The 144,179-nt window shown below is 33.7% G+C and overlaps 3 protein-coding genes across 6 annotated transcripts; 2 read left to right on the top strand and 1 right to left on the bottom strand.

Annotated features, from left to right (window-relative positions):
• The first annotated feature begins 50,785 nt into the window (after positions 1 to 50,785).
• Positions 50,786 to 89,726, top strand: hid (head involution defective). Of its 4 annotated transcripts, none has more exons than XM_014239962.3 (5): positions 50,786 to 51,278; positions 52,363 to 53,115; positions 80,619 to 81,165; positions 82,677 to 82,866; positions 88,245 to 89,726. In XM_014239962.3, the coding sequence occupies exons 2-5, from the start codon at positions 52,917 to 52,919 to the stop codon at positions 88,323 to 88,325; spliced, it is 1,017 nt and encodes a 338-aa protein (XP_014095437.3). In that variant the 5' UTR covers positions 50,786 to 51,278; positions 52,363 to 52,916; the 3' UTR covers positions 88,326 to 89,726. The 4 variants fall into 4 exon arrangements, with proteins under 4 accessions (XP_014095437.3, XP_014095436.3, XP_014095435.3 ...); XM_014239961.3 differs by having other exon boundaries at positions 88,242 to 89,726; XM_014239960.3 differs by having other exon boundaries at positions 82,677 to 82,878.
• Positions 89,727 to 109,979: 20,253 nt separating this feature from the next.
• LOC106621214 (uncharacterized) lies at positions 109,980 to 120,998 on the top strand. The gene is made up of 6 exons (XM_014239963.3): positions 109,980 to 110,542; positions 114,975 to 115,972; positions 116,054 to 116,282; positions 116,765 to 118,618; positions 118,921 to 119,041; positions 119,370 to 120,998. The coding sequence occupies exons 3-6, from the start codon at positions 116,116 to 116,118 to the stop codon at positions 120,930 to 120,932; spliced, it is 3,705 nt and encodes a 1,234-aa protein (XP_014095438.3). The 5' UTR covers positions 109,980 to 110,542; positions 114,975 to 115,972; positions 116,054 to 116,115; the 3' UTR covers positions 120,933 to 120,998.
• A 2,907-nt stretch (positions 120,999 to 123,905) lies between these two features.
• Positions 123,906 to 133,948, bottom strand: LOC106621212 (uncharacterized). Its single transcript, XM_036358533.2, has 3 exons — positions 133,351 to 133,948; positions 131,211 to 131,400; positions 123,906 to 125,026 (listed from the first exon to the last, which is right to left on the bottom strand). Exons 1-3 carry the CDS (start codon positions 133,556 to 133,558, stop codon positions 124,873 to 124,875), a joined length of 552 nt encoding a protein of 183 aa, XP_036214426.2. The 5' UTR covers positions 133,559 to 133,948; the 3' UTR covers positions 123,906 to 124,872.
• Positions 133,949 to 144,179: the final 10,231 nt, after the last annotated feature.

Below are 144,179 nucleotides of genomic sequence, written 5' to 3'. Positions count from 1 at the left end.
GAAAAAATCTTTAGTAAATTTTCACTTAAGTGGCGACCAATTGGCGGCGGGTCGCTATCTAGTCAGTATTTGTATGTATGCAGGAGTGCAAACAAACCACGTCGAAATGCAAAGTATAGATTTTGGGAAACAAGCAAATAACAATTTTAAAATAACTAAATACACACACACACATTGAAGTACACATATGAATTGACAAAAAGGATAAACGGACCAACGGACACTGAGGCATAGCAGCCATCTGCAAGGCAAACACACACGCACATCGCTAGGCATGCGCACAACAGGCTTTTCAATAGCATTAGAAAAATGAGTACCTGCTATGCTTTTATTTCCAAGAAATTTAAAACTTTTTATCATTTGGAAAATGGTTGCAGACAGCAAAAGGGACGGTACGCACTGCGCCTGCGCATATACATACTTGAGAACATATGCAAGTCATGCTTCGTTTTGTTTAGCGTGTATGTATCCGTGCGAGGGGACATTGCTGAGCCAAAAGTGCCAGCGTTAGCAGGTAGTTTGCGCAGGCGCGCTGAACAAAGATTGGAAAATCATTTGCTTGCTTGATTTCTTTTTAAATTTTAGCTGGTGTGATATAAAGATTGCTATTAACAATTCTACATACGCATACATATATATATACATATGTATTATACATTTTGTGTAGCTCTGCGGGCAGCATTTGCTCTTGTTTGCGCATTTTTATAGTTCGCAGTTTAATTTATTGCCTTGCTTATTGGGGTAGGCATTTCTTGCTTTTATTTGCCACAAAAGGCTACAAAATTATATTTTCATACATACATACATATATATACATATACTTGAAAGAAAAAGCAAAAATAATTTATTTTTGGCATAAAAAGATCTGCAAGGTAAATAGAATAATACTGAAATCGATAGCTGCGCTACATTAACTGAAAATGTATCGTCAGCAGTAACCGTTCTCACTTAATTCGTTGGTCTGAGGTTTAATTGAAAATTATTTCTGTAATCTGTGTTATATTTGCTTCACTACTAAAGCACGATTTAGTATAACTGGAAACTATTTATACAACAAAAACCTAATATTACCTAATCTATTTCATTATATATGTGTGTATATGTAAAATCTCTACCCTAAACTTAACTCATCTCTTAACAAATCCGCAATATATGTTCTGGAAATCAGATTTTGTTAGCTTCAAGTTTGCAAGGACTCGTTGTTTTATATTAGCACCTGTCTTTAACTAAAACACTTTTCGATTTAAATTTAATTATTTCTAGATCTCTGGATCGTTGTTGGCAGGTATAGGTATGACAGAACGAACCCGAACTTACAACCGACCAAAAACTGTCACTTTACAAGAAGTTGTAAAATTTATTCATTGATTGGTTAAAAAGGAAAGTCAATGAAGATCTAGTTGCAAACTTTATCTGTCAAGTAAAGCAGATGAGCAGCGTTCAGCTAGAGAGTTTCAGTAAACTCCATGGTTTATGTAGCTGTTCTTTAAAATATCCATAAAATTTGCTGTTATTGTATACATAAAATGACCTTTTCGATTGTTTTCGCTCATCTCACTCATTCTTTTTGTTTTTACCACATTATTCTACAGATCCTTTCAATAACTGATCCTATTGTCAATTGACAACAATTGCTCAGTTGGCCAAGCGGAAGTTGCAAATCTGTGAGTAAACTACAATCTTAAAGAATCTGGGAAGCCAAAACACATAGAACAATTTGGTATGTTTTGTTCTTGAAAGGATTTTTCAATAAAAGAATAACAATAATAAAATGCATTTCAAGATAGTTTCGGGATTTAAAGAGCGATCAGCGATTTTAAACGGTCAGAATAAGGTTTAGTAAAAAGAGATGCATTATTTTTGCATTAAATTTGGAGTTTTATTCAGCATAGTTATAATGATCCAATTTATATCAAAAGTGCGCCGTTTTGTTCGATAATTTGTTGCCATTTAAAGGTAATTTCAAAATTCTACTCATATAGAAACCCTCGTCCTTATTGGCAAAATATTTGAACGGTCGATTTTTACAAGCTTCTTTTGAGGCAAATTTTTCACCAGTAAAATCATTCGCCATAAGCAAGAACAGATAATAATCACTTGGCACTAGCTCCGTACTATAAAGTGGATGCATAGGAGCTCATGACTAAGCTCTAGCCAGCCAAAACCGATGTGTGTGGTGTGGCGTTGTCCTGACGAAGCACAATTCCTCTCCCATTGACGAAAGTTGGTCGCCTCTGGGCGACTTCAGACTGTTGACAGTTGCTGGTAGTACAGATTGGCTTGAAAATTTTGACTGTGGGGAAGCAGCAGAGTATTAGATCCTCCTTATCAATCAGTCCGCCGTATACGGAAACACTCACCTCTTTCAAAACATACAAAATGAGGAGTTAAGCAATTTTATTTTGTGCAGAAAAGAAAGCAATTAATGTTGCATTAGGTTGCACAGATCAGAGCTCTCTATAAAAGAAGCCTGGTAAACTATGTATATTTTTATATCAAAGCAAGTCTTACAACTTAAAGTTGTTACAGTAATTAGAGATCAGAAAATATATTATCTTAGCTAAAATCTAACAACTGCTGGGCTTTGCTCATGATGATAACTATAATCGAACAAAACAACCTCGACAAATTTAACAAGTTCTTCTAGTTTTGATATGAAAGCGAGGTGATAGGGCCTGTAAAGAACAGGCTACCAGTTCACTACTCAATACCGTGCGGGAAACTGAGATCTAAAGTGCCCCCTCGGCAAACTTTATGTATGCCAACTGTTGTCGGTTCTAATACATATATGGGGTAAAAGCGTCAAACAGGATTCCTGAGTCAAAAGATTCAATAGAATAATTCTGTATGATTTATGAATCTATGTATGCAGGAACGACGTCCTCTATGAATCTATTATGTCAAGTCCATTCAAAAAATTTTCAGATACGCTATTTATGATAAGTTATCCGAATAGCTGTGGACTAGCGCTGAGCTTTCGTGTTCAGTATTGATTCCAAGTTACGAAACACTTCTGTGAGCTTGGAAAAACCCCGATTGAATAGTATGTAGCTGAATTATAACTCAGCAGCGTATCAATGTATATTAAAACAATTACTTTGTATGATTTCTGATATTTTCGAACAAAAAAAATACAATTACAGTTCGGTACTTAAATACCGTTATTCATAGTGAAGCATTAATTTGAAATTCTAACGAACAAGTCACGTCATACTGAGATAATTGCTATTGAATTAATAAATAAAATAGACAGCGCGACGAACGAACGAAAACGGGCATCAAAACAAAACTGATAATAGAAGAAAATAGCGTCACAAAAAACCTGCTGCCAGCACCTAACAACAACAAAAAAAAATAACAACAAAAACAAATAAACAAAACTGAAAACCGGAAAATTGACAAAACTAACTGACATTGTTGTTGCAAAGAATAACGAAATCAAAATAGAAACGTGTCACAAGTGACCAGGCGTGCATGAAGCGCTTGGAGTAGTGCGCGAAAAGTCTGAAGCTTAAATATGTATATGTATGTATAAAGTTGTAAGAAACTATGCATATATCTATAAAGGTAAGCAACGAATGCATGCAAGTATGTATATATGTATACTTACATTTATATACATATATACATATGGCTGGGTTTATATGCATGTGTGTGCATACAATTTGCCCATAATTTCGATAGCCACACTTAAGTGATGATCATACTGCCATTAGCAGCACTCAGCAGTAGGCAGCAGCCCCCTAACGCTGGCAAGCTTACAGCACAAACGTACACACTACACACATACATATATGTACATAGGCACGTTTGCATTTATGTTGATCGTGTGTATTCTACGCTTAATACCGTTTGCAACAGCCAAAGCAATTTAGAACTAGTTTTCAAAAAGTAACGTCCACAGATAGTGTGACTTGTCCGAAGTGCCCGAAGAATATTTTTACACATTGAAAAGTACATGTACAGAAAACGAAGAAGAACAAGTGACAGAGACAAAAATAAATAAATAAAACTCTAACAAAAAAAAACGTGGAAAAAGTGAGTAGAACAAGAATATCTTGGACACCTGCACAATTTTGAATCACTGCTTAACAAACTGGCAATGACAGTTACAACAACCACGTAACCAACAAAAACAACAGCAATTACAGCGATACAAACTGTATTATTACAACAACGACAGCAGTGGCTGCAAGAAGTAGAAAAACAACAATAAGAATGAAGTTATCGTAAATTGAGTGCCAGCAATTAAGTACACAAACACATAAATATATACATGTACGTTTGTTACAAAGTGGACAGATATGAACGCATACATAAAATATATCGTATATACTTGTATGTATGTATACATACGACTGACGTGCATACATATATTTCAACGAAAGAACTTAAAAAGCAACGACTATTATTTAGAAACTACCACTTCGTTTGTTATTTAATGTATTTAAAGGGTTCCATAAATAACCCCTCCAATATGGTGCCGTCCAAATTTTTTTCGAAGCAATATCTCGATTATAGACTAAAAAGCCCACTCAAAATTTTTCGGCGTATTTTAATTAGAAAACCTCTACAGCAGTTTCTATATGAGAAGCCCTACTAAATTGGATACAGAGTCATTAATTACATTCAATATATCTAGGTATATACGTATGTATAAAATTGTAGATGTTTGAGCGATAAGTTTACACTTCATTGCAATATCGAAGCAACCTGTGATTTTTAAACAACGCCTTTAGTTACAGCTGAGAATTGATTGTCCCTCCTTAATGCGATTTATTGTTTTCTATTAAGACGGCCGGATAGAGAGTCACCCGGATTTCAACTCATCTCGTCATCCTGATCATTTATATACACATATATAACTCCATGTCTATTATTTTTAGGTGACATAAACAACCATTAGGTAAACAAAACTCTAATATGTACTCTGTAGCAACATGTTGGGAAAGTATATCGAAAGCAGTTAAATCTTATGGACGATATATGTAGGTGGATACATTAATATTTAGGGTCTGAAGCATGCAAAAATCCTAATATCTACTCAAACGGCTCAAAGTTTTCTGATGGAGTGAGAACTCTAGATGTTTTTAACGAATTGAGCATTAGTCGAGAGCGACTGCAGACTCACTAGAACGTAAATGCGATTTAGATATCGACCAAAGTTTCAAGAGAGACCCGTCGGTCGTAACCACACAACTTCTGTTCTTCAAATATGACTCGATGCAGAAAAGTGGAAAAAAATATATAGTATAAATAACCATAGTGATTAGAATCTCTTTTTATAAGGCCTTTGAAAATTCAGTAACGAAAAACTTAAATGCAATCATTTTAGTTTTGTTGTGGTGCCTTAATTTTGGAAGAATAATGCAAATTATCAGTATGTTGAGCCTTTGGATAAACGTTTTATTATAATGTGCTCACTTGGACCAAAAGCTAACAGTAAGTACGCCTCGGCTAAATAATAGTACATAATTCCCGTTTCATATATGACTTTTTGATTATTCACACTATTAGATTATTAACATTCATTAAGTTGGTTAATCGTCAACTTTCACACGCCTTTGTTAACAACCCCTTAGAAAATCATTATCAGCACAAAAAAAGCAAATTCTTATATATTCAAACTCGTCGCAACTAAATTGCCAACAAAACGTGACAAAGCATTGTTGATGCTTTAAATGACATTTTTTTATCAAGATCTATGATCTCCAAGGATTTATTTTTTTATTATTCCTTAAATGTGCCTACTCATCTGGCATATCATGGCGAAGTGTAATTATAATAAAATCCACCATTACAACGCTTATTCCGTTGTCATTGCAAGCGGGTGATCGCAGCGGCTCTACGCGATCATAATGATCCCAAAGGGATATAATAGCACGCCGTGAACTATGCTAAATGGGTATACAGTAAATTAGAGAGCAATCGTAGGCAACAGCGGGGCGTTAAACATATATATACATACATATACAGATTATAAGATATTCAAAGTAAAATTTCTTGACACTTAAGGTTTATTGCCTAATGGTGTGAAAAAATGCATTGCAGCAGGAGTATGAAGGAAGAAGCAAAATTAACATACGTTTAAGTATGTGTGTGTGTTTGAAAATAATCACTTCGTTGTGTCAAGGACTTAAGAGTATGTAAAATAAGCAAAAAAGTAATCAGATTACTCCTCACTGATTCTGTGCGCTGATTAGATAGCTTACCTTGTGTAATTGCGAAATATGTCATATATATTCACACATAATTTATGTATGTATGTAGATGATACATCACGTTGTCAGCATTTGGACTACAAAAAAACCTACTATTAACAGTGACATGACAGCGTAGAGGGGATCTCATGCCAAGCCGAAGGCAGCGCTTGCAATGATCTAGCACTTTATAGCGCAAACAACTACTAAACAAATGCAGATGTGAGTGTATGTGCATGAGTAAATGATCGTTAAGCCGTTCAAATGTTAATCACCTTCTTGTAGTGCTGCCATTTCGCGCCGCACGCTCAACACAACTTTTTATTGTTTCGCATGCAGACGCGAAATGGTTATACATAACTGGCGCATTGAACCCTTCATCGCCTACTTTTACAACTACTACTTATACGTGCGCTTCTTCGGCCTTTGTGGCTGCTCTTCAAATCAGTGCTGGTTGACACTCGCTCGCTATACACATACTCAAAGCTTACTGGCAGTCACTTTATTGTCAATTTTATTATTGAAAACAATTTTTTTTCACCATTATATGACACTCGCACCTCTTGTTATTTATTTATTGTCAGCTTTGTTGTTGTTGTTCTACAACTATTTTGTGTTTCTTTATTACTAATATGCATATTTATGGGCGTATGCGCGCAATCAAGAACACATAAATCGTTTTTATAGCTTATATACAGCTCATTTCGGTTGACAAAGCGCGTCTAAGTAGACAAGGAGGTGAAAAAAAAAATAAAAAAAAAAAAATTTTGAAAATAAAAAAATTAAAATATGAAAAAAAAAACGTTTACTTCGGCTGCACGGAAACTGCAACACCCTTCACAGCTGTATTTCTTATGGCATGAAGGATATAAAAAGATCTGTTTCTTGATTTTGTTTGCTCAGTTTGTATCACAGCTATACTTGTATGCTATAGTAGTCCGATTTTAAATTGGTTTTTTCGAAGATTGCAGCATTGCTTTGTGCAGTTACCTATGCCAAATTTCGTCAATATATCTTGTAAATTAAAAAATTTTTCCATAAAAGGACTTGATTTTGATCGATCAGTTTGTATGACAGCTATACCCTATAGTCAAACAAAATCGGCGCTTCGGACCAGTGTGCATTTTCTTGAAGAAAGATGAACGTGTGCAAAATTTCACACGTATACCTCAAAAACTGAAAGACGAGCTGTTGTATATGCTCGACTCAGCTCGACACGTTGTTCGTTTTTACATGTGGTAAATATATATATATTATATAGGGTATCCTTTGGTTTCCTTTTGGGTGTTACAAACTTCGCAGCTAACGTGAGATAATCTTTTGAGGGTATACAAATATGTTATACACACAAGCACGCATACATCAGCTGAATGGCAGCAAAAAAAGTCGCTTAAGCCGCGCTATAAAATGCAAATTACCGTTCAATCGCAATGAGCATGCGCTTTTATTTAAGCAGACATGTTTTTCATATTTGTTGTTTTATTTTTTCATCTTCAGCTTGCAAGCAGTCTGGCTTCTACAGCCATCAGCGCGCAGATCTGACTACCCCGGCAACTTGATTTAAATGCAATTAACATGTGCGCCATTTAAGATTTATTACCTTCCGCTGCACTCTTATATTCTCATATACAATATTTTTTTTTATTTTAGCATAAATTTATTTAAAAAGTTTACAAGTACGTACTCACCCCGCATCTGGCGATTTTGCTATCTACAATCTACTACATACACACACACTCACATACACACACTTAAACTTCAATTTCTTGTTATCATTATTGCACCGTTTGTTAGGTGTAAAAATATCCACACATTTTAGCTAAACCCCTCTCTGCTTCTATTTCTCTCCTCTTGTTTTCCTTACTAACTGTTTGTTTACAATATTCCCATCCATCATTTCAAATGCGCTTTGCATGTGATTATCTGCTTGCCTCGCTGTCAAAAGATTTATTTTTCTTAAACCTTTGCTACTTTGTATCTATAAGTACCCATAGATGTATTGGTTTAGCTGTTGGCATAACTAAGCTGCTCGCTACCGGTCTTTAGCGCAATATATAATGCTTATTTACACTTAAATACACATGTATGTACACACATATATGTAGTTATATAGTTTGATTTACTAATATTTACAATACCTTGAAGATAAGCGATTATCTTATTAGACCATTATCTGCTATTATTTATATCGGTCCCATCGTGGTGTATGTGTTTGTTTAGACTATATTTGTCTAAAAATATGAATTTATATTCAATATGCTACGGATATTTATTGAATATTATCTTCTAAATGTTTATAAGGGCTACCTGTGACCATGCTAACTTGGCTCAAGCAAATATGTTATTAATATATAGTTGACCAGAAATATTACATTATCTCGAATTAACACTGTACATTACGCCACTGTATGCTATACGGTTATAGAAATTTAACTGTTACATGGAATATATACTCATGACAATTTTGTAATTTAAAAATCATAAGAAAAAATGTTTTTGCCAAACACGAGTTTATTTGTAAACACTAGTTACAAACTTGGAGTTTAACGTTTGCCTAATTCCCTTCAAACTCGCCTTAAACTAGATATTTTAGGTGTACATAAAAACCAAATACTTTTTAGGATAAAAAATTTGTTTGCCAAATCTCCCTCGTGTTTAACAGTAAACGCTAGTGCTAAACCACCTTATGACCAAAAATTGTCAATATTGGACCATAACTACTATTTAAGCCTTCAGATACCCCAGAGCCTATGGCTGACCTTTTGCCGAATATATATGTCAGTGTGTGAGATATATAATTGAAATTAGGAGACATTTCTTTCCTGATAATATTATATTTTTATTGCAAAAAAAGATTCAATCGGATCAATATTTATTTTAGCCCACTGTACCTAACAGAAAGCTTTTCGAAATCCCGTCGAACTTTATACGCCATATATTTTCCAAAAAGTGAGCTATCCTAATTAAATTGTGATTTTCTCTTATCTCTGTACCTAAAATGGGTAAAATCAGGTGAAAAATAGCCCTAGCCCTTATATATATAATTACAGGATTTTCAAACATCCGGTTGACTTACTCTTTATATATTGTTGATGGTATGTGAGGTACCTTAATAACTCTCAGAGGTCATCTTTTCTCTTAGTAATTTGTGGTAATGCCAAAAATAGATAAAATCAGGTTAATATGTTACTACAACTATCTTCCATTTATCTAATATAAGATTTTCAAACTTCCCGTTTGCCTTATACAGTATATATTAGTCAATATGTAATATATCTTAACAACGTTGACAGAACGTATAATATTGGATTTACTTTAGTTTAATGCCGAATATATCGTCTTCCCGAACTTAGCCCATTCTTACTTGTTTTATTCAACTTTCAATCAAGTTTTCCAGAAATCTAGCTATCCGAAAAAGTTTTCGAGAGAAAATACAACTTATACACACTGTTGTCAAAATATTTATTTAGGCAACAAAGCTTCTGAAGTCACTAATTTGTCAAGCCCCATGGTCTCAACTAAATAAAGGCTAATAAAATCTTCTAAATAAGATGACAAAGCAATATCTATATAACACAAAATTCAACATACGACTACCCATCTGTTATCTTCTCTCACAGTTAGCGTCAGTGACTAAAAATGTCGACCCATTATATAATATAATATTAAACTTCGTGCCACAACTGATTTAAGATGTCCAATTTATGCTACACGCTGCACGCTGTCGTACTCATAGTTGCCACATTTTTATTTATTTTTAGTTAAATCTTTAACTTGTTGCCACCCAGCTCTTGCTTGCAAAACAAACTGTTCAATTAGTGTCGGAAGCGTCAGTGCCACAGCTGCAATAAATAAATACTCAATCGGTTATTTTGCGAAAATTATATGTTTACTCAAAGCCATGCTACAGCTTTCACTCTAAGCTTCTTATATATTATATACAACAAACACATACTCTTCGTAGTTTAGATCTATTATAAGTGGAATTTATAGGCGTTTATTAGCGGTACTAATAAAAGAGACTCTTCTGGGCTTGGCACTACTAGCTTATGCAGCTATATATGTATGTATTCATTTCGCTGTATTTGAACAAAAAAACGAAATAAATAATTTCTTAGACTACAGCTACTCTAACGGCCATTTATTGTAATTAGTGGGTGTGCTTCGTTTGCGTTTACCTCGCTGCATGGATACTAAGTAAGCCAAATAGAGCTAAAGCGGTACTTTACGAAATGCACCAAGCCGACCATATGTTAGCAAAAGAAAATAATACTTTTATATCTATGAATGGTAGAATATCGAAAGAATTTTCTTTTTCGGAAAAATAGACACTTCTACAGTTGAAGAGTAATTTTTAGCTGTTTAACTTTAATTATAAATGTTTATTATTTGAAATCCTTTAATTCCCAACGGTTGTTACAGCCGTTAAATTCGGAGCATTCAAACGCGCTGGCGGAAAATAATAGCCCATGAATCCATTAGGATAGGTAGTTGAGACTGGTATTATTTAAAAGTAAAGGGAATAGGCAGTGCCCGAAAAATCATATCAAAACAAGATAAAACGTGATCTTCGGTGCCACCGAAGATATAATAATATTCTGAGATACAAAAGATTCCATACAAGAGCTTGGTTTTGATCAGTCAACTAGTCGGGCCTTTATGGTGTAAATGCGAGAAAATTTTGATATTTTGTCTGTGAAAAACGAACTTTCCTTTTCAATTTTCACATTATCTTGATCTTCCTATGTATCGTTATTGAGACGGTTTCAGTGACGATTTTTTGTAACCTAACATATTCGATTTCATATGATATTAGTTATCTCTTTGTTTATTATTTTTTTTTTTTCGAAAATTAAATTTTCTTAATGCAAAAATAATAAAGATATCATAAACTACAATATATATTTCGCTCTTTTAACGACAACCTAATTACAAATAATTATTTTCCATTGTGCGCCCTTTTGCAAAATTATCCAACTAAAATTCCTTCACGGCTCATTAACTTTCGGCAGGCGCCTGCATATTTTATTGACTCACTGCGCTAATTAAGCTTACGCGAGACATTTCCTAAAATGGCTGCAAATGCTTTGTGCTCCAATGCTCCAGTTGCTGGGTAGTTCATTAAATCCTTATTTTTTATTTGCATATTAACAACTCTGGCACCTTCCTTTTGTTCACAACGTCATTTATGGGCATTACATTTCACGTAAGTATATCGGGGCTAATTTCAATTTTGATTGTAAAATTGCCCTTTTTGCGAAATTACAATATGATTTCCAGTTAAAATGCAATTTCGACTTCCTTTCCGTGTGAAATGCGGAACGACAGTTGGCGGTGGCACATTCGTCAACTGAATTGTGTAAAAAACTTTGCATTTATTACACAGTGCTTCGCTAAAGTGTCGCTTATTACCGTAGACCTTAATTACCCTGTGTGACTTACAACGAATCGCAGAAAAAAGAGGCAATAATCCGCCGACCATGTTTCAATTTCGTTACGCATCGACGCATCAGCAGGCGATCTGCTGCACATTTTTAGACGGATGGTTGGGCTGTATGGCTGGCTGGTGATTGGCAGGAGTGTGGTAGGCGCGAAAATAAATGCACTATTGTCTGCAGACTCACATACACTCATCAATTTATAAAGTCAAATATATGTGAATATGTACATACATATATAAAAATAAATATTTGAGATATTATCCAGCGAGTTTTGTGTTCTTTGTTTTCGATAACCTACCCGGCTACATATGCCCCTTAGTTGTATGTGCGATTTCAGAAAGAAAATATTAATACATTTTTAATAAGTTTGTCTTAAATAAATATTGATTTCCCGACTTCTATATGATCTGTTGAAAACACTCTCTTCATCATCATTAGCATAACTAAAAAAACTCTCATATTACTGAAGGTTTGCTTTTACTGGTTACCTCGATAACAGAGTTTTGGGTAGTTTCAATATAAATGTATACCAAGAGAGACAACAAAATTAGTCTTTTATTCGTTAGTATATCGAAAAACACATTCTCGAACATGGGTATAATATATTTTAAAACCAGGACCTCGAATTTATGTGATATCAAACAAATTATTAACTTGATCAACCTCCAGTACCCCAAGACTAATAAACTGGCAGTGTTGTCGTTGAACATAGAAAGAGTTATATACGAAATGTTTGATAAATTTTAATTTACAACTCAACATAATCCAGCTCGGTACACTTGATTCAGTTATTCTTTAATTTCCTAAATCCGTCTGGAAAATATGCATTCTCGAAGTCTTCAAAATATGCCTTCGTAATAACCTCAAATTCATTTCACTCAAATTTTTGCCTGACGAGTGAAACTTTTCCGTTCGAAAGCAAAAGTAAGTCGCACGGAGCCAAATCTAGAAAATTAGATGGATGAGGTGGCAGTTCGTAGCCTACTTTGATCAATTCGCCCCTTATGATGGCGGAGGTATGAACCGATGCAATATCATGGTGGAAGAACCCTTTTTTCTTCGTTAAATAGAATCAAAAATTTGGCCTGGAATCAGCCCAATAATTCGGCCCTTCTCCAGGTAATTGATACAGATCACATCTCATGAATCCAAAAAAAATCGAGGCTAATATTGAAAACGTAAGAATGCTGAACTTACCTAACCTAAGTGAACTCAATTTCCCTAACCCTTTTCTGTAATCAAAACTGAACCACGACCTTAAGGACACTTTTACTATATGGATTCTGTAAGCCGTCACTGGTCCTCGGGGCGCTCGATAGTTTATTATGCACCAAGAGTCCTCTTAATATTATTAGTCATAAAGTCCTTCATATAAAAATTAACATATGTCAACATCAAACATATTGATTATTTTAACCTATTATTGATGTTAGGATAAAGACTGATTCATAGTTTAGTGGAGCATGCATATGTATGTTATTAAGGCAAATATACCTGAGCTTCACCACCTTTTTTAGTAATTTTGCTCAAACCTTCATTCTCTCGATGTTTGCACTTTGGAATTGGTCATGCCACGAACTGGCATACAATGATGATGACTAATCAGTAAGAAAAAGTATAGTTGTGACTTAGATGGTAGGGAAAGAACAGTGCAGGAGAAAAAAGTATGTGATCGGGGGGTAAATATTGAAGAAATTTTTAATAAAATTACTAGAAAAAAATTATCATTTGAAATAAATCTAATAATAAATACGAAGTCTGATTAAATTTCATTCCTGGTTATCCCTTTCGAAACTTACACCACCGCCACTGCCATCTATTTGGTTACGCTCCTCTTCATTTGCTTACTTTTACTCATTTGTCTTGCTGAGTGAGCACTCTGCAATTTAATATCTGCAGCATTAGTCATTCGCATAGACATTTCTACTTAGTTATTTGACGCTCGTAAAATTAACTGTTTAACCATATGCATTCTCACATCTTACGTGAATTTCTGATCACCTTAGCAACGAAGTGGGTAGCAGCTTGTGCGAAACACGAGCGGTTCAATATTAAAATAACGACAGAAGTTTGGCGCTTCAGTCTTTTGTACGATGATTAATTTCTCCCGAATGTTATTAACTGTGACAGATAGTTGTAGATGATTGAGTCTGAAGAGAAGATCTACAGTTTTGGCAATAAGTAATAGTACCTCTATATTATAGTGACCAGAATAGTAAATTAAACCTCGCACTTAACTATAAAGAACTTATATTAATTTTTTTTTTCAGATACCGATCTGAAGTTTCGCTTAAATCCTTTTCTTCCCATAAAACTGCTTATTGGTCGGAACTGCCGATATTGGACCAATACAAACTGGACGATCGGAATCAAGTACTTGTATGGAAAACTTTTTTAATTCACAAGATATCTTCACAAAACGCCACAATCTTCGGGCACATTGTTCACATCGGAACACTAAAGCATATAAATACCATACAAACGGACTAGTAAAAATCTAGATAAAGCTCTTTTTATGCACTCTTATGCTATAATAAATGCACCTGTGAAGGGTATTATAGCTTCGGTGCAGTCAAAGCTTGCTTTACACTACCTTACCCAAAAGAGTGCCTACTAAATTCAACTGGTTGAACCGCTCCTGTGCGGAAGCGGCTTACAAATGTAAATGCCCATTTACGATTGCATATTTTGAAGTGGCCGTCAGCGCTTTGATGCCTACAACACTCATTCTGCCCAAACATATGTATATACATGCATACACATATGAATATTAAGTAGTGTTTACATGCACATAAAATCATGTTTGCTTACATTTCTGCAGCAGTATGTAAGCTGCTATGTCTTTGCATGCCATGTGTGCATATGTGTTTATGTATCCCTAAACGGGATTAAATTACATTCTTCTGCGGTGATGCGTTGTAAAGTGAACAACTGATTATTGCCATGCTTAACTTTATTACAGTAACTTTGGCCAACAACAGCAACAATACAAAATACAGTTTTATAATGCTTATAAGTGCTAGTTAAGTTCATGCATTTTGTATGTAAGATTAGTTGTGTATTTTGGTATATGTTTACTAGTGTGCGTGTGTGATTGGATGCGTAAGTGTATTACCATTTGTTGCGCGCTGATGTATGACGAACCTGTTGAATTTTCGCTTATTAATGCGATTTGCAGCACCGCAAGCCATCATATTTTGAAGTATGCACACAAAAAAATTGAGTCATATTTGTTATTGTTGTTGTTATTTTAGTGCTCTTGTACGAAAAATATTCATACATACATATGTCTGTATGTAAGTATTCTTTTGTTCAACTTTTCTGCTGCTGTTGTCGCTTTACAACCGCAACAAATCGGCATGAGTCATTCGTCCATCAGCAACTGCTGGCGCAAACTGTTGCTGCTGGTCCGCGCCACAAATATGATATGTTCATAGATATGCACACATAGGTACATACTTATGCATATACAAAATCTGTATGTAAAAAAGCTCTTACTGCTCAGCTATTCATGCTGTTACGTTCCTTCATGCTTTAATGAATATTTATAACCGAATTGAGGAGCAGTTGGTAAAAGAAATTGCGAAAAAAGTAGTTTTATATTTTACAAATGAACAACAAAAAATGTGTCAGTGGGTCAAGTGTAAATAATTTATACATTAATCCGTAAATATAAACATGAAAACAAATACAGATATTTTAATATTTCGGCATATTAAATAATTACATGCCAAATAAAAAAAATAAGTGTAACGTAAAGTAAGTATTAGCTCTGTTGTTGAATGAATATTGCCAGAGTTACCAACAGTGTAATTAATATAAATAAAAACTAGAAAAAACATTAACTTCAGTTGCATCGTAGTTATAATACCCTTTACAAATTACAAAGTTTCCATACAAGAACTAAATTTTTATCAGTCAGTTAGTATGGCAGCTATATGCTATACTGGTCCGATCTGCACAATACGTTCGGAGATTATCGTATTGCTTTAGAATATAATACATGCAAATTGCGTGAAGATTCTTGTGAAATAAAAAGTTTTCCATACAATGACTTGGTTGTGATCGTTCAGGTTGTATGGCAGCTTTATAAACGCTTTTCGCTGGTTGCTTGACTCAAGCCGCCGAGTACTGACACCAAAGTGTAGTGAGAACATACCTCTGAGCCTTTCCTTTGTAATTTTGATAGCCAAAACCATTATTTTTGGAAAAAACTGCAGTACATTTCCAGGAAACTAATTGAATTTGTTCAGCACTGGAAAACCTACAAAAAAAATCATCGGCAGTAAACACCGATCAAATTCGACTGCAAAAAAATTTCAAGAGAAACCCCGCTTCCCGTTATTCAAAATTTATAACGCTGTAAATCGTTTAATCATGCATAAAAAACTCATTCAATTAAAGCAGATCAAAATTAAAACACCTTCATTCTTCACATTCGCGCTTCACAACTGAGCTGTGTCTGTGTCATAAATTTCATTGCACTAGCGGTAAAAGAGAAAAATAACGTTTATTCCTTTTTAATAAAACACACATCAATGCTGCCGCCGTAAAAGGATTTAAAGGCGTTGAATATGAAATTCGCAGAATTTTCTTCAAGCGCGTCAACACAAAGCAATCACTTTGTCGGTGGTCCAACAAACTGACCGACCAACGAGATTTATACAAAATACAGAATAAAAGTGCGTGTTGAAAAAGAACAAGGAACGGTAGCGGAAAAAATAACAAATATTTAACACTTAACCACACTTTGATTTGACCCAATTCGTTGGCTGTGTATTTGTCATGCCTTTAGTTCTTCCACCTTCATCAACACCAGTGGTTCGCAGCCGTTTGCTCGGTACACGCTGCACTTGTGTAAATATGGAATGACTTAAAAAATAGTAAAATGAAAGTAAACAATAAAGAGGAGTAGTGGTGATAATACTATTGATAGGTGCGCTAGTATATAAATAAACAAAATTATCACTCGCAGTGACCGATCAAATATTACGGACTGATCAAATAAAGTAGTACAAATATTTTTGATTAAAGCGTATAACCGCGTTCTAGAGCATTACTTCTGTCATACGTGCTCATATATTTGTAGAGGCATTGTGGCAAGACCTCTCTTTTAGAGGCATCCAATCACGTTTCGTAATATTCCATACCTTTGCGACAGAACATAGAGTAGTGATGCTAGAAGAGGTTTTCTTAAAAGAAAATAGTATGGTCTAAGCTTTATTTTTGCATGTACTTAGTAGATCTAACAAATATTTTGCACATAAATCCTGGTTCTGAGACACCCAGTATATAGTTAGATATAATATTTGAATTTATATCAAGCTAATTGAAGAGTTCTCGAGTTCTTAGCGTGCAATCAGGGAAGAGTTCATGAGGTTAACTGAGTCAAAGATTCTCAAAAATTTCAAACTATATCTAAGCTTAAACTCCAAAGCACGACCTACGAACATTTTTGCAGTACAAAACCAACACATGAAATATCTTAAAGTTCCAATGCAACTTGCTAACTGCACTTTGTGAACAAGCTGACAGCTACTGAATTTCTAATATTTTGTTTTCATCAGAATCACAAATACGCAGAAACGCTTAGCTACCAGTAATGAACCAGCTAAGCTGCTACTCAAGCAGCAGAAAAACATTCAAACATTTGCTGTCACAGCAGCTGATTCTGTCAACTTCAAAATGTCATAACGTTGACAGGCAATTCAATTCACAGTTTAACTCGAAATTTGCCTCGGCTCTGCAGCAGCACACGAAGAAGAAAGCCAGCAAAAAGAAGAGACAATGAAAAGTAAACTCAGCGGCACTTAGCCACAAACATACAGATTTAAGTATGAGTAAGTAAATGTGCATTGTCTTAACGGCCTAACAGTAAATCTAACCCTTTGCTCTACGCACACATATGCTTCTTTCACCTCATCCACAACGTAGCAACAACGCGCTGTAGCAGCAATGACTGGTGTGCCACCAAATGATGTAGCTTCTCAGGTTTCGATTACAAAGTTCAATTGTCTTGTCTCTTGTAATGCTTCAGGTGTTCTTTTTGCTGTTGAAGATGCACTTTCATGGTTGTTGTTGTGTCAGTTTATTTTGCTTTCTTATTTATAGTTTGGAACCGTGTGTGTGTGCCGCTTTTTAGTATCTAGTTATTTTTATACCTTGTACAGGTTATTTTAAGTTTTTCACGAAGTTTGTAACAATCCGAAGGAAACGTCGAAGAACCGACATATAAAAAATGTATATGTATATTATATGATCAGAGTGACGAGCTGAGCCGATTTAGCCATGCCCGTCTGTTCGATCGCCCCACTCTCCGTCTGTCTGTATATAAGGGGCAGCTCATTTGTAGGAACCGCCAATACCGGACCAGTATAGCATAAAGCTGCCATACAAACTGACCGATCAAAATCAAGTTCTTGTGTGGAAATTTTATAATTTGTGAAGGACATTATAACTTCGGTGCAACCGAATTTGACGTTTTTTCTTGTTTTTTAAGTTAATTCAATATTTTCCTCATACTTATATAGTCGCATGTAGTGTTCATTGTTCTTCTCTGCTTGTCAATTGTTTTGTTTATCTGAAATTATTATGCTAAACGAGCTGCAAATGCCGTGTAAGCTGCTCGCCTATAGACGTGTATACAAACACACACCTATGCACATATATACCAGTAGCGACACGTCCAAATTTCGGTCCCACATCGCCACTTACAGTTCTATTCCACTTATATAAGGTTAATACACCTGGCCTACTGTATTTACATGCTGCGGCGCTGCCAACTTTCAGATAGTTGGTCACATGCACACACACGTTAGGGCGCTGCCAACGCTTCACCAATTCTCCCACTACTATTTATTGGTTATTCTCTTCGTGGACAAGTTCGTTCTGTCAATATTTGGCTTCGTTTTGTCAGTTGATAATTAATGCATGGCTTGTGTTGCTTAACTTACGATTATGTGAAAATGAAATAACATTAAGCTGACATAAATTATTAATTCTATTGATTGTTGTGTAAAATGTGGTAAAGTATTATGTTGTTGCATATTGATTATGTAATATGGAGAATATAAATAAATATAATTTTGTCTATTAAAGCACTTATTTTTTATCTGACTCCTTTTTAAATATTATGTGCTTATCACAGATTAAATGCTATTAAAAATTAGGGTCTCTAAGCAATTATCTCATTATATAAAATTTAAACAAAAGTACTTATGTAACAATTACAAACTTAAATTCAGTATTTTCTCTTCTCTATTTTTTTTAAATCTTCCTGTTTACTGTCATTTAAATATTTTTCTCACACTTTTATATTCAAAAGCTTGCCAAAATTGGACAGCTGACCGCTTTACCTAAATTTCGAAAGAACTGCACTTCAATGGGTATACAGAATTTTTAATAAGTATGTTGTTGTCTTAACAAAACTTAACAGATATTAAAACTGTATTTACATTGTTTTTATACATCAACAATAAACTTCATAAAAGCCGTGCAGAGGAAGTGCGGCACGCTTGTGACCATATAAGCCAAAGGGCTTAGCATACCAAGTAGCGCCAACTAACTGTTAAGCTGTAGAGAAGAAGAGACAATACTGTTAAAAAATGTGTGAAAGCATGAAAAAACGCGCCAATAGCGGTCATTATTGTTGCTTGCAAGTTCAAACAGCTACCTGTTGCACCTGTTATTCAACGCATTTCATTTGTTGCGACGCTTTTTTTTAACGGTTTTACATAATGCTCACGCGCCTAAGCGGAAATGCGACAACCTTCTATTTTCCTGTACGACAACAGTACATAAATTATGCGACAAATTGCGTCCATTTATGGAAAAAACTAAACTTGTGGAACAATGAACATTTGAAGAATACGAACTAGCGCAATTTGGGCCAAGCTTCTTGCTGTTAAAGAGGTATACTTTGACACATTCAAATAAATGAAACCTGTACAATAAAAAAAAAATAGATTAAACTTTTATTGAAGAGCAAAGATTTGTATCGAACCTAAGTCTTAGCTACTGTAATGTCACTTACAATAGCGCCTTCGCTTAGTAAAAGAACAACTGAAAAAACTCTCCATATTCCTAAGTTAGACAGCAATTCGCTTAGGCATTATACAGGGGGTTTTTATTTGTTCCTTACTATTTTGATGAAAAAAAAATAACTTTTTTCTAAATAGTCCTAGCTAAATCGAAAGAGAGCATGCTTTCTCCTTTCATATTGAACCTGGAACCTGCTGACTACACTTCTTTCTCCAAGCTTCATTATAAGAGATCTTTCCGATACCCTGATAATATAATATCTCCGCTTGCACTATATTCGTATTAAGAGTTTATATAATGGATTGTCTGTATCAATCGACATCGTCAAAACAGCTGATAAGATTATACGCCGTTCAATAGTTTAAATACATACGATTTGTGTAGCCTGACAGCTCTGACGCTGAAATCAAAGAGCGCCCAAGCCTATATCTTCAAACAGTCACTACTTACTCCTTGCCGAAAAGAGACTGTCAGAGAGCAAAACAACTTTCTACAATACGCACCAGTATAACAGTCTCTGAGCATGAATAAACTCTCCTTGATACACTTTGAACCGCTGCAGAAAATAAATGTCACTTTCAAATCGCCATAAAAATTCAAACACCACAAGGACCACCCTTTACTAACGCTACCATATATGCATACATATAAGTGTAAACGTTTAACATCCACGCACGTGACATCCCCACCGCACGCTAAATCCGTGTTGGGTTTTTTCGCTTGGCGATTCTCAAAGCCCCGTGGCGTACACTTCACATTTTGATGCATAATTCTACGATTCTTTGCATTTCAAACGCATTAATAAAGTAATTAGCGTTTTTTCTACCCTTTTTAGTTTCGCGGCGCACTTTTTCTTTTCTAACACACCTCACCGTTCATTGCACGAGTGCAAAACTCATTAAAATGTGCGACCATAAAACAAGCTTCATGTTGATGGTCTAACTCATGACGAGTTATTAGAAATGTGGCATGGTTGCACATGCTATTTTCTTACGCTTTACGTTTTAAGTGAAGTTTATGGAAAATAGTCGTAGCCTGCAAATATGGCAATACTTTGAAGTGCGCCGATCGCACGCTTTGGGTTTTAGTGCCGTTTATTAGTGCCATTTTTATACACGGACTTAGTATATACTCGTGTATTTGTTCTTTGTAGATATGTATATGAGATATGAATATAATTTATTATGACTTTATATTTAGTAATACGCATAACTGTTTTCAAAGTTCAAGGAAAGTCACATCGTTTGAAAGAGCTTGGAGTAGTTATTTAGCTTAATATATCTGTGATAAAATCCACAATAATTTTAATCTTATCGTATAATATTGATAGTTTTAGAAACGGTGTTCGATTCCGATGCCTAAACTTTCGAGTGATATGTGTCATATTTTTACTTGGCCACCTTATTATAATCTCATTCTTCAGTTTTTATCGCCACCATCCGATGTCATAGCCTCTTTTCGGCAATTGATATATTTGTAAGCCATTATATTATAGTATGGTTAAGAAGATCACTTTTTTATTTAGAATTAACGTTTGATTTGAAACCTATGGTCAAATGAATTAAACCTATAATTCTATCTCAATTCGAGGAACTGTCTCCTATAGTTATTAAGCTTGTTACTGAGTCAAGCTCTTAAAAGCTGTCCAAGAACGAGAAATGATCGAAAAGTCAGATTCTCTCAGCCTCACTAGGACCCAGATCTCAAACATTTTCTTAATTAAAATTGTGGACTTGGAGCTTTAAGTTTCAAAGATTTGGAAAAGCTTCTTTGGCGATTTAGTCCAAAAATTTTCGAACATGAAAAAATAGGTCACAGACAAATTAGGTTCCTGCTAGCTGAAGCATTTTAAGGGTTAAAAACGTTTAAGCGAGGTTCTAAGCCCCATAGGATATTCACAGTGTATTTTGGTTAACTGATAAGCTGCTTTAACGGCATTTAAAATATTTTCGAATATGGAAAAGGTATCAAAATAATAGTTGAGCGTTCGATTAATGAATATTACTTCAAACCAATATAACAGAGACCTTATAAATATTTACAGCGTAGTATTTTGATTGACTGTCATTCAATATATTATCTAAAAAACATTTTAATCATTCCGTCATTAGTTAGCCCGACTATGGCAGTTTAATAAACACAAAATCAATTAAAATAGTAGTTTATAAAAAATAAGTATGCATTAATATTTCATTTGCTTCCATTTATGTTCACTGCATAAATGCATAAGTATGTACATATGTATAAATTTACATAAATACATTCGATTGATCAATATTGTGCACTGTCACTGGCGATTATGCGACCCAACCAGACGCTGGGTTAGTGGCTGCTGACAGCCATGCAATTAGGAAAGACAAACGCTTAATTGAACAGCGTCTTGTGCAATTTCTTATAGTAAAATGTATGTAGATATGTATATATGTTTTCTTAAAAGTTCCCTCATATATTTATGCATAATATCTGCTTGCAAGTTTTATAAATAAATTGTCAAAGTCGCCACTTGTACAGTGGCACTTGCTGGCGAATATGTCATTCATATACTCATGAAACATACAAGCCATTAGTTATAAGTTTATATTGCTTGCGCATATAATATACAATATATGTACATATATATATATACTTGTATGTATGTTTATAAGTGTGAACATTTGTACACATTGCACAGTTTATTTATAAACAACTTTGTCGAGAAAAACGTGCGGAAAATTCCTTTGGTCATGTCAACTATGTGTAAGAACCCAAAATACCCTGCAGGAAAAAGGAAATTTGTTTGCGCGAATCGATTTAGTAGTGTCATAATTGTGGTGAGTGCTGCTTAGCAATGGTTGTGCCTGATTTGTTATAGGTAAAGTATGCAGCACTCTGGCAGTTGTTTCAGATATTGCTGGACAAACTAAAAGATAAATTAGGCTAAAATACTAAAAAATATCTATTAATATCTACTTAATCAGTAAAGCCCAGTTTTAGTTTGAGAATTTTTCGTTTTCTTGGTCAGTCAATTCAATATCGTCGGAATTTTCTACAGGGCAGCCACCACGCGCACTGCAAATAAAAGAACAAAGAATCAACACGCGTCAAAGCTGATTTCTGCTCTCGCAGTTAGTCAGTGAAACACTTGCAAAATATTTTTGCCCCTTTCTTAGATAAACAAATTGCGCGTTAATTTCGCTGTAAAAGGGAACGTGAATGGGTGGCATACGGGCGTATGCATTTATAGAGCTCATGACTATGTGTACGTGTGTCTTTATAGATATCGGTGTATCATATATTTCTATATATTTATTAGTAAAATTCTCATTCTTCTGTGCTCATGTGGTTATGTCTCAAATTATTGCTATTTTGCGCTTGCCAGACTTGAGGGCGACATCTAGTGGGCATATTAACAGCGATGGTAATGAACTTGAGAACTAAAAATAAACTTCGCTCCAAATGGTTTCATATGAAACATTTTGTTGATACCTTTTATGAGAATATATTTACGATTTGGTTATTTAATAAAAAAATAAACATTTTTATACTCGCCATGTTGACTTTTTCAAATGATTGTTAAAATTATAGTTCAAAGCATATAAGTATATATAATGATGATGATCCAAGTGAAAGCACTCGTTAATGTTGCTCTTTTTCCCTTTTTCCAAAATTTGCGACCAATTTCACAATCAAAGAGCGGTGAGGCTAAGTACTCATCGGACCAAACTTGTATAGGCCACCCATTATTTTCAGTCATTCTATCAAGCACTTACCGACTGATTCATCTTGGATTTGAAGCTTTGAATTTTGCATATATGGTATATACGGCTATCTTAAAGATAGTTTCGGTGAAAAATAAAGAAGTCAAATTTCGAATGTATGTACAAGTATCTTTTATCATTTCACTTCCTCTTGTATTAAGGTCAAGTATGTAAGTATGTAAATTCCTTGTTTTTGCCAACTTAAAATTATCATAAATAAGCTTTTCTTTGAAGCCAATTTAAAGTAATCTGTAAACCGAGATTTATTTACAAACAAAATGCCGTTCGAAATGCGACTGACAGTAAACATGAAAATTGTTTTAAAAAATGACAAATCATCGCTGATGATTGCAAATGATAGAGCAGAGTAATAAGAAATTGTAAGTGTGTATGGAAAGAACATTTAGAAGGAATCTTACGTGGGTTGCGTTACGGTGAGAAAATTACAACATGCATACACTTACCCACACATACCTACAGTTGTAACTACCGACATGCCTTAACCGTTGTGGTACAACAATGCAGACTCATTAGCCTCCTTTTGACTGAAAACTGAAAAAGAAACCTAAAGAAATGACACATTCTCTTGCAGATTGTAAGCAAGGAAGTGATGATTTCCGATATACATACATACTTATACAAGATTGCATTACAGTACTTGTAATTTTTGGAAGCAAGTACATACATGTACATATGTATGTGTCTAGGCATGTATGTGTCATCATTTGTAAGGCCTTGGTCGGGATGTGCTCTCCCGCCGTTATGTCCAACATTTAAAATGTACAAATTTCTGTTATGTCATTTCGACAGTTTCTTACAACAATAAGAAAGGAACAAACTCAGTTAAATTGTTGTAAAAATTTACTTTAACATATATGTTTGTATGTATGCACGTTGTTGCACATGCAATCTTTGTAACGTGTGCTTACGAGAAAAACTGACGTAAAAGAAAGTCTCGCTTGCAACACTGCCTTGTCATTGTGACAGCGCATCCAATGCTTGTCCAGCCTAAGCGTTTGATAAATGACATTACAACGGTGATTGTGTCAGTTAAGAAATTTCGAATGCTGATGAGCGGTGTAGATTAACGCTGCATCACATATGTATAAATGTACATGCGGAGGTAAGGAATTCCCTGATCTACTTCAAACATTTCGATAAAAAATATATACTTATAAACATTAATACATTTATTCTGTTCTGACTTTGTCATCTGAACTATGCCAAAAATCGGTTTTGGTAAGTGTTTCGATGATTAAAAGAAGCGCTCGCATAAATGCATAAAATCAAATGAGTACCATTTGGAAGGCGTCCACATTAATGTAGACGAATGAATAAAGTTGCTTCCGGTATTTTTCGAACATACCTCGTAAATTGTATTTTGTGAAGCAACCACCAGACGATACTTGCGAGATGGGTCTCGGTAATCTAAATTTACTTTCATAAATTAGTCCCAACCGAATTTCAAGCTTTGTTGAAGGTCTTTTAGAATTAATTTTTTTCTAAGTTTAAGTAAATTCAACACCGTGAAAATACTTAACGGTGTGGTATTCCTACAGAAGTACTTACTTCCTTACTCTTTTTAGGCGCTTATTGTATATAACACTGCTTATATTAAGGTGACCAGTCCTCGAATATTCTAGAACTATCAGAGGACTATCTAGGATAAATTTTAAAAAATAGATATGTTTAACTTCCTAATCTTTATGAAGTCTCTCAGTGCAAAAAGGTATTTCATGGTGTATAATTAAATCAGAAATATATTATTATTATTTTCAATGTTCAACCAAGTTTGTATACTATTATCATTAAACCTGAGATGTATTACTAGACCTTTACTGACATTGCAAAAGCAAAAAACTTAAAGTTTGAAGTCAGAATTTTTTATTGACATTTTTTTAAGTAAAAAATGCAGTGTGTTTGGGACAGAAGAAGGTGAGTTTACATCAAATTTTGTGAAGTTTTTTTTATTTTTTTTTTCTACAAGATAAAAATAAAAAACCCAAAAACTTCTATATTTGCATTTTTCACAAAATATTTTAGTTTATCGGAAAAAGGTGCATATGCAAAAGTTATATATATTTTCATTACCTACAACTTTGCCATGAAACATTTTTTATAGGATTCGTGGTTTTGCCGGAAATCGCCAGCCACATCCTTCATTTTTCTCTTCGCGACCTCAGGCCGCCCGAAAATCACATATCCTTTAATAAAAAATTTTATTTATGAAATTCCTTTTCCCTTTATTACTTTCAAAGGCTTTTGGATTAGTCTATAAGTGGGGTTAGAAATGTATCCAAGGGTTCTAATATATTATTATACAAAACACGGTAGCTTGGCACAAAAATTATAACAACCTACTAGATAGTACCAGTTTCCATACACTTAAACAATTAAATGCGCACTAACGGTATTAAATTGGCGTTTGCATAATAACACCGAAAAAATCAGTGCTGCCAAAATTTGAAGAAAAAAAGGAAATAAAAGATATGAAGTGATAACACTTGCAACAGCAAAGTTGGAATACAAAACCAAGCCAACAACAATGTCAGAACGAAGCCAGCATTTAAGTAACAACACACGTACAAGCGCAGCTCAGCTAAGGCGAATAAAAAGTAACAATGTGAAAAACAGCAACAAAAATAAGAACAACAAGCAGCGCTTAAGCATATCTCAAGAGCTAACAACAAAAACAACAAAGTAATAATTTTAATGAAGATAATACATTTCAGTTACATGGCGAACACGTACGACGCCTATACGCAAGGCAACAACAACAACAACAGAAAAAACAACAGCAACAATAACAAAGAAATACTGAACATTTTCAACAGGAGCTAAAGTCGCGCTTCAGACACGCTTGCAATGCTCAAATCAACTCAACTCAACTGCGAAAGCGGTCGTCCAGACCTGTCTCGGGTTCCCCTACAGCTGGTTTCGTATACACGCACACACTCACCCATGTATATATGCATTTGGACGTAGTCAGTTTATGTTGAAGAACGCATGACATTTAAGCATGACACTTTAGCAATAACAACAAACAATGAATTACAACAACAAATGCTAAAGTACCAACATGCTAAAAGCCAGTGGGGTGCAGCCACATACACACATACGAGTACACATGCTCAGTTTTTGTTTGTGCACCAAAAAAATTCGTTAAAAAACAAAAAATAAATAAATAAAAACATATGTACAATATATAAATATACACATATACATAGCAGCCTATTTGCTGTGGGTAGCATGAAGAATAAGCAGCATAAGAAGCATAAAGGCGAGTGTAAGACAGGTAGCCAACAGCCAGTCATGGGCAGCTGACAATCGCATTACGTCGCGCACTAAAAAGATCAATACAACAACAACAACAAAGCAATAAGAATCGCTGAAAAGAATCAACGGTAGAATGCCAGCAGCGTTGGGCACCATAATCAAGACGAGGACAAATAGACGGACTCACCAAACCAAAAAAAAAAAACCAACGCCACGCTGATAAAGAGACTTCGAACACATGAGTGTGCCAGACACCTCAACATAAATACATATGTTTGATATATACGGACTTTCGTATAGATATCTGTAACTATATAGACATAAGTATATGTATGTATACGTACGAAACGTTGTGTTGATCTGCCAGCCGGGAGCACCAAAACTTTAGGAATATAAAATATTGTGAAATGAGTGCAAAATTAATTTGATTCAAACGGGCACTTAAAAAACCTGAAAACATATAATACTTTGTAAGGAATGTTGAAAACAAAACACGGTTCTTAATAATAATGCCTCAAAAGCGTTCAGATCTATGATTAGACCACAGATAAGTGCACACGAAGCTAAGCGCGAAATAAATCCAACACTTTTCTTAGGCTGAATCTACCCACAAAACGATAGAAAGCTTATTTTTTTTTGCTGCCGAAACAAGAATTTTTTCTAAAAAGAATCACAGCTGATCAAAATGGTTATAATATTATAATAAGAAATAGTTTACTCTCTGTGAGACGGTTGCAAGTTAAGAATCTAAAACAGGGAAGGCTTCTATGTTTGTTGTTAATGCTGCCTTTAAGCCCACATTCTTCACTCTTTTAAGAGCATAAATGTGTATGAGGAAGAGACGAAAAGAAATCATACAAGTATAACAGTTTACCTTCGGTATAACTAGTATCACAATAATTCTTACCTGGAACAACTCAATAATCATATCATAGTTTAATGTAGGCGTTTTCGATTCGCCATTTCTCTGTTCGCTATGACTAAGCTCTCTAAGCTAAATTCTCTTTGAAAACTTCTTATGATATCAGATCCATCGGCAGATATTGAGAGGTTTAGATGGCGGATATTAAATAAATTTGAGCTTGTGGACCAATAACATCGACTAGGCTCGATGAATTAATTAAAATCGATATAGTAAGATGGATTGGAATAATTCGAGTGTTTGATTACCAATCAAATTAAAACATTATATTTAAATAATTGAATATCTCTAGCTCATCTTGTTTTCGTAATTTTTTTATACCCTGCGCAGGGCATATTAAGTTTGCCACGAAGTTTGTAAGGAAGGAGCTGCTCATTTGGCGGAACAGTCGATATCGGTTCACTATAGGATAGCTGTCATGCAAACTAAATGAACCAAAATCAAGATAAAGATCTTTTAACTTGAAAGTTGTTTATATCAAACAGCGTGGCTGGAAAAAACTAGCAAAAAAACTAAGTCGACTTAGCCCTGTACGTCTGTCCTTCCGTCTGTCAATATACTTGTATATGCGAGCTACTGCCTTTGTAGCATGCCCCTGCTACTGTTTTTGATATATCGGTCTGAAATTTTGCACCCGCCGTTTTCTCACCAAGAAGCTGCTCATTTGTCGGAACGACCGATATCTCATCACTATATCATATCTACCATACTGATTGTTCGGAATAAAGTACAATACTTGCATGGAAAGCTTTTTTTTTCATTAGAAGAGATATCTTCAAGATATTTGGCATGGCTTGTTGCCCAAGACAATGGTGAAGTCTTCGAAGAAATTGTTCAGATCGGATCACTCTGGCATATAGCTGTCATACAATCTGAACGATCAGAATCAAGTGCTTATATGAAAACTTTTTCATTTACCAAATCTGTATATCCAATTTGGACTAGGTTATTGCCTAAATCAGTGGTGCAGTCTCCAAACTCACACTGTAGCATAGACATAAGTAGCTGCCGCACAAGGCAACGAGGCAATCTCCGAAGAAATTGTTTAGACCTAGTCACTATTGCATATAGCTGACATACAACTTAACCAATCGAAATCAAGTTCTTGTAAGGAATCTTTTGTGTTGGTGAAGAATAGCTTCGGTGCAATTTCTTTCTTGTTTTTATTTTAATATTTCAAGATAATTTCAAACTAGGCATAGGTATATTTGTACGCCTGTTTACAGTAATTAAGTGCACCGTTTTTTTTTTAATAATTGGTTGTGTATGAAAGACTGCTATAGATACTTAATAATTTCACCAACACACACACAAATCTAAGTTTGTGAAAAAAGCTGATGCGAAGTAGTTAAACGCCGATATGAGCTTTTAATACAGCGCAGTGAATAGCAGCAAGCATTAGACTAGCAAATAAACGATAGCAACAGGAGAATTAGAAAAACGGAAAGACACAGAGCCAACTTGGAGTGAGAGCAAAGCAGGAGATTAAGCAAAGGAGTGCAGATATTATATAGTGATTTGAATACTGATGGGGATAGAGAAATTAAAAAGTAAGCAACTCAAACTGTTTAGCGGTTAAGGTGAGACGTCGCTGCAACAAAAACGTTGCACGAAGGCTTGCAAACATACAAATATGTATTTATTTCATATTTGCGTGCAACACTCCTTCGACTAGCACTCATAGACCACAAATTACACATTTTCGTAGATTTGTATGCAATGTTTCATTATTTCTATGTTAAAAATACAACAACAATACTGACAATAGTAACCTCCAATAGACGCAAGCGGCAACTTACGACTGACTAGTTGCAGTTGAAGTAGATTTGTAGCTTCTCAATTACAGCAATTCCAATTAATATCCATCATGTTTGCACCACATTATCCTACCAACAAAAGCAAAAACAATTTACGAGGCAAAAGAAAATTTGTTGTGGAGACCATAGCATTTGGTGCGCGCAAATAATGCGAAATAAAGTAGTGAGTGCTTGAAGGCAGTCAGTAGAAGAGCGTATTTCTAATTTGTGGCGCGTGTTGCATGCCATCACAATAATCATAAATGTAGATAGCAGCCTATAGCAAGCAAATACAAGCATAAATATCCATATATTAATATTTACAAGGATTATGTGTGTGTGTATAGAGCTACTCTAGCCAACCACTTGAGCGACGGCGGTGGCGTTGTCGACTTTGCAACGCAAACTTGCCACAATGCAAAGTATGATGGCAAGTAGTAGCCCAACAGCCTCTAACTGCCACACTATATTGCACCCAGCTTCTCACTTGCTTAACACACGCGTACACACACAAACAACCCACACAACACTGGCATATACTTGCAACAAAACTCTACTACGCTTCCTTTACCTTTGCGCCAGATGCAATCATCTTCGTTGAATTGTTGCGCCTTGCTGCTGCAACTTGCAATTGCAAAATCATACACACATACACCTACAAGCACATCTATATTTGTAGCAACTGCAACAGCATAGATTACGCGCAACCTATTCAAGGTGGCAAGCAGCTGCTGCTGCCGTTGCGAGTTTGAGTTAGGCGCGTAAAGCGCTAAGAAGGGGCCGAAAGGACGTTGCACATAGTAATTTGAGCATAAAAAGTAGAAAGAAATCAAGTTGAAGCAGAAGAAGTAGTAGAAAAAATGCAAAATTTATGATCAGCATGGGGCGTTGGGGCATGAGTGTGTGCTGTAGTGCGGGCGCGCAGGCAATAAATCGTTGCGACGCGTAGCTGCAGCACTGCCTCGCGCGGCCGTTAGTTGTGCCAGTGCTAGGTGAGCAGGCGGTGCAGCGCATGCTATGCTACAAATGAAATGCAAATCTGCTTATTTTGTGTGGCTTGATACGCAAGCACAAACACACTTGCATACATACACATGCCTCTTCATGCTGCTTAGCGGAAATTTTAGCTTTGCTGCGAGTTGCACCTTCAACTTGCTGCTACATTTCCACTTTTTATTGTATTTCTCTCTATTATAATCGGTTGGGTGGGGTCGGGGTTGTGCGGCGAAACTCTCGTGCCGCACTGTAGCATGCAATTAAAAATTATGGTTGCCCAACAGGATGAAAATTGCAGTTGCAGTGGAAGGATCCAAACAAACTTCTGGCTACTGGAACTGGTGCGCACAGTGTGTTGACTTGGTTGCGCGTAGCTATAAATAAATGTTGACTTCAGTGCTTACATACTACCTAAATATATTTGACGCGATCTTTAAGTTATCCGCACAACATACCATTCTGTAATTGAGAATTTGAGCTTAGAAAATGTATCTTCTACTACTCTCTTTATCTCCACAATGATTTATCAATTTCGAAATTCGAAGACAAATATTTCGACTTTGAAAGCTAACTTCCTCAAACGGAGAAATCTTTTACACATGTCTCCAACTCCCAACAATAATTGGTTTGGTCCAATACCCAGAAAAAAAGTCTATTTTGCCGTATTAAATATTAACACCCGACCATAAATCACAAGCCTCTCATTTCTTACTTCTTTCGATAATATGAATAATAACATAAACGGGTTGAAATTATTGAACTTGTGGAACGCAAACATTGACTATCCTTGCTTAATTAGTATCAGCAGATACGAATTAATAAGGTTTAAAGCAATCTTAAAGTTTCAATAGGGTACAAGTAGATGGGAGTTCCGAAAATAAAAAATTTTTTAAACTCACCGCGATTCTTGAAGTCTCGCCATTTAAAAAACTGGTATCATACATTGGCGGAGAGGATATAGTGGACATAACCAAATGACGTTTTGGTGAGAGCTAGGAAAACCATTCTCAATGGAAGTTGGCAAGATGGCCTAGTTTTGACAGTTGATTCCGGCAGACAGGAAAATAGCAACGAATTTCTTTCTTAACGTTTGTTATTATATTGATCTTTTGTTAGAAAATAGCGGCTATTGGTTCAATATTCGGTATCACCGTTTTTTGAGAAGCCCATAACAGTAGACAGCTCCAGCTCCTCGAGTAAGTTTTTTCATAGGTTCGGTACACTGTGCGCCTTAAATAGCACCATCCATTACTGGCACGAGAGTTGATGCCGCATTTTGTTGCATGATTACAAAGTTGCCTATAAAAAGATGTTGAATAATTGCTGCTTAGAAATATAAACTACAACAATACAAACAACAATAACAATTACAATAAAACCAAAAACAACAACAACAACAAATTATAAAAAAAAAACAATTGCAGCTACAATCACTACAGTAGCAACAATAATGACATGTCTGATAACAGCATCGATTGTGGCTGATGGCGGTAATGGTTGCAACGACCACGTGCCAACAATTTACCACAATTTGTGAAGTACAAATGAAGGGAGTTGTACACGCAAATACACAAGCGTCTAATCTATGGAAGACGTAACAAAAAGACTTGGAAATAGAGTGCGAGCTGGCAACGCCATTTTAAGTGGACTTAGATGAGTGATGATTAGAATACATTATACAAACGTTGCATTTGTATTGGCCAGACTGCTGCAACTAATAGTTGCAACCATATTTTTAAAGGTTGAACAACTGCCTATCTATAGCAATACGTACGTATACATATATATGTATGTAAATATTTGTGTGTGCTTGTGTTTGAGCGTGTTGCAGAACCATAAAATGCAGTGATTATTTGCAATTTATACCGTTACAATTGCGGTAATGAAGTCCCAGCATATGCAGAGTGCTGCAGTCGTCAGTTGAAAGTAGAAGAACGAGCGTTTGCCAATTAGCGTGTATGTTGCATATGATGTGGCATGCATCCAACGACTGAGATTACAATTTCTACCGTTCTCTAGAGATGGCAGGCTTTCAGCGCTAGACTTTTTTTTGTTGATATTGTTGTTTTTATTGTATTTATTATTGCTAATTTGTTTTGATTTTTGTTGTTGCAACGTCTAACAGCTTCTGTAGCCGTAGGCAACCTACTATTAAAAAACCGTACACTATTCTAATTCTCATTCGTTAGCATCCACTGAATACTTCGAGCACTTATTACTTCTGCCATTCTTTATTTCATAGGAAATGCCAAAGTTATCTAGCTGTCATAACAAGAACCTAGTACGCATAGCGCGCATGCGCACACGTCCCCTAAATTATGGCATTTTATGACCATTACCCATTCGCTCGCACCTAATTTGCTTTCTAATTTTATGTGCCACTCAACAGTGGCAACAGTGGCAGCCAGCCTGCCACATCATGCACCGCACCAGCTGACCCTAACGCCTGATCACCCCTTAAGCTATTAAAAGCAATAAGTAGCCTTTGTCTTTTAAGATTTTATGTGGCTTTTTTTTTTTTTTGCTAGCATTCACTGGCTTTAATGTTATTAACCATTACCTAGGCTGTATTAATGGTGTTTTTGCTATTGTTGTAGTTGGATAATACTAAAGGAGCCTCCACTGTCCCATCCATACTTTTATTTTTGTGTTAAGTATGTAATTGCTTTTCTGCTTTTATGACGGTCTAACAGTTCACACTGTATTCCCTTCCTTATTGTTACGCCATTTGGTTGCGAACTTTTATGCGTAAATGAGAATATTGTCTAACTCTATGGTGTTTTGTTGCTTTTACGCCTGACGGTAGCTGATCGAATTGGCTGGCGGAACTAAAGTTCTATTGGTTATGCAGTTACTGCAGCTTTAATGGACCCCCTGCAGTAGCAGCTGAACTTTCACCCAGATGATTTTATGGTTTTACTAAGAGAAAAGCTTAAAATTTATTTCGGCGCGCAGAGCGTTCTTTCGCGAATTGTTTGGAAATCATGAAACTTAATAAGATTCTACAATAAGCCTTTGCTTTCAGGTATAATAAACATTTCTTAGCTTGCAACTTAACGTTGGCCTTTTAAAGTGTTTGGCTTCCAGTTTTATGTTGTTATTGTAGTGGCTGTGCATACGAAGTGTGTTCAAAAAATAACGGGAATTTGAAAATTAGAATTTCGCGGGCTTGTAGAGTCCAACTGTCAAAATTTTGTTTATTATATCATATATCATGTATGTTATATCAAAATGTAAATGCAACTGAAGTACTCTATCGGCAGCAGTCGCTAAGGTTAGGCGTGCTTTTATAAGCTTGTCAAAAACAATACTGTAATGATGCCCCAGCGTTTAAGCCTTGATCTCGCAAAGGTGGGACACTTGTAGCAAGTGTTGAGATGTTTTATTTCGTCTTCTTCCAAACAGCTTCTACAATAGAATCGATAAGGCGCTGATCAGTTAGCACCGAACTTAGTGGGTTTTCATTTTGACAAAATCAAAATCATCGTACGACGCCGTTGAAAACTTGATCCTTAATATCGTAAACCTTTAGCGGGAAGATTTCACTTAAGCGCAAGTCTGGTATAAATTTACGGTTCGACAGACATGAATCTATTTCACGGCATGAAAAATTGTGTACGTATATTAAGGACTTAAGTTGAACCTAAAGTTTTATGAAAATCGAGCACTACCCATGAGCTTAGAATTTAGACGTCAAATTGAAGCCATATGTAGTGGTTATTAAGAGACGAATTCATAAGAATTGTTTTCCCTGTAAAACTGGTTTGTTAGGCTTCCTTTAGTCATCTTAAAAACGAAGCCACAGCTCTGTTGCCGCGATTTCTTGTCTTACAAAACAGAGTCCTTACGAAGTATGGTTCGTTGAACACACGACACTTTGACAAAATATTCTATAGAAAATAAACTTCATTATCCTGGGAAAGCTGACATACGTATATGGAATGGTGCAATGTCATCAGCTTTATATTTCTGCGGTGAATAGTCAAATGGTGTAGCGTGGATTTATTCGGAGGACGCCTTGGATCGCTTTCTTTCATTATTAAGGATACTATCCCATGAAATTTGGGTGAGTTTAACTATACTTTCCCCCCATTAACTATTCCTCATTCAAGCACTAGTTCACAACAAGATTTTCCACTCTCACAGTATTCTGACCTGTTGCTCCTACTCTGCCCAAGTGCTGTTGACTTTTGCTTCCTTGTGGGTTCTATTCAAGCGAAATACTCTTGATATGTTCTATGAACGACCTGTATCTCTATGATTCTTCTTAGTCTTAGTTTTAGAATGTGATTCTAAGTGTGTGATAAGCACCAATTGATTTTTAGTATTCCGAAGCGTCCTTCGCTTCAGTCGCGATAATATTTTAACTAATGTTGAAACTTTTGCATCATCTGTAGGGAGCTGTAGTTGAAACGGGACTATATTTCGATGATATTTATGCTTTTTAGAGTATTATTTGGATATTGAGTGCTTGAGAAACGGTACTTTTACACACTTTTTTTTACTTTAAAAATTCTCTTGGAATGCTTATATCTAAGATGTGCCAAAAATTTCTTACAGCTCTCCCCGACGTAATACTTTACTGGATCTTCGACGTAATACATATTTATTATTCCCTACAATCATCAAAATTAGCTGAAAAGTGCTTAAAAAGTTGGCGCAAATTTGCAAAACTAACTTCCTCCAGCGCGTGTGTGACATGCGTTTACTAGATTTCCACCGCCCCAGTGGCTACAAAAGTTTCTTTACACCTTCTGCTATTACACTACGCACATTAGTAAATCTTTAAACCGCACTGAGGAAGCCCTACAATAAATTGTACAACGCTTGCAGCTTTTCCACAACAATATTTTACGCTTTTAGTTGCACGTTTTTGTTGTTTTTCGTTGCTTACTGCTGCAGTGGCTTGTTGCAAAAATAGAATTTCCTGTAGTGCGCGTGCCACAGCAGCCACAAGAGCCACACTCCGCATGGCGCGTCTAGTGGCAGCTGTTGCTTTGCAGCGCATACGCTCTGATTATGCCACAGCAACAACACAGCGAGCAACAGCAGTGCACCGCCTTGACGTTGAACTTGCAGCAGTTGGTTTGTTGCTGTTGCTGCTGCTGCTGCCGCCAAGTTGTCGGCTGCGGCTCGTGTTGTGGTGGTGGCACATGTGGCAAGCTGCCTGGGCTAGCATGTTGGCGCGCAAGCGAGTGTGCGGCAATTTTTCATTTTCATCTGTGATTTCGATTTTTGCTCCGATTAGATTTGCCGCCATTTTTCTTTATTTCGTTGCCACATAATGTAGCATACGTATATGTATATGTATGTATAGGAGAGTAAAAATTGCCTATAATCTAGGAGAAAAAAAATCAAACAAAATAGATAAAGCAAATAAGCAGATATAACAACAACAACAACTGTGGCAACAACAATAAAAAAACATCACCTCATCAACAACAATGCGGTTCCTCGCGTATAGTGACGCGCGGAAAGCGAAAAGTCGTTGTGCGACTTCTGCTGCTACTTGCAACATCTACTGCAACACAGAATTTGTTGTGTTATTTATTTTTAAATTTTTTACTTTTTGTTTTCCAGTTTATTTATGCTCGTTTTTCCTAATTCTCGCTGCTGCAGCAGCTCAACGAGTTTACGTGCTACACTGCAACTCTGCAATTGCATCATCTTCATGCCACCGCCATGCCATTTACTTGCAACATCATTGCATTTATACGATTGGCAGCATTTAAGGGGGCTTGTGGCAGTGACCGCTAACCACAACAAACTCTGCTGTCGTATGGCAACAATGTATATATGTGTTGCATGCAACACACAAACACACTCACATTTATATACATATGGCATCGTAGGTGCATTTGTGTGCGCTTAAACTTGTTTATCCATACAAGTAGTGAAATAGTGAAAATCTTCGCCAACTGCCACTCGCGGGTACAACTAAAAACAACAGCAACAACAATTTGCATTGTTGCAAGTAAACCAGCCGCCTTGCGCACATCTGGGCAATCAAACGGCATGCTGCCGTACTTATTGCATGACCCACGCAACAACTCATAGGCACAGTTGGATGTGGCAACAACAAAACAGCTTCTTTATGGCGTTGTGCGAAGGGGACATTGCACATAATAGCTTTGGCGTTAAGTTGGGGCGATTAGATAAGACTCGGCATCTGCCTGGTTGAGCATTGGTTTGATATACAAGTTTTTTCTGAGAAAATCAAGTTGCTGCAATGCATTTTCGGTGTTTAAAATATAGAGAATTTTGAAATATGGTAGACAAGTCTTAGATTGTCTATACGGGGTAAGGCAACCTTTCATAGCAGAACATAAAAAGGGGATTCTAATTAAAAATTATCATACTTTGTCAGAAAGGATCCAACTTAGCTGTTCCATTCATCATATAATAACTGTCCATATAGCCGGTAATACAGGTCGCTGGCTGTAGGACTCAAAGCAGCTGGGTACCATGAAAAACTTAGATCACTGCTTCGCATGTGTATGCAACTGCGAGAGATATGTGTATGGAGCGAAGTAGCTGGAGAAGTGAGTGGCGCAATGAGCTTTTCACAGATGGCTGAAACTTAGAGAGAAGTTTGGAGGCAGAGCTTTCTGGATGGAGCCCTCTTTCAAGCTAGTTCTCCAGTTTTAGGCTACCGGCTCACTGTAGCGTTTTTCAAGAAGTGGTGGCTACCTTTAAGGTAGCAAGAAAACTATTGCTTCGAAGTCCCGCCTCTTTCAGGAACGTGAGCATTCACTCCAACAGCAGTGCTGCCGTATTAGCTTTGAGCTTGACCTCGAAATACAAAGCCGATTGGGTCGCAAGAGAAGACGCTCTTGTTTCGATTACATCAGATTAGGAACGAATTGGGTATACGTTGTTCACTTGCGTTCTAGCATTGAAACTATGGAATTCGCGTGACCTTAGCAAGCGCTGGTAGCGAGAGACTGGAATTTAAGAATTTTGACTATATTAATGGAACATTGTCTTAGGATACCAAACTTCTTTTGTTTTTAAAATCGCTGAGAACCAAAACGCTTACAGCATAGAATACCTTTCCAACGCCTTTTGGATAGATTTTACATACTACATTATATATTAGAGCCTCATAGGACCCGGTAGCAAAACTGGACAACTGGGCGTCACCGCCCACCTTTAGATGAGATCTTATGCCTCAGGGCCTACTGAACCAATTTCAACCAAATTTGAAGCAATATTTCCTCGACATCTCTATATCACACTGTGAAAATCGGACTATAACTTTTTACGCCCTAAGGTACCGAATATGAGAACTTCAGTACCTATAGCCCATCTTATACCGAATATATTGTTCAATCTGAATCTTTTTCCGATAATAATGTGATCATGATCTTCTATGCATGTACTCGTAATAGGTGAAATCGGCTCAAGGTTCCAACTTGATTATGTATTTTGCGGAACGAAAGTGGATCTTGATTTTTTGCATAATTTTCCTTCCAAAAGAAATCGGTCACTAGGTTACTGTGATCACTGGTTTAAAACGTATCCAGTAAGCATGAGAATAATGGAGATTATTTTTCAGCAAATGATAAAAACCATGGACTCAATTTGTAAGGGATACTATACATGACACACAAGAAGCCAGAAAAATTAGAAATTTATGAAAATGATAGCGGCAGCAACTTTGCAAAGTTCGCGCTGTTAATGGCTAGGGAAATAAATACAAAAATAACGATATGCTCTATTAAATTGTTGAACTAAAGACGAACGAGGGCAATGTGAAATAAGAGCGTAACAAATGATGAAAAACTTTGAAGCTTCTTCTTTTTTCGGTGAGAAAACAAGGAAACACTGTTTCTGTGAAAAAGTTGCACAAGTAATAGAAAAAATACACACACAAAGAGGAACAAAAACAACCGCGAGGATCAAAGCGAAGCGACGCTGCCGCAGCTGTTGCAGGCCTTTGAGTGCGACGACGCTTGAAGAAAAACAAAGCGCTGCCACTATATGGGTATTTGACAAAAGGCGACAAAAGGGCAGCCGGCCAGTTGGTTGGCCGACTGTGGCGATGCGTGGCCACAAAACGCAAAACCAACAAAAACAAACATAACATTCACAAAAGATGATGTGAAAGCGTAGAGCTGCGGTAAGAGCGAAGGAATAAAGAGGACACTAAATAGTAGAAAAATAATACGTTTGACCGCAAATGGCAAAATCAAACAAAACAAAAATGGAAGCTAAAGGATGGTTGCGAAGAGAGGTGTGAGCTGTGTGCTTTGTGCTGTGTGCTGCAGGGAACATAAAAACTCAGAAACACACACACACGGCTTATGTGACTTTGCCACTTCTCATACTTATATATGGGGGAGCCATAAAAAATAACGGCTTGCTATTGCACTTGCAGTGTAGTTTGTTGAATGCTTTGTTGTTGCTGTGGAAATTAGCCTAGTTTAATTTTAAATGCGCTGCGGAGCCGCTTATACCGCGCATACCCTGCATGCGCCACTGTTGCACGTTTCAAACACGAAGTGACTGCAAACTCATACGCGGCATATCAGCTGTGGCACGAACGTAGCTTAGTGTGTTTAACAGTTGCTACAGTAACATGAATTGTATGTGGTTGTTTTTGTATTTATATTGCACTTCTTCAAGGCAGGCATGCACCCTTTTTGGAAAGTCAGCAGAAAGTAGAAACAAAAAAAAAACAAATAAATATTTTAAAAACATACAAAAATCCAAACATGCAACAGCAGCAACAAATTCTAAAATATACCACACTACACGCTAACACATGAAAAACTGCCTTGGGGCAGGTTTCACATGCTTGCAACACCCCTACACAATCCCTGCCACACCTTCACGCGCATACATATGTATAAGCACGCTCACGGCCCCATTCCTTGCCGCTTTTATTTAACACCTTATGTGTGCGCACACACTGCTGCGAAGGCGAAGCACAACAACCAGCACTTTGCAACACACGGTGCCTATCGCCGTCCTTACTTCGTTCTAGTTTTTATTTTGTTGTTGTTGTTGTTGCTGCTACTGTGCTCCCCTTTTGATATTTTCGTAACAGCATCAGGCTGCTCTGCTATGCTGTTTTAAATGCCGCTTGTCGCCGTGCTGGTTTGCTGCCGGCAACATTTGCCACGTCTGCCGCTGTTGCTGCTGCTAGCATTTTAACGCGCACTTATGTTGCCTTTATGCTTCTTCTTGCTGCCACCGTAGTCGTATTGCAGCTGTGGCAGCAGCGTTGCAGTGCTTTCGCCGCCGTTGTGGCAGGCAATCACTTGATAGGTCAGCGACCCGCACAATGGTGGCGCATAATTGTTAAATAACCGCGCGTGTACATACTTACGCTTGCAACAATGAGAGCATATACGAGCGGCACAGCAGCAGCCCTTGTAACAGTCACACAATGCTATGGTGGCACAGTCAGCTGGCTGGCTTGGTGCAGATTACCTTTTGCTGTTGCTTTATATGCTACATACATATATACCTATATGTATATATTGTATTAGAGGTGAGAGCTTTATAAAAAACAGTATTAAAATGATGGCTCAAGCTCTTCGTTGGCACCAAGCGACTATGACAAGACAACTTATCGAATTTGTCACTCGTTAGCCTAGTGCATTCATCACGATACTTTAATAGGTGTGATGCACAAGAACGAAAATCAAAACTGAAAATTTCACTTGTTGTCCCTCTCTAATGTGCTGCATATAACTATGCGTCCATAAGTACGCGGCTGGGTGCACACGCCTTTGCCCTTGCTACTTGCTGCTTGCAACAGCGTTCGCTGTCATTGCCAGCAGCTAACAGTTGCACCAACTGTTGTTGCAACTATTGCACATATTTTTACTTTTCTTTTGTTTATGCTGTTTTTATTGTTTTTTTATTTTTTGCATTCGCATTGCTTCATATACTTAACTTAAGTTACTTTATACGCGTATGTGCTCTTTTATTTTGTCATATTTCATTTTTCGCTACTCTATTCAAGTATTTTTGCAACCTCATCAGCGTACAGGCGCCAGTGGAAAGTAAATTGGGCTAATAATGATTTTTATCGCTGCTGTTAAATTATGTATTTTTATAGAAAATTCAAAAATCTTAAAATTTGAAATGGTTTTTGTTTTGTGTATTCATATACATTAGGTAACGATCTGTTGGTAATAATGTTAGAAATACAACTCTGTGTTTATAAAAGGTGTTAGATATCAACACTCTAAAAATGTGCTACTGTAATACGTATACTCGAACTTCATTATAATATGAGCATCAACTTGACACTCTTTCTCAACAGGCACTTCTCCTTGTCATTTTATTCCCGTCTATTATTCGGTGCCCGGATATGAGTGACTACGAAAGCTTCACACATGAGTTGATTAAACTCTTATGAACGAACTATAGTTTTGAGAACCCAAAATTGTTACTAAAAGCGTTCCAACACTAAAAAGTACCATAAGAATTCTTTGTTAGTAACATTCCATAACTTTCTTTTGCCTCTTCTCTGCTCGCTAATTTTAAACTCAGCCTTCCTTTAAAAAAATGTTCGAAAGAGAGCTCTTTCAGTTCTGGAAATAAAGTTATGAAGTTGAATACTTTGGATATAGACACTACATTAAGCTGAAATAACCAGTTTCTATTCTATTTCTATTTTATTATACCAGCTTAAGTGATTTATACCAGTTTTTTATTCGATTCACCAACATCGCTTAGAATAATTGTTTTTGAAAGAAAAGCAACGAACAACAAATTTCATAACATTAATGTTCGGTTATCAGTAAATTAACGCTACCGAGCGCTCCTAATTGTGTTGCAACAAGCACTTTGTGACTTCTCTCTTTCACAAAAAAATTACAAACACACACACATACACACATAGGTTAAATTTATCAGCACAAATCCATTAAATGTTATTGAAAGAAGATAAGCCATGTTAAAACAGTGACAACAATAAATTACAACAAAAAGTAAATTAAGACACATAAGTAAAAGCAAGTATGAAATATGCGTGGAGGCAACACAACAACAACAGCAAAGCAACAGCAACATTTATTAAGATACACATTGACGACGTGTTGCGCAGGCAAATGCGAAAATAAATGAAATTATGAGCGCAAGCATATTAACATACATATATACATATATGTATTTGTAGGTGTATTTATGTGCACACATACAGCCAGACATATGAGCATAAATAAATTGAAATCACTTAAAATGCATTTTTACTTCCTTGTTGACATTTCTGGGTCAGCGACCCAAAGGCAAATTTAAAACAAGCGAAATTAAGCTGGACTCAGAGCGCGCTTCCCTAGAGAGGGAGAGAGCGAGAGATATCGAATAAGAAAGAAAGAGTGGGTGAGAAAAGGAGGTCATCATAGAGGCGCGTTGTGGGCCAATGCGCAAGTGTACACGTACTGCAGCATTTGATGGCCGCCAACAATCATAAATGCGGCAATTTGCAAACAGACCGACTGGCGAGAGTGTAAAGCAATTTATTTTAAATATGGGCACGCACCAGAGTCACAATAACGTCAGCGCGCTAATGTGAGCAGCAGGAGTGCCGGCAACAACAACAACAAGTAGCAGCAGCAGCAGCAGCAACAATAAACAGAATAATAATAGCACAGTCATGAAATTAGCAAGGCAGTCGTTGGAGGCAAAAAGCAACAACAATGTTAGAATATTGCGTACGACATCAGGAGTACGTGGCAGCAACAACAATTGCTTATAGCAAAGTCAAAGTTGTTCTTCTTGTAACGTACAATTTATGAACAATTGTTCATTGCACAATTGCCGCACACTTTCGTTTGCAACTCAATAATACCAATAAGAACAACAAGTTGCTGCAACAATTTGACTTACTACGCGTAGTAAGATTTGCGAACTATTTTGCACACAACAGTGGATGATGATGTTTTGCTAAAAGCGAGTAAACGGAATAAGCTTTATTCATACGATTTTCGGAAGCTCAGAACTGGAAGATATAGTGAAAAAATCTAGCGTAACTCGATTCTTCAAAAAACAACTTCAAGTCTACATTGCATAAGTATATTTTCCATAAAAGAACTGAGAGGAAAAGACGCGCGCAAAATTTGAGCTCGATACCTAATGTGGGATTAGTGCGTGTATATATGGTACAGACGAACAGCTAAATCGACTCAGCTCGTCATGCTGATAAGTTATCTATACTTGTATGAGTATTATTTTTCTGCATATAGCGAGTCAATACTATTACTCATATCGGTTCGGTAGCCATTAATTTATCATAATTTCACTAAGCGACCATTTAACTCTGAAAACTTACAAAATGGCTCAAGAACTCGAAATTATCAAAGACTGTAATGCATTATGTTGTATTTATTTCAAAAAGCAGAGAGAACATGTTGACCTACGGGTTGTTTCAGTTTCGAATTTGCATCTGTGCTTCAAAGACCAATTTAATTCGAAAAGCTAGCAATTACGAGACGACGTTATTAAGGTATAGTTTTTTCTATAGTATCATTTTAATATTTTATGGATTGGAAACCCAGTCCCAGCAGATTCAAAATTATAGCAATCGGCTCTCGGCAGCCATTACTTCGGTTATAGAAGATCTTTTGTAATAAAAACAAAAACTCGCTGATAAGGACCCATAAGCTTTTCAAAATTTACTTAAAGCTTCTAGAACTTCTCCACAGGCTGCTTAAGCAGAATGAAGAGTTAAAAAAGTAGATGGTATTTCAAACTGGCAGTTCTCTCAAATCGATATCTAGATTTGATGGAAGAGTCGAATTAATTACGCAAAAGCTCTTGCATTTACTATACTTGTAGATAGGCAGGTTAGGTTAGGTTAAATAGCGGATCCCCTAAGATGGTGGGAATGAATTTTACATACATAAGTAACAACTTTTAATACAGACTGTACTGATATCATTATAAACTCCTACTCAAGTAGAGTGCCCACACCACACGCACGGCCGGCGAAGTAAGAAAACAAAATATGCACGCGCTTAATTTACGCACAATTATTGTTGCTTGTTGATGCTCCATTTGTTATTATTATTATTATTTTTTCCACATTGTTGTTTGCAATTTATCATAGTTGCAGTGGCTATTTAGTTGCAGTTGCTTGCTCCATTATGACATAGAATTGCTGCAGCTTTAAAGAAAAAAATAGCAACCGCTTTAAGTGACGAGTTGTAAATAAATTAGTTAGTAAAGTTTGAATTGGACTCGTAGTAGCCTGAAACTCCAATGTTATTCATGTCGCATTTATTTATTAGTTTTATTAATAAAACGCATTAGTGCAAATGTGCAACAATGGATAATTGTGTCAACGGCAGCTCAGAAGAAGATGCAAATGCATATAGACGACAAAGCACGAAGCGCAGAAGCGCGTGTCTGCAATTTGCGCGCCAATTGTGTGCCTCTTTCAATTACTAACATACTAGATAAGCTATGTATGCACGAAAGACTCTCCAGTTTGAGTAGATTAGACGTACGCCTTTTCCTTTTATTTACTACTCTACTCTTTTATTTATCACTCTTTGTGGCATATATAATATAATGTCTAGCTTTAAGGGGTTATATCCACTTGTGAATTTTCGAAAGTAATTTTAACTTTTAGGCTTCTCTGAAGTGTAATTTTTTATAGCGAAGCCGCCAACTTGTCAAAAATCGAAATTTTGATTACTTTTTCGATTATTACCCGTCCTCATCTATAGTAATAATATTATTTTTTTTTATGGTTTTTCGGTTTCAAGATAATTTAAAGCAGAAAAATCTTCCGCACCGCCAGACACCTTTTTATCGAATGTCCTCTTGGAGATCAGCTAGGGGATCAAGAGACTCAAAAAAGCAAAATGATTTGCCGATTATTAAAAAAGATTAAATTCTGTAAATGCACATTAATTTTGTTTGTTTATTAAATAAAAACTCTTATCAAAGAAATTCCTTTAGACAATTAAGTTACCGAGTTCGAGTTCTTAAAACAGCAAACATTTTTACTCTCTTTTACCTTCTAACATTCCACCTTTATTTTCCATGAGTATATTTGAATGAGAGAGGAATGTTTGGATCATGAAACAATATGGCTCACGACTCATAAGAAATTTTACAACGTGTTCAATTTGAAGCATGTTATTGGTGCTTATCCTTAGAAACAGAAATTTGCATGCAAATCTAAGAGAAGACAGTGACGGACTCGCAAATAAATGAAACAACTAGCCTTTTGGTTAGACCTACTTATTACTCTCCTAATATTAATAGTAAAAAAAAAAATTGTTTTTTAGATGACGAAATTTCTGAACTTCCTTACACTTTCCCACCGAAAAAAACTGCATGTTCCTACGTGCTCACCTCGAATATCCTGCAATTGTATGCACCTTTAGAGTTAACTTGCACAAGCATCAAAAATCAGCGAAACTACCCATTGCATTGGCAAAACACCCCAATTGATTTGTTGCGAGCGAACGACAACCGCAACAACTACAACAACACTAAGAATCAAAAGTCTGCAAATGGGACACCAGCCCAAGCAACATAACCTGATGCTGCCGAAGGCCCTAAAACGCTGAGCTTGCGCGTGCAGCCACCAATTTTGTCTGGTGCCTTTTCATTATGAGTAAATGTAAATGTGTTTGAATGTGTATCGACTAACTATTGCCTTTGTTTTTGCTTTTATAAAACGAAATGCATGTTGCTTGCAAATTCAAAATCAAGTAGGCTTTGCATTTTTTTTTTGCATGCTTAATTTGAGTTGATTTTCTTTCGTTTTTAACCCTTTTTTGAGGTTATGTACGATTTTGTAGAATATTGTGCATGTTTGAACATGTTTCATTTCATTTTTTGTTTTTATGATTTTTTTTAGTTTTTAGGTTTTTTTTTTTTTGTGTTTCAGTTTTTATTTTTTGTATTTTTTTTTTAATTTTACATGATTTTTGTTATTTTTTATGATTTTTTATTGATTTTTTTTTATGTTGCCCTTAACCAAAATGATTTCACAACATGACGCAATTATAGCATCAGCCCAAAGAACGGCAACTGCTGCCAGCATAAACGTACGAAAGATGAGCATACAGCTTAAACGTAGTTATATATGTATGTATATAAAGAGGCTACCTATTAGAGATATTTGAACGTATTATTTTGATACTGTCGCTTATAACGTGGACAATTTGTAAATGTAGCAATTTACTAGATACCATTATATTGCTCTGAAGGAAATTTGGATTTCAATTCTTAATGGAAATAGGATACAGTGCTATCCTATTACATTTTTAAAGAGGAAACTTTGGCTACGGAAATTCCAAGACTTTTTCTCTAAGTACACATGTAATATTCTATCCAGAAATCAATGTTTTATCGGTAGTGATAGTTAAAAATCATTACAAAATCATGCTTTCACTCTGCGCACACGGTCCACTTGACGGTATTTAGTGGACTTATTTCCCGATACTTGGCACAATTATTGATATATACACATATATATGTATATTATTGTATATAAATAAATATTTTTCACTAAGTGTTATGCACAGTCCATTGCACAGCCATTTTTAGTAATTTGAATTTCCTACAGGGCATATGACTACATCATAATCTAGATATAAGTATACCTATGTATATATGTGCTTTACTCATATTACTAAATAAATATATTTTTTAGCTTAACTTGAAGGAAAGCAAGTCGAGCCTCCTGCGAAAAGTAGTAAGCTTCATATTCTATGTATAAGTAATATATACATTTGTCTCAAAATGTACAAATATTGACATACATACATATATATATATATCAATTATGATTATGCTATTAATTGTCGAGTTTGATTTATATATTGTATATATATATAATATATAAGAGATATGACGTGTTACAGTTTACTGGTGGATACTACACATAGGTACATACATACATATATGTTTTTGTATGTACATATATAAATATTTTTGTTGTAAATATGTTGCACATATTATATATAAAAGCCAATTTACATACATATATAACAATATTCAATTAAATCATATATGTACCTATTTTAGAATTATTAATTTTTTAAATGCATACTTGAAATATTTTTATGTGCAAAAGTATGCAGTTACATACATTATGAACATACAATCGTAGTGTTCTGTTTTGTTCCATTGCTTCGTCTGTGCTTTGCTATGAACATTCGCGCGCAATTGTGCGATGTGTTTGCTGAAGTGCTAAGTACAGCAGCTTATGAGTACATTTGGAGTCAAACATACTCGTATAAGGTATAACTAAGTAGTTGCAAATACATGCGTACCCTGTAGGAAAATCTTTTCCATATCCGCATATGTGAATAATAAGTAAGATAATGGAACAGAATCATATATAAGTGAATAGATGGGCATTTTTAATAATGAGTATATTTTGGAAGTTCCAGGAAGTTGGTTAATGTATTGTGCCTTTAAATAACCAGTTTTATAACCGCCAGACTTTGTTTTTTAGAACATAAGCCTATAAAGCAATCCAATCAGGAAGTGATTTTGAAATTGAAGTTTTTGCGGTAGTAAATACTGAATGAATCAACCCAAAGATATAGCAGGCAGATATAAAAAAATATGAGGAAAATCCGACACGGTTTACTTATATTGGATGAGAAAATTTCAACGTATGTTCGGTAAAACTTTTTCTGGATAATAATTGAATAATATAGAGACTTCTCAAAACAGGAAGTATTGAAAATTGTAATTACAAAATATCTTTAAACCAAAACGAAACTCCTTTCAATAACGAAGACTTGAAGATATCCATCGGGAGCATTCCATCACATCACATCAAAAGCTGATCACATAGTCAAAATGTCAAACAGAATTCAGATATATTTGGAATATTAACAAATAATTTCTAACTATCGAACGAAAGCAAAGAATTCTGTTAGAAAGAAAGGAATAAACTATAAATCTTAATGTTAACTAAATTCAAATCTCAGATGTAATATTTTCGTGAAGCAATCGAGTATAAAAAACGTAAACCAACAATCAATTACGATATGTAATGAGATAGAGAGTATCGGTTAGTTAAGCCTCGGCTTAGTTAAGGTCTTTGCATTAACAGCTACATATTATATTCAATATATTATATATAGTCATTCAATTATTTCCTACAGGGTTAGCTTTATGCCCACATATGTATATACATGCAGAATATAAAACCGCAAAAAAATTTCCATCATACATCTGATAGATACAAATACATACATATAAATATGTGAGTATCATGCAACTCGTCGACAGAACAGAAAAATCATATGCGAAAAATATCATTGTCTGCCTGTCCACCTTTCTGCTTACAAAGAAACAATAAAGAAAAAAGAAATATATAACTACATATGTACTTGTATATGTCTATATAATATCAAACCAATACAAATACATAAGAAAATCATATATATATCAGTATATGCAACTTCAAGTTGCTTCCCGCCATTTTTGTTCCCAAATCACTGTGATTGCCCTGGCAAGGAACTGGTCTTCGAACAAAACACATATATTTTATCTCTTTTCGACATCGTCTACGCTCTTAAAAAAATAGAAAAGTCTCTTTATTTATGCATTTTTACTCTTTTCCATATTTCACTTTTAATTCTTTTTTTTAAACAACTCTTTGGCACCTACTTATTCACCGCAATTCTATGCTCACAAATTATACTGAGTAGGCAATCCGTTGAGTTGCTCCTACATAGGCGACGGTAGCAAAACAAAACAGTAAAAATAAAAGCAATATGTGAAAAAATATAAAAACCAAAAGCAAATAAAAAGAACAATTTATAACAAGCAGCAAACGCTCACTTCTCCGTTTTGTTTTGCTTCCACATTCGCCACAAGACGACTCGTTTATTAAGCGCCTAACATATCGATGACAACTGACAAGAATTAGTTGATCCTACTTCGCATATATATTATTTACGTGTGAAAATTAATCATTTTATTTTCAACTTTGTGGTCGCAAGCTTTCTTTAAGGATTCGAGGTTTATCCCATTTAGATCTGAAATTTTTTAATATTAATAACTTTTTACAATACTTCCTACTTCATGGCTTTTTATATGAACTTTATTAATTTCACTATTACAGAATACAGCAAGTAGAGCCACTGTTGGCTTTATGCACAAAATCACGTTTTAACTTAAAAATTTATTATAAATCCTTATTTATAACCATTTGTTAGCTTAGGTTAGGTAATGAGGCCACGAACAATCCCACTTGGACAGCTAGAAACGCCGACCCGTTGGAATACCCAGAACTCCTAAGTACACAGTCCTGAACAGGATCAAAATCTGGGGCCATTCTTGGGCAGACCCGGCTCTGGTATTCCTATTCCCCAGTATTTTTCAGAGCTCGTCGAATCACCTTAAACGACATATATTGTCTGTATATAACAAATTTATTATTATTTAACAAATATCTAAATTTTTTCGGAAGCTCAATCAGTAATATTTCGAATGTGGTTCCTTTTATAATGAATGATTTTTTATGTAACTTATAAAGTCTTATTTCTATTCGTAGAGACCTAAACTTAAATTAGTTTTAGTTTCTTCAAAGAAATCCCGAAGCGAATACCTGGTGAATCTTATCATTATTGATAATGTTTTTAAGGAGCTATATTATTAATATTGGCTGTTCTTTGCTCTCATCTCTTCAGATCTGATATTAAGTTTGAAATTGCTTCGAAAACCTTTCCAGTTGGAAAATGCGTAACCTAAAAGTAGCAGATTCACGAAAACCCCTAAATTAAGAGAAGAGCTAAGAGCATCAAATCAATGATCTACTTTTGCAAAAGATAAAAGTTAATGAAGAAGAATCTAACCTTCAAGTACAAGACCTATCGTTATGTCGACGCTTTGGTTCACCAATGATGCAAGAAGTCAATGCTGCATTCTGAGATCTCTATTTATCTTCAAAACATTTAAGGAAGTCTTTTCGTCAGCGCAAAATTGTGAAATATTCTATTTTATTGGCTGAAGAACTCAGACTCTCTTTCATTTACAAGTAAACAGTAAAAAAGTAACAAAGTAAACTCTAATAGCTCCATCTATGTGTCGACTAGTGCGTTAGAATCTGCTATCCTTTATCGACTTCATGACATTTCATCTAAATATACATCTTGTATATACAATATATTGAACCTTTGTTGGTCAACTTTACTGTTTGACTCCTCGCCTTATATACGAAAGAGCACTTTTTAAAGAAACTTACAGCAAGAATATAGCTCCTTTGCTGCTTTTTACTCTTCTTTTGAGAATATAACGTGATCTTCTGAGCATGAGCGTAAAACTTCTTAAAGAGCGCGTCACATAAGCAAGAGCGTATTTTATATATTATAATGTAAGTTGTCTTGCATCCTCTTCTAGCTTCTTTTAGCACTCGCTGGTCTTTTGCTATACATATTTATTTACACTGCAAGCGCTTGAGCAGGTCTTTGCCATGCTAGCTGCTGAGTGGCTCTTCTAGTTGGCTGATGGTTCAGCTAAATCGTCAGCGCTGCAAGTGCATATCTACTTATACATACATGTAGTTGCATATGTATATATGTATGTATGTGTGCTGACATTTACGTTTGTTCGTTTCTGCATTTTCCTCCACTGCAGCACGCACATACAAACACTCCATTGCACGCGCATTAACGGCCTACCTGTTTGTAGGTGTGTGTGTAGCCTCTTGTTAAATCTTCACATACATACAAGCAGCTACTTGCGTGTGTGCATTGCTGAGCTGCTGTTCTGGTTTCTAATTGTCGCGCTTGCTGCTGCCGCTACGCTCCCGCTGCACAACACTCGTTGCATGCAACTGCAGCCTGCCACTGACTCTTTGATTTCGCTGCTTTATTTACCTTTTTTCGTCGCGCTCTATGTTTTTTCCATATTTTTTCTTTTGCTTTTTCAATTTTTATTTTAACGTTTGTTTTTTTTTTTCCTTTCTGCTTCAAATGGGCTCGCATTGTTGTTGCGTGCGCTCGACTCCCCGCTGTTGTTGTTACTCTCAGCTGCATTATGATTGCGCTGTCGTTCTGTTGCCTGCATCTCTCGTTGTTGTTGTTTGCTGCTGCTGCTGCGACTGTTGTCTCCACTAGTGTACGCTTGTGTGCTGTTGTTGTTGTTGTTACACTGACTCTGTGCACTCGCACGCTCGCTAATTGTTGTCGTTGTTGTTGGCTGCGTTGTTTCACCAGCTCGCTGGCTGCCTGCCTGCCTGCCTGCCTGCCTGCTTTTGACTGACTAGCTGGTGTTTTTCGAGCGTTCTGACTGTCTGCATTGGTATGAGTGACAAATGCCGTCGCTCAGATTTGCTCGTGTGTCGGTGAGTAGTTGACGACGTCAACGCCGCCGCCAGGAGGAGGTGGCAGAACCTACACCGCGCGCCGACTAAAACGGCAGCACAGTTGATTGAGAACAACGAAGCAAGTAAGACGTGTTTGTTGGTTGGTGGTTAACACTTTAACGCTGGTTTTGTTTTTTGGGAACACTCTGCTGTACGCCAAAACGCCAACCCAACAACGCAACACCAAACGACAATTCACAGTGCAGACGTACGCTCGCGTGGGTGTGTGTGTGTATTCGTATGTGCGTGTGGTTCAGCTAATAGACGCGAATTTGCAAAAGTCGATCAGTGCCAAAATAACAATAACAATAACATTAAAAAAGTAATAAGTAACACAAAACCATTTGAAGACGTGCTAAATACTTCTAGTTCATTGGACATAACAACAAAAACGTTAGAAAATATTGTTTCAAAAATTGTTCGAATTTCGTATTGTTCGAAAAAATTGTAAACAAAACGATTTGTAAATGACTAAAACTTTTTCAGTGTGAAATTTGCCGATTTCGACAAATTTAAAATCATAAAAAGTGAAAAAAGTATCAACAAAGTGCTGTGAAAAATTGTAAGTTTAAAAATCTAAAAAAATTAGAAATATATTTAAAAACTAAAAGTGCAAAAATAATAAAATACAAGCAGTAAAAAATATCTTTGTGCTTTTCTTGACAAAATTTTGACAAAAACTTAGTGAGAAAAATAAAAAGTGGCAGTGTTTTGAATTTGTGCAAACCTAAATTATAGAAATGAAGACCAAAAAAAAAAATTTTTTTTTTAAATTTCTTTTTACTAAAAATTTTAAATTTCAGTTCTCAACTTAACCAACTTAAATATTAAAACGAATTATATAATTGTATTAAGACTTGTCACCACCATATTGAGTTTTATAATTTTTTTTTTATGGAGCATGTATAACTTTAATTTTAACAAAAAAAATTATTAAATTATTATTAATTATTAAAATATAAATATTTTTTTTATTAAAGGAAGAACAGGAAATTAAAAATTTTAAATAAATATTTTTTTTATCAATAATTTTTTTAATAATCTTTAACAAAAATAAAACAATATAAAAACCTTTTTATTAAATCTATATTGGAATCAAATTACAACAACCATAAATCAAAATTTATTTTGTTAAATAAATACTTTCAAAATTTTTATGTAATCAAAATTCAATATTTTTCAATTTGGGTAGAAAATCAAAAAAAAATCATTAAAACCAAAAATTAATTTCTTTAAAAAATATAAGATTTAGTTTTTTTATACAAAAATTTGTCAAAAATTGTTAAATAATAATATTTCTTTTAATTTTGATGCTTTTTACTCAATAAAAAAATGTTTATATTAAAAAAAATTTTTAGGTCGGAAATGATTAACTGAACCCCAAACTTTTCTTCAACGAATTGCTGATTTGTTTAAAACTAACAAAAAAAATTCATTTTCAATATTATTTTTTTTTATCAATTTATTTTGTTAGATTTAGCAATTTTTTTCTTTAATTTTATGTAATTATACTAATACTTTAAAGTGTTAAAAATTATATGTTTACATTTTACCAATTTACAAAAAAAAATCATTATCTTTTACACAAATTATATGCAACAAATAAAAAGTATAAGTAATTAATTTAAAGATTTATAATTTTACAGTAAAAACAAACTTTTTGAGTTCAAGTTTGAGAGTAAAAGGAATTTCACAACTGCACGCAACAATTTCAAACAATTTGCCATAAAGCGTGAGAACAGTGAAAATCATTTCAATTGCAGACAAGAATTAGAAAAAGTGCTTAATTATTTAAAAATATCAAAAAAATATCAAAAAGTGCCAAGAAAAATTATAAAAATCAAAGAAACATCGAAACATTGCAAACACAACACAAATACAACAATTATACAACAAATACTAAAAAGCAAATATAACTAACAGTAAGAAACAATTCTGTTGCGCGCAAGAATAATCCTGTGCGAGCGCGATCCCTCACACTGCCGCCCACATTGCTGCGCAGGTACGGCGAACAGGTGTGTATGCGCACTTATGCAAAAGCAACAGTAACAACAAAGCGTGAAGAGAGAAAAGAAGCAACAGAGACAAACAAACTCACAACCACAGAAATAAAAACAAAAACTCAGCTGCAAAAGCGTGCAGCAAAAATCAGGGAAATAAAAAACAAAAAAAACGAAATTAAATCACAAAAAATAAAACGATGGCTGTTGTCTTTTATATGCCCGAGGGCGGCGGCGATGACTCTGCATCGTCATCGAGTGGCGGTCACGGCAGTGCGGGCAGCGGCAGCGCTGCTTCGTCGACATCACAATCGCCCAACACCACCACATCGGCTACACAAACGCCCATGCAGAGTCCGCTACCGCCGCATTTTATGATGGCCTTCTATCAGTATATGAGTAAGTTGCACTTATTTCCTTATATTTTATGTGTATTTTTTTTTTTCTCTATTGTTATAATAAGTTCTTTATTGAATTTAGTGATTACTTTTATTATATTTCTGCTATTCTTTACTATTATTAAAAAATGTAAAATCTATATAATACAGGTATACCATCTATATAGGCAAACATTTTCCTATTGGGTGTGTCACCCATTTTATCGATTTTCATTTCAAATTTACCATTAGTCAAAACAAATTTTCCTATAATATATACAAATATATATATTTTTATTTTTCTCGACGCCCCTATCATAAGTAGAAATAATGTTTGCGGTTTTTTAACTAGAAAATTTATTATGGGATATTCCTTCTGCAAAAGAGTTGGTAATGAATAAGTTGCAAACGGGTCAAAGGCTTTAGGGGTCGATGCAATGAACTTTCCAAGAAAATTCGAATTTCCGATTTGTATGAAAAACGCAATGTCGAAACATATAAAGTTTTTCGGACTCTTCGTTGCCGAACATTAAACTTTATATTAGTTCAAGCTTACCTTTTAGCATAATTTTAGGCTATTCAACGCTGAGCATAGTCTACAAATTGGATTAAAGCTGCCGAAAATATGCCATAGTAAAACAAAATATGATAGTTTAAGCTTATTATCGTTAGCATACTTTAAGGCTAATAAATTCGAGGTATAGTCTACAAAGAGGAGCAAGAAGTTCGACAATATGCAGAACTATGCAAATTTTTTATAAAACAAAAACATTTATTTTTAAGAGTTATCAGCAAACTTTTAGGCTATTAAACATGAAAATGTTTTTAAGGTCGTTATTAAAAAATTGATTCTTAAACGTCTTTAGCATAATTTTAGACTATTTACCGACAATATTTCAAATATAGACGCAAAACCCGGAAAATATGCTAAAGTACAACAACATTTTAAAGATCTCATAATGTTCTTTACCAAACCACAAAAATTAGATAAACCAAAAACTTAGCCAAATTATTTTGAATATCTGAAAAAAGATTCGCCTCTCGCATTATCTATATTAGTCACTTAATAACTCTATTGATTCTTTCTTCTTTCCTAACATATTTTGATCTCCATTGCATACTATTACGCGCTCTACACACACATTCATTGATAGCTTCTGTAGCGAAAGATAAGTAGAAATATTTAATTAAACTTCGCTTTTTCAAAACTTTCCGGTAAATAATTTTTAACAGTCTTAAAACAGGAAAGTTTGGGTTTGGCTTTTAGCGGTTTCTGCAACACTATTCTTTAATAAAAATGAAACAGAAAAAAACTTTTATTTTTCGAAAAAACAAACGCATAAAGCCTGAAGGTAGGCAGCAGAACAAAACTTAGGTGAATATATTGCATACTCTTAGGGTCTTTATTTCTCAAGCTATATTTTGTGCATATTTCTGGAATATGCATACGTGTATACATATATAGTATATACAATATATATATGCATAATAAAATAAATATATAAATGAATACATTTAAACATATATAAATAAAAAAAAATTTCCAAAAAAAATTAGAGTCCTTGGATACATTCACCTAGCAAAATGGCAAATATTGTCACCCAACACTTGAACTAAGCAAATATTAACAGAATGAGGTTTTAATATATAATTACATATGTATGTACATTCATCACTCATATGTAAAAAAACGTTAAAGTAAATAGTTAAACAATAGTAAGCATCGCTTGGCCATAAGAAATAAATCAATGAGTCATTGCCATTTATTACTTTATTGCTATTGTTATGAGTAGTTACAATGCAGCCATACAGTCAAGTAGTCGACAATCACAAGGTAAATAATAACTATTGCAGTAGTTACAAATATTTATGTATGTATGTATGCATTATATATGAAATGAAGTGCTAAACAATGCCAATATTTGAAGTGCTTGAGTGCTTAGCTTTATTGCCGATTTTATTGGAACTGTCTCACGTTGCTAAAAATTAAGGCAAATACAACCATATAAAATGGATTAAAGTTTAATGCAAAAGTAAATTATAGCATGAAAGTTAAATGAATGTACTAACAAAAACACTTGAACTTTTATGGGTCTATCTTATATAAACTCGGCCTTGGGAAAGTCATAAAAGTGTCAAAAATTACACAATTTTTGCCATACAATTTCAATCACACCAAAATTTACAGTTATATTTAATTTTTATGGAATTGAGGAGAAGAAAAAATATTTTTGAATTTTTATTGGTACAAAAATTATATATTTACGTATATACATATACTATATAATGTATAATTAATCTTAATCACAACAGGCGAAACCAAGCCACAACGACTGATATTCCATAAAAAAAATATAAACTTATTTAGGCATACTATTAAATATACCATATACCTAAGTATGTGTGTTTGAATGCAAACAAGCCAACTCGCGGCTATTAGCTGCTTATAAGTAATTTAACACAGTGGGTTGGTCAGCTGGGCGTTGAAATGTTTTCAACTGTCAAACGGTCAATAAACCGTATAGATACATATGCATGTACATACTTGTAGTACATACACATCAATATAAATACCGCTCATATGCTAGCATATCATTACAATAGAGCAAAATATTAGGGCAACCATTAATGTATTCAATTAGGCAAAACAAAGGCTTGGTCAAAAAGCTTAAATAATAAAAACTAAAATAAAATATTTTACATATGAAAGCATATAATATTTGACACATTCAATTGGTGCTATTTAAATTAAATATGGAAAAAAAATTATAAAAAAATTAGAAAAAAAATTATAAAAAAGTAACAAGTACAAGAATAACAATGGTTTAGATTTATGTGATAATTATATAACATATATAATAACTAAAAAATGTAAATAAAAAATAAAAACTTAAAATTAAACAAAGCTAATATTGATAATTTAGATAAAAGAGGATGTTTTTATAAACTTAAATAATAAAAATTTTTTTATTAAAAGTATATACAGATATACTTCAACATTAATTTTGAAATTTAGTGTATTAAATTTCTTGCTGCTTAATTGTAAAAAAAAAAATTACAAAAATATAAAACTATATAAAACAAATTAGAAGTGTTTATATTTAAAAAGCGTTTCAAGCATTTTTAAACACTTAACCTTCCGCACATCCGCAACACTTTTTTTACATAAATATTCTTGATAGTGTATTAGATATAAAAACGAATCTGATACAAAAAAGTATTAAAATAAATATACAACCGCTTTAATACGTTTAAATAACAACATTATATAATAAGAATTAAAAAATAAATTTTCTTTTAGAAAACTAAAAAAATATTTGTTCATTCTTTATAGAGCACAGAAAATAATTATTAAAACTAACAAAATAGTTATTAAAACCCATCTTTTTATTTTTTTATTTTATTATTTTCATACAAAAAACATAGAAATTTAAAAATTTGATAATATTTTTTTTTTTAATATTTTGTGGCAAATAATGTTTTTTTTCATAAATTATAGCTTTTTACCCTTATGGTTTAAAAAGACATTAGTTTTGTTTTTTTAATTTTTCTAACTGTAAAAGGTAGGTTTTGCAATAATTGCTCCAAATTAAAAAAAATTGCAACAATAAACAATGAAAATGATAAATAAACCCAATCCAATAAATACCTGCATAAAATACGTAAGAGACACGCCCAAACTTTGCTGTCCGCCTGACCAAGTGACCAGCGTTTGGGCATTATTTCGGCCACAGCAAACGCCCCAAATGTCTGCTCCTGCCACAAACGGTAACAAGATACTGCTTATTTAGACATTTATTACCACACCCGTGCTTTGCATGTGAATAATCTCAATACAAAAAAACAAAACAAAAAACCAACCAAAAACACAAAAAAAAGTAAAAACAAAACAAAACGAAATGAAAGCAAACAGCATAAATGCTGGACGACAATACTTCAGAAAACAAGAAATCCAGTTTGGCGCGTGCCACACCGACTCATAAGTAAAACTTCAGGCGATCGAATGCAATTGCACGCAGGCGCATATTTATGCTGTAATAAGCGCATACTTATGAGTTTGTGTGCTTATGTATGTCCTTATATGGATATACTTTTGTAAATATGTTTGTGCTGTAGCATAAAATTGACGTTAACTGTGCGCTGCTGAACTTGTTGCACGTTAGTGTGGCTGCAACTAATGATGTTGACTTGGCACGCCCATGTTTTATATTGGCCATTATGAGTTATTTTACATAAGGAATTGGGTGGCTTTAAGCATTTATATTTGAGTAAATTTATGAAAGTAAAGCAAAAAAACATTAAGAAAAAAAAGTAAAAAAAATTAAATAAAAAAATACAAAAAAATTTAAATAAAGAAATTTTAAAAAATTATTAAACAACAAAAATTTAAAAATCCCAAAAAAAAATGTTAATCATAAATACTAAATCTATTATGCAGTATCTTGCCCATCTCCAAATCTCAAATTTTTTCTATAACCTTTTAAGCTCATAACCCACAGCTGATATTTCGCCTACGCTACAAAATAAAAGCTGAATAGTAAAAAAGCTTAAAAAAAGGCAAGCTACTCACTACAAATCGCCTATATACAAGCAAAATGCGCACGCGATCACTGCTCTTGTCGGCACATTAGCAATCGCCAAACACACACACATGCATACTTACATACATAAAGCGCTCTAAAGCCAAAGAACTTTAGAGAAAACACAACTGGTTGCTAAGCTGCCGTTTGAACTGCATTCATTATAAAAAAATGTAAAAAACTTCACAAAAAAGATAAAAAAAATACCTACAACAACTAAAACAAACGCTTATAAAATTGTGCTTAAAAAATCACAGCAACACCACATAGTAGAAATGCTTGTGGAAGAGGAAGCTCTGTAACTGCATGCAAGCTGAAACTGGATAAACGGGTTCTTTTACTACAATTGTTTGCAAACCAGCTAAGCGAAGCTTACAGAAATATTAAAACCAAAAAAATAAAAACGCTGCGGTTGTAGCTTGTCACTATGTAGGTGTGTAGTTTATGTGACTTTTGAAGGTTTTGCATGAGGTAGGTTGGGTATTGGTCGCAGGTATAGTAGTATAGAAAGCATTTTTTGAGGGTTTTAATAAAAATTAGTTATTTTTTTGAAAATATTGAAAGGCATAAAAAATATGTTCTTCAAAATAATTTTATTAATTTTAGTTAATTTAAGTTTTTAATGTTTAGATAAAAATAACATATATTTGAAATGCGTCATGCTTAGTTAAAGCACTTAAAAGAACAATTTCTGTATTACCAGTCAGATATATCAAGATTTCTATTAGTAGCCAGTAAGCAACATTCTTAGCACTTTCTTGTAAGTATTTACTTGTATTATACTTTTCCATAGCATGCCTATTTTCCAACCATTTTGCATTCAATGTTGCTCATACGACATGTAGAGCCCAAATTAGCAAAATTTTCTTAAACATACATACATACGTATGGGTGTTTGGATATCAAGGCTTTTATATAAAAAAAAAATATTACTTTGGATATATATTTTCACTATATTTGAATTTAGGAAAGATTTTTTTTTCGAAAAAATATTTTAAAACTTTATTGTATAATATTTTTTAAAATAAATAAAGTCAAAAATAATTTTTCTTTTAATATATAATTTATATATAACATTTCGTTATTTCTGGTTTACTAAAAATATATACCCAGATATATCATTTTGAAAAAAATTAAAAACAATTTTTTTCATGATTCTAAATATTTAATGTTAAAAAAAAGTACCTAATTCATTTATAATAAATTTTCAAAACCATTTTTTTTTGTACTGAAAAATATAAATTCAAATAATTTTTAATGAATTTGTGGAGGGTTTTGAGTAGAATTGGTTGTTTATTTGAACATTTTGAAGGCGTAAAAATTATTTAAAACTACCAATTCAAAAACTTTTAAATTTTAAATAATTGCTTATAGCCGAAGTTTCAACCAAGCAAACACATATATGCACATATAAATACACATGTTTCCACTCCCGCTTCTAGCAATGCTGAGTCATCAAAGTCAACACCATCAACAAAAAAGGCTAGCATACATAAAAATAAAGCAAACACCTACCAAACCACCAAAGGCTCCACCCATCGCCGTCGAGTTGAAACAAAATGCATACGCACACAAAGCCAGTACATAAAGCCCATACACACACATCTACTTACAAGCGCTTACAGCCTCGATACGCAGAATGTACAAGGGTGGCTACAGCCGCCACCAACCACTATGTTTCACCTACCTAATCCCTACATTCCCGCGCTCTAACGAATCCAGCAAATACTTGTGCACAGCTATGCCTATTCATCCCTAACTCTGCCTTTTTTCATACTTTTTACTCACCAGCTTGTCTGCTTTGTTTGTTTCTTGCTCACTCTCATCTTGTGCCTTTGCTCCATAAATTTTATCTCTAATCGCCTTTGGTGCACATATTCATAACTAAGCTGAGATTTTTTTTTTCATCACTCTCATATTGCTGGTTGCCCAACTTTTTGCTTGCTCCTCTCTGTCTTTTTATATGTTTTTTATCAGCTCCTACAGGGTAATATGTAGGCCTATTGCAAACAACCCTTTTTACATGTTTTGGACTTTTGTATTTTTTGTTGTAGAATGCGCGATTTTGTTGCTCTTTTTGGTTTTCTCTGGTTTTATTATTGCTCTTTATACCTTGTTATTTGTTTTGTTGTTTTGTACCTAGCAACCACATAGTATATTTTGGACTTTCCCGCCAGAAAACACAATCTCATACCTTTATATATGCCGTTTGGTATTCCCTTGTGTTTAGCGTGTTATTCTATGTGTTTTTTGCTACCAGTTTCTCTCTCTCTCTACATTTCTTTACCTTGATGACGCATCGTGGTATATCAACCAATCCAAAATTTTATTATTTGGGAGTTTAAATACTGCGTTTCGAAGAAGATGTGCGGTCATTTTTGAAAATAGTTAAACTACTTTCCTAACTTATATACTACCTTTAAGATATTTGAAAACTTTATAGACTTTTGTTTTAGAGAGCATTTGGCTGACTGCCATCTCCTCATCTTATGAGTCAACTAGTCCTTATGCTATATTAATTTTTAGGTGTTCGATCAGTCGATTGCTTCAAATTGAACCAATTCTCATATAAACCGATTGAGATCTTATTTATAACCTCTTCTGCAGTTGAGTTAACAGAGGATCCTAGATTGCTTATATATAAGAGCCCAAAAACAACTGCCTGATTTATCGAGAGGTTTTTGTAAATTATGGTAAATTGTAGCTTTTTCTGCACCACCATCATATCTTCCTTAATCCTTACCCACAATCACAGATTTGTATACCAAACCAAACAAATACACTCCCACCTATTGGTAGATTCCTCTTTTGTTTCTCGCTACTACATCACCTCAACTACTAGTTAGCGCCCAATTCAGCTAACGGTACTTCAAGTTTATTACGTACCCTGCCACAATTTACAAGTCATTAACTAATTCACAGAGCAATGCTTGACTTTAAGCTTTACTTCCTCACTTATCCAGCTCCCTTACATGCGGCGTACATAAAATCTTGGAAATCTTAACAAATATGCGTGCGAATAACGGTATTTGTAAGTACGTGCTGCATACACATTGTGCCAAAACTTCAACTCAAAGTCACACATACTCAGAAACCACTGCAGGCAATTCTTCATGTACGGCATTGTTCTTGAAGGGTGGATGCTGGCACTTTCAACATGCGCCTAGCATATATGCTTCCGTGTAAATGTTTATAAGTAAGACAGGCACCAAGTAAAAACTTGCTGCAATCCCAAGCATTGTTACCGGGCAGTGCCGTTGTGGCGCCTGAAACGCTCATACATACCCAACCATCCGACAGCATGCGCTCAACCCCTAAAAGCATACACCTATTGCAAAAGCTTGACGCTCGGCTGTTGTCAGGCGTTCGTTTTGCGGCTGAAAAGTAGGCAGCAAATAATAATAATAAAATATTTTCTGTACACATAAAGTTTCACTGCCTACATTCCGGCGTGCAACCACGCTTTCAGCGTATTTTGTTTTGCTTTGCACTTTCTTAACATTGCACACCTGACCACCGCGCCGCCTGCAGAAGCCGACGCCCCGCATATCGATCCGCCGGGCGTTCATTTTCTTTCATTTGGCTGTTGCCAACAGCTGTTTGGCCGCGTCCATAATTACGCCTAAAAGTCTGCAAAGCTGCTTGGCATGCATATATGCGCGCGCGTCATTTTCGCCGGTTTTGTTTTGCTCAGCAACTTCGTATGCGTTGTTTGGCAAACGGCCGTGAACCTGGTCGTCAGGTCGTCGTGTTGCTTGTTAGGTGTGTATCTGGACGAGCAAAAGCAGGGCGTGCAGCAGCAAGTAGCGCTGACTTATTGTCGTTTCTCTGGCCTTTTTTGCTGCTGCTGTTGCTATTGCCGTTGCTTTTGCGCTGGCTTTTGACTGTTTGGCTGCTTGCCAGGCGGAAAATGGGCGCGTCAGCAACGAACCGTACAACAAACATGGCGGTCGCGCTGTGCTGCTTAGAAACAGCTGTGCGCCTCTGGTTAGCTGATAAGTGGGCCTTGCCGCAAATGTTTTCAAAACAAATTTGCATTTATTTTTTTTATTTTTTTGCCTTGCATATTATTTCGCTCACAATGCCTATGGCTGCACGGCTGTAACTTTTGTAAATACACAACTTTGTTGCTAAACTTTTGTTGCCAAGCTGCTGACTGCTAGCGCACTCCATTCCGGTCGCCCGCATACGCCGCGCCACATCAAAGGCTGTTACAGTTACTGTCTACAGTTGGGCGCTTGTATGCCAACAGCTTTTGTGTTATTGTTGTTGCTTTCGTCGCATTGTTGTTGCAGCGGCTTTGTGCCATTGCCATTGCCATTGAATTTTATACTGGAAAAGCCGAGCTGCTGCTGCTGCCGCTACGGCTCTTGTTACCGCTGTATTATATTCCAGTTTTACTGCTTTTCACTTGGTTTGTTTTTATGCCTTTCCATTTTATGCCTCATTTTCTATTACCGCATCGGCTGGCAACTGCTGTCGTCAACAACTGCGCCTACAGTTTATAGGTGGCAGCCACAACAGCATATTATATCATGCTACTTTTTGTTCACTTTGCAATTTTTTTTTTGCCGTTTGTTGTTGCTGCTGCAGCTTCATATTCGTTGCGATTTGCATGCATAATGTGAAATTTGCATTCAACTGCGCCACAAAATGCGGCAAGTCAACAAGCCGGCAAACTGCAGCAATATATATATAGTAGTATGTATGTAAGCCATATATATTGTGGTATATATAATATATAAGTATGTATGTGCATAATGAGACTTTACAGCTACTGAACGTTGTTACCAAGTACAGCAATTTGTTAGCATTTTTGTTGTTATCTTGCAGTTTATTCATTACTTTTTGCCGCGCCTGTTACCGTGTTATCGTTCGTGCTTACCGCTCTCTTTCTCTTTATAGTTCTCCCTTTGTCATTTTACAAAGATTTTTTGTAGAGCATATCAGCTCAGCAACATGTACATATAAAGTAAAAATATATATGTATATATAAATATACAATAAAAATTAATAAAAAAAATGTTTCCAATTGTTGTTGCATTGTCACTGCTACTGCTCATTCATACTTAAATATACATTTTTTTTTATATAGTCAACAGTCATTCAAAATTTAATATATAACTTAACTTAAAAGTTCTTTGTTGTTTTTGTAATTTTCATTTTCTTCTTTAACTTTAATTGTACTGTGATGGCAACTTTGAATAGCCCTTTTATGTTGTTGCTAATATAAGCATTTTTAAAGTAGCATTTGTGGGACTAAGACATGGTTAGAGCATTGAAAAAAATCCAAAATATAGTGAAAAAGTTATGAAAAGTGTTAAAAGCATTGAACTACTTACATAGATGAAATAAAATTAAATGCAGAAATTTCCTCTGAAAATATTCAAGATTAAGCGAGATTGAGTACATTGACCACAGAAAAGTATAACTTTTGAAATTTCCGTTGTTTTTTTTTTTGCTTTATACCGTGGAGAAGCAAAATTTTTTGTAGTTAAGTGCATTTAGGGCATTTTAGTCATTAAACAAAAGCTCTAAAAAAGTTAAAAGCTCTACTTTTTTATTTTCTTACTTTTATTCTTAAAACAAAATTAAAAATTAAAAAAAAAAAAAATTTTGTTTAATGACATTTTTCTAAAAATTAAAAATTTTCGCTCAATTTAATTCTTCATAATATTAAATATTCACTTTCAGCCTAAGTCTATATAAATTAAGACAACACGAAAGCTTTGAAAAGCTCTCAAAAACTTCTCCACATTCCTTTATTACGATTCAAGATTTACCTTCGTTTTGTTGTTAGGCTTATATATTTATACCTTCCTTACAAAGCTTGTTAAAACAAACAAATTTTAACTTTAACACTTTGCCGTAAGCTTTACTTATGTACTTTAACCTTTCAGTCTAAATCAATATGCACAGTGTGTGTTAGATATTCGTTAAGTTTTTGAACAAAAACTTCAAAAAAAAAATTATTCAGTCTTATTATGTCACTAAAAGCTTTGCAAAAGCTCCAATCATTTTAATTTCATATATAATATTTACCAACGCAACTGTCTTACTGAAATTGAAACATAAGAAAGAAAGATCCTAAAGAAATACCCAAATAAGATAAAAAGCTCAATCGTAAATATTTCGATTACAGAATTTTCTTTCGAAATCTATCTCGTTTGCTAAACATGTTTACTTCTAACAGCTTGTATTAGCCTAAGTGCAATTATAAAGGGTGTTTCAATATAAGCTTTTTGTTACCATAAAAAAATAAATATGTACATACATACCTACAGAGTTATGCTAATATATTCCGTAAGAGCACTGTTCAAAGCAGACATGAACCTATACATATACACATGTTTGGGTGTATATATATTTTAATATATATTGTATATAATAAGCACACCGTAGACATTCCGGCAGCACTTCACAAAACCAAACTGTCTACCAAGCATCCCGTGTAATGTCTTGCACTAGCCAGTGTTTTGCTGTTGTTGTCGGAGCAGCTAAGTCAAGTTGATGACACATGCCACTGGTATTTTATAAGTTGTACGTGAAGTAACAAAAGCGCGGCAACTACCGGCATTCCACGGCATTGATGTCACAAATAATCACACATACACATATATATATATTATATATGTATATATATAATGTGTAGATAAGTAATTAAGTGTGCACATATGCTCATCAGCAAGTCAGTTGTTGTGCATAGCAGACAACACATGTTTCTTTTGCAGTTTCAAGGGCGCTGCTCCACACTTTTTGATTGCACTGTACCATCATTTGTGCATAGAATGAATTTAGTTGTGCCTCAGCGCGGCGTTCTTAATCTTTGATGAATGCATTGTTATATAATAATGGTAGACAATTATTTACAAATTGTAAAATAATTAATTAAAAATTAGCATAATTAGAATACATTATTTCACAACTTAATAATAATAAAAAGTAATTTTTAAAATTAATAAAGTTAAAAAATAACATGATAACTGATGATATGACAAAAATAATGTAAAAATGTATAAGACAATTTCTTTAAAATTTTTAAAAAACTTTCAAAGAATATTTTTAATAATTTAAAAAAAATATTTTTAATAATTTAAAAAAAATTTTAAAAAGAAATTATTATTTTATAAAAATATTTAAAACTTTTTTATGAATTATAAAATTTTAAAATCGGCAGCAAATTAAAAATATATATAAATATATATTAATAGAATAAATAATATATAAGAAAATATTAGCAAATATTAAAAAATTATTTAAAAAATTAAAACACGTAAGTAATATTATATAAATTAAAAAAAAGAACCAAAATTGCACTCAAATTAGTGCACGTGCTGAGCGGAACGCAATCAAAAGCCACAAGCTACGCGAATATTCGCGAAGCTTCTCGTATGAATGTCTACGAATGGGACCTCCAAGTCATACTCATTATCGCTACTTTGACTCTACTTCCATATTTGTACATTACTTAGTATATGTCTGAGCTGACTAATTTGCAGCAAAATATATGTAATTGATTTTGCTTTAGCTGGCCTTGATAATCGGCTGTCTGTGGGTGCTGAAAGCAATAAATGCGCTATTATTATTGAGACACTGAACTTGACATTACACATAGCTATGTTACGCATCGGCGCTTTGCGACAAAATTAATAATTACAAATAAAAAAATAATAAAACGCATACAGATGTATGTATATATAAGTATAGGGCTAACGCAGTAATTGTCGTTGCTTAGTACTTCATATACACTTGTATGTATATATATGAGTATGTATTTATTTATTATCAATCTATCATCGCTAAAATAAAACACTAACTGCATTGCGGTAGCTGCAACTAATCGCATTATCGCGCGCAAAGTGAAGGTGCTGAGCGCTTACGGCCACCAACGCCAACTAGCTGTCGAGCTAAGCGTTCATAAGCGATAGCAGCCGCGCGCTGCTCATAATTCTATCAATCAGTTTAATATACTATATATTTTCCTTATGACTAGCCGTACGGACAACGCGTCAATCGCACGACCGCGCGTCGACACTAGCTTGCGCAAGTAGATTTGTATTAATGAATTGAATTGCAAAGTAAATACTCGTAGATGTGAATAGAAGATGGTGTAATTTAAGTGTATATAGTACCTAATCACAGCGAGCAGCGCTGATAAAGGAATTGTGTCTTAGTTAATTGGGTATAAATCTTAAAGTTGACTCAAAAAGAAAAAAAATAACTAAAATTAAAAGACAATATTTAAATTATTTCAAAAAATATTTAATTATATATTAGAAAGGTTAATAATAAAACCAAAATTATTGTTGAGTAAGACGTCAATTTAAAGAAATAATCTTATGAGTAAATTTTACTTATATGGTCAAAAAACCTTGATACTTTCTATTATTAAAAATAAATTTAAAAAAAAATTAAAAAAAAAAATTAAAAATTAAATTTAAAAAAAGTAATAAAATAAGTAAAGAAAGAAATTTAAAAATCAATACAAATAAAATTTTGAATAATAAATAACAGTAAGCAAATTCAAATGCTAACAATTTAATAAAAAGATAGCCTATAATCTGGCGTTAAAAATATAAGTCAATGTAAAATGTATATAATATAAGACACTTTGAAAAAAATATTTCTAGCAACCCACAATACACAACGTGATTTGTATGTTGACAAAAGTAAAATAATATAAATGTATGTTTTAAATTTTTTTTTAATTTTTATAAAATTAAACAATATTGAGCCAGAAATGTCAAAAACTACAAATATTTATATATATTCTTATTTATACACTATATATTTTCCACCATTGCTGTCAGCATTCGAAATTCTCACCAAACAATTTTACAAAATTTTACCTACCTTCAGTCATAACAAAAACAACACTTTTTTTTAAAGCAGAAACTATAAATTGATTTTTTACATAACCTTACCTTTACTTTTTCAATCCGCAATCTTAAACTTATATAATTAATATTAAATTGCTGATTTTACTCGGATATTTTGCACTCTTATTAAAAATGTTGCCTACATTTGGGCGCAAACTGCTAAAACTGCTCTCTGTTTTAACCAAAGAAAGTCGAAATAATGCTTTTCATGACTCTACGCTATTCACTACTCCCTAGTCGTGAATCCAGATCATGTTATATACCATATTAAACATTTTGAAATGAAAGAAGCACCCACAATTTTTGGTAAAAAAAACATATATATGTGTAGAAAGCCATTATAAGGGCTCGTAAAATCCCACTTTATGTTTTGTGGCCTACAAATACCGCTTCTGCTAAACACAAAAACTCAAAAAGTACAAGAAAATTTTGTAATCCTAACAATTATTTTTTCCCATAACCCTCAACATTAATGTCATTAGAACACCTACCATCGCACATATTTTTATAATATTTGCAATTCTTGTTTATTTTTATATATTTGTTTATTAATTTTTTTTATTACTATTACAAATTTTTTTTTTTTTGCTTAGTATTTTTTCGATATTTATTTCGTACAACTTATATACGCAATTTTACTCCAACACATATAAAGTATTTATGATTTTTTAAATAGCTTCTTAATTGTTGCAATTAAAGAGCATTTAGTAACAATTGACAGCTAACAAAACGTTGTGCGGCAAACGGCGTTGCAAGCAAAAAGCATGTTTCCACTGGGATTTGTAGAAAATTCATAGAAATAAAAAAGTACTAAAAAAGAAGCTTTGAAACTTCATCACATAATTTGCAACGCATCTTCGCAATTTGAAGTGCAGAAACAAAGCAAAAATATTATTCTATCAATTTGCAACAATGTTGTTGTTGATGTTACGACACACGTCAAGGTTGCAACTTGAAAAAATAGTACTTAAAATACTTGACGCTAATATGTGAGCGCAATAGCTACTTACGCATATGTAGTAGACCATATAGTCATTTGTACTATAAGTATTTGTATATATGTATATAATATTTTATGAACTCATCACATAAGTTCATAATTCATCACAAGTATTGTATGAATGCACTGAGGCAAGGCTGCGGCAGTACTTCTTACAAGTTGCAGCTACTTGTGATTCGCAATTGCTTAGGAAGAATATTACTTCTTTCACAGATTTATAATACATAATGTGCTTATGTACTTTTTATGTACATATTTATGTACTTATATAACATATTTCTTCACTGCACATTTAACTCTATACAATTTCTACATACCTGCATATATAAGTATTTTTATTGCAACTCGGCAGCCAGTACAAGCAACATGTAGATTTTTTTGCTTTGTTCTACTTTTTAAAAGCTAATTATAGTAGCTTATCATATGCAACGTCATAAATTTTATGAAGAATGCTTTTGTGGCAATTGTAGCGAATTTCATTGTGCAATAATATATTTATTTCCTTTGTGGCAAGCAACTTAAGCATAAACCATAAGTCAGAAGTCCAGCTGTATTAACGAAAAATATTCATATTAAAAGACAAACAATTAAAATGTTTGTGCTTTTGTTAGAGTGTTGCTGTTGCAATTGAAGAAAATGTGTAGACAAACCTTGTTTTGTATTCAAAATTTGGTTTTTTTAACATTTAAAAATATATTAATTAATATTTTTCCTAATCAATATACTAAAACTGCAAACGTAACCAAAAAGTAAAGACTTTTATAGATATATCATAAATGAAATTTGAAAAACGTTGCCTACATTTAAGCGATAACCTTAAAATTTAAAAATATTGTCTTTTTCATTGAAAATCAAATATCGTAATATTATATATTACATTAGTATTGTAATTTTGTAAAATGTTTTTTTTTAAGATAAAAATTAAAAATTATGCATCAAATATCATTAAAAATTTAGATTTTTGTGTAAGAAGTAAATTTTAAAAAGTGTAGCCTACATTTTGGCGGAAAGTGGTAAAAAAAAAACTGGTAACTTATATATTGATTGGTTTTTCTCCTCACTAAATAATCGTAACTTAATGATTTTTGAACAAATTTTGAAATTACTAATAATTTGAATTTTAGATATTTCTGCAACAATTAAACACTTTGATTCATAGCAGTGAGTCAGATCTTACAAATTCAATAAAACTTTCTCTTCTGCTGCCCACACTTCAATTATTGTGAAATAATATTATATACCAAATTCTGTCATTTGCGAAGAAATACTTACATACACATTAGAGTTTCTTAAATTTTCGCTCTCTTTGAAAAATAATTTATTCATACACAAGTTCAATAAACCCATATGTAAATACAATAAAATTTCACGAAAACGTTTGACTACCTCAACAAAATAAAAAATATATATTTATTTTGGCTTTTTTATTTCGTGCTCACATACATACACAAACACATACATGTTTATATGCTAACTAGCAGTTGTTGCGTACACGTTGCTCTCGCCAGCTGTCTGTAGCGTCAAAACAGCCGAAAATTTGTGATTCATTGTGACATCACAGCATGCGCGATTTAATTGAGTTAATCGACTTTTGAAAAAACCGCAAGTTTATAAAATATATGTATGTATGTGCATGCGCTGATGTGATGACTGGTTTCTTTTTTTTTTAATTTTGATACAAAACATGACTGCACAAAAAGTATATAAACTTAAAATACACAACCATATATACATAAGTGTGTATGGATAATAAACAAATAAGCGTTTTCTAAAACACCAGACACGTACGGAATTTAAATAACAGCAATAAATAACACGGTGAAGTAAATATTTTAGTAAAGATTCGTGGTTGTATATGATTTAGTAGATCAAATTGACAGACTAGTTGAGAAATTGTTAGATCAAAAATATATACAAATTTATGTTATGTTTGTATGTACTTAAAATTTTTATTAGAAATATTAAAATTTTGACTTTTATTTTGAGAACTTTTAATTTCTTCTCATATAAACGTAAAACATTTTAACGTTACAAAGGAAAAGTTTTTGCAATATTAATATAAAGAATATGCCTATGATAAATTTGCAATGGAAAATATATAATTTTTTTTAATATTAAAGAATTAAATTTTTCTTATTCTGCTTATAGGATATAGTACACTATGTACATATAAATTTTGAATAAATAAAATCATATTAATATTTTAAGACAAAATATTTTTTTCCTGAACTTTAACAAATTTTTAAACTTAAAATATTTTTTGGCGTTTTTTAAACTTCTAATTTTCAAAAAAAAATATGTCAAATTTATTATGAAGAAAAAAATAATAAATAATAAAAATATTTAAATCAAATTAATCATTAACTTTTTTATTAAAAATTTAGGAAAACAAAACATTTTATAAGAAACATCGCAAAATTTTAAATTTTGATTTTCAATAAAAAAAATATTTAAATGAAATATGTCATTAATTTTTTTATTAAAAATTTAATAAAAAAAATCGCAAAATGTAAAATTTTAATTTTTAATGATTTTTTTTTTTAGTTAAAAATGTATTAAATTAAAATTTGCAGCAAAATTGTAAAATAATTAAATTGCAACACACAAAAAAATATAAGTCACGTGCCTTTCTTTTCCTTTTTTATTTCGCAACATGCCTTTATTGAAACTTTTAATTAGCTCACTGTTTGCTCTTGCACGCATTTGTAATTAATTAACCGTTATGTGGCGTTTAATGACACTTTTACATCCGGTTTTCAGCGCATTCGGCGTAAAAACGGCTTAGTGCAAAGAAAGTTCTTTGTTGTCTTACAACGACAAACAATGATGAACAGACAACGGCAACAAGTTGTTAAGCTTAAAACAAGAACAAAATTGCAAAAAATTAGTCGACAATTAATTTTTATTTTTCTTGGTAGCGACAATCTGTTGAAAGTGACAGTTTACAAGGTATTGCGAAATACTGCGAAAGATTTATGGTAATTTTGCATATGTTAAAAGATTTATTACTCATAAAAAGGAGAAATGACTAATAAAAAGAAATTTTAATGGAAATGCTTGATGAATTACTAAGAGCATTGGGTTGATTAATTTAAAATTTTTTACAAACATACATACATTTATGAAATATACCACGATTAATATTATATTTCTTAGAAAATTACAACTAAATATAACTAAATTGCTTTTTGTTCAAAAATGTAAAATGTTCGCCAAATATATAATTTCAGAATGTAAAAATTAACGGTAGCTTGGTTACTACTAAATACTAAAATTTTTTTGTTTGTTGAAAAATGTTCTTCAAAATTATCATTTTCGAAAATAAATAGTAAAAAATCTTGTTTTTTCAGAAATTAAAATGTTAAAACTAACGGTAACTTGATTCAAACTAAATAAACGTATCTACATTTGAAATTCCACAATTTCTTAAAAATTCACCACGGAAGCTTAATGAACAATTTGCCTGCATTTTAACCTTTAAATAATGCTGCTAAAAAATCACTAGTCACTTCCTTGCAACATAACCGTTAACTTGTAATTAATGCCACAAATTTGGCAACGTCCTTGCAACACTTGCTTTACACATTTGGTCACACATTGAACTTGACGTCTGCCAAAATTGGCAAAAAGTCTATAAAAGTGCAAAAGATATATACATGCGTGTATATAGCATATAGGTACATCTATCTATGTATATATAAATTTGATCGTTATGGCTAGTCGTGGCTGCCTGTTTTACACATTGAAGCGCTTTGTTTTGAATGAAATGATTTTTCGTCGCCAATGACCAACGCCAGAAATGGACAACAGACATGTTTAGATCTGCTTTATATATATACAAGTATATATATGTGTAATCAAATCTATACATATATAAGGCCAAACGCATATATATTTCTGTGTGTGTGCTAAGTTTGCGCATGTGGCATTCAGAGTATGCATGCCACACCATAAATGCCAATTTTCGCGATCTTTTCACACATTCATTTAATACCAAATTTAGTTTGGCGGCTGTGTTTATGACCGTTTAAGCGGCCAATTAACGGTGTCTAATTACAAATGAGCTAAAACAATGTTTTTTCTATATAGAAAGCTGAGAAAGGCATACTTTAAATAACATAAATTGCAGTAAAAAATATATATTCTTATATACATGAAAATGTATAGCATATATGCATGAGTACATATATAACTACATACATAGCTATAAATATATACGTATATACCATATATCAATATCACTCCAATTTTAATTGTTTGCTACGACATTCTTTTCTGTTTCAATCATTTTCAGTCCACTTCCCGCATTTCTAAAAATTTACTTGGCACCTCCGTATCTGTCTGTCTGTCATTCAGTAGCTAACATAACATCTATCGATCAAGCGCACGCATTACTCATTAAGCAATCGATCTATATGGCGATCACATTGCATCATAGCATTTTTTGCGCATTTTTTGTTGCAATATCTATGTAGTTATTATTTATTGTGGCATGCATCAATTGTTTTGCCATTTTTGGTTGTACTACTTTTTTATTTATCACTGCAAAAGTTTTTTCTACTTGTCGCATTGTTTGTCTGTTTGACACTTAAATGGCAACACTTTTGCTTACTGGCTTGCGGTCAAAGTACTTCGCGCTGACATGCGTTCAGTCTGCCCGACCAGTCTACTCACTCGCTTATTCATGCATATATTCATTGATTTGTTGTATTGCTTTTTTTGTTGCTGTTGCTGTCGTAATTTGTCATTTATGTTTGTGATTTGGTGGCCAGCTGCTCGCCAAAATCCATGCGACTATCTAACAATACACTGAGACACAACGACGTACATAGTATGTATAGAAAATAATTTTCGACTTCTCCAAAAGTTTTTCAGTTGTTGCTTGTTTTTGTTGATTTTTAATATACAAACATACTCTTATGGTTACACTGCTGTCAGATCTCATAACTGTACTGTTGGTTGATTTGACAGTTGACAAAAAATTTGTGGCAGTTGTCGCTGGTTGAAGTGGTGTTCAATACAACGCTCGACTGGCTGTAACTGGAACTAACGGTGTGTTATTTATTACAGTGGAATTTATGAGGGTTGTTAGGAAAATTCTCAAGAAAATATAGAGCACGCCATATTTTTATTTAAAAAATAATTTTCATTGCTTTTTAATGTACTTTAATATTCTCGAATATATTTCTATACTTTAATATCGTATACATATATTTTGAAGTGAGCCTAATCGAATTTTCGTTTTTAAGGCTTAATGATCAACTGGTTCCTCCTTATGAAAGAAGGCTTCTGCTTTTCTTTCTGCAAATATATTATATTTAGTCTCTATACCAACCTCCCACCAAATTTTATACAATAAAAAGGAACACACTTTATTCTCTCGCAAATCTCGATTCCAATTCCTTTGTTTATGACCTTCTTACCGAGAACTCACTTAAAGTAAGGATTTCTTACTTTAATAGGGTACAAAATTTAATGACACACGTGGAAAACTTATGTCGGTTGTAAAATCTACAAAGCTTCTCATTCAAAAAATTTAAGGAAAACAAATTTCGAAAACTTCCCTTTATAATTTATAAATTTCGTTAAATAAATTTTATAATTTTTGCCAATAAATATTGTTTTTAAAACTTTTCATAATAAGCGACATTTTCGGACGCTCGTAGTATTACTCAGATAGAAGCTTTTTAAGGAATTGCGCTTTTTACGCGAATTGTGGAACTTTCAGAATTATGGTGGGGTTTAAGGAGAATTTAGCCCAGGCAACTTTCTTAATAATGTTGAGCTTTAATTTTTCAGGGCATAAAGCTTAATTATTTAGACCGTGCTTTAGCAGTTTTTCAAATTGTGTGATTAATTTTAATAATTTCTATAAGATCACTCTTTGTACTATTCAGATCCAAGCGTTTTAAGATTTACGCATATTAATAATTTTAACGTGATTTGTGGAACTTTCATAGTTATGGTGAGCTTTCATGATTAAGAACATGTTGCTTATGTCCATCGCTTAGTGTAATTTTATGGTAATGGTTGGGTATACAAAAATATTCTAATGAAATCTTAAATTAAGAAACTTTTACGATTATTAACCCTTAAAAGTATACAAAACTACTTGTATGCTGCTGTGCTTTTTGCTTACTTTTTGGAGCTTTCAGGATTATGTTAATGTTGAACTTTGAGGAGCTTTCGTGTATAATTAATTCATTAATTTCTTCTAGGGGATGGCTTATTAGAAAAAATTACTACGCTACAGCAATAATTATGATAATATCTTTGCAAATCTAATGAAACAGATGAAATTAAATAAAACTAATGGCAAACTTTCGTTAACCACTTCATCTGTTAGGTTAAGATTTTTATTATCCCTCATAAATATTTATTTTCTGACATATTATATTTACTAAACACTAGCGGACATTATGCAAATTTAGTTGTAGTCACTTAATTGACTACGAATAAGGCACGTGCCACTTTAAAAGTAATGAACTTAGCCATTAAAAGCTTTATATTATTACTATTAAATATATACGAGAGAAAACAATCAATTAATCAATTAAATAAAACGTAAAGCAACAATGAGGCAGAAATGCTTAAAAAAGCAAAAATTTTAATGGAAAATTGTTTTAGTTGTAAATTTTAAGAAAACTGAGAACCAAAATAGAAATACAAAATTTAATATAATGAAAGAAATAATATAAAAATAGTCCTCGCATAGGTGTTTTGTGTATAAAAGACTTAAGGCGCACAACTAATGTGGCAGCCTAAAACCAAGGCGATTTGTGAGAATTAACAAAAAAACAAATTTATCAATTGTTTTAAATTTTAGAGTATATTTATACATATTTTAGAAATATACAGACCAAAAAAACACAGATTTTTTAATAGACGGTATTGACCTTTCAATGACATATGGTCGAAAACAAATCAAAAATTAGCAATTTAATTTTACCCAAGGTTTTGGTCGTTTTTGGCTACCAAAATTCATTTTTGATCTAATAGTAACCAATTAATTTGTTTTCGTTTAATTACTCACGCAAATTTTAAAAATGTAGTTTAAAAAAACGCATTAAAAAATATCGAAATATGAAAATTAATTTTTATTTTTAATACTACACCAGGTGTGCCCCTCAAGAAATAATAATGAACTCTTCTAAAGTGTGAAAGAAAAAAATATATATATAAATTCGATATTTAAGTGTATATATATGTTTATATAACTAAATTAACAGCAAGTCAGCTTTCATTTACATGCAGTCACACCTTCATTGTTGTATGAGCTCAAAATATATTTAAAATTGCACCATTTAACCCGCTGCCTCAGTCATTTATAACAAGCAATAAAGCACATTTGCAGCTTTAATCTTCGGTGACACTATTTTAACATAAATTTTATAAGCAATATTAGATTTTATGGCATTTACTGCATAACACATTCACACATACTAATATACATTTACTTATTATTTACTTCATTACAACTTTTTCTTAAATGCGGGTATATTTAAACCAGTATCCTACAGTTGCCGCTCATTATCGTAAGCTTAGCACCACCCGCTTGGCAATTTAAAATGACGCAAAATGCGCTTTTTGCATTTTTTTCTTTTTCCCTACATATTCACAACTATATAATTTATGCTTGCTGTCTTTTGCATTTATTGCTGCAAAGGAACTTGCAATTGCATTGCAAAAAGAAAAAAATATAAATAACACACTTAAGTATAAAGCAAAAAAAGATTATTGCGAAACTTCAAGGCCAAGCTGTTGCGTCGTTGCTTAGCTTAGCTGCCAACCACAACCGCAACGCCAACTGCTTGGCTTGGCTGATTACAACTGGTGGCCTGTACGTCTGTCTCGTTACTCTGTCATTCACATGCTCTCTATATATTTACATATGTATATGTAAATGTGTGTGTTTGTAATAAATATTGCAGCGGGTAATTCTTATGCCATAATATACATTAGCATAAGTATAAAATGATGATAAATTTTAAAGATCGTCGCACATTTGTAGCATTCATTCGCATCTGCCATGAGTCGTCGTAAAGATAGTATATGTGTTAATGCAGGTACATACTCGTACATGGCGTATGCACAACTATTATTAGATTAAAGTTGTGATGGCGCATGAAGCGGAACATTGCATTAATTTTATAATTGCTTCAAAATGTGTATGTGTGTGCGCAGACGTGATTACTTGGTCAAACCTTTGCATGAGAAAATACGTCTTATAGTTTCTACTGATACCTATCGGGTATTTTTTAACTACCTTAGCGTTTGTTCTCACTATAATTCTTATCTATCTGCAGTTTTTGTAAATTTACTTTGGTCATTAATTTTACTTGTAGTGCATAAGTCCAAAAGGCTTATCAACTAAATGCGAGACTTAATCGGTGACTAAAAAATCAAATAATGAACTTTGGTTGTTTGTTTTACTAAACTAAATATTTTTAAGCACATAAAAGAAATCACATCAAATGTATTTGAATTTATGACAAAGAAATTACTTAACTGTTTTGAAAAATTAATTCAGCCAATTTAGATAATTCAGTGACTAACAGAAATCTTACAAGTAAAATAAAAAATTAATATATTAATTAATAATTAAAAGATTAAAACATAATTAACAACTAATATTTCAAATCAATTCAATCGAATATGTTGGTTTAAAATTTATAAAAATAAGCAACATTTTTATTAGTATTCATTCATTTAAGTCACCTGACTTAACTTATGCATTCAATTCAAAAATGATTTCCACTCAATGAAATTAGTTTTAGAATTTATTTGTTTTCAATTAACAATTAACATCTGATTTAACTGTTTTGAAAAATGACTGCATTTGTGACTTGAAAAGTAAAATGTGACTAACAATTAGTCTTAAAAATTAATGCAATCAAATAAAGTTGTAAATAATTAATAAATATATTGAAGATTTTTGTTATTAGTAATATCTTACGCCAATCGATTTGGGCTTACCACTATTAATCACATAACTTTTACCCACACAATCAATAATTCAATTCCATGTTCAAATAACTTCTTAATTAATCAAAAGTAAGAAATTATATTAATTAACTTGAAATTGAAATAAATTCCATGTTTTTGCATGACATTTTATTAAATACTTTATAAATGACTTAACTATTATAATTGTTGTATAATTATTATTGCTGTATTAATTATTAACTGAGTTAACTCATTTTTAATTAAAGACAACTCAACTTTTAAGTTTTCAACCATTAGTATGCCCTTCTCACTTTCACTCTCATTTTTCATCATCTTTGTCATTTCTTTTGTCTTAAAAACAAAAACAGCATTCAACTGCTGTAAAATACTGCCCCACTGAAGCTACTACTCCAACAGCGCATATCCAACAACATGCGGCAACTTATCAAAGCATCAAAATAGTCAACAAAATGTAACGCAAACACTTTATTGTCTGCCTCGAAACGGCGCATTCAATCACTACAATCATAAAAAAATCGGAAATTATATTGAAAAATGCTATAAAAGAGACATGATTTGCGAAAATCCTGTACAAAGCGTTGTAATGGTTTTTTAATTAGTTAAATAATAACAACAAAACTACTTGAATCTATAAATACATGCATGTTCCTAATACATGAAAAATTAAAAAAAAAAAAAAAACAAGTTAAACAATAAATTACAACAATGCGCAGCTATTACGGAAATCTTTTAGCATTTATGTGATAAAAATATTCTTACTAATTACAACAATAACATACTTGTATGTATGTATACCGCAAAGATAAATTCCAAGACGGCAAGATTTCCTTTGAAGTAACTTGCGGCTGAGAAAATATTTGTGGCCGTCACTTTACTTTAACAATGATTACAGTCCGATTGTTTTATTGAAGGAAGTTTAATGCTGCAACTATGCTAGATTAGGTTGGAGCAGTCAATACTATATAAAAAGTGATATACATCAGTAGATATATAATAATTTTCATGAGATTTTCCATTACTTTAAAGATTAAAACTTCTCTCAGTGCATACAGCTATAAAATGCAACCCTGAATATTTTAGACACTTATATCAAATTTAAGTTCACGATATACTGAATGTATATTCTGTAATATTATTTTGAAAATAAAACAGCTTTAACTAAATCTTTTTTACAAAAGGCAACTCAGAATGACACCCTTAGTCCAAAGCTTAATTTTCTTCCTTATCTTATTATTAACATGGTTAGAAAAAAGAGATACTGATTCTTTTAGTCCCATCACACCTTAATTTCACTTTTTTTCATTTTATATTCTCTCCTCCTTCGAAATTTTTCCTCACATAAGCCGACCATTTCATAATTTTTTGTTGTTTTTGTTGTATTTTTTTACAATTTTATCTATTGTTGTAATTATTCCAACAATTTAATTTTCATGCTTCATTAGCAAAAACCGTAAAAACCGCACTCCTAACACTAACAGCAGATTAACAGCATAACTACAAAAAATACAACAATAAAAAATTCGAAAAAAAATCGCTAACTCATATCTTATATTGTTCTAATGCCACTTTAAATGCCAACAACGCTGCAGAACGCAGATCATATAATGCAATTGCATTGCAAGCTGTTATTGTTATTACTTTATTACTACCATTATTGCGCTTCAGCTTCACGAGCTGCAAAAAACTACATTATAAAATAGCAAATGACAGCAAATCCACCAAGTGTTATGCTGTAATGGAATTAATGATGCTACTACATTTCAAGGTTAACGGCGACAGCTGCCCCGCTGCTCAGCTGCTTAAAGCTTGCGCGCCCGCTAGCAAAGCGGCCAATCGAACGAGCGATTCACGTGCGCTAGCTAGCTAGCGGCTAATGCCAACAAATGCTTATGCATGCTTATACATCATTGTCAGCGCGTGATAGAAAAATATGGCAAACAACAACAACAAAGGAAATCAGCAGCACATGTTACTGTGGCAGTAAGCGTGTATCAAATGTTACTTACCAACAACAGCAATCATGAAATTAGTTACCAACTTTTTTCTACTTTTTTATTAATAAAAATTGTTTTTTCTTCTTCTTCTTCTTCTTCTACTCATTCTTCTCGCTGTTAAGGAGTGGTTGCTGCATAGTTCGTGCCGCTGCCTGCAGCCACAGCGAACAATCATGCCAGTTGCCTCCACAAATGTTAATAACAACAAATTTACGCTCCATTAGCTTTTGTTGTCTGCGGCCAAGCGTCCGTTCATAATGAAATTAAACATTTGAACAGCTGAGCGCAAGGTTTGCACAGCTTTTGCTATTGCTCTGCACACCCCTGCTCTTCCCCTTTTAAATGTTGCTCATTTAACGCCGACTGCTGTTGCTATTTTTGAAGTTGTCTTGCCATTTAGATACATAGCTGTAACTGTTAGCTTTTCATGTTGTGGCTATCAATGTGCGCGCGAGATCAAGGATAGTAGGTCAAATGTGCAGAATTGCGTCACTGTTTTGGAGGCTGCCACGAATTATTGGCGGTAGCAGTTAATGGCGCATTGCTGAAAGACACAAATTTTTCGAAAAAAAAAATTTGGAAAATAAACATTTATGCAAAAATGTTTCGAAAAAAATTTGGAACAAAAAAAAATTTGTACAAAAATTCTAATATATTTATTTTACAAAATTTTGCGTAACATTTTTGCTATAAAAATTATTCCTCCGAGCTTTCTCAAAATTAGAAACAAATTTATATTTTATTATTTATTATAATTTTTTCTTAAAGAATAACCACCCCTTTTTTCATATGAAACTAAAATATTATATAAAAAAAATGTATATAAATATTTTGATAATTAAAACTATTGGAGAACTTAGCATAATATTATATATAAAGAGTTATAGAACCAATAATAACTCTAAAATGTTATTTAACAGTATTTATGCTATAGAGAATGGTCATATATAAATATATTTATTATATAGATAATAATCACCGATAACAAATAATCGATAAACGATATACTCGTATGCTATTAAAAAAATTGCAATTCAAAAGTTAATGTGCCGTTTAAAATCAAAGAAGAGCAAATTACATATGAAACAATCAAAAGTCCGTAAATAAGGAAAACAGCATAACTCAAATTACATAGCAATATGCAAAGTGGCAAGTTGTGTTTGCATTTATTAGCCGTGCATTCGCATAAATCAAGCATGTGTACTCACATAGCTCCTAAACACTTACATTTATCATATATGCAAATATATTGCCATACGAGTGTGTGTGTGTGTGTGTGTATGCACGCTAAGTGATATATGCAACTTCTACATACTTTACAGAATAGTTTGTATAATTTCATGCAAATTATATGCAATTTTTATTGGCACCTTTTTCATGTTTTATTTCTGCTTTATTTGCACCTTTTAAATGCCTTCTTCTGCTTGATTGATTTTTATGATTTCGCGATTGCATTAAAACGCTTTAAATACATTAAGAGCTGGGCTGCTTCCATAGCATATAACGTTGTTGTTGTTTTTATGCAGTTAATTTAACATGCCGACGCCATGGCTGCACATGTGCAATATTTTTAGAAATCATATATGTATGATCACTTTATCTCAGGTGTCTTGTGATTTTTAGCCTGAGCCATAAGAATGTTCTCACAACTTTATTTACAAGTGGTAGATTTCGGAGCCATGTAATTTTTATTTTGGAACAAGTTATTACTTATATTATAGCAATTTATTTTTAACACTTTTGTAAAGCTTAACGAAAGATTTAACGAAACTTTTTTTGACTTATTCGGTAAATTTTTTTTACTTTTATTTAATTATTAATTATTACTACAATACCATATTTTTTTAAACATTTTTCTAAAATTTAACGAAAGAATAAAAAATCTAACGAAATTTTTTAGGCTTATTTGGCCAAAACCTATTGATTAAACTTGAAAAATATGCATTTGGTTTCGAGAGATTGTCTCTTAACTTAATTATAAAACATAATGGAATAAACAGAAACTTAACGAAACTTTTTTACAACTTTTTTTGATTAGCAACTACTATAAACATTAAAAATGAAGCAAGAAGCATTCTAAATTCGGAAATTTCTTCTACTTCCAGATGCTACCGCCTTCCAGTATCCCCCGCCAGCCAGTCCATGTTGTCAAGTCCACAGCCCCTCACCATATACAGGTAGCGGCGGCGGCAGCGGTCCTGCTGGTTCCGGTGTCGGCAATGGCGAAGTATTCTTCCCACTCAGTCTTAGTACACCACGTACTCCGCGCACCAGTGTCAGTTATGCTGCTGGCGAAGAGAATACCTTCTTTCGTCATCACAATATCAGTGGCGGTTGCAGCAGCGGATCACACCTACAACCACCGCAATCGGCACCACCCATGCCGTCGAGTAGTCACAATGGTGCACATAGTCAACCAGCGCCACAACAACAATACCAACCACATACATATCCATATTATCAATATACACCACCGCCGACACCGCTCACCGCCAATGCAAGCACCTGCACCGGCAACGTATTCGGTGCGACGGAAGCGACAACGCACCAACGCGGTTGTGTGGCAACAGCGTCGACATCAACATCGACGACCTCGTGTGGCATGAGCGGACATTCGCGATTGCATCGTAGCCTCTCAGATGCACAAAAGCGGTAAGTGGGGAACTATAAAATTCGAATTTTTTTTATATTGAGCGCAGACTACTCTACATTTTAAATTTTATCAAAGTGGTGACTAAAATTGCAAGAATTCATTTTATAACGTTTTTGAAACTCAACTTAAATTTCTAAATCATAAAAAAAGGAATTTTCAAGCTTAAAGAAATTTTTGAAATTTTGAAAGAAATTTTTTGAAACTCAACGAAAATTTTCAAAACCTAACGAAGTTGTTGTTATAGTTGACGACTGTTGACATATTTGTCTAATAAAATAAAAATAAATAATAAGAAAGTGTTTTCATCTTAACGAAAGTTGAGACAACATTTGACGGCAAATATCATATTTAGCTAAAATTTGTTCAAAAGCCCCTCAATTGACGATGAATGTTGATTACCCAAACTTAAGAAAAGTTTTCGAAACTTAACGAAACTTCACAAAACTTTTCGAAACTGGACGAAAGTGCAAAAAAAATGTTTCTCAACCTTTCACATGTTTCCAATACATTAAATTGTTTTCATAACTTAACGAAACCTGGATATAACGGTGTATTGTAACTATGAAATTGTCAAAATGCGCAAAAAAAATAAATATACAAAAATAAAACTCATTGTCGCCGCTCTACCAAATTTCCATTTCTATAAATCACGCGTTTATACATTCTCTTATCGTTCAGCAACGCCTACTTTATACAGTAGTGCGATGTGCTAAGCAAAACGCCAACTATAAGCATATAGCGCCGCTGATGACGTTCGTATGTGTGAAAGCGTATGATTTGCGGGCGAACGTTATATTAATGTGCGCGCGATCAACGACCGACAGCAGCTCCCTCAACAAATTAACGCGCCATTTAGATTGCGAAATCTCACTTTTGTTGCCTGTTGCTTATGTGCTAAAAATATCAATTCCCATGACATGTTTTTACGCACCGAATGTGTTGTACGCCAGCGCTATCAATCAGTTGGCAACGCCAATTTTAACAGCAGCCGTCGACAACTGTACAAGCCCCCAGCTTCCCATACAGCTAACGCTTGCTATACATATCGACATGCGCGACATGCTCGGGTGCTAAGATAATCACTACAATTTAAGACTTCCAGCTGAAACGTGCATACTTACAAGCAGAGCTGCGTCGATTGGCTTGTCTCGATCGTAGCGCCTATATTATCGCTTACACATATAATTCTTTTATCGCCATGAGAATGAGCACAATTCGCAGCTGGTCATTTGTGTCGGCGTTTCACCTCCCCCACACACATGATCCCTACTTATTCTTTGTTATTTGTGCAATTATGCATTCTGATAAAAAATCGCAGTTTTTTGCGCTAACTTAAGAATTTTTTATACAAGTATGTAGGCAGCATGATTTTCACTTTCATGCAATTTGAAAAATGTAGACTGATTACTTATAATCTATAGCATTTCTTTCTTTCACACATGTATCTTTGTTGTCACTTGTGTCTTATTTTAATGAATGTAATAATTATTTTTCTTATTTATTCATATAGCTCGCGTCGTACATCAACCACCAACGATGATGAACGCGAATATCATAGCGAGCATGAGACCAGCTGGGATGAGTTCGATGACCGTTTCGATAATTTTACAGCCGGCCGTGAACGTTTACAGGAATTTAATGGACGAATACCGCCACGAAAGAAGAAAAAGGATGTGCCAAAATCAAAGTCAGAGAAGAAGGTGAGAGAAAGAGTAAGTCACTAAATGAACTTTATTATAAATGCTATTTCAAAACTATAAAATTCTGAATATTATAAAGTATAGAACGCAAATAGAAACTGAAATATAGCAACACAAGTTGTTAGACAAAATAATACGATTATCAACTAAAATAAAACAAAAAAATTTAATGATTTTAAATTCGGTATTTGGCAGATTATTGTAATCATAAGGAAAATTATATAAATTTTTGCTAAGCAAACGAATATTTTATGAAATTAACGAAAGTTTCTTAAAAGAAAATCAGATTTTTTGCAACAGTTGACAAAAATCACAAGGATCTGTGGAATCTTTTTTTCGAAATTTTTGGCCGTTGGCAATACTTTTGGCTAATACTGGTCGATTTTTCGGTCGAACTCTATTAGACAGGTGCTATATTTTAATTCGCTCACAAGCTTGTGAGTAACTTATAGTACACCGTATTGATATATATTTAATCAATAGTATTGATATATATACATACATAATATTATGCCACATGGAACATAAAAATGCATCTAAGCAAAGTGTAATGATTACTTTATAATTTATACTGACTAGCTTGTAATATACTTTAAATAACCTACTAAGAGCAACATTACTCATCTTCGCTATAGAACATACCTTAACATTCCTCGAGTAAACTTTCACTTACACCCTACAACAAAACAGATAATGAGTGAATAATTAACAAAGAATTTATTCTTCAAAAAAAAAGCTTACTTGAAAAAATATTTTTAGCAAAAAAGTCTTCGCATTACTTTGTAAACACAAATGTGCCGCCTATAACCACAGGTGTTCTTCATAATTTAAGACGTAAATTGCACCATAGTGCAGGGCGTGCAAAAAAGGCAACAACATAGAATAGTAGAATACTGTATAATAAAAACTTCAATATGACACAGTTCATTCATTTATAGACGCACATAAAGGAAGCTTTCGAAACTCTTTGTTTTCGAAACACTTGTGTGGCCGCATGCGAAAGGCGAACGAACGTTGGCCGACAAATTAAAAAAACTACCGCAAAGAAGTAGATGTGTGTGTATGTATATATGCATAGAAACCGTAACAATTTTATTACGCTGCAGTAATTACAATAAATGCAAAATGCAATCTAAGTCGCTGACGAGCCAATGATAGGCATGCGGGCCAATGGACACCAGCGCAGTGGTGCCATCAAGCACACGTCCGCCGAACACGAGCTGCCTGCCTGTTGATAAAAAGAGAGAGGGTGAGGAGTGGAGCTGCAGTGTGTTGTCACTAAAAGCTAGCAGGTTTCTAGGCGCTTGCTGTCAGTAGCGGCAAAACCTTTTTTCTACAGCATATATTTTTTTGTAATTTATATATTTTTTTTGTTGTAAATTTTTTTTTTGTATTTTTTGTTTTTGCTGTTAGTACAGTTTGCTAATTTTATTGACGTCGCAAAGCTGCGCAATTAAAATTTATCGCGAAAAATACGAATTTTATTGTCACTCGAATCCACCACACCGGCTGCCCAGCTGAGTGCGCTTGCCCGTCATGCCTTTGTCGCCGCGCTGGCTGCTCGCTTTAGTTTCGCGCGCTTTTGGTATTATGTGGCTGGCTGCTCGCTTAAGTTACGCGCGCTTTTTATATTATGTGAACTTTTTATGTTATGTGGATTTCTAAGCAGCAGCAAAACAGAAAATGCAAATACAGGCGGTTTTTACGAGCGCTTTGTTCAATTTTTTTGTTGTTTAATTTTTTTTTTCTTTATGCGTCTCAATTTAATTTACTTTAATTCAATATTTTTTGCGCCGTTTTATTAAGTTTACCGTAATTTATTAGTTGCTTTGTATGACACATTTTAATTGTGATAACAAATTTTTTGATTTTCGCCTATTTTTACTTTTTGCTGCTGTCAGCAACTGTTGCGCACAGCTGTCATTGTAATTATTTTTATTGCTTCCTAAGTATTTATGTAGGTGCAGGCATTGCTGCGAGCAGCTCATACATATATCTTTAATTTTTTATTGCACTTTTCCCTCAGCTCTTGCGTTGAAATGTAATTTTCTGCTTTGCTTTTGTATGTTAATGACCTTTTCTAGTTGTTTACTGAAGCGCGTAATTACAGTTTCAAATTTCAATTGCATTTATCATGGTGAGATTCTTTTTCCTTGCATTTTTTTAAACAGGAGATTTAAAAGCTGTGTGCTACGTTCTGATTAGGAAGTAAAATAACAGGCTGCATTTGGTTACTAGTTGCAGTTTAAGTGAAATAAAATTATTAAATAGGAAAGGAGTACGGAAAACGTTAAAAAAAAAGATATGATAAATGAAGACACAATTTTTTTTTAATTTTTAGCAGCTTTTTTTTAGATATTTCTTAAAGAAATTAGGCTTATTGTACATAACCCTAAGAAAAAAGACTCAATTTTGATAGCTTATTCCGAAGGTAAGGAAAAAAATCGAATTTCTCGCCATCTCAAAATACATTTATATGCACAAAAAAGTTTTAGTGTTGACATTTTGACATAAAATGGCGCCTACTGGGTCAAAATTGACAATAAAAAAGTATAAAAATAATATAATAAATAAACAGAATTTAAAAATAAAGTGAATACGTTCGCATACTATACCCACTCGTTTTGAAAATTAAAGTTTTACGTGCTAAAGCTGACTCACCTAAACCGATTCGGCACTACAACGGTTTGGAGTGGGGAAAGATTTTTACTATTCCACCAGATAAATATTGTTTTACAAACCCTAACGAGTAACTTAAGTAAAAAAAAAAAAAACAGTAATAAGGAAGGAATCGACATGCATCAAAGACTTTCAGTTGACTTGTTGGGAAGAAGCAATTAAGCTCACTCAGGCTTTTTTTTATAAAAAGTCTTAATAAAGTGTACTTGACCAATCGGCTGCAATTTAAAATTTTATAGAAAAGTACTAGCATGAGATTTTGTAAGCTATCTTTAGCAGAAAAGCCTTTAAAATTACAAAGAACATAACACAAGCACAAACTTAAACATCTCTTTGCCCCTTGCAATATTGTATGCAAAACATTTAATGTCTGCTCCATTTTACTTTATAAAAATGTGAGACATTTAAGTGGAATTCTCTCAAAAGTTACTTACGTTAGACGTTAATCTTAAAAGATTGTACTTATTTCTTTAACGAAAAAAATAATCCTTTAGAAGAAAATAGCGCTATTTTTTTTAGTACATGCTATAAGAGCTCACTCAATAATGCAAAAATATTTAGTAAATAATTACATTTTTTATTTCACGATTCTTTTCATTCACAATTTTTTTAGCTCTACATTTCAGATTTTACTGTGGCAATTTTTCACGCTACGTTCTTAAATTTTTTTATCAACATTTTTGCCACCAAATATGGGCATAATTTCTTGGAAAAAACAAAAAATTGAAACAAGTGTTCGAAATGCCTTTCTTCTTCCAAACAATTAAACTGTGAATAATACCAAAAGCTATGTAAATGTATAACCAAAAAGATGACACACTGCATTTGCATAAAAGCAAGGCATGCTCAAACCACCCTCTTCCACCTCAAAGTCACTCAAATACAAATACAATAACATATAATGAGCAATCAAGCGAAAAAGTAATCAAATAATAAATATACTTATATTTCAGTTTCAAGAAAAAATAGCAAACTAACTGACCGCAATTATAATGAAACATTTGTTTATTTATTTATGCACCGCAGTGACCCCACTCATATACACACTCCTATACATGCATACAGGCATTGAAGTGTCTGTCCACAAAATATTTATATGTCCACTAGTGGACTAACAACGGCATTGATAGCAATTTTCGGCACATTTTTATTGTAATTATAAGCGCATTTGTTACATTTACCAAATGCCAGTGGCGCGAACATAAATATTATTTATTGATAACCACATAAATACATACAAGAACATAAGTATGAGATGCATACTTAAGTGCTGCCTTAATGTTAAAGTGCACGTGTAAATTGGTCTTTGGGGAGGATTTTATGCGCCGCCGATGAACATCGCTGGCAGTTTCACCCGAAACGAAATAGAGATTAGCTGCACAGAGACAGATATATAAATATGCACTGCTACATACCTACACAAGTGTACACGCAATCTAGAGCATGTAAGCGGACAGGGACACTTCCAGGTGTTCTGAGTTCGCATGCGGGGGGTTGTTATTGAAATTATCTATATACATAGGTATGTATGTAAATATATCTGCCTGTGTTTTCAGTCGCAAAGTGTTGCTATAATACATTTAATAGCCTATTAAGTGCTATTGAGATTAGAACTTAGCTGGATTTTTTTGATTTACTTCTACTTTGGAATAAATGAGCAATGCTGTTTTAATGCCACAAGTTTTCGAACTTTATTGGAATATATATTATATATATCAGTGATATTATGGATAGCATTAAAATCCACTTGATTATTAAAATCGTTTATTGTCACTTATATTAGTCTTGTAAGTGCACAGATAATTCATTTCGTTGGATTATACTGTAGTGGGGAGAAAACCAGTAGTAAACTAGTTCGATTCTAGGGTATTTTGAACCAGTTGTAAATTAGTTCGTTTTTAGTGCACCACTAGAAGTATAAGTAGGAGTTCTTTATTTATGCTTTTCATTGAATTTTTTTCCCGCACTTTTCGAATAATCTCTGAGTTAGCTCATTTAGTCGTAGAATCAGTTTTCTGGTCAAGTAGTCTATGATTAGACGAGCAACCCGTTAGCGTTCAAAAAACATCCGAACTGTATAATATCTAAAATGTTCCTCCGAATTGACTTCATATTTCGTTATGTGACGATCGCTAATGGAAAGATGTTCGACATATTAGATTTTACCGCGAGAGATCGCCATTAGCCATTATGTAATAGTTTCTCGCTGTAAACAGATATTAAAGAATTTGGTTTGTTAAATAAAGTAGTTGAAAGGTAAAATATGTCCTATAGATGGTGAAAATTAAAAAAGTGTTCACACAAGTTTAAGTGAGCCGAGGTCACTAACATTTTTGAGCTCATGCCTACAACACAAGATCCTTTAAGAACACCATAGAAACCATTTTGCGATCCTGGTATAAATTCTCTAAGATTCACAACTCGTTCAATTGAAGAACAATATATTGAAGAATATCACTTTCAAAAAAATCATTCAGATGCTAGATCGCAGTGAGTTCTGTTTCCTATTGCCGTCAAGTCATAATACCCATAATTGATTGTAGCAATATTAAAAATATATATAATTTCTTATATTAAATATAAATTTATTACTCAATTCAAATAAAATTTGAGGTTATAGTATTTATATAATATATTTCTTAAAACATATGATATTCAAACCCAAAATTTACTATTCTCTCTCTTCTTTCTTCTAGCAGCCATTCAAGGGCTTCATCTGGCCCACTGTCGTCACAGTCATCGTTGTTGCAATGGGTTGTGGCTTCCTTGTTACGCGATGAGTGCACCAAATGTGAAGCTCGTGCAGCAACAGCCGCAGCTATACTTACAATTTAAAAAGCAAGCAACAGTAAAGCAATGCAAAAAAAAAGATTTACACTTAAAGAATAAATAATAAAAATAAATAAATTTTGAGAAAAAACATTAAAAAACAAAGCACAAATGAAAAGTGTTAAAAACAGCCAGAACGCCTTGGGCTTTTCAAGGCAATAAAGGGATATGAAAGAGAAATATCTAAAGGTAAAGAAATTTTCGTCAGAAATGTGAAACGTGAAAGTGAATTATGGAAGCGCAAGTAGCGCGTGGAACGAGGCGAATGTACGCCGCGCCACATTTAAGAGGACACAGTGGTGAGCGGCTTGACAGAGAAATATTTTCGAGAGTGGAAACGTGAGGTAGTTTTTAATTTTTAACGATTTGCGGATCTACTGAGGAAAGAGCTCATCAAACCGCAGCAATGTAAACGAAAGAGTTGAAGAGCGAGGAAAAGAGAAAGAAAGAGACGGCGTCATGGCGAGAGAGAGAGAGTATGATAGCGAGCAAAGCGCACCGTGTGCGACAACGAAACCGAATTTTTAATCAACGAAGCTTTTCTTACACACCACAAACACAAAACGAACTCAAAGGCGAAACAAAAACTTAAAAACGTATTGAAAGCGAAAAACTAACATTTTTTAACACAAGCAAATAATATTTTTGTAAAATGTAGGCATTTATAGTAGATATATACATACATATGCACGCATACGAGTATTTGACTGAAAATCTCTGCCGTATTTGGACGTGGAAATTTCGCATATACAAACATATGAATTGCAACTGCCGTTAAGTGTAAGCAACTTGTGCTTGAAAAAGTATTTTTCTACTGAGAATTTTGTACGTTTTTTTATCTAAATGTGTAACAGACAAGACTGTTCAGAAGTTGTTAGGCAGCATTTGTACTAAGACAATTTAAAAATTGAGAAAACTACAACAACAAAACACGCAAGAGTAACTTTATAAAAAATAATATTTAATAACTAGATATTTTCTAAGATTTTGAAAATAAATCGCAAACTAACAGTAAATTAAACGTAAAAACAAACAAAGCAGTAATCACAATTTTTGATCTTGACAGCTGAAAATCGCTAATTTTGAGTACTGAAGGTACACATCTCTTTCTAAAACAGATGCGAATATTTTTGATAAAAATTTTGAAGTATTTGTAATATGGCACATTTGTTATGCTACAAAGAAAAATTTCGGGTTTAAATAAAAATATAAAATAATCAAATAAATTTTTTTTTGAAACCAGAAAGTTGGCGCAATATTTTTGATAAAATGAACATTTTATAACTTTATGTATATGAAATATTGAAAAACATAAAATTTTGCTACAAATTTTACAGAATAACAATACTTTACAATTTATAAAAAAAATTAATAATATAACTGAACTTTGTAAGCGAAAATCTTTACAAGAATATTACAAAAAAAATTTATAAATTAATATTAATATTTACAAAAAAACGGCAACTACACAGAAAACAAACAAAAAATGCATAATTAAAAAGTAAAAAATTGACTAAAACCCTCAAAAAAAAAAATATTTTCCGACATTAAAAATTGTGTAAATCTTAATAATTGTATATAAAATACAACATAAATCGAAATTAAATAAAAACACAAGCAACTGCATATCTCTTTTGCTAAACGCTGAAAATATGCAATAAAATCAACCATTTGCTTAAAAATCAATATTTTACAAACAAAAAAAATCCATACATAAAATTATATCAACAATGAGTATGAATCACATGATTAACCAATTTTTTTTTTAATATAAACACACAATTTATTATGCAACAAAATAAAAAAAAAAAATTTTTATAATTAAATACTTTTCATTACATTAAAAAAAGCTTAACTCCTGAAAATTTTCAGACTAAAAAATACACGGTAAAATTTTTGACATCAAATACTTGTATTTAGTAAAACAAATCTGAACTTTACAAAATTTCCTGAAGTAGGAAGTAAAATTAAATTTATTGAAAATAAATTTACAAAAAATGGGAAATGTAAAATGTTTAGTATGTTATTTAGCCTAAAGTTTGCAAAACACTGGTTTTCTAATGCAAAAAAAAAATTATTACATTTTAAATAAAACTTGAAAATGAAATTAACAGCTTTAAAATTGTAATTTGTAAACAAAGCAATTATTGGAATACAAAAGTTTAAATTATTTCGCATTTTTATAAGCATTTGTATAAGAAATCTCATTTTTTTATAAATATTATGAATTAATTAATAATATTAAATTTGCTGTTATTTACTTCTTCCATGACACAGCTTAAATGGCTCTAGAAAAGAGTTAACTGCTATTCTCTCTTTAAACAGTATTTTTGAACCCTAGATAACTGCGCAAAAACATCAAATTTCTTTTGCAAGTCTTCAATAAGAAGCTTACTATTTAAATACATTTTTTGTTGTAAAGTATAAACTTTCACACTCTCAAATTCTTTATATACTTTAAGCTTTAATGCAATCGCTAACAGTTTTTCGTTTCACTCAACGGAAGCTGGCTCAAATAAAATAAATAATATAAAACACAATAAAAAGTATAATTAATCGTTATATTTTCCACGAAAAAGTAAGGACAGTTTTGGAAAATACAATGTCATTATGATTATAATTAAGTGGCAAGGTGCTAAAATCGGAATATTAAAATATTATTAAAAGAAAAAAAAATTGCACAAAATTAAAAAAAAAATAACTAAATTGTAAAGAAATATTTAAAACATAATAATTTTCGCACACTAATAGAAAATGTCTGAAGTAATTTTACAAAAAAATAAACTATAAATAAATAACTGTTAAAATAAACTGCTCACAACTGCAAACAAAAAATCGAAGTCTTCGCTGTAATTTGAATTACAAATAAATTGTATTGCAATAAAAAAAAGATTTATATAAAAGATTTATATAAAAAAATTTACAAAAAAATATACACTTGTAAATAAAAAAATGCGTTTAAAACATAAATTAAATGCTTTAAAATATACAGCAACTATATAAAAAAATGCTTACATACATATATAAAATAATTTTTAGTTAATTTTTTGCTTAGCTCTAATTGTGCGCAGAATTCTGCTTAGTTGTAATTTTGAAAGCCATTTTTGTGATGTTTTTATTTACGTACTTTTTTGTAAAGGAAAAGAAAATTATAAAGTGAAATTTATTAATTTTTGCTTTTTTTGACAAAAAAGTGAATAAACAGTTAGTAAAATAATAATTAGGAAACATGTTAAGTGCATTAAATTAAAGAAAACACTAAAATAAATATATAAAAGAAAATTCAAGAAATGTTTTGTTTAAAAAGTGAAAACATAAATACACAAAAAGTAAAAATAAAAATTTAAAAAAAATTATAAAATATAATAATTAAGTTTATGTTGTAACTTACAGTAATAATTTTCAAATTGGTCTCAAAACACCTTTATTGTTTTTATTTGCATAAATTGCTTAAGTACTCTGGAAATATTTTATTAACTTTTGTTACCTTCGTTAAAATTTTGTAATTAGTAAAAAAACTGCTCCGAAGAATTTAGTAAAATTATTTCAAGCGGTAACATTTACCAAACATTTAATTTGAATTTAAAATTTCAAAACTTTAAAGCATTCATAATGTTGAAAAATTAAATATGTTTAAAAAGCTTTATTTTCATTACTCTGTGCTTTTTGAAATCATAAAGAACTTCCTCCAACTGTTCTAAAACTATTATTTTTCCTTCTAAAGCTTTTGTTGAAGCTTTCATTTACCAAATCACTTTAAAATATCTCAATTTGCAAAAACAGATTGAAATTGTATTAAAGTTAGTATGAAAGATTTGGCTAAACTTCTAGCATAGCCTTCATTAACATTACTGTGAGTTTTTTTGAAATCATCAAATACTTTATATAGTGTTCGAAAGCACTTTTTAACACCTAAAGCTTTTGATGAAGATTTCACTTATCACGCAATTTTAATATATTTCAACTAATAAAAAACGAATAGAAACTTTTATTTATCACTTAATTTTAAAAAGCACCAAATCAATTCTATGAAACTTTCACTCAGCATATAACCTTAAAATATTTAAAATATTAAACATATATATTTTCAATCGAATACCATCAAGGTCTATCACAATTATCGTTCTGAGCCTTAAACTTTACACTGCATTTAAAACGCAAAAACTTGGTATACAATTACGGTAACCATGACAGTTTTTTTTTTAGTTGTTAACTTTTGACATAATTTGTCATAAGTCATATAAATTAATCGATAGAAAAAAATAGCAAAATAATATTTCACTTAGCACAATATAACAAATATAAAAAATTTCAATAAACCAGTAATAAATTTTTACAGCAAATATTATAAATGGAGTTTGCCGAAAAAGCTTAGCAAAGTACAGCAATTTATGCAAACCAATAAAAATCGATTAAAAAAAATTGTTTAAATAATAAACATAAAATTAATATCTTAAAACAATTCCCAAAAATCACAATGATCTCAAGATGAAAAATATATAATAAATTATAATTTTCTATACAAATATTTTTTTTTGCATTTTGCATATAAAATGTATAATAGTTAAAAATAAGTTAGTGTAATAAAATTTGCGCAACTTCAACAATGACAAATGCCACTCAAACCATAAAAATCATTAGGTAAGAAAACAACAACAACAACACCACCATTATTACAACAACCACCAACTCCAATTATTCAGTGCAAGTAAACTGCAGTTATAAGTTTACGTTTTGTTTAATGAATAAACTAAATATTTACCCTAATTTTATATTTTTAAACACTTAAAAGCTTCATTAAGTCTTAAAGCTATAAAAAGCATAGAATTATTTTAAAGAAACACACAGTAAAGGCAGGTGATTGCAAAAATTTCTTGTCATTAGACGATTTTTCGCTATTATATAATTATTAATTAATTACTAGTTAAATTGGATGATATATATGTACATACACAGTAAATAGTTGTAATTTCTCAAGTTATGTAAAATATGTGCCTAGTTGTAGTTTTATTTTTCAATATATATTTTTTAATGCTAAATAATATTATAGCACATTTGAAGTGTGAGTTTTTTGTAAATAGCGAGAAAAATCATTTATTATAAATGTACAGAATACATAAATTTTGACATAAAATATTTTTTTAATTCGATTACATTTTTCGAGAGTTTGCATATATGCTATAAAATTATAAATAACCATTAAATGCTTTCTAAAACTATATTTCTCTACTCTTAAATATTGATCTCTAAGTTCAGAAACTTTTCTAGTAAGTAAGTTCCACGGCATTTTCCGAATATCCAAAAAAAAACCCTTAACCAATCTTACAGAGTACTGTTTCTTAAGAAAAAAGTTTTTGGGCGAATGAAATGCGCTGTGAAAGCTCTGCTCAAACCAATAGTTGACACAGCATTACATAAGTTTATCTAAATTTTTTAAATGAAAAGACAAAAACCAAATAAGCTAGTAATGATTAACACGTGAAAGCTATTGAGAAGTAAAACTTTTAACAAGATATTTATAAAAATATAAAGAATAAACATTTTATAAAATCGTCTAAAAGCTTATACAATAGCTAATGTCTTTCAAAATTTCTACTAAGCGACTGTCTATAGCTTTCGCTAAATACATGAAAAGCTCTCTAAACTTTCTAGTAAGTTAAATACACATACTCGTACTCATTTCAAACTTCATTTCATTTGTATTATCAGCATATACTCGATTCAAAGAATGATACTCGACATGAAAAATTTCTGTAAATAACATACTTATAATATTCCAACAACAATAGACACATTTTTTTCAAAACCCGAAAGAAAATAATCAGCAAACAAAAAAAAAACGAAACGATCCGAAACCAAACGAATAAAATTTTAATTGAACGATTTGTAAATTTTTAACAAATGAGCCACGTAAATCCGAAACAGTTTTGAAGCCTCAACAGATATGACAAATTTCATATATTTTTGCGTTGAACGGTCAGCTACTGATACTTGAGTTTGACGTGCGCTCATTTCTAATAGTTTTCACAATGATCTCGGTATATTTTGTACTCACCCAACTAAGGGAACTTTCAAAGCGTTTACTGAAAGTAATGGAAAAGTTTATTTTTGAAGTTTATTGTAGAATTAAAGCAACGTGGCCAGTTTTCACAAGCTCACAGTTGTTATCTGGTGTGAAATTTGGTATTATGCGCTGTTGCCAGTTTTCATTCCCTTCATATTCATTACTACACCAGTTTATTGCCGTTGTTTGAATGCCCGCGGTGTGAGTGTCCAAAAAAGCATACATTTAAAAAATTCTGCTAATATTTAGTAACATTTTTAGCCAGTTAGATAAAGTTGCATTTAAATAAATAAAAAATATTTGTATTGTATTTTTTTAATTAATTATTCATAAAATAATTTTTACGTTGTCATCAATTGCCATCAATATGCTCATTCTCATTTTATAGTTGATAAAGAAAGTCATGCATTCGCGCAAATTGCCAAACAAAGCCACAAAAAAATTAACAATATACTACATTTAAATAAAAATATAGTTTTTATGTATATATACTTAGAAATAAATATGGTAGACATGTAGCAATATTAATGAACTACTTAAGAATAAGCCATTATTTTGTAAATTACGCAGAATGTTGCTGGGTATAAAAATTTAGTTTAATTTTTCTGTAGATAATAACAACTACATATAGAAATTTATATCTCACTCACTTTCGCTATTTACCGCACACTACCGCAATTCGCTTATGCTTTTGCGTTGCTGCCAAATTTCCACGTCAGGTGCTGCCTATATAAATAAAATAACTGTATAATAAATATAATAACTCTCTAGCCACAATTTATTGCTTTAAAATTTATTTTTGTAATATTTCATGTTAAAAAATTTTTTGTTCAAAAAATTTATTAAATCATATTTTTTTTCAAGTGTATATAAATTATTTGTATGCCTTACTTAGCTGCATTGCTTTTAAAATTGTTTCCAATATTTGCTTACACAAATTTGATTTGTTTATTTTTTCATTTGCTTTAATTATATTTGTAAAATAAAATTTATTTTTTAGTCTATAAACAGTTGATAAGATGTTATGAAATAAATGATTTTTATAATAAATAAAAATGTGAATTTAAATGTATATGGAATGCATTTACATGAAATTAAACTGGAAATGTGTATACAAAATAATTAATATAAACAACCAGTACTATAAAAAAGTATATTATAAATATGCATTTAAGTATATTGAATAAAAATCATTATTATGATCTCATGAATGTTTATCGAAATACAACATATATATATCTATATATATATTATATATATATTAAATATAATTATAAAGAAATTTATATAAATAAATAAAAAAAATCTCAAAGTTGGAGCAATAAGCACATATTATTTACTTTGAAAATTTCGTACTGTGAGGTCAAGAGTGAACTTAAAAGTTGAAAATCAAAAGAAGAACAAAGGGCAACTCTCTTCCTGTATGACAAAACAAACCCTGAACTGCCCAACGTTGGTCCAAATATAGAGGTTTCTCTCAGATAACGGGCGTTTCTTTAGACGTGTGGTTTTCAATGAGGCAATACTTATTTCGAAATTGGTCTTTTTGACAGCTATTACTTGGTTTGTACTCTGTTCAGTTTACCATTTTATAATGATCAGACTTACTCTGGAAAGTCGATTAGTGAATGGACCCAAAACGAGATGGCCACCGATCCCGATTTTTACAAAAAAAAATTGTTCACGATAAAGCTTACTTATTTTATCATAACGAATCCAGCAAAGTCAATAAGCTTTTATGGAGAAATTTGTCGACAGACAACTCATAGATTTTTCACCACGATAATGCGCTGATAATGCATGAAACGAAAGTCAACTCTGAGCGGTATTCGCCAGATTTGGCTCCCAGTGATTTTTTTTCTGTTTTCGAAATTGAAAAATATGCTTCAAGGATCCCGACATATGTCCATTTTAGCCATTAAAGGCCATTCGCTGAGGGCACTAAAGGCCAACTTAGCCGATCAACTCAGAAATCATGGCTGTGTTTACTTATTCTTAAAATTTTTTAATTTGTAACTTGTTAGGTGTCTATTGATTTCAGGAAAAGAAGTCCCATTTAAAACTGTGCGAAAGCATCATCGTTAGTCGATGGAAGTGGACCAATTAGTGGCTTGCTTCTACTGTCTGGGTATTTTGCTAAGTAATTGGCTTCATCTTTGAGTTTATCATCAATATATCACCCAAGAAAGGGAACATGCTACAAGCTTTTGGACTCCTTCGATTGACTGATGGCTTTTATGAGAAACTTTTTCAGTTTAAAATTATATCCAGAGTATTGCCACTGCCTACCAAAGGACAACTATTAGAAAAGTAATTTTCTTCGATTTATATTTTATCCCTACAAGGATTCAGAACTTTTTTAACCCACCCAATTACGAAATAATTGCACCATGAACAGGTTAACCAAAACTTGAAGATAGTTATGAAAATAATATAAAAGCAGAAAACTGGTGAGCCCAAATTTATAGAAAACCAATTGAATGAACATTTTCAGTACCGGAAAATGATGTGGAAACATGCAATGGGTTAACATGAGCGGTTCACACAAGTGCATGTTAACACGAAAATATTACACGAATACGAAAAAAGATGAATCAGATCGTTAAACATAAATTGGGCAATTATGTCGCAAAATCGTAAGTGGCAAAAGGACACGACAAGCGAAGGAAATAACAATGCATAGTACAGGGATTAGATCTGCCAAAATCGATATCGCATGCATGCCGTGACTTATTACGTTTGCGTTTGCGGAGTTATGATTTTCCAGCAGCAATTATGTGCACACAAAACATAAAATGTAGTAGAGGAAAGTAAAAAAAAAAAAATATTATAAACGCCTGCAAAGGATAATAGGCAGGCTAAAGGTATATGTCTGGATGTCTAAGGCCACGGATAGAAGGCGAAAGTGTAATATGAGTCGCAACCCGCTCTCAAAGGAAAGGATATGCAATGAGCGTACACACACACACGCAACTATAATTCAAGAGTAAAGGGTGCGCGGGTCGGTAGCTGTGTTGTTATATTTTTTCTCCACTAGCAAAGGTAGCGCCGGGGTTACCTTGCGTTAATAGCGCAAATTATGCCGTGATTATGTTAGCGTTTCGTGCTATTCACCGTTATGCTGCCCTCAAGCATTATGTGTGATGTTGCAGTATATGTAAGTGGTTATTATTAAGATTTGTATTATTTGTGTGCTTCTTCTTTTCGGCTTTGACATATTTGCGGTCGCTGCGCTGATTAAATTGTCATAATTGCCTTTTTGCGGAAATTGTAGCGTGAACACGCGCACGCCCTCACCCTCTTCCGCACTAAATGGATGTCATGTGATATGAATTTCATGGCATTTTATTTTGCTATGGCTTAGGTCTGAAAAAAAAGTACAAATTGTGTGGCGTTTTGTTGTGTGGCATAGAATTTCAATCGAATTGTGGTTAGTTGTCAAATAATAATTTCATATTTCTTGCTACTTAAGGTTTAAGTGGGTGTTGCAATTAAAGTAACCCATCAAACGTGTGTGTTCGTGTACCACGGTGATAGATATACACTTAAGTATATGTAGATACAAGTATTGGATGTACGAGGGTGCACTAAAAAGTATTCGAAGTATTGGAAATTTACTATAGTTATGTAAACTTAAGCAAAAATATGCTATGATAGTCTATGAATAAAATATTTTAAACAAAACTCTTATCTACTCTAATTTTTAAACTGTCGGTTGGTCTGTTTCTCTCATTGTTCCCCAAGTCGTTCGATACCAGACGAGATTTTAGACAGAGTGATTCCCTCTCATGCGTCTTCTTCAATATAATGCCGGAAAAAGTGATACATGCCGCTAATCTGCACCTCAATGTCTACTGTCTACTCTAAAAGTACATTGCTACTGCAGATGATATTGACATCGTACACCCTAATAACCGAGCCGCCACCGCACCCTTTTCCAGCCAAAAAAATGAAGCCAATGAGCTATAAATTGGAAAAAGTTAGTTTTAGATTGCTTTGCTTTTAGAGCTGCTTAGATTTCGCTAGACTAGAATTTATCGAAGAAAATACAATTTTTGTGCTAGAAGTACTCTTAATAATTTTGGATTTGAACAAAAGAGGGAGTTTAGGAGAGTAAGGCACTCAAAACCGAGCAATTATACTCACTATAATTTTGGAGTAAACTAAGCGAAACAGTATGGTAGAGGGAAGCACACAGAATCGAGCTATTATCACACCCACTTATGGAACTTCGAACAATGCACTGGTTTTGCCCAAAATAGGACAGCTTTTTGAAGAAATACAAGAGTTAATCGCAGAGAGACTTACAAACAGTAGTTACATAATTTCTCACAAGCAGACACCCTTCACAGGTTATTTTATAACAACTTTACTAATATTTTTGTTCAAATGGTGTATCTTTTAACTCACCTTAGTAAAAACCTCTTCAAAAGACCTGCTGTAATTATTTAACCGCAAAATGCGTAAAATATGCTTAGATTGAAAATTTGATAGGCAGTTATTGGTCCAGCTAGAAATAATAATAATCGCATATACTTAAATTATAGACGGATTTTGGTTTTCTTAAATCGACGCGTGTCACCACAGTGCGCTGTCAAATTTTTACAATTTAAGCATGCTCAGCTGTCAATCAAATGTCTGACAGAAAAAAAAAACATAATAATTCGAACCAAATGCAAGTAAAAGTATGTGAAATACAACACCAGCAAATACTTCTCGCAAATCGACAACAAATTATTAACCACCACCCACTGACATTTGCATACCACACACACTCTCCCCATTTGCTCTCGCATTCAACTAAAATGCCCTCTCAAACAACTTTTCTTCGGAGTTAGACTTGACTACCGTGTCGTATTTGCCAACGGACACGCCTGCAGCCACCAGTAGTTTGAATGCTCTGCTAATCTTTAATAACAAGTTTCAACTTATTATTTTATTCATGTAGCCCACAGCCGCCGTATTATTGAATCAAATGCTTTTGAGTATCTATTACTAATATTCATAATTCTCTTTGGATGACACACTTCTGGCAAACGATTTGATTTGACGATTTGGCAATATTTGTGGGTATTAATACATATATACTTGTAAGTACAAAGAGGGTGCCATAATTTGCACTATGACATGTCAAATGTGACAGCTAGACAACGGTAAATTGTGACACACGTTCACGGCTGTCATGGTTGCTAATGATATCATATTTAGAAAAAGTTTAAGCGCAGTAGATTGAAAAAAAAACTTAAAAAGCGCAAATTTGCTTATGAGAAAAAGTTGTTAGGAGAGAAAATCAAAATATAGACTTTAGGGTATTAAAAAGAAAAGCTGTGCTTAAGTCGTAAATTACAAAAATATTCGCACCAAATGTTGAGTAAATTGATGAAATGGAACTTGAGATATCGTGACGACCGTATCGAAAAAAACAAACAGCTATAACTTTGAAAATAATTTTCCTTCTATGAATATGTTTTTGAGTATCTCAACTATCGAAGTTGAAAAAATCGTTATTTTCAAATTTCTGGACTATAATAATGACTCAACCAACCAAGGTACACAGGTCTGTGGTACACAGGTAAATTTTTCTGGTTCAGAAATTTCGAATTTAAAAAGTTTACTTTGTGCTTATGAAGCCTTTTAATATTGATGAAATAACAATCTCCACAGGCTGTTCTAAAGCAAATCCTTTCACGCTAGTCATTTTTAAAAAAGAAGCTACCAAATCACCACATTACAACAACATCAAACAACTAATTAGCATGTTGACAGTTGCGCTAATGGGCTGTGCCAGCGGCTTAAGCTGCCTATTAGCATGCAAATCAGCTAAAAAAGTCTTCCAAAAAAAAAAAAAGGTTTACGCATCAACAACAATAGGATTAGATGTACGAAGGAGTAAATGTCATGCTTTAATAAGCAAATCACTTTACAATGAATGCGAGTGTATTTATAGATATAATTGGTATTTATATAACCGCAAAATAGACAAATAAGCATTAAGATGCTAAAGACTAGCAACGACAATAAATGAGAGCAACAATAACATTCACAACATGTCGCCGATGAATTTACTTGAACAGCAAAAAAATGTATTCTTAAACGGATTAGCAACACCTGACAAATGCCATCATGTGGAAAATAATGTGCACAACTGCTGTAAATTTCTCTTCTAAAAATAAATATTAGTCAACTACAAATACATACATATTATATATATGTACATGTTAAAACATCTGTTGTTATCTATCTGGTGCAAGGCATGTCAAATATTTTTTAAGCTCTTCTGCTTACTTGCTTTTGCACTTTCGACTTGTTCGGTTTGAGTATTTGTGTAACAACAGCGCAACATTGTCGTGGCTTTAATTAATATGTTGCGATTTTTTTCCTAATTTTTTATTATAATATGTGTTGCTTTACATGTTTCCGTTTCCGTTTTATTGCGCAATGAGCTTATTGTCAAACCGCAAGCTTTTCATGTGTGCATACATGTAGCTTTCTTTCAATAAACCCAACAAACACAAATCCAACAAAACAAGTGGTCAAAGAATATTAAGTTTTTGTTAAATTTTAATAGAAAAAGTGTTTCAGTGTTTTAAGGAGAATCTTAACTAGGATCATGGGCAAAACTAAGGGAATGTCAGAAGGGTGTTGAACGAAGAAATTAGGGCAACTGAAAAGCATGAAGTGTGGAAAAGGATAGCTGCAGCCATTTCAGCCGTTTTCAAGAAGATTGTAAGGTGAAACCCTGTTTAGTTACCTTATGATTTACTTATGATTTTTAAAATTCGTTAGCAATAGCAAAACTACACTCAATGACAACATCTGTATTGTATTGATGAGCTATTTAGTTCGTATATGGTATACCATATATACGCATAATTATGTTCACTGGGAAATTGGCTCCTTCCAATACATTCAATATAGTCTCATTAATAGCTAGCAACTCTTCCCTCATTTAATCAATATGCTGATATTAAAATTAGTTGTTTACTGATTTACGCCCCGAAAACAGAAACTCTCCACAACACACCTCTATAAATTCAAAGCATCTTTGTGGTTTTTACGCCACAACGCGGAGACAAATATATACTATCTACTTACATGTATATATATGTAACTGTGCGTATACTTGTACTATGTAAACAACGATATATAAATACGGTGATTTAGTAAATGTAGATTATGTCGACATGACTGCGCAACCACAACAGTTAACCTCACAACAATAAAAACAACAATACCTAAACTCTCCGCCTTCAATATTCAACGGAGATTTAATTATTTTAAATTTTGTAAATTATGCAAACGAGCCGAACTAATGATGTCGTACAAGCCACCCACCTGCTGCGTAGTGAAAACCATACTTACATACGGATATAGACATAAATCCATACATACATATACATATATACATATGTATAGGTATATACATAGCACCGGAGTTTGAGTGAATTTTTCAGCACTCTTTCTCTCTATCTATCTCTGCCAGCCATAAGCTTCAACGCGAAAACGAATTTCATTAAAAATTATTTTACACAAGGTTTGTTGCATGTAAATATGTATGTGGTTTTATATGTAAATTAATTGATTTTTAAAGCTTCATTATTCATATATACATACATATAATATTATATATATTAGGACAAGCCAAAACACTAACCTATCGAATTTGTTGCTTAAAATTAACCTTTATATGTACACTTATATACAGCGAAAGAATATCTCTTTGAAAGAATATATTTTTTTAATATATGTATACAAAAAACCTTCACATAGACATTTTTTATCTCATAAAAGGGTATTAAAGATCTTTATTCTGAAATTAATCGGCCAGTTTGGATGGCAGCTACAAGCTATAGTGGTCCAATCTAAACACTATTTTCGCAAATAATAACGTTGATTTGGATAATAATCTGCGTCAAATTTCATGAAGATATCTTGACAACTAAAAGAGTTTTACATACATGGACTTAAGTTTGATCGGTCAGTAGTATGACAGCTATATGCTACAATAGGTTGATCTGAGCAATTTGTTTGAGGAATATAGCGATGCCTAGGATAATACTCTCTGCCAAATTTCTAAAGACACCTTGTCAAATGCAAAAGTTTTCGGTTCCGTCAAATTAACAGCTACTTGGGAAGAAGAGAACTTGTGCAAAGACTGATATTTCAAAAACTGAGAGACTAGTTCACGTATATACAGGCTAACTGGCAGACAGACGGACATAGCTAAAACGACGCAGCTTTAAATAAAGCTAAGCATCCTCTTTTTCAGTGATATTTTTTCTCTGTACTTTCCGGCAAGGCAGGCATTAAAAAGCTCCCCTGAAAGAAATTTGTATGCTACAAGAAACCGGTATAAAAATTAAAATATGATTTTTTAATAAAAAAAAGAAGCAAATATATTTCTTTACTTGTTATTCAAATGGGAAACTGAATGATCAATGACATCTTTAAAAATAAAACAAAGCATCCAGCCTAGCAAGGATATCTTTTCATGTATATAGCTTAATTTTAAATAGTAAAAACAAATTCGATAGTTTTGTTTTGTGGCTCACTCTAATATATCCATATATGTATGTATATGTGCGCGTACTTGCAACACATTGCCTTTATTGCGTGTTTATTTATTGGCCTCTAATGTCTATTTGCATAGATTTGCCGCTGGTGAGTAGTTAATGTGGCACAAACTAAATTCCGCTGACCGCAGAAACTCATTTACATTTTTTAGCGCTCAAAACTTTTATTTTATTGTTATGTTTTTTATCTATTTTGCAGCATGCCAGTCATTTACTGTGCAGTAATTAGCTGCTGTCAATTCATGCTACATTCTCAGACTCACATACACGCATACATAAGTAATTATATACTCATATCTATTTATTTATTTTTTTTACTATGAGCTTATGATAATCAACTTTTGACCCACGTGCAAAAGTTGCTGTCGGCGCCGATGTCGTAGTTCGAGTTGAATTGTCAATGCTTTTCACGAAATAAATTTATTCTCTATGATTACGATAGTTTTTGTTGTTCTTTTTTCACTGCAGCTGTGATTTTAATTTGCTTGCTAATTTTTAATTTGCATATTTATTGTTATAGCAATCTGGCAACGCTGTTTATGTGTTAATAAACTTATTCAGTGATGGCTAATTCGGAGTTTATTTATTCTTAACTATTTAATTAGTATTTCAATAAAACGCGCATTACAACGAGCACACATGTATGTATATGTATGTGGTATAGAAAATATCAAAAACAGCTAAAATTTAATAAACACATGAGCAGCATTTGACTATTTTATAAAGTACTAATCTTACTTAAATATTAGAGAACAACATAGGTCCTGATAAGGGCACATTTAAGTCACATAACAGATGGGTTCCCACAAAAGCAAACACTCAGCAAGAACTGGGGCCTAAAGCATAGATTCTTACATAGGGAGCACTAATTGGCAAGCATTGAAGGATTTTTCTGCTCTTGTCAATTGCGGATACCACATTAAAGTCGTATAGCTGCAATCTTCAATGCTACCAAGTTTTGTTTTGCGTATTTTAGATCAAAATTAAGTAATGGTTCGAATGATAAATGCTAACACAAATGTATTTTGTTATTGTATTTCTAAAGCATGAGACTTAAAATCAATTATAGAAAAGCCAAATAAAGGGTTACGGCAAAGTAACTGCTTAAGCATCTACAATACAAACATATAAAATACAAAACTTTAAAAACTGCCAAATACCAGATAACTGTTGCCCTTTCTACTAAATAAATATGCTTGGATTCTTAAATTTGCTCACTTTAATTGCAAATTTCTGCTAACTCAGACACACTATTCAATCTGCTCAACACTGCCATATAAAATTCTTATTACCAATGTCCTTTCTGTGTCCTTTAAGTGCGCGCATTCTGCAACGGCAATCAAATCTGCAGGCAAACAATCAAATTCTGAATCATGACAGCTTTAGACAAGCCGAAAAACTGCAAAGCATACACCACATAACAGCAGTGACATTAACAAACAAATTATAGCAGCAGCAACACAAAAGAAGCAGACATTGAGTCCGAACTCGAAGCTCGAACACCGCCTTTATTGACGATTGCCGAGCACTTCGTCTGTACAATAAAAATTTCTAAACTAGCAGCGCTCAGTTGAAAGGGCGGATTAAGAGAATGTATTGAATGAATGGATGATAGATGAACGGCTTCAAAGGTATGGCAGCAGGGCCGATAGTCAATCGAGCAAGCGAGCGACCCACCATAAAGCATATATTAAAATTCGTTTGCGCTGATATGGTGGCGATCAAACTTCGTACTAATAGCACTTACAACTACACATGCATAGTCATGTAGTGTTAGTACCTTCCAAGGCATTCCCTGAAGTTTTTGCTTGCCGTTGTTGTAACTGCTATTTGATATGTATTCAAAAGGACATTATGGCACGATATGAGTAATTCGCTTTTGGCCTTAACGGTCAAGCGTAACTAAGATGAGCTACGAGCAAACGGGAGCTCGTGCCACAAGCAACCAAAGTTGTGCAACAAAATTAGTTGTTGGTTGGTAGTATTTTGTGGGGCAGGGCACCCACTCCACATTGGCAGTGATGAGCAATTGGCAGTTGGCTGTTATTTTTGTATGTCCTTGTTGATGGCCGTGCTGATGGGTGCACACTTGCCATGTTATGAAGCTGTAGAAGCGTTGAGTGTATGGTGGAATACTCGTACAATAGCGTCGGCTAGCAAAAAGCGACCGTGTAGTTGGTGGCAGGACATGTGTGGCACATAAAAATGTCGCAGAGGTAGACCATGTAAGAAATTATATTGCTAGAAGCTGTTTTGCTCAATTTTTGTGAGGTTATTCCTTCTTGTTTCTTTTCCTTCATAATTATGATTTTCCGTTAAGATGAGTTTATTAAATCGCCAATAAAAGTAGTTATGTCACTAATTGAGACTTTTAGCAACCCTTTTCTCTAAAAGCCAATTGGTGTGGATATAGAATCTATTGCACTACTTTGAAAACCACTAATGTGTCCGAAAAAATGTTAACTCCTTAAAGAATTAATTTCCTACAGGGTTCTATACTTTTCGACATATATATATGTGCTCTTCGTTACACTTTGGAACCAAAAATGGCAATGTACGCGTGTATATATCTGCTGCTCTGTCGGCAAAGGATTCCTGCAATCTGTCATTACGTCAAAGCAAAAAGTAATAAATTCCTGCACAGGAACATAAAAGGATATTTTCAGTGTCAGTGTGGGTGTATGCGTAGCTACAAATATTTGTGTGTGTGTGTGTTCAGCTGACCATTCATCAGGCGCTTAATATTGTATGTGCCTTCACCATTATAGGCAGCAATAATTTATTTATATAACACTGCCATGCACACAAAGATAGTAAAGTATTTGGCAGGACAACAGCGACATCATAAACATCTAATATCTGAAGCATAATGTGCGTTATAAAGGATTTTTGTGTGCTCTATATGTATTATAAATGTGTGTGTATATGATACTCGTACGCATACTTAATATTTGTGTGTTATTGCATTTTCACTTATAGCTTGCTTGGGCTCATAAAGCAAAAGTGATTCAACTGCCCAAGCAATGTGGTGGACATATGTCCTTTTTCAATATATATACCCATAACAGTATATATTTAGTTTGCCATGAAGTTTGTAATGCACAAAAATAAACTTCCAAGCTCCTATAAATTGTATATAATATGTGATCAGCGCGACGAGTTGACTCGACCACTCAGTTTTTGAGATATCGATCTGAAATTTCCAATACTTCATTCCCACCTAAAGAAGCTGCTCATTTGTCGGAGCCGTCGATAACGAAATCTGGATGGAAATCTTTTAAATTTTACCAGATATCGTCACGAAATTTAGCACGAATTATAACTCAAGGAGACGCCATAACTTAGGAGCATATTGTCCAGATCGGGTCACTATAGCGTATAGCTGCCATACAACCAATGACCGATCAAAATCAAAATAAAAATATTTTTATAACCTTTCATGCTATGAGAATTGCACCTGTGAAAGGTATTATAGCTTCGGTGCAGCTACATTGAAATTTTTTTTATTTTTCGCTTTTTTCTTGCAAATACTATCCTGTATTATAATTCATATTAAAATTTTTAGAATGTATGTGTGTGTTTCCCATTCCATATACTTCAAACATTGTGCTTAGCAATGCCAACAGGCTTTTAATAATAATTTGAATATCGTGCATATACTTCATACTGTCATGACACATCCTTTTTTCCCTGCAAAAGCAATGCTACACGTATTAATAACACTTACAACGCATATTAAATGCCACAACATGCAACTGAAAGATGCCATAGAAGTGGACGTGATCGAATAAGTGCATACAGTGGCGTTCATAAGCATGAGAAAAGCACTTGCGTTTATATTGTGAGCAGGTGGCACTATATAGCGACAAGGACATATACTTATGTATAAATGAGGATATCAAACTCATGCCACCAAATTTAATATTAAGCTAGGAGTGTCACAATCAAAGCAGTAATTCATAGACGAAAACTGGTTAGGAGCGCAGTTACACACACATATACTACTTTATATACACTATACACACATACCATTATATACACTATACACTATACACGCATATGTGCTCTATTCCACATAGCAGCAGCTTCCTGCATCCTCTCAGTGTCCAGTTATCGGTGTCAATTTAATGTGCAGCTGCTAAACGTCTGATATCTCTAGTACCGTTGCATTAAAATGCTCTTTTTTTTATTATTATTATCTTCCTACTCACATATCTATATATTTATGCTCCTTTTGCATTATTAAATCTCTAGTGTTTTCGCTCTTTGTGTCTACATACTCGCACATTAATTTTGTAATTGTAAAATATTCATAGTTACACATAAAATTTTGTCATTTAAACACAAGTGTTTATGTGAAGCATGAAAATTTTAAGTATCAATATAAGGTAGCATATTAAAATTTAAACGTTTTCCAAATTAAATTAACGAAAAAGCAAATATCGGACCATTTGATGTATATGAGGTACCAGGTAACCTCTAAAGGTCCAGTCTTTAAGCTGCCAACAGACTCTTATATGTTTGATGAGGCATGTAACCTTCGCAAAATTGTATTTTTAATATGCTTTATTTCTTTGTTCTTCTATAGTCCTTTCTGTGCGCTTAAAAATCTGGCAGAAAACCTTATTCTAATATTCCAATTCCATATTCCAAACATTTTATTATCCAGTCTACAAATACTTACAACAAAATACATATTGCTGCAAGTATTTACTATCTGTCTACAATTTATGAGTATTATTTTTGGACGTTGCTTTCTGGCCAACGTATTTAAAAAATATTTTATTCGAGGTAAAAACCTTAAGAGTTAAACAATTTTAGTATTTCGCATAGTTAGAGAAAATTAAAAAGATTTTTAGCAAAGAAATTACATTCTATAGCTTCCTTATGAGAATCGGGAATATATATAATATTATGTTTATTCAAATAGTACTCTAATATATTTAAGGGCTTATTTCTAAAAGTGTATTCTAAAATTATAATAATGTATGATAATGTCCTGCTATGCTAAAGCTTTTTTTGTTCCTTTTTATATTCAAAACCTTTTAGTACATTACACCTAAATTTTTTATGAAAATACTACGTCCAATCCACACGCCTGAAAGTAGTTTTCAAAAAGTTTAATTAACTCTCAATATATCGTATTCTCTCGCCAATTTCACTCTTTACCACACATAAAAAATTATAAACAATATTTAGTGAATAGCCACCCGAAGTATTAATCTACTTGTACTTACTCACATAACTAGAGTATACTCTCTTTGTACAAATGATATTAGCTGACCACATTACCGTGGCAGTGTCAACAGCTGTTCATGTGGAGAAAGTAAGCCGGTTCAAACTTAATCGAAGCCACACACATACATGAATATATATGCTTATATCTGTGCGCGTTTATATTTGGCATCATTCACTACAAAGCACATTTGTTGTGGCTTTTTGGCCTTCGGTGTTGGCATGAATAAGCAAATAAACGCTTCAGATGATATTATGCGATTTTTAAATATTAAGTAATACATTGTGAGATTTTTATTTGTTTTTGTGTTTTTTCTCTTTACTATGGCCTTTCATTTGATGACTTTAGTTTATTAAAAAAAACATATGTGTTATTTTTTATATAGAGTTGTCTATCCATTAGACTAGTCTTTTTTCTCTCTTATGCTATATAAAAGGCAGCTGTGAAGAGTATTATAGCTTTGGTGATGCCGATATACAAGTAACTTTTTTGCTTGTTTTCTTTTTTATTTCGTTTTCACTTTTCGTTTCCCCAAACACAATTCAGTTGTTGTTGTGAGTGAGTGAGTGAGTTTTATTACGTTAATAATTTTTGCAAATTTACATTTTTTATTTGCATTAATTTATGGAATTGGCACATTGACTGCGCTTGGCTTTTCGATGTTTCGTCATTTCTTCTTCTTACTAAATGTTTATTGAACACAGTGACATCGCTTGTTTTTGTGGGAATTTCACAAGCACGCAACTTTGCGTTTTAGCCATTTTTTTCTTTTTCTTTTGATGTTTTGGTTAGCTATTTTGTAATTCACACCAATCCGCCACCAAAAAGTTCCGTTTCAAAATTTTGTTTTTATTTTACTCTTCTCTCTGCTTCTCATCATTAGTTTTAAATATTTTCAAAATTGATTTTTGACTCTACTGACCTAGATAATTTTGGTGATTATATTTATGTATTTCTTAACATAGTTTTCTGGATTTTTTTCTAAGAGTTTCACAAAAGCTCTATTCGATTTTGCTAAGCTTCTTAAGTCTCACTAATCCCGAAAATATTATCACATCCCGAACATACCTGTAAGTTCTTAAAGAAAATGCTTGAGAATATCTCTAACTATTTCGGTTTCCAAAAACTTCATCGAATCCAGAATATATCGATAAATTAAAAAAAGGCTTGAAGAAATCTGCATAAATGAAAGTACCCACAAATTTTATGAAATTCAAAAAATTTATAAAGTTAAAAAAATTATCTTTTTGGTTTTAATAACAAACAAATGTTTTGGTATTTTTTAAGAAAAACTACTTCAAGTGCACAGGTGCCTCAAGGTCCTCTCTCCTCATTTAAAAATTACTTTCTTGTACTGCAAACAGTAAACACATATTTTTAAATATTTTTGTCTAAGTAATGCACCGCCCATAAATCTTTCCCCCCTTTCTCACTCATTTAATCACATTTTCACTCAAACCGAAAGCTTACTCACTCAATTGCTTACTAATTAAACAATAAGCCTTAAAAAATCTCAGCTCACTTTCGTTAGCGCTGTGAGCGCACATGCTAAACAAATAAAGGAGCGCTGGCTCACGCTCGACATTCAATACGAAATTGCCAACAAATTACAACAGAAAATGCCGCACTCAAGTTAATTGAGAAAAAGGTGGGCAATTTTGCTGCGAGTGGCGGCAAAAGTGGCAACAACCTCAAGCCAGCTGGCACAACTTGCTAACAAATGTAAACCAAACGTGTGACGGCGCGGTCGAACAACGCAGACCAGAGCGCATGCGCAACCATCACAAGAAAATTCCAGCAAATAAACGAAACAACAAAATATTTTGTGCTTGCCAGCGAAAAGACAGTGCAAAGGCACACGCGAAAAGTACTTGTAAAGAGCGAAGAAACGAAAGCAAAAGTGAAATATTAATAAAAACAAAAGCAACAACAAAAGTTAACAACAATAAGCACATTGTCTGTGAAGCGCGGTTACGTGAGCAACGTTTGCACGGTTCGCTTCCGGCACGCGGGATTTTTCGCTTTTTTGGGGCATATGCTTGAATAAGTGCAGTTATTGTGTGGTACGTGTAAATAAAAGAAACCGACGGTGTAATATACGCATATTAATAAAAATAAATAAGATAAATTAAGTTTGAAGAAAGTGTTGTGGCGCGGAAAATCGCAGCATAAGCCGCTCTAGTGGGACGTTGTTTCATATTTAGTAGGCTCATAAAGCCCACATGCAAGACATGAAAGAAAAGTGAAAGATTACATGTGGAAAATTGGTGCATGAAGTAGTGAAACAGTATAATGGTAAAAATAATATCAATGAAGCTAATGTATGGTTATGGGCGGCAAAATATGTTATTGTAATGCTTTGACTCATACGTGGGTTTCGGTGAAGTAATAATACCATTATGGCTGTGGGATGTTGTAACTTTTGCCGAAAATGTCAACTCTATGAAGTTATGGGCAATGAACCTCACATCTAAATGATTTACTATGCGTGCTTACCATATGTCATAAAATATTTTTTGTTAAATTAAACGTTTACCCATTTTTGACCCAAGTTATAGATTTCGACAATTTTTGAACGTAATTTTGGGCGTAGTCCATGCCAGATTTCGTTAAGATATTTTGTAAAATAGAAAAGCTTTCCAAACAAGGACTTGATTTTGGTCTGCCATTTGTATGGCAGCTATATGCTATAGTGTGCCGATATGGGCGACAAATTAGCAGCTTCTTGGAAGACTGGAAAAAGACATTTGCAAAATTTGAGATCCATATGGAATGGATTTTAAGCAACAACTAATTTTGATTTTGATGCTGATTTCAAAAACATCGAGCGTCCTGATCTCATTCGAAAAATATTGGTTTCTAAACCATCTGCTAACCCTTTAGATTAGTTTGGATTATACAGCGAATTTTTTAAGTCAGTTATATACTGGGCTCATTTAGAATAACTTCTGAAAAATATCACTAATGAATTTTGTTGGTGTTTGAGCTTACTGAAGCTCTAAGTGACTGTCAGATACTCGGTAAAGCTGACTCTTATTAAGAATTTAATCTGAGCGGTTATAATGTATAGTTTATACTCTTTCATCAAATAGTGTAAAATATTATTCTGCACGATTTAAAACATGGTTATAATGGAGGGGCCATTTCTAGTACAAAAAAAAACTCCGTAAAAAGATAAATGACACGCGACTTTATATTAATTTTATTTTTTTTCTCTTATCGGATAATTCCAACTTATTATAATAAACTAAATTTACACAAATTTAAATCCACTTACAAGTAATGCTTATATATTTTCGCGCTGCAACAGCAAAATCTGCAAATTAAAACTGAAATCGCTTTACTACTTGTAGCAGTATCTCGAGCAGTTTCGCTTTCCCCACAACAATAAAGCACTGCGCATTAGTCATGCTTAAAACACCGAAAAATTACCCTAAAACAATGCGAGAGTCTCAACTCATTGCATGCGCAAACCGCAACCTGCCCAATAAACTTGAACTTGAGTGGCACAACTCAAGTTACTGCGACCCTCGCCCGTGCACACAGAGTGCTTAGCAAGCAAACAGCTCACTTGCTTAACCAAGTATGGGTTAGAGTATGCGTAAGCGCAATAAACATACACGCGTGCCTTAAATGAGTGATATTAACGGTGTTTTGTAATTCAAGCTAACGGCGCGAAACGAGTTGCGACGGAGCGACTGCGCGGTGAAAACCTTAACTCGCAGTAGCAAATGTCACGTTTAAAATTTCGCCGCAGGTGGCAACGCCAAATCGCATAACGGCATGCACTGCAAACCGGAATCACGTCTTCCAGCGGGTGTAATAAAATTTTAAATGCCCCTTTTACATTGATACTTCTTCACGTTGAATTGACAAGTGGCCGCCGACTCATACACACTAACACGCTTGGCGCCTGAGTTGTCACCGAGCTGCCACGCAGCTTGCTATGCGTTGCACGTACGCAGTTTGCATTAACAAACGAAATGCATTCGTTACTAGTCAATTTCCGGCTGTGACATGTCGTGCAACAAGCAGCAAACACACTGGCTGCAGTGCCCCAGCAGCTGTGTGGCTTCCTTCTTGCATCCTTTTTAACGATTATAGTCTAAAGTAACGTGTGTATGGGTGCTTGTGCGCGTGTGTTGCGACAAATGTGCATATTTGAGTTGAATTCTATGGCTGTGACACTCCTTTGCACTCTAAAATCTTTTGCCATGCAATGTTTGGCAAGCAGTAATTGTTGCAACAACAAGTGCAACTCGTTGCAGCTGGCCGGGCTATAACAACGCTTGCTGACATGATTGCTTCGCAGCGCTTTGTAATCGTCCTGCTTTTATTGCTGCAACATTACACGCCCTAGTGTTGCTATTTGCAACCAATATCAACCGAAGTAAGAAAACATGCTTTGCAACAACAACAACAACACCTTTGCTGCAACAAGTTCAATAATAAGTTCGGTGTGTGTGTGTGTCGCTTCAACTTGCTACCATTAAATTTTTTGCTCGCTTTACAACTGGTCCGTTACTCAAATTGTAAATCTACTTTAGTGTGGCAAGTTTTGTTACTTTGCCATATGCTGACTACACTGGCTAATAATTCTTGAGCTACTGTTTACACAACTTCGATAATGGGAGTTTAAAATATACCATTACATATGTTGCAATTGCATACGCGTCATTAAAAATGTTGCCATAACTACAATAAATACATTTATCTGATTTAATATATATATGTCTACATATTTGTAAGGAAAATATACCTCATCGACAGAATTTTTTGTATACAGACTAAAATAAAAAACTTTTTTCGAAAACTTACGGTGCATATAAAAGTAATTTTATTAAATCAAAGTTGTCTAAGGCACAGGAATAAGACAGTTTGATTTTTAGCAACTTCTCTCAGTTTGGCTTGCCAGATATAACAGTGTTTCCCAAAAAAGTAACCTATAAAACGGTTACTATTTAAATTAATATCACAACAAAGAAGAAAGGCCTACAATTGAGGGCACAATTGTTGTATGTAACTTACCTTGCTCTTATGCAAGTATTATATACATTTTTCTCAATCAAGTAAAAATTTGTCATATTGTGAATTTGATTGAGAACCAGTATATAAATGCTTGGAACCCTTAACCAAGGGCTAGGTAGATAGACTTTCAAAAAACCTTAACTATAACAATTTTTTCTAGAAGTAAGAACAAAGAAATCGGCTTTCTCGAAAACTATGTATTAGTGTATACAAAATTTTTATAATAAAATTATTTGCTTACAAAATGGCGGCTACTGAGCCACCTTCCGTACTCTCTTTTACAAGAGTGCATTGCGCATTTAGTGAAATAAATGAGATTTTATTCCATGTAACACTTGCTAGTAAGCCATAAATATTATTACTGTTACAAACAAAATTAGCTGTAAACCAGCCAAGCGTTTCCAAAAAAAATGTGAGTTCCATTTCGAAAATATACATAATTGGTTATAAAGAAATTTAGTTTCCAAATATATAACTGTATTATAATTAATTATAAGCCATTAAATAAAAAAATCAATTTCAAAGCTTCGCTTCGCTTTCACTTATATTTATTTTAAAATGTAAAAAATACATTGACAAATATATATGTATATTCTTCGACTCACACCCCATAATGGAGAGTAACTATTTCAGTATAAGTCCCGTATTCAAACTTTATACCATATTATCGAAAGTAACCAGCCTTAAGCTTTTTGAGTATCCATCTCCACAATGTCATTGCTCAATTTGAACGCTTTCTTAGATGCGCTTGTGAAGCGGATAAAAAAGGTGCGCACTTATGTAAGCAGTTGTTTGCTGAGAAATATGGTATTTACCGTTTACTGCATAGTTTTTGCTGTGTGTAAAGAAAAAATCGAAATTTGGGAAGGTCATAGTTTTGTAACCGCTTTCATATGTGAAATATGCGTAGAATTTCTTCAGATGAATCACGTGTATGTATATATTTTAAGCTGAGGAGTGTATGATTTGAATATGTTACTCATACGCCGCGGCGCCCACAAAGCCTAATACCATTTCAGCGGCAAATACATAGTTGTTTGCTTGCATTCAGATTGCTAAGTAGTTCCGGTTATCTAGTAAATTCTTTTGCTGGCTGAGAATATGTGAAAAATCGACACTTTTCACAATGTTGGAAAAAGCTTAATATACAATTGAAATGTAATTGTCAAGAGTAAAACAAACGAAACCCCCTGGAGGCCTTAGAAAAGCCGCACTGAATCGAAGAAGACAAACACTAAGCTTTTTTTGACACTTCTCGTCCTTGTCTACTTTTACTAAGTGAACTCTATCTTAAATGTAGAGGTAAGAAATTCAGTCAATCTAGTCGATTTTTATAACCATTTATGGTATTTTCAAAGCACAAATTTTTATATTTTAGTCAATAAAATATTTTAAACCCTTTGTATGAAATGTACACACTTTTTGACAATATAAAAATTATGGCAAGGATACCAAGGAATAGACAATCTACCGCCTACAAAAAGTGTGATCCGCACCATTTTCATTAAAGACAACACTCATAACGCAACTCAATCAACATAATTTGAATAATTTGCATGCAATAATTCCTATGACACTCGCTGTGTTACATACACACCAACAAACACACATAAACACCTCCACTTATTTTAGGCTCCATGGCTTTCATAATGCTCGCATAATATTTCTACTACTTAACTGACTTCTTCATTTATTATAGCTACAACACCGCACACCGACAGCCGCTGTGGAACACCAAATCAACATAATCCGCTCAGGACGCTAAAGACGCTGCGACGGCAGCCAAGGAATGCTGTGACGCTGCATAATCAGGAAAAATTAAATTTGCGCTAAAAGCAGAGGTTGGTGGGAGTGTCCCGATATCCATAAAGCAGTGTTAGAAGCAAGCATTGCAAATACGCTGCAAGCAGACAAATAAGCGTCGGCGTAAATACGAAGCTTGCGGGTGAATTGACTAAAGTATTTATTGTTGCCGATGAGCACGTGAGAATTGTCAAGTAGCTGCCTGGAGAAAGAAAGAAAGAAAGCGTAAAATTAAGAAGGGAGTATACAGGCGAGTAGTGAAGCGAGTAGAGAAACGAATAGAAGATCTAGTAGGGGACTCGCGAGCAGTTAAGCGAGTTGAGGAGCGACTACTGCCAATCCGTGCAACTTAAACATCAGCACAACGTTTAGTATTTGTATATGCTATATATTTGTGCTGGGATCCCCAAGGACTCCACGCGGATAGTAAGAGAAATTGCAATTTTTCCGTATTTCAAGTTATAATATACTCAAAGAGACCAAATCAAGTGCGAGCTGACAAGTCGCGAAGCATTGCGGACATACATACAAACTGAACTCAAACAGGCTTACCTCTACACCCCTTCTCGCTTGAATGGAGACAGCTTATAAGCACATTAGTTAAAGACTATCAGCGCTTGTCGCAACAACAATTGCTGCTGGCTTATGTTTATGAATTGCTGACGTTGGCAAGGTTGACATTTGCTGCAATATTTGTGCAACAACAACAACAACAACAAAATATTAGTAGAGAAAAGAAACTCAACTATAACATAAGCGCAGACTGCAGACAGACGACGAAGTGTGAATTGCTTTGGCGCGTGCTGCGCCGCCTCTCAAGTGTATGAGTGGGCAGCAGTTGCTGTCTGATTGCCTGGAATAATTCAAAGTCAAGTAGCGCCAAGTGTTGCCTGAGTATGTGTCTAATTTTTTATATAATATAAATTTTTTATATTTATTTTTTTTCTTCTGGTTTTCTTTATTTTCTCAGCACAGCAATTCTACACGTCTGCATAGCATAGCATAACATAACTAAGTAGCACACCATTTTTGCTATAATGTTGCACTCACCACCGAAATGTATGCAACAAATTGCAATTCTAATTATAACGTTTGCCGTCTACGTGGCGGGCATACGTAACACTGGCAGCACCGGCGATGGTGACAGCAAAGCGCAAATAGCGAGTGGCGGTGGCAACGCGGGTGCAATTGCTGATTATGAGAGGTGAGTGTTTGTGTGTGTGTGTGGACGTGCAATCAAGAGTGATGAGCGCATAATGAGTAATGCGAAAAGTTGCGTGAAGAATTTATTGCTGATACTTATGGTAATACTGATTAAGGTACAAAAGCTTTTGGGTTGAATTTGAAGTTACAAATACGCAGAAGAATAGTAGTGGTTGAAAGCTACGAAAGAAATTTAAGAACGGAAATCACCAGTTTATGTTAGATATCTGCTAGTTAAAAAAAATCCCTTATAAGTATATATTTTTTTCTTCTAAATTTTACCACTATAAAAGATTAGAGAAGGTTATATATATTATATATATAAATATATTTTCTACTAGAAATTTATTAGTTCAGCATCATTTCACTGAAAAATTATTATATTAAAGACAACGTATTTACATACAAAACTCTCACATTTTCTTTAAAAATTCCTAAAACTTTATTAAACCCTCAAATTACTCTACTATACTTCGCTTGCAGTTATTCGGCACCATACAATGAAGATTTTCGACCCTCTCAACTGTTATCCGAGGTAACAGAGGTAATCTCAACTGCCACCGACAAGATTGAGCGTCGCCAATCCAACGCTGATAACACCAACTTTCGACCCTCACAAATTATCTCGTTTACGACTTCCGATGCACAATCAACGCTCAAGCCATATCCGCCCAGTTATCTTGAACCCAACTATCATGCACAGCATATAAGTAAAGGAGCACCTTATGGTTTAGCCGCTCACAATAAAGACAATAAGCAATTCGCATTTCCTCGTGAAACTGAAAAGGCGCCTGTTGCCGCAGCGTTAGTCAGCAATAATGCGAATATCGAAAAATATCTTTACAGCGGTGCTAAACAACAACAAACGACCACGCAGCAAACGCTTGTGCCCGCGCAATTACACACTACACCCATATTGATCTATCGTGACCCTTACACTAATAAGATCAACACCAGCCAAAGGCAGCAGCAACTGCAGAACTATCGCCCACCGCCACCGGAGCCGATATACCAACAAGCGCAATATGCCGAGGCAAGCAGACCGCAAGAATACACCGTGCAATCTATGTTGGTTGTGGGTGCCGAGCACTCCTCGCCCATATATAATCAACAGCGACCACAATTTGCCTTGGAGGGTGGTGATAATAAACGACCAGGATATGTATTCGACGAGCAAGTGCGGCCATCTTACAATCGGCCGGTTTATACTGGCAATCGTTATGAAGTTGACGCAACCTCACCACCCATCAGTATCGACTACAATCGACGTGATGGCGAAACGCAAACTGAACGCCCGTTCGAGGGTAAATTGGGTGTATCGCCAAGTGAAGCTACCAAGATTTCCTACGATTCACATGATTACCCACCGCCCAGTTACTACAAACAGCAAACATCGAATTTCCAATCACCGCAACGACAAGACAACAAACCAAAATACCAACAGCCGCAATCAGCATATGTAACGCAGACGACACCTACAGCGACAGCCATTAAGACGGGCAGACCAGAGTTGACGTCTTCTAATTATGCAAACAAGTTTGGTAATTATTTGCAAGGCGGTAAAGGTGGTGATGGTGGCTATTATAAGCGCCCACCGCCACATTACAGCAATGACATTTTGTATGTAACGCCAGCGCCACCAACAGCACCCGCACGGCCACCAATATCTGTACACCCAGGCGCAACTTACTTTCCGCAAGGCAATGAGCCGATAAGACGTCCACCAAACTACGACAATAATTACAATCAGTATCAATTGGGCGAAATACCGCCACCACAAACATTGCAGTCAACATTGAGTAGCGGACCAAGACCACCACCAAGACCACAGCAATACCCAACACCACAACTCTACCCATCCGGACCAAATTACCAGCCATCGCAAAGCTTTCCACCTTCACAGAATTACGCACCTTCCGAAAACTATGCACCTTCACAGAGTTACCCACCTCCACACCAATACCCGCCGCCTCCTAGTTATCGTCCACCACCACCGCAGTATCAGCGTCCTCAGCAGCCTTCAACTGGTGGTGGTGGTATGGGCGGTTTGGCCACCTTAGCCTCATTCTTTACTAGCACACAACAATACGCACCACAGTTCACTAATCTGCTCTTGGGCGGCAATGGTGGTGGTGGTGGACTGCTGCATGCATTAACTGGTACTCGGCCGCTCGCTGGAGGTGGACGTCCACCGAACATGCAACTCATAAAAGCTTTGGAGAATATTGCACGCAATGATGACTTGGAATGTGTGCCGAAGGTGCTGTGCAATATGATTGCTAGTCAAACACAACGTGGACAATTGCCCGGCTTCGTCACGTCGCCGGCGATAACGAAGTAAGTAAATATATGTATATATAGAGAAGAAGACACAAGAGATGGAGAGACGTGTGCAGGTATGACAGCATACTTGTAAGAAAGTTGTGTCTGTGGTGAGAGTAATTCAATTTTAATGTTACGGGGTATTAACACTAATGCCGTGCAATGATTGCTTTTGAATTCAAAGCTTACCGGAGTCCAAATTGAACGGCACATACCCGAAATATTGTTCTTCATTTAATATTTACATTAAATTGCTGGATTTTCTCGCATGCCATAAACTTATGTACTTAATGAAATTTCTTGTCTTCTGCTTGCAGTTTCCTTGCCGGTTTTCCTGCTCAATCACCTGCGCTCATTTATGGACGTGCCGCTTTGCTGGGCATCAGCGGTGGTGAGCGTAGTTGTACGCAGACCTATGCGAAATGTCCGAAGAATGAGGTAAGTGTTATATAATTTGGAGTTGTTCAAAGGTTTCTACATATTTTATGTATAAGTCTTGAATCTGCTAGCTTCTTAGACAAAATACAGCTTTTTATCAGGTTCACATTGTTAACTAACACTTGAAATCTGCCAAAGATTAAAAAAATTACGAACCCCAAGATATGAAGTGAAGAAACGAAAAAAGATATTCGGTGCAATAATATCCATCAGTTCCAGCTTCAACAAGATAACAAGAAGCATAACTCCTTAAACAACCAAAAATACATTTATATATGCATTACTTTTCTCAGGCTTTAAATACTTACCATTTCCAATTTTCCTTTAGTACGAGATTCTCTATTACCTTAACAACCATCGTGGTGGCTTCTTCAAATTCTTCAGCGAAGCGGAAGAGCAAAAACCCAGCGCCGCACAACAAACACAAAGCTCAAGTAGTTCGGCTGGTACATCGCTTTTCAGTCTACTGTCAGCACTAACAGGTGCCAATGCACCAGTGACCACAACAACACCACGTCCAACACCGCCACCAACTGTTGCCAGTTTCGATATTACACAAGGCATTGGCAATTTCTTCAGCAATATACTTTCCGAATATATCAGCGGTGTAGAATATCAACGCAGAAGCAGTCGTGCTAAGCGCGCCATTAATTTTGATGATGAAAGACCGAAAAGTGAAGAAGAACGCTTAAAATTTCCAACAGAGGCAGATTCGCAAGATTTTCATGATGAAGAAGATGATGAGGATACACAAGGCGGCGTGGACTTTGATGATGATGAGCATACAAATGAAGCGAATGACAGCGCTGAGTATGGTGATACGCAGGGACGTGTAGTGTTCAAAAGTGGCGAACACGACACACATTTCTTTCCAGAAAATGAAGCACGTGAAATTGATGAGCGCCTGAAGGATATATATTTACAGGAAGTGATCAACAAGTTCAATGCGGTAAAATCAGAGAGAAAGCTTAAGTTCCCAGCTGAAACAGAGTCTAAAGTCGAAGCGAGTGAGGCGTACGATGAGGCTCTGCAAGCAGGCGTCCAAAACTACGGTTATGAAAACGGAGGTCCCGCTAGCGTTGTAAATTTTCGTGACGTCGAAAATCCAAGTGGCTCAGGGTACTACAACGTAGAGCAAACTAGACCCACACGACGTGGCAAAGCTGTGGTTTTCGAAAACACCAACCACGACTACAATTATACGCCGTTACGTCAACAACGTGAGGAGTACGACGTTACTTATGAATCCCAAAGTGGCAGCCATGTAATATTTCCCGATCACTACGAAAAACATATACGCAAGGGTAAAATTTTGAACAGACCCATATTATATGCCTCTAATTACGACGACTATATGCAAAATGCGGAGGCTGATCGTTTTGTTGTGTCCGATAGTCACCGGCCGGAGTATAATAGTAACGCTAATAATGAAGATAACAGTGTGAACTATGATGACAAACCCTTGGGTCCAATCTATATTACTGCTACCTCATCGCAGCAACAAAATACGCTAAGTAACACGAACGTGCAAGTGTACAACGATAATAGATTGCACTACAATCGTGGCGCCGATACTTACACGCCCTCAAGACCTACCTCCTCCTATGGCTCACACACTTCGTCAGCTGATTACAACAGCAATCGTTACTCGGCGGCCAGCAGTTCTGTCAACCATAAGAGGCGTCCTTACTCAAGTAATAACTATGATTACCCAAATAAAAATTATGTTAGCAATAACCGTTATGGCAGTCGGTATCAGACGACACGCTATACAACAACAACAACTCGTTCACCACGTGGCAGCGATAATGACCACAATATTTATGTAACAAATGCTCAGGGTGTCACCACGCATTACATAACGCCAAATGGTCGCAAGGTGTATTTATAAATAGTATATTTTAATTAAACCCTACTAAACTGTTAAGAATTAATTATAGAGTTTTAGCTTAACCAATAAGAGGCATAAATATATATATATTTTATATTTTAAGGAATTTGAAATTGTCTTTGGTATCTAAATAACGAAATTATATAATAATATGTATAATTAAATACGAAATTATTTCTTAAGCACTCAGGTTGAGTTGCTCTTTGTACTATGTTCTTTACTTATAATAGTTTTGTAAAAAAAAGTATCTTTTTAGTAACATTGCACTATTTATTTAAAACAATAAAAATTATATAAAAATAAAAAAATAAATATTTTAAATAATAGGTAAAACTAAATCCATTAATAATTGGCAAAAGACTTGTACGATCGTATTTTACAGGCTTCTTTTGAGGTGAATTTTTCACCAACAAAATAATTCGCCATAGATAGAAGCGAATAGTAATCACTTGGTGCGGGGCGCGACCTATAAGGCGAATGTAGAAGAAACTCTAAACCAAGCTTTGAGACTTGGCGTTGTCCTGATGGATCACAATTCCTCTCCTCTTCGCCAAAGCTGGTCGCTTCTAATCGATTGCCACAACTACGACCAGTTTCGCTTGAAGTTGTCATAAGTGACCCACTTCTCATCACCAATAATCATCCGCTTCAGAAATATACCGCTTTGTTGCGATTTAGATTCCCTGATCCATGAGGTTGTTTTACGTTGACTCGTGTGACGCTCTTACATCGAGCTTCGCTTTCTATCCAGCCTTATGGTTCCAAACGCCTTTATTTTTTTATTAGGACTAGAAGCACTATTTACATTTTGAGTTGTTTTCAAAAAATTTTATTCTTCATACATTCTTTTGGAAAAAGGGGGAACTATCGATTTGATCCTAAAATTTATTTGCAACCTATAATACATATTAAATGAAACAGTCGCTTTTTCTAAATTCGACACATAAACTCATATTTGAAATGATCACACAACCTAATAAAGCATTTGCAATTTTCCATTATTATGATGCCTAAAACTATGCAGAAACGATGCTAAGTTTACTTTAGTGGAAAATTGTGCTGATCGCCGTAGTCTACTTTTAGGCCTCACAGTCATTTTCACGATCACAGTTGTATCCCCAAAATTAAAATAATTAATCGGTTTGCATAAAATAAAAATAGGAAACTTTTATAATATATTTATATCATTTACACAGCGTTCAAAAAATAAATATAAAAATTAATTTGGGGTTTTGAGATGCTTCACAAAAAACCTGCACACTGTTAAAATGATAAAATTGTACTTGTATAAAGAGGGTTTACTGAAGACAGCTGCTTTACAGCAAAAATAATCATGTTTGCATACTGCAAGAAGACAATGATCCGAAACATAGAAGCAGACTCTTTACTTAATGGAAACTAGCAAACCTGATCTTACTCGCCTCAAATTATAGGTTTTTATAAGTAGAAAAAACACTTTCAAAGTTGTGGTTAATAAAAAATATAAACTACATTTTCAAATAAAAATCGATTGGTAATTATATATTGTATATCGGGTAATAATTTTATAAATAACTTTATTTTGTAAAATTTAGTACAATGGAATTGACTTAGTTTAAACAATTAATACTAAATTATTTCATAAAAAGGTGAAATGTAAATTAATGAAAAATTTACTAATGTTACTAGATACATTTGCATAGACTTATGTGTTCTCACAACTAACGATTAAAGATGAAATTCGATACAGCAGACACACGAAAGGGTTCAATGAAAGAAGACAAAATGAAAACAATCAAAAGATGTCTAAAAATACATACATAAAACCAGCGCAATAGAAAAAACCGATGCATTTTATTAAACTCATTTTTCAAAAAATTAAAAAACAAATTGCAGCACACAACTTGAGGTGAGAGTAAAGCAGCAGAACAAACGAAGCTGAGGGGCTTTTAAATATTTTCTAAGATTTTATAAACACCCTTTCTATGAATGTCTCTCTGAATTTGAGGTATTACTATAATCGAAATATAAAATATATAAAAATAGGCATACAAACATCAAATCGAACTGATCAGGTAGATGAAATTTAGTCGTTATTTTATCAGTATAAATTAGGTAATATTTTTGTTGAACGCGGCAACCCTAAGTAAAACACGAATGCCTACTTAGTTAACTAGACTGCTGTCATAATAATTACCACTTTCATTGTTAAGAGCTTTTGGCGTTAAAGAATTTTTGTATTGCTTTTTTTTGAATTATGCAATATAATATAAAATATGGCAACTCTGTCTGCATGACGTCGCATATAACATAACGTTGTAATACTATCACCGCGCTTTAATGTGTAAGTAAATATAGACTGCGACACTACCACGTACAACTCTCTACTATACGTAACAATTCAATGATAGTACTTCATACTACTACTACTACTACTATAAATATATGTGCGTATATGTATATAAATACATATGTAAGTGTATCTTGCACAAAAAATATTGTTTTAAGTGGATACAAGCATTCACTCTGCTCATCTGTCTCCTTGCTGCCCACTTTTGTATGTGTACACATTTGTTTAATTTATTCGCCATAATTATTTACATTCCACTTTTGAAGACTACACATGTTGTAATAAATATACATATGTGCATACGTGTATTACAATATATATATACATACATACATATATACAGCTTGTAAACGCTCCAGTGTCAGTAGCAGCAGAAATGAAGTGCAAGTGTACTCCATTAAAGCTGCCACAAAAGCGACGCTATGAGCGAGCTTCTGCTGGCACACACCTCAATCACAGCTAGATTTTAAAAGCATGAGGTTTGGGTTGATGTAAAACTGTTATGCTGACCAAAGCTTGCGGCAAGCAGCTACCCAGCAGGAAAACTATGAAGTATTTAGAAATAATAAGAGCATAATTTCATTTCCATTTAAGTGTAAACAAAAAACACGATTTTGATCGGTCAGCGTAATATGGCAGCTATAGTGGTCCGATATAAATAATATATTCGGAGAATGAAGAAGAAAGTTTGTGAAAATATCTACGCAAATAAAAAAAATTTGCATACCAGAACTTAATTTTTGATCAGTCAGTTTCTTGGGGGAAAACCATATACAAATTTTCGGATCGATACCTCAAAAACTGAAAGACTATTTGGCGTATATACGGACAAACAGACAAACATGACTAAATTGACTCAGCTCCTCACCCTTATAGGGTCTCCGATGTTTACTTTTGGGTGTTGCAAACTTCTTGGCAAACTTCATATTATTATTTAAAAAATTTTGAATATTGCTATCAATTTCTTACAAGGTATAAACTTAATAAACATATGCACGCACATATAACAAGAATATAATATTTGCGTCTGTCGCTTGCATTTCGTTCCATTTCGTTCTCTCAACGCTTCAGCGCTTCGTTGATTGCTGCAATTTTTCCTCGAATACATGCATATGTCCAAGTATATATACATTACACTACAAGTACAACGCGCTTGTCATGACAATTGCGTTGGCATGAAAATTAAAAACTTTGGTAAACATGCAAAACAAATGCGCTGAATGCGAAAAGGTAATAAAAAGCAGAAAAGAAAAAGGTAAAAGGAAGTAAAAAGAACTAAAAAATTACAAAGGGTCACAGGCGGGATGTGTCTGCTCACATGATGCCACAATGACTGAGTGGGATAATGTGTGTATGTGTTATGTACCGTTATGCGCTGACTTTCGTTTGGCAGTAAGTAATGCAAAGAAATATATAAATATGTACAAATTAATATGTGTATGAGCTTGTTAGCTATTTTGTGCCACGGTCGAGGTTTGTGGCGCATACGCCGCACCAAAGCGCAGCCAACCTGCTACCAACGTTGCGAGTACCAGCGTTGCGCTCACTAGAACTCGTTGCTGTTTTGACATTACTTTGGTCTGTGCTTGGCCACTGGGACGTGTTTGATGCTTAGCGCGGCTGTGGCGGCGGCAATGGTCCAACGCCTGGACATGGCATTCGTTTGGCCAGGTGCCGGCAGAGTGGCACATCGCGCACGGCATCACCGATGAAGAGTGAGAGCAGGTACCATTGTTTCATGCCGGTTGATTGAACTTTGTAGTTTCTGCAATAGCGAGAGAAGACCAGAAAACAAAGAGCATTAAAAAAATTAAATACACTAATATATAGAAATATATATATATAAAGAGAGAGAGAGAGCGCGTGAGTGGGGAATAAAATATTACAAAAGCACGGCAATGAGCATAAAAGCAAATAAATGTTGAAACAAAAGGAAATTAAGCAGAACATCGCTTTTTAAGCGCACAAACGCAATAAAGTGGGTAAATATATTTATATAGAGCAAAAAAAAGGAAAATATTTAAATATAAAAATACAAAAGCTGTCTATTTAAATGGCAAACATTCACTCAGCAAACAAAATGGCATGGCAATGAAAAAGTACAGTGCAGATTTTAAAAGCACTAAAAAAATGGAGGAGATTAAAAAATAATAACTTCTGAGTAGCAGCTAAGGCCGTAATAATAAAACAGTAGCAAAAACACAAAAACTCGCGCATCATAGCTACATAAGTGACTGACGACTGTGAATACAGAGCAGTTTTTGTTGTTAAAGGAGGAAGGGTTCGAGAAAAATTGGCAGTGACTCATAAAATGCCGCAGCATAATACAAAGCGAGTAGCTTACACAGGCTAACGGCACAAATGCAAAGCTGCTGTAGTACCTTTGGCGTTTTAGCTACTTATGAGCATTTTAAATAAGAAGGCTTACATATTTATACATTATCAAAAAAAGTAGCGCTTTGCGTACAGACGGCTACAACAAAGCAAATGTCATGTCTGCCTTGCTTTTGCTGAAATTTAATTTTTGATAATTTTTAATATTTAAATCCTTTTATTTATTAGCTGTATTGCAAGTAATTCAATTTGATGGTAGCTGAAAGCTTAAGAGAGCTTTCAAATATAAGTTTTTACTAAAATGTATACACGATCGGATCGAACGATTAGCTTAAGTCCAGTTATATAAGAAGCGAAGAGTGCTAACCTGAAACCCTGAAACTGTAACATGCTTTTAGGCGCTTTTACTTCCTCGATTTTTTCAGTTATCACGTCGTTAGGCCAGTCAAGGACTTTCAAAAATCCTAAACTTTTTATTTGCTTGAAGTACGATTTAGGCTCCCTTAAAAAAGTATGCAATGGTTAAAATAAAATATATATAACGTTAATGTACTGGTCTAATAACCAGAAAATAGTCGATTTTCTTGTGCAGTGTATTGGCCTTCTGAGAGCAAATATGACGCCTAAGTGTAGGCAGTAATTTATATAATAAATTTGTTGAATAGCAATAGAGTATATTTTAAATAAAAATAAAGCTACAAATTAATACCTAAACTAATCTATAGAAAAATTTGCAACTGATGTGCTAAGAGGTGCTTTGAGGTGTCCTGATTACGAATTTGAGTTAAAAAATTTTCCATCACGTAGTCTAGTTTTGAAATTTAATTAAATGTTGTCGGTTTCACCCCTACACCCCTTAACTACAACAAAAAGTAATACGTGTTATAACATTTTTACTATCATTTTCGGTTTTAGCAACCCAAAATTAACAAAAAACAGCTACTAACATCACAGTCACAAAATGACTATAAACTAAAGTTATTAAAGACATTTCCAGATAAGGAGACGTAAATATGAAAATAAGTAACACTTCAATGAGATTTTGTGCACCTTACCGATTCTACACATATTGTTAAGGCTATTAGTGTATAACAAGAAGATAATATGCTTATATTGCTCAGTAACAGTATTTCTCAATATTTTTCTTAAATTTGAACAAGCACTGCCAGTACTGATGATTCATTCCAAAAAAAGCTCAAAGGGGTTACATTAGCACACAAATTATTTCAACAAAAAATGACCACAAAGTGGACTACAGAGATGCCAGCTACAAAAAATGTCCAAAATATTCAAAAGAATATTCTGAAAAGCAAAGTACAATGTAATGGCGCAAACTCGACGCAAAAGTGTGCACAACTGTCGTAAATTTGCGCAATGCAACGAGTGTGTGTGCACACATACAACCAAACATGTACGCTTATCTATTTTTAATTTCATGCAATGGCTTTGGCAGTGCGTCAGACTAGTGTGAGACTGACGCTTTAATTTCGCTGGTCAAATGGAATTTATTTGCGCAAACTTTTACAATCACAAATTTGCTACAAAGAAATTATGCAAAAGAAGAAGTGATGTGCTCGAGTATTACTATATGTGTGCGCTTGCGGTAGTGAGTAGTTGCAATGCAAGACAAATTGCGAAAGTTGTAGAAAAGTTCAAGCAAATACAATTTGTGTGCGGCCAAGTGCTTGACAAATTTATACGCAGCTGCAGCAAGTGTTTAACAACCTTTTTTTTTTGCGTAGTTTTGCAGAAAACTAACAAAATACTTAAATATATAATAATTTTCCTTTATACAATTTTTACTATTTTTACTTTTTTTTTATTTGTAATTTTATTTTTTTTAATTTTATTTTCTGTAATTTTTTCCTCACACAGTCGTCCATTTTGCGCTCCTCTCCACCTCTTTTGCGCGCGTGACTAAGAGAAATTCACTGTTGTTCCGTTATTGTTTGGTTATTTTATTATGTCATTCGTTTGTTTATCGACTGGGAAAATCTCGCAGGAAAACTTACTAATTTATTCCGTACACAAAAACACACGCAAATACAGCAATACTAACACATCAAAACCAACGCACTCAAGCACTACACCACCGCCGAACGTGTTGACAAAGGTCAGTGGCGTTTGTTATTATTGTCCACAATGGTAGCATACTTTTAGGGTAACAAAGCAACCATACGCAATGGCATTTACTTCAAGCAGCTCAAGGCAGCGGCGACATGGCGTATGAGTGACGCACATTTCGTAAACATTGCGTCTGCGATATTTTACGAGCGCTGGCGTCATTAGTGCAACAGACAGAGTTTGAAAAATAAAAAAATTAAAACAAATAAAAAAGTCAAAGGTTTCGTGTTAAAAAAACAAAAATAATAAAAAACAAGCACCTACAACGCAAGTTTTCAGCACTTAATTTCTACATAGAATTTGTTTTTGTGTGTTTTATCAATTTTTTTTCCCTTTTTTGCCTTACTCATTACGCTGCAACAACTTGCAACATTATGAAAAGTCATTTAGCTTCTCAGCGCAGATTTTATTTGCGAATTTTCAATGACTTCAACTTGCCATTTTTAGCATTATTTGCTCTTTCACTTGCAAATGAATTGAATGTGTTGTAATGAATAACAGTAAAAGTTGAATTTAGCAGTGCAAAGTACTTTTGCAAAAGTCAATTACCGGAAAGTTAAGATTACGCGTTGAATTAGGGTTGCCAATCGACGATAAAAAAGCAAAATTAACTGAAGTTAGAAAGGCAATTGAAGAAAATTATTATTTTCATGGAAATTATATAACTCTAAAGCAAAATTGAAGCCTACTTATACAACTGATGGAGGAAGTTGTTATTGAAGCATTTTTAAGGAATCAAATTATTTTAATCGATACTAAATTAACTAAATAGTAGTTTTCGAGAGACTGGTTTTCACAAAAAAGGAAAAGGATGTTCGACGCATAACCTTGAAAGATTATTTATAATCGAATATTGCCATAAGAGATCTCTGAACTTCCAGGATATATATTAAAAGCATCGATTCTGCAGCCCAGTAGAAAAGTGTTTACCCTGCAATCATATTCAAAAACAGCATGGGTATGCTAAAGACCTCACGCAGCTGGAGTTCGTATTTGCCATAATGTTACACTTAAATTTAATAGAGAAATTTCTTGATTTTTGCTCGATATGGTATGTAAAAAAAAGCATAAGGGGTCACTTTTCAATGTAGGTGGTGCACAGAAGTTACTAGAAGTCTTCGTATTACTCTTGTATCCATAGAGGTGAGACACAAAAGAGAGCAGAAGGTATTTTACACATTCCTTACACTATAGATAGGGCTTAGAACCTATCAGAAATACCTTTTTTAATCCTTTTATCAAAATTGATTGCCACAGTTGGAAAAAGTAGCCACTCTTTACCACTCTTAATTACACTGCGAAGATTTTTTAACTATTGTACATTCTAGCCTATGATGACAAAATTTAAACTTAGAACTGCCCCGTCGATCGGCTCAATATGAAAAGTTATTTTTTCTCCTTCCACCATTATGCCATCATCATCATAATTAAAATAGCGAAAGGTAACAAGTCATAATTTTTGTTGTAAGGGCTTTCGCATATAGCATTGTCAAAACTACTGCTGGTAACTAACTTATAAGAAGCCAGAGCTACCTTTCTAGATATTTAAGACTTTGTTAAACCCCAACTGACGGCCGTTTCAGCGGTGTTAGATTGCATGATGGTAGAAAATCAAAACAAAAATTGCTAAAAGCAAGCGGTCTACCCAAATCAAGCGAAAAGCAGTATATACCATGAAAATTACCCCATTCGCATTTTATATAAAAAAAAAATCTGCATGACAATTTTAGTCTTCTTTTGGAGAAGTTATCAGCCACTATGAGGTAGCGCTGCCCCATATTTTATATATATCTATTTCTTCCGCTATTGTGGCAACCCTAAACGATTTATATTGAACTGCTCTAATTCCTTTCATTCAAGTACTAGTAAGCTGCTGCGGCAGCCACTTCAATTTGGCGCATGAGAATTCCGCCCATTTAGAGTTCAATCAAGTTTGCGCAAATTGAAATAACCGATTTCGGTTAGTGACGCAATGACATGCACTTTGCCAATTTATAACATTTTTCATTTGCGTCTTATTCTTATTTCTCCAATGAGCGCATATACTTTTTTCAGTTCCTGCTTGCGCTGCTAGACTAGAACGCATGTGCTGTTGTTGTTGCTGTTGACGTCGTCAGCATGCTGGAAAAGGTAGCAAAAACGATTACGTTTTGCGAACAAGACATTAAATTATGCACAGATGAGTTAGCAATTCGCAAATAAAAACTTGATTTCGTGTCTGATTGGATTGGAAGACACGCATTCGCCTCAGATGGCGCTGCACTAACAGAGTCATTTAGACAAAATGACAAGTGCAGAAAACTTAATTTGGCAAAGCAAGAAGCTGGTATGGCAAAGTAGCTAAGTAGTGGAATAGAATATAATAACAAACAGTTAGATAGGATGTTTGAAGATAAGAGTAGCGGTTAGTGACTAAAGCGTAGAACTTAATTAGTGCAATAAAAATTATATGTATGTATATAAGAATTAAACGGAAGGTGTGAAAAGAAAAAAATTGAGAAATACGATTTTCAAATAATAAATTTTTAGGAATTTAATTAAATTTTATAGTCTTAATTAATATATCCATTAACTTTCGACACTTTCAAATTTCATTTATACGAATATTTTCTATACATAAATTGATAACCAAATCAGTGAAATCCCAACATACTCTATAATTAAGACAACATATTAGACTATTATTATGAGTCCTGTTCAAATGTCGCAGAGTAATTCAGAGTCAGGCTTGATTCTCCATGACTTAAGCCATAAGGAATGTATTCAAGCGTACACTATATTCGAAAAGACTGGACTAGAAGTTCTAAAAGCAAGTAAGATATCTGCTCATTGGCAGAGGCAAAGTAAAAATTTCCACGTGATTCTGAAACCGTCATGTTTCTTGGCAAGAGAAAAAATATCTTTCAGCGATAGCTGGTTTCGATAAGCTAAACTTTCGATTTTTAGCAAAGCAAGAAGACTTGACATAGGCGGAACGACAGCAACCGACAAAAGGCTCTTTTAGTGGCAATGTATTCTTAAGTGTCGTGGTTGGTCACTGATGTTAGCAAATGATCATCAGAGATACACGACCATTGACTTATAGATTTTCCTTGAATTGGGTTTCGACTTCCTCGACAGAATGGCATGAATTTTCGATTAAATGTAATTTAAGGAATATACCATGACCTTGAAGTCAAAGTAATAAATATTACGGCTCAAAGCTAGCAGAATCCGTTAGAAAGAGTCCTTAAAAATTACACTTCAGACCACGACGAGTAGTTGTATTGAAGATACAAAAGGTAAGTCTGCATATGTATTGATTTCGTTCAACGTGAATTTTCATAGTAAGTGCTAGCTAAATCTTTCCAATCCTAGTCCTTAAAATGTCTCCAAATTGTTGCAATCTATTCATTTCACTGGTACAACTCAAGAAACCTTCAAGGAGTACACCAAAGCCATTCATTTCTATACTTACTGAAGACTCGCTCAAACATTTACTTGTAACATACCTCAAAATTTCATTCCATGCTGGATGTTGTTGCACACCGAAACGACCCGGCCGTGACGCATGTAGCCGGCAAGGTTCCTCCAATATGCAAGCGCGTGGACCGAACTCACGTAAGATCTCTTTTTGTGCCAATTCAGCATCGTAAGCGGCCGATGTAGCGGTCTCACGTTTGCTGCGCGCGCGATAGGTATCTAAAGTAGATAAAAAGATGAAAATAAATAAAGCACATACAATTTTAAACTGCTGAAGTAGACGTGGTTGAAGTGGAAAAAGTAAATATGAAAGTTATAGGTGTCGTAGCGGCAGTAAACGGTAGCTGATCGCTTGGCTGGTCATAATGCCCTTTTTTACGGAAATTCCTCAACTTCAAATATATAAGAGATCTACTAAATTATTATTTTTTGATTTTGTTAAGAAATTTTGATACATTAACACTTATTTTTTTATTAATATATATAAACATATATACATTTTAAACTCTAATATATATATATTAATTTTTTTCTCTTATCTAAAATTTTCTTTAACTCAAATTTTTTTTATTTTTTTTTAAAAAGTACTAAAATCATATTTACACACAAGTAATCGATCCAACCACTTCTTACAACCAAACTCAAATCAAATATCCAAAATTGCCAGCACCAACAAATACAAACTTTAAATTAGCTAATTTTATATTCAAACAGTTGACTGGCCCTCAATAGTGTCAAGCAACACGCTAGCACTCAATGCAGCCTAAACTCGAAAAACCAGATCAATTTTCATCGGCACCAGCGCGCATATGAAATGAGTTCGTACTTCACCTGTAAAATGCTTAACCAAACTACTTGGAGTTGAGTTAGTTACTAAAGTCACTCACTGACTTAAGTATTTGGCCAGTCATGCACTGCAGAGCACTTGCTACCTTGACCTCATTCGAGACGACTAAACATTTTACTCAACAACTCAATTCAACGTACGCATGCGCAATATGGCCTACAATAACAATAGCAACGACAGCAGATCATACATAAGTGTGCAATTATTTATATGTAACTACTGTAATTGCACAAACAAGAGCCGCCGAGCAACATCGCATGTCTTCACATTTGGTGACATTATGCCATTGGTTGTTTGTTTGGATGTACTTAGATATATGTGTACGATAACTACTTAATTTTAAAGTCACTTTAACAATTTAACGACACCTGCGTTTTTTAAATTTTACGGAAGTTATTTATTCTTGACAAACTAACGAGTCCCCTACAAATTGAAGGGTTAAGAAACTCTGAAGAACGTAAAAAATTGTCTTATAATTTTGACCGAAGGCAGCATGGGAAATCTCTTATTCGCTCATTCTTGATGACAAAAATTGTGACTTACTTAATTAGTTGCTCTAGAGACCGCGTCCCAAAACAAATTTATTTAGGTCAATTTCATCAATTAAATTATCAAGTTGTGGTTTTCAAACCCTAGTAAGTATATGATCACTCAGATAATACGAGTATACAGAATTTTGAAAAATGGAATAGAGCAATATCGATCGACTATTCGATTCTAGTATTTAAAATGAAAATCTAAGAGTGAACTCAAGGAGCTTTTGAATGCTATACGAGTATGCGATGAATCTTTTATTTCGATGACTATCGTCAAAGTTTGTTTAATGGGTTTCATCGTGGTCTCATGTGAGTTTTTGTAGAGTCACGCTCAACTGTCTCGAAAACATGCACCACGGAGGATAAATTGACAAAAGTAAACGATCTCATATTGTCAGACCTCCGATTGACAAAGAAAGAGTGGAACACACCAGAAGCAAAGTTATTGTCGAACTGTGATAGTAAGCCAACCTGCAGCGTAGAAAGCGAAAATTAAAATATTTTATATTATTTATTAGGTTTGGCTCTTATTTTCTGTGGCTGCTGAGCAATTTTTATTTATTTTTTTTATTTTTAATAAAAATTCGTTTCACTATTTTTCTCCAATAAGAGATCGCTTTCCCAAAAACGTAATCGTAATCATAACTCAGCCCAACAATTATTAACAATATATATTACACACTACTTTGACGGAGTTGAAAGTCCACTTAAATGCAACTTGCATGCTTTATTTTCTGCACCACCATAACATAGTTGCGTAATAACTTCACAATAGCAACAACTTACTTGGATTCAACGAGTAGGCCAGCTTTTTAGCGAATTGCGATAAGCGTACGGACAAAACGATAACCGGAAAGCCCACCAATTGCACAGGTAGCTGGAAAAGTGGGTCAGGATTTTGTGCCACAGCATCTTCCACGAATTCCAACAATAACACAAACAACACATACAATGTTGGTATGAGCGATAGTGAGAGGATTTGGCTTAACTTCATGTTTGCTTTTATTTTCTTTAATTATTTTCCTTAATAAAATCTTTTTTTTTTTTTTAATTTGTTTATTTCTTTTTTAAGACACCAAGGCACTTCCGCAATTGCAGCGAAAAAAATTGTAATTAAAGCGAACCGCCAAGCGACACTAGCTTTATATACCGCGGACACACTAGGTGAAATGCGACAAGAGAAATATATGCCTGACTTCCGCGTCTCTTTTCTAGTGTATGCTTATGTGTTGCTGTATATTTGTTGTTGTACATTTACAACAGCGCTAGAAAATTCCAAAAACGCAACAACAAAAATATATTTTCAGCAAATTTGCAATTAATAAAGCTTTGTGGAGCTGCTTGTGCCGTGTGAAGCCACGAACGAGACGCGACTTGTCTTGTACTAGCCAACTGACTGACTGACTTTGGCGCGAGTAGGCTAAGCGCATACCGGCTGACTGGAAAGACACAGCGGTGCAAGCCAAAGCAACGACAAAAAGTAGCACAAGCCAAAACGAAAGAGTTTAGCGAGAAACCCCGAAAATAATTTTGAGTGACGTATTGAAGACAAAAGCAAATAACAAAAAAGTGGTGCGACAAGGGCAGCAGGAGCAAAGTGTAATACGAAAAAAAGTATTGTGTAAATTGACAAAAAGTTTACAACAACAATAAGTGCAGTAGTTTTGGTAAATAGTTGGCTGTCGCTTTGGCTTTGCAACCAAAGAAGACTGATGTGACGCGATGCTGGGATTTCCAAAAACAAAAAACAAACCTTATGAATACAAGAGAAAACATTAAAGTATACCATTCACAAATAAAAAAAATTTGCATACAAAACATTGACTTTGAATATCAGTTTGTATGCCGGCTATATGCTATAGAAGTCCCATTTGAAAACTTTGTGCAGATATTTTAGCAATAATTATTTCTAAGATTCGTGAAGATATCTCGATAAATCCCAAGGTTTTCCATACAAAAACTTGATTCTGATCGTTCAGTTTGTATGGCAGCTATATGCTATACTGGTCCAATATAGGCGGTTCCGACAAATGAGCAGTTTTTTTGGGGAGAAAAGAATATGTGCAAAATTTCAGAGTAATATCTCAAAAACTGAGGACTAGTTTCCGTATATACCGACAGACAGACATGGCTAAATTGACTCAGCTCGTCAATTATTACGTCTGATCAATTATGTATACATTTAATGGGGTCTCCGACGTTTCCTTCTTGGTGTTACAAACTTCATCGAAACGTAATATACCCCATATAGGGCATAGTAAAGGAAGACAGAAGACAGAGTAACGCTTAACAATGCAGCGCCAAGCCCCAGCACGGAGCGTGAGCGGCTCCGGCTACCAAATTTGCCAGCCCATTAACCAACATTGTTTGCAGATCGACATATATTGAATACCACCAAAATCGCGAGTCCGAATTTTTGTTGTAATTTTTTCAACACGTTTTTCATTGCAAACGCGCCTTTGCACTCGTAGTCCAAAACAAAAGCCATAAATCGCAAAGAAATACTAACACAGCTACTGATACACAAAATAAAAAAAAGTAAGAAATAAACCTACAATCAATAACAAAAAACAGCAACAACAAGTGCCACACTCGCCAGTGAACACATTTGTTTGAGCAGTTGAGTCGAGTCACACCGTGGAACGAAGAAGCGCCAAAGCACGCAGGCTAGCAAGCTAGCTGTCTGGCGGTCCGACAGCCAACAAGTGAAAGTGTTTTGGCGCTTACGGCTCGCCTTCTGGCTATTTACACACGTATTATTGCCGCATATTTGTTATTAGGTTGCTTAGTTCGTTTGTTTTGCTTGCCTTTACTGCTTCGGTTCATGGCGTTATTATCACTAATACGCTTTGAGCCCGTTTCTTGCGCCCAGACCTACCTTAAAATAATGCCGCCGCGAACTGTTATTGATATTCAAATGCGTTTATAACGTGATTTGCAAATCGTTATAGGTGAAGCGAGAGCAAAGCCAAGATGTGTAGTTTAGTAAAACTGTTTGGATGTTTTTGCACAGGGTGGTGCGCAAGCAAGAAATATTTATTATAAGGCTTATTACTGATATCAAACATGGCTATCGATAACGATCAGAATTTATCATTAGCCCAAAAATTAAATTTTAAACTCAAGGTCATTCAAATTCTTCAAATATTACTTAATCCCATACAATTAATGCTTGAGAATCAGCGCAGATTTTGGAATACCTTTAACACAGGGTGCACCACAAAACTACTTTGTGACAATTAACATCCTCCAAAACTATTAAAATTTTGTGAAAGGAAACTTAAACAAATTATAATAGAGGTCATCACAGGGTATTTACCTCAGAAATATGATCGTAAAATCAGAATATTATTTATATATAAACGAATTATATATTAAAGTGTCCAATGCTACAATGTACTAGAAATTTGCTGTTACTCGTTGAATGAAAGAAACTGAAGATGCCTATTAAACACAAATACAATATTAATAGCAATTACTTGGACCTGCCTGGGGAGTATAATGTCCTAAGAAGAGACCAGCATAAATGTCATGAATACTCGCTACTTACTTGCCTAAATAAATTTTCCCATATTATAAATAAAGCATGCTCAATATTCTCTATTTTGTCATATATTTACACATTCCTCAGCGCCTGGCACATCCAATGGCCTCCATGGTAGAGAGTACAAAAGCAGTATTTGGGTATCTCACATAATAACTAAACTCACATAATAAATAAAAATTATTTATTTTTTTGCTTATTATTATTTATTATTTTCTGAAATCATAAAATAATTATACATTTTTAGACACACAAGCGGAAATGAGCAGACCGTCACTCAATATTTGAAGCTAGCTGATCGAAAATTCAATCGATCAATAGTTTATATATATATTAATAACACAAATTCAATATTTTTTCTTTTGGATAGGGAAATTTGACTCAAATATATGTACACTAGTAAATGTTAGAAAATGTGTACGAATTTCATATCAACATGCGCCATTGCGTATGAGAAAGGTTACATTATTTTGTATTTATTTCAATGAAGCACAAGTAAAGTAAATAGTAAAAGTTTACTTATTTAATTATCTTAGCTTTATGTTTTATAATTTTTGCATAGTTTTCCCCAAACTAACCACACTTCACACGAACAAATCGACCACTTTATACGGTACGAATACGCTGCCCAAACGCAAACTCACCAGTTCAACTGACAGCTTGTTTCGCTTTTTTTAGTTTTTGCATACGTTAATGCAAACATTGAAATTATATAAACTGGATTCACACATATATACCTAATATATATAATATATAGTATATATATATTTATTAAACATTTGCTTGTATGTATGCAAATTATAATAAGTGTTATGACCACCACATCTCAATAAGGCAGAGTATAGTGATATGTTGTAACACCATCAAGCAATTGCGCACCTATAGGTGCCAACTTGTAACCATTTGGCCTTTTTCGTGAGCAGGCATTAAACTCTGCAATTAAGGAAAGTAAGTACATTGAGTAATACAACCTAAAATCAAACAATAATAGCAAAAACAAATCGTAATAAAAAATTTTAGTATTCAAAACAAACGTGACTGTGGCGGTTTATAGATTTGCTATCATTTTCTAATATTTAAAACGTGAAAAAAATGCAAATTAAATATTTTCAAATATTTTAATTGAGATATAAATCAAAAAGCAGGTGTAAGGTTGCTTTATGTAAAATGTGTATATATGACGAGCTGAGACGAGTTTTATATGTCTGTCTGTCTGTCCGTATGCTGATATCGGATCACTAAGCGCGTATAGCTGCGATACAAAGTGAAAACAACGTCTTTGTATGAAAAACTTTTTTATTTAACGAAATATCTTCACGAAATTTAACACGAATTATTGGAAAAATGGTTGAAATTGGACCGTTATGACATATAACTGCTATGCAAACTGGTCGATCAAAATCCAGTTTTAAGATGGAAATTTTTTTATTTTACAAGATATCTTCACCAAATCTCCAATGGAATATTTTCCAAGAAAACGAAACAATATCCGAAGAAATTGTTCAGTTCGAATTACTATACTATATATGTATGTAGCTGCCATAAAATCTAAGCAATCAAAGTCAAAGCAGTAGTAAGCAGGCAGTAATAGCTCTTCATCAGCTTCACGATTTATTCGGGCGTAACTAAATAAAACTAGCGCATTTCTGCCTTTGAAATATACGTAATTTAACAAACAACGAAAAATATAATAAAGAGTTGGCAATCCTGCCTAACCGCGGTAATGGAATATTCACAACCAATTTCTTACCAATTGCCTACACTTTGGTATGCATAAACCGACATTGTTGCTTAAGCTGCTGTCGCTTATTATGTTATTTGCAGTATTTGAAACTCTCATATGCACTCTCGCACTGAATATCTCACCTCTCTCTTTCTCTACATCTCTTTTGCTTGAGCTATTAACAGTATTATTCACTGAAGTACTTTCTGTTAAGCAGACACACTTTTCTATGAATTTTACTGTCATGATCACATTTGTTGTCGCGCAGTTAAACGCCATAATCAGATTTTCGTTTTGAGTTTAATGTACATAGGTATATAACAATTGTAGTTATCATTTGTGCGTAGTATGTTAAATAGCACATACACATTTAAATAGGTATTATTGGCATAATTTAGCAATAAAATTTTATGACGCGTCGTTTTAGGAATGACAATTTAGCCAAAACAACAAATGCGCTAAAAGGTGAGGACCACCCACCGAAGAGCGCCAAAACTACAAGCACTATGTCTAAATAATCGATAAAGTAATGGCGTTGTTTTGATAGCATTATTGAATACTAAATATGCAAATCATTTATGAGTAAAGAATTTCGCATTCAGTATTTGTTTTCTATTTATGTTAGGAATAAATGTTTTCACTAATTTCAAGAAAATAATTTTATTTTTGCGCAATTTTTTTATCAAAATGTGGGATCCATACTCGTTTGCATTTACATAACACGAGATGTATATGTGGTACATAATCTATGGGCTTATATACCAATATATTACTAATATTTTAGGCTAATATTTCTATTATAAAAAATTTAAATATTTTAAACTCATTTGTACAACTAGTTTTTATGAGCTTATGGCAACTCCAAAAGTTAGCAAAATCAACAACTTTAACCACTGTAAACACTACATTTATAAAGACATTTCACTTTACACTACATTCGATTGAATGATACATATGTATATCGTTTTTTTCAGATTCCCCACACAATACTAGCGAACAGCAAATGTTATAACTGAGCTCTGTTATAGCATAAGCAGAGAGTGTGTTGCACTAAATGTTGGAGCTGGTGCATTACAGTAAAATATTGCTCAAAACTACTCTACATACTAGCATATACTTACAACATACAATTTAACAGTATTAGGGCCTATCTAAAGAAAAATTTCAACTGAACATGTTAAAATGTTAACAGAACATGAAAAATACGCTGTTGGTTACGTGCAGCGAACATCTGGTTAGTTGTACCATTTATCAGGAAACACTGTACAGATTTTGATTTGTTGAATTGTTCCCCGTCCCAAAAAGGGCGAAGATCGGAGATATTCACTTTAAAAAATAATATCTTGATGACCGAAAATGACACACAATTTTTCATATATTCATTGACTACGCCACTAAGGTATAGTCTAAGTTCATGTATAGATTTTTCTTTCAAAAATATCTTCACGAAACTTAGCACTAATTATTGTCTTAGGCAATGCTAATATATCTAAAGAAGTTTTCTAGATCGGACTACTATATCATATAGCTATCATACAAACTGACCGAAGAAAATCAAGTTCTTGTATGTAAACTTCTTCATATGTGTAGGGTATTCTTGCTTCGGTGCAACCGAAGTTAACGTTTTTTCTTATTTATCCTTTTTATTATGCCTGCCTATACGATTGATGCTAGTTTTTTGAGTTATGCGAGTTATTCGTTTGATTGGCATAACATTACTCATTACAGCTATCTAAGCTAGTGATATGCTTCTTTTCACACAATTTTCTTTTAATCACTCATTTCGTTGTGCATGCCTGTGTGAATTTATGGCATATTCATATTTTCATAATTTCTTATATTTATTTACGTCTTTATTCATATCTTCGTTGCATTTTATACGCATTAACTCGCGTATAAATGGCGAAACTCACTGCGTATTCATAAAAACCGAGGCTAATAAAACAATTATGAATGTGAGCCTAGCGGTAAATAACAAGGCAAGCTTTATATATCTACTTGCGTATGTAAATAAGTGGATTTGTTATATGTAACTATATACTAGTATCAACTGGTGTTTCTTCTAGTAAGTGTTTGAAGAAGTTAGCATTAAAAACAAACTTTTCAATAACATTAAGTTTTTTCCTATTTACTCTTATGAAGGTGCTTAGCAAGCTGAAAAGTTTTTATTAATACTTAAAGTGTCAGTGTCGACCATGCTTCTTCCATAACTGCGTAATCCAGCTAGATTACTATTTGTGTTCGAGCTCGCAAATCCTGTCTATTAATTACCAATAATCCAGTATCAATTGTAATATCATTTACAGATTTGGGTATGTAATAGCTTCATCTCATAACTATGTTTTAACCCATAAAGTAAATGCCTATACATTTCAAGAATGCTGAAAAAATCATGTTAAAATTCCTCTTCAATTCGAGGCTCTTTTAAAATTTTTCATTATATATATTATATATATTGTACATAAATATTTCACATTAACACAATAATAATAACACACACAAGGTGTGCAAAAGTTATGCAGAAGTAAGTAGCACACATGTAGTACAAGAGTTCCGCATTCCTCTTCGGCACCTTGTAAATTTCACCAAAACCTAAAAAAAAATAGCTGTAAACAAACAACAAATTTAGCAAAAAATTGTTAAAAAGCGCAACACCATAAGAGAAGAAACATATGCATACCGTCTTCCTGTGTCAAACGCAGTCAAAATGCATGTCAGCCAAACAACAAATGAGTAAAAGCGAAAAACAATAATTGAGAATCATGTTAGTAATGAATGCATGCAGCGGCGCTGGGAAACGATTTAAAATTAACCTGCACCAAAAAACCGAACAAAATTGCAACTCACGCAATGATAAAATATATGTGATTTTACATGTACAGTGGTGGGGATTATTAAAACTGCGGATATTTAATAGAGTATACATACGGCTATTGTAACTTACACTTATTCAGAAAATAAAATAACTTTTCCAATTCGCCGCTCGCTATGTTTGAGCTCTGTTCTCTCGCCAAAAACTTTACATGTGAAAGCAAAAATAAATGTATGCTGTTGAAGTCGGCAAACCAGTGGATATCAACTTTAATTGATGATGCACTTTATACCAGTTGTTTGTACTATTCGCCAACCTTCCAGGTCTGGTACATCAAAGAACGCTATTTTTTCGAAGGTCACCACTCTTAAGGTAACTCTTGCTCTTTCACGTACGACTCACTTAACAAAAGCTGGGATTTCGTTTTCTTCTTTCATAATGAATTACATAAACCAAAAATATATAGTACATTAGACAGACATGGCTCCGTGTAATATTTTCCTATTTACAAAAGCAAAGGGGACTTTGAAGGATACTTGTTTTACAAGGTAGATGAGAATCGCTGAAAAAGCTTAAAGCTTTGCCAAAAATCGAAGAAGGCAAATAAAAACAAAGTAATTTTCAGTTAGGTTAATTTTGCAACCATTACTGTCTGCTATAGCCAAGTATAGCTTTGAAAACAAACATATTAACACAGCCATATTCGACTAAGTATACAAGTAAGGTTTGAAGGGAAGAGCACGAGTTTACTGCATATAAATCTTCATTTGATGGCGGCACGCAAGTGTACACACACATATATACAAATGTGTTATAAATAAGTAAATGTGTGCGCGCTGGAATGTAGCGCAGTAAGGTAGTGTGGCAATAGAGGCACGCAATTGCTAATGGACGTACTTACAATACATATGTATGCACATGCGAGTATGTATTTAAGCAAGTAGATACGTCAGCAAATGAAGCAAAAGTTGAAAAGTTAAAATCATTACAATTTATAAGCTAGAAATATATATTAATAAAATGACATACATACCATATACTTGTATGCATGTGGATGAAGTTACTCAAACTCATTTAAAAAAAATTAAAAAATTCATGTGAATTAAATATTCAAAAAATAAGAAAAAACGTTAACTTCGGCTGCACCGAAGTCATAATATCATTCACATATACAAAAGATTTCTTACAAGAACTGGATTTTGATCGGTCAGTTGGTATGGCAGCTATATGCTATAGTGACTCGATCTGAACAATTTCCTCGCAGGTTCCATCATAGCTTTATACAAAAAAACATGCCAAATTTCGTGAGTATATCTCATCAAATGAAAATATATATGCTATAGTGAAAAACTGAGTAGCTAGTTCGCGTATATAAAGACAAATGGACGGACGAATGGACGGATGGACGGATGAACAGACGGACTTGGCTTCTCATACTGATTATTTATGTATACATTGAGGTCTCCGGCATATCTATATCTATATCATTTTACTATATTTTTTAATTGATTTTTTAAAACCTTCTTTAATGTGCTATTAAATAATTTGAAAACGGAAAATTTAGTATATTTAAGTCCATCAATTGTATATTATGTATCCACTCTTCGTCCACTAACCGAACACTTCAAATAAGTTCTGAGTACTTTTAGCTGACTCTGAGTATGAAATGTCCTACAGGACTAAGGGAAGTATGATAAACATATATAATCAATAGAGGCAATATTAAATATAATTGATGCGTTCCATATCAGTCAAGTATGCTTACTCTCACCTCATAAACATTGCCCAAAAATGGGGTTTAATGAAAGATAATAATTTTAACTAATTGTTATTGATTCCAAATATTTTCACACTATGCAGAATGGTCTAAAATCCAAAAGTGTCCTTGGAAAATATAAGTTTTTACTTTAGACATGGTATCTTCACATACATATATATAAAAGGCATCATCATTGCGAACGTAATTCGCAGACACCGCAGCTGAACTGTCGCATCACAATGACACATACACACATATGACACACCCTGTGCTAAAACTCACATATGTTACTATAAATGTGCAAAAGAAGTTTACTCATCTATTGAACCTCTTAAATTAACTACTGGGTGTATTTTAGTATTCATTTTATGTACCCATACATATGCAAATAATATTTAAGCAACAATTTTGTAACAAATTATGTAAAGAAAAGGTAACCAAAACAAAATATGTGCAAAGTAATACAAATAGATTTCCTAAAATAATGGAAACCAAAAAATAAAAAAAAAGTACGAAACTTGGCAAAAAGCTGAAAAGCTCACTACATAACTTAAAAAACAAATTAAAATATTTTAGTATATACGTATGTACCTACAAATGGAAGAAGGTGTGAGGAAATAAGTGAAATGTAAATTTGAAAACCATAAGCGTTAAAGTGAGCAATAAGCGGAAATTAGCAAGCGATAATTGAATTAGACGGGCGTTTTGACGCACAATTGTACGCAAATTGTGGCAATTGTATTAGTAAAGACGTACAAGATGCTCACAAAGTCATGTGAAAAAGAAAGTAAAACAAAAGTTGAATATGGCAACAACATAATTTAATGTTACGGCGGTAAATTATTTTGTGAAGTATTTATTTCAATAATGGAAAAAATTGCATACATGTTAAATATATAATCATAAAAATGATAATGCTAATAATTGTAATATAATATAATATTGATAATAAATAATAATGAAAATAATAATTTCGACGTCAACAATCTGTAGTTTTGCGGTTTACTAATTATATTATTCACTCATTTGGCCTGAAAATAACGCAAACAACTGCATATAATTAACAATAAAAACAATTTCACGAAATTAACCCTTGTTGTGTGCGTGCGTTTGCGGGTGACCGCAACATATTCCCATGGTCAATAATAGCTGGCACACGTTGTATAAAGTATTAAGCCTACAAATTTACATATAAATGTGCATCGTATTGTTAATTATTGTTTCTGCTACAATTTTCGTTGCCGCTTCGCTGCGCGTCACTACATTTGTTAGCTGTGATTAACCCAATTTGCGTGCAATTGTGCGAGTTACTTGCTTTCTATAGTAAATTGATAATGCATACATGTATTTATAAATTTACTACTATAATACAATAAAACATATGTGATTATAAATATTTAAGTGCCATTACTGCATTGAATGTGTATTATTTTTTAGCTTTCTTCAATTAATTTGCTCGCCCTTTTTGATGGATGCAATTATGTTAGTATTTATTATTGGGTCCAAAAAATTTTAATTTTTTTAGTATGAAAATTTGTTAATTTTTTAATTTTAATTTTTTTAGCATGAAAATTTTGTAGGCTGACACATTTGCTGGGCTTCCTTTTCCGGATTGTTTTTTATTTTTGGTTTTGGTAATTGTTTTGCTCTCCTTTTAACCTGTAGCATTGCCTTTAGCAATAGCCCCTGCCAAAATTGGTGAAGATATCTTGTTAAATGAAAAAAAAATTTCGTTGAGCCATTATAGGTAGTTCAGACAAATGAGCAGCTTCTTGGA

This window comes from Bactrocera oleae, chromosome 6 (genome assembly GCF_042242935.1).
Source record: "Bactrocera oleae isolate idBacOlea1 chromosome 6, idBacOlea1, whole genome shotgun sequence".
Taxonomy (NCBI): domain Eukaryota; kingdom Metazoa; phylum Arthropoda; class Insecta; order Diptera; family Tephritidae; genus Bactrocera; species Bactrocera oleae.
Note: the sequence above shows the minus strand (reverse complement) of the source record. Positions and strands in the feature narration are given on the sequence as shown.

What these genes read in the sequence shown, in the direction of transcription:
- hid (XM_036358510.2), top strand. Translation starts at nt 52,917, where the DNA reads ATGGCTGTTGTCTTTTATATGCCCGAGGGCGGCGGCGATGACTCTGCA. An exon ending in CTCTCAGATGCACAAAAGCG is followed by an intron (nt 81,166 to 82,676) that starts GTAAGTGGGGAA and finishes TTATTCATATAG; the next exon opens with CTCGCGTCGTACATCAACCA. An exon ending in AGAAGAAGGTGAGAGAAAGA is followed by an intron (nt 82,879 to 88,241) that starts GTAAGTCACTAA and finishes TCTTTCTTCTAG; the next exon opens with CAGCCATTCAAGGGCTTCAT.
- LOC106621214 (XM_014239963.3), top strand. Translation starts at nt 116,116, where the DNA reads ATGTTGCACTCACCACCGAAATGTATGCAACAAATTGCAATTCTAATT. An exon ending in GCAATTGCTGATTATGAGAG is followed by an intron (nt 116,283 to 116,764) that starts GTGAGTGTTTGT and finishes CTTCGCTTGCAG; the next exon opens with TTATTCGGCACCATACAATG. An exon ending in CGAAATGTCCGAAGAATGAG is followed by an intron (nt 119,042 to 119,369) that starts GTAAGTGTTATA and finishes ATTTTCCTTTAG; the next exon opens with TACGAGATTCTCTATTACCT.
- LOC106621212 (XM_036358533.2), bottom strand. Translation starts at nt 133,558, where the DNA reads ATGAAGTTAAGCCAAATCCTCTCACTATCGCTCATACCAACATTGTAT. An exon ending in GGCCTACTCGTTGAATCCAA is followed by an intron (nt 131,401 to 133,350) that starts GTAAGTTGTTGC and finishes TATCTACTTTAG; the next exon opens with ATACCTATCGCGCGCGCAGC. An exon ending in GCATGGAATGAAATTTTGAG is followed by an intron (nt 125,027 to 131,210) that starts GTATGTTACAAG and finishes TCGCTATTGCAG; the next exon opens with AAACTACAAAGTTCAATCAA.